General features: G+C 41.6%; 2 protein-coding genes and 1 non-coding gene across 3 annotated transcripts; 1 reads left to right on the top strand and 2 right to left on the bottom strand.

The window, feature by feature from the left end:
• Positions 1–32,709: 32,709 nt before the first annotated feature.
• LOC140820748 (uncharacterized) lies at positions 32,710–37,067 on the top strand. Its single transcript, XM_073181097.1, has 7 exons — positions 32,710–33,726; positions 33,857–34,013; positions 34,113–34,789; positions 34,895–34,995; positions 35,046–36,417; positions 36,606–36,808; positions 36,860–37,067. Exons 1-7 carry the CDS (start codon positions 32,710–32,712, stop codon positions 37,065–37,067), a joined length of 3,735 nt encoding a protein of 1,244 aa, XP_073037198.1.
• Positions 37,068–47,860: 10,793 nt separating this feature from the next.
• LOC140820746 (uncharacterized aarF domain-containing protein kinase At1g71810, chloroplastic) lies at positions 47,861–110,250 on the bottom strand. Its single transcript, XM_073181093.1, has 21 exons — positions 109,851–110,250; positions 109,049–109,093; positions 90,364–90,402; positions 78,495–78,665; positions 78,208–78,360; positions 76,530–76,565; positions 76,051–76,094; positions 54,858–54,948; positions 54,714–54,755; positions 54,522–54,630; positions 53,438–53,552; positions 53,307–53,356; positions 53,100–53,178; positions 51,646–51,696; positions 51,374–51,515; positions 51,205–51,249; positions 50,590–50,694; positions 50,455–50,496; positions 49,461–49,622; positions 48,656–48,775; positions 47,861–48,216 (listed from the first exon to the last, which is right to left on the bottom strand). The coding sequence occupies exons 1-21, from the start codon at positions 110,190–110,192 to the stop codon at positions 48,112–48,114; spliced, it is 2,088 nt and encodes a 695-aa protein (XP_073037194.1). The 5' UTR covers positions 110,193–110,250; the 3' UTR covers positions 47,861–48,111.
• On the bottom strand, positions 63,807–63,912 carry LOC140820751 (small nucleolar RNA R71). The gene has a single exon (XR_012115568.1). It is a non-coding gene; the product is annotated as a small nucleolar RNA R71 (small nucleolar RNA).
• Positions 110,251–144,179: the final 33,929 nt, after the last annotated feature.

The raw sequence follows: 144,179 nt of genomic DNA, 5'->3' as shown, positions 1-144,179 counted from the left end.
GTGGAATGTTTCTCTATTAAATTATGGTTCAGATTTCGGCAGGGATCCTCTCTTTGGGCGAGATTCCTTCTACGGAAGTATTGCCGGCTGGATGCTCCGGCCTGTGTCCCCGCCCGTGCTTCCATTTCCCCCATTTGGCGTCGTCTCCTCAGGATCCGCCCTCGCGCGGAGCCTGGCATTCGCTGGCGAGTTGGTCTCGGAGATGTTTCCTTTTGGGATGACACTTGGTTTGGGGACGTTCCTTTGTCCTCCCGGTGTGTGGTCCGCGGGGGCCGTGATGTTCGGGTCTCTCATTTTCTGTCTGAGGGGTCCTGGGATTTTGATCGCCTTTGTGCGGTTGTTGCTCCTTCGGTTGCCGAGGAGATTGTTTTGATTCCTGTTCTTTCGGGAGACCCTGATCTGGCACGATGGATCCATAGCTCCGATGGTGCTTTCTCTGTGAGATCTGCTTGGGAGCTGATCCGTCAGCGTGCTCCGTCTTCCGATATATTCCGCCCGTGCTGGGGGAGTTGGTTGAGGCCTACCATGTCGTTCTTCCTTTGGAGATTCTGGCATCAGTGGCTCCCTGTTGATGAGGTGCTCCAGCGCCGGGGATTTTGCATTAGCCTCGAGATGTCAGTGTTGTGATATGTCTGAGACATTCACACACATATTCATTAGCAGCCCGGTTGCTCGGTCTGTCTGGCACTTCTTTGGCGCCGTGTTTCGGGTTCGTATTCCCGACACTGAGGATTTCAGTTTGTTCCTCAGTGCGTGGAAGAGAGATTTGGTCTGGTCCCGGGGGGGCCATGTGCGGGAGTTTCTCCCCTGCATCGTTCTGTGGTTCCTCTGGACTGCGCGGAACGATGCGAAGCACCGTCACCTCCCTGTTTCTGGGGAGACGGTGAAGTATCAGATTTTGTATTACTTGCGTCTTGCCCACTCTGCGCGTACTGTCAAGCCCAGACATTGGCTGGGTGTGTTTCAGGTGGCGAGATTGCTGGGTATTTCGGTTGCTCTCCACAGATTCCATAGGACGGCGATTGTTCGCTGGCTGCGACCGCCGTCCGGGTGCTTCAAGCTTAATGTGGATGGGAGCTCGCGTGGTATTTCTGGGGATTCCTCTGCTGGTGGTGTTGTTCGGGATGATTCCGGGAGGGTTGTGCTCTCATTCAGCGAGTTCATCGGAGCTGGGTCTTCTCTTCGGGCTGAGCTTTGGGCGGTTTGGAGGGGTCTTCTCCTTTGTTCTGATCATTCTTTTTTCCCTCTTTGGATCGAGCTTGATTCTCTGACTTCTATTCAGCTCATTCGTTCCCGTCGATGTTGCTGGGGTCTTGATCACATTGTATCCAGGATTCTGGTCCTTTTGAGGGGGCGGTCTGTTCATATTTCGCATATATTCCGGGAGGGTAATTCGGTGGCGGATGCGTTGGCGGCGAGGGCCCATACCCTTAGGCACTTTACCTTAGAGTTAGGTCCCTCCCTCCCTAGGCACATTTCCATACTTGCACGTTCGGATACCTCCGGACTTCCCTACCTGAGATATAGATGTTCTTAGCTGTTTGCAGCCCTTCCCTTCACTTGGATCCATTTCTTCTGACTTTCTATCTATATATATATATATGTTTATTTTTTCTTTGCAGGTACTGTTCTTTTGGGGGGTTCTCTTCTCCCTAGTCTTGCCAGTCTGGTGTGAGTGGGTCCAAACACTCGCACACTACATGTTTGGTCTCCTAGGGATTGGGTGGGCTCTTGCACTTACCCTATTGGTGCTTTTCTTTGGCCCTCTCATATTCCCTGGAGCGCTATTTCTGTTTGTGGCTCTCTTTGGTCCATTTCTCGCTCCTGGCGGGCGCTTACTGCAGGTTCTCCTTGCCCGCCGTATCAGTTCTTTTACAGGAGTTTACTGGATGTCGTGGTGGTTCCAGGGATTATTTCCGGCCGACCCTCTTCATTGTTATGACACCTTCGTCAGATTTATACTTCAGATGCTGGATCCTTTTTGTCCTGGCTGGATTGCGATCTTCATTTTGCCCTTTTATCGTCATTGGACAGTGATTTCCTGGCCAGATCTTATGATCACTGCTGGGATTCATACAGTTACCTGGTCTCAGATTAGCGTCGTTCTGACAGACCGGCTTCTTCAGGGTGATGGTTCAGAGATGAGAGCTTCTTCATGGATTCCGCACTCATCTTACAGTTATCATTTGATCTTCTCGGCGTGTTGCCACTTAGTGCTGCTCGTATTTGATTAGTTTCTGGCGCACTTTTTGCCGTAGTCTAGGGTTATTTTGTTTACGTCTTTATGTCCCTAGGCTACTTTGTCTTTATGTTTCCACTGCTTTAGCCTTTTCGAGGAGGTCTTGGTGTAGTCCCCCTCCTCTTTTAGGTTTTCTTTCTGTTGTTACTTTTTATTTTGTGGATATATACAGGTAGGGGTCTGCCTAACCCCCCCGCATCCGGCGGTGTTTTCCGGTAAAAAAAAAAAAAAAAAAAAAAAAAAAAAAAAAACCCTAAACCCTAAACCCTAAACCCTAAACCCCTAAACCCCTAAAACCCTAAACCCTAAACCAAAAAAAACCCATTTGACCCCAAAAAATTTTCTCTCAAAAAACACACAGTAAAATGTGCGAAAAAACACACTAAAATTCGACACTATTCACGCCCTAGCCACTGCCATGCCGCCGCCGCCGGATCCCGGCCGGCCAACCACACCATCTGAACCGCCTCATCACGGCGACCAACATATCCAAAAATCAGACCATTCCATGCCCGATTGCCTCCCCAAATCGCCGATTGAAATCTCGAAAATTCCGGCCATTTTCTCGCCAACTTCATCCACCGTTCCGATCGACGAAACAAATATACCACTAGATTCGCCTCTTCAAGGCGACCTTTGTGCTAAAAATTCAGGTCGATCGGAAACCATTTGCCCCTCCGATTTTAGCTCCAAAGTCGCGACGGCACTGTTCACTGCGTCGCCTTTCACGTTTCAGTCTACGGCGTCCGATTCCGGTCACCTTTGTTCAAACGGGACCCCGATCTGGAAAGCCCACTCACAGACGATTCCAATGACACCTGAATTAGCCCGAACGGTGTTCTCCTCCGGCGTTAATTTCAGATCTACGATTCCCGCCGTGGACGCGCAGCACACGTCCCACTCTTCTTCTGATTCCGGCGTCGTCCCGGCGAATTTTTTCAATCAAACTTCACCAATTGATCGTCTGGACATGGGTAAGAGCCCTGTATCTTCAATTTCTAAAAAATCGATCGTGATCGGAAACGCCCAAATTTCAATTTCCCCTCAATTTCCGGCTACTGTTCATTCCGATTTGACCCCTCCGCCGTCCGGTTCTGCTCCGGTTGGTACCGGTTCTGTGCTCATCACGCCGGCGCCGTCCCACGGTGGTAATTTGGCCGGAAAGTCAACGGTCAACGGTCAACGATCAACGGTCAACAACTCGGGTACGGCTTCTAAATCTGACCCTCGTGCGAAAAAGACGTTTCCAATCTCATTTAGGGATGCTCTGGCTCCTAATTCCCCTCGTTCGGGGAAGAATGGCTTTGGAGATGTCGTCAATGCTATGGAAGAAATGCCCCCACCGACTCTTAAGGATGGGAAACCGGGTATTTTCTTCCCGGATGAGGTAATGTCTTCTTTGACCGAGCCTTTTAAGTTTTCTTTAGTTGGGAAGATTTCTGGTAATAGATCCTTAGTCCCAAACTCGGAAATTTCTGCGGTTTTTGCTCGTTTGGGATTGAAGCGATCTTTTGATTTGAGGTTTTTGCCTCGGGGTTTTCTGATCCTCTCACTTCATTGTGAGGAGGATTATGCATTTTTTTGGACGCGTGGGCAGATGATGGTGGGACCTCTCGGGATCCGTTTCTCCAAATGGACCCCGGAATTCAATCTACAGGAAGAATCTCCCATTGCCCCTGTTTGGGTGCGTCTCCCGGGTTTGCCTATTCACCTGTTTAACAAGAAAAGTCTTTTTGCCCTTGCTAAGATTTTGGGCAACCCGGTGAAAATGGATGACTTTACTGCTGAATCATCTCGAGGCGCTTTTGCTCGAGTCTGTGTGGAGTTGAATGTGTTGGAACCACCCGTTAAGCAAATTTGGGTGGGCTGGGGTGATCATACCCAGGAGATTGATGTTGTTTATGAGAAAATCCCTGGGTATTGCTTGGATTGCAAAATGTTGGGTCATTCGACCGACGTTTGCTATTCTCATGGTAAAAATCCTAAACCTGCTCGATCCAAGCCTGCTGATCGAGGGCCTCCTCAGCCGGAGGCGCCTCCTGCTCAGGCACCACCTGAGGGTGCAGCCCCTGTCATTGTCCCGGGACCACAGCCCCAGCTTCATGTCAATGGCCATGGTCCCCGGCGTAGACAGAGACGGAGGCCTGTTCGTCAGGCTCTCCCGAGGGATGATCCCCTTGCTTCGAACTCTTTCGGAGTTCTTTCACATTTGCAGGAGACAGAGGTTGGCTCTGAGGAGCTTGGATTAGGTGTTCCTGATCCCTCTGTCGGTTTGAGCTCTCATCAGGAGGCCCCTTCTTCTGACCGCCCTGCGGTCACGGTGGCTGAGGACGATGAGAGTGTTCCTTTTGTGGACTGCGTGGATGACCTTGGATCTCCACGCCCGGATGTGGTGACTGTGTTTGTCCCCCCGGAGATTTGTATTGAAAATCATAGCAGCCACTCGGTCCCATCTTTTCCTGCATCCCCTGCTGATGCCACTTCTATGCTGGACGAGTTGATTGCTCGACAGGGACCCCCTATTCTTGAGATGATTCCCAGTCACATGTCGGCTGATGATCCTGATCAGGATTTTGATCGACATTCTGTGTCTGGAGTTAGTTGTGGGTCCGAGTGTAGTATTCTGGACACTGACATGTCCAACCCCAGAAAAAGACCTCAGGATGATGGTCGGCGATCGCATAAAAAGCGATCGGGTCCTTCTTCCACCCGTTCCCCATGAATTGCTTAATCTGGAATATCCGGGGACTTCGCGGTTCGGAGTCCCAGCAGAGGCTTCATGCCTTTGTGAAGGAGAAACAGATTAAGGTTTTAGCTGTTTTGGAGCCCATGATTGATCTGGATCCGAGATTCATGACTCGCCGTTTGGGGTTTTCTGGAGTCATTTCTAATCTCTCCGGTCATATCTGGGTATTTTTTGCTGCTGATGTGAGGGCGGAGTGTGTTTTTGATCATGCTCAGTTCCTTCACATCAGAGTCTCTGCCTCTTTCTTACCGACAGAGATATTTTGTTCTTTTGTCTATGCTAGATGTGATTATGTCCAGCGTAGGGATCTTTGGGCTTCTTTGCTTTTGGTTAAGCCTGTTTTGGGTCCCTGGCTGGTTGGGGGCGATTTTAATGTCGTCAGGGATGCGTCCGAGTGCTTGGGCTCCCGTGGTGGTAGGTTGCTACCCATGGAGGAGTTCAACAATTTTATTATTGATTCTGGTCTTATCGATGCTGGTTTTGAGGGGTCTTCGTTCACTTGGACGAATAAGACCATTTGGAAGCGGTTGGACAGGGTCTTGGTTTCTGTTGATTGGGGAGATCATTTCAGCTCGATTCGGGTTGAGCATCTCGCCCGTACTGTCTCGGATCACTGTCCGCTTTTGGTTACCGCTCCTGTTTTTGCCCGTGGGCCGAGCTCGTTTCGCTTCCAACGAATGTGGGTTAGGCACCATGGTTTTTTGCAGACTGTGAGGCTTAATTGGAATCTGCCATGCAGTCTGAGCGGCATGCCTCGGCTTTTTGCCAAGATGAAGCGTCTCAAGCATCACCTCCGGTGGTGGAATCGGGATGTTTTTGGTAACATCTTTGATAGACTCACTGAGGCTGAGAGGGCTGTTCGTTCAGCTGAGGATGTCTGTGAGGCCGACCCTTCTGACGCGAATTGGACTTCCCTGTCCGATCGCAATGAGGATCTGGCTCGTATCACCGCCATGGAGGCGGATTTTTGGAAACAGAAAGCGGCTTGCCATTGGCTTGAGGATGGTGAGCGGAACACCAGACTCTTCCATAATATGGTGAGGAAAAAGCGTGTGGCGAATAAAATTTTCCGCATATGGGAGAATGGGGTTTGCCTGACGTCTCAGGATTTGATTCAGCAGTCGGGAGCCTTATTTTTCCAGGATCTGCTTACCGGGGAGCCCTCTGCGCTCGATTGCCCTGATTTTTCGGGTTTTCTCTCGGTTATCTCTGCTGTGGAGAATGATGGTATTGCTGCGATTCCCTCTTTGGAGGAGGTCCGCGCGACCGTCTTCTCTATCCACCCTGATAGTGTTGCTGGCCCTGATGGCTTTTCTTCGGCGTTCTTTCAGCATTGCTGGGAGGTTGTCCATCAGGACGTTTTTGGTGCTGTTCTTGATTTTTTCCAGGGTTCTCCTATGCCTCAGGGCTTTACCGCCACCACGATCACTCTTATTCCCAAAGTCGAGGGTGCACGCGCTTGGTCGGACTTCCGTCCGATCAGTCTGTGTAATGTCACGAACAAAATCATCTCGAAGCTGTTGTACTCTCGGTTGAGGGATGTGGTGGAGAGACTTGTTTCCCCGAATCAGAGTGGCTTCGTTCCGGGTCGGATGATCTCTGATAATATCCTCCTTGCCCAGGAGCTCACTCACAGCATTACTCTCCCCTCTCGTGGTGGTAATGTCATCTTGAAGTTGGATATGGCCAAGGCCTATGATAGGGTCCAGTGGCATTTCCTATTTGACGTTATGAGACATTTTGGTTTTTCAGAGCGTGTTGTGGCTTTGGTCTCGGCCTGTATTTCCCATTGTCATTTCTCTGTGAACATCAATGGCTCTCTCTCGGGGTTTTTTGGTTCCACCAGAGGCCTCCGGCAGGGCGATCCATTGTCTCCCCTTCTCTTCGTTTTGGGGGCGGAGTATCTCTCTCGTGGCCTTGACCGACTCTACCTGCAGCATCCTGCGCTTAGGTATCGTTCTGATTGTGATATTCTGATTTCCCACCTGGCTTATGCTGATGATGTCATTATTTTTGCCAGTGGTGGGTCTCGTGGTATGCAGCGCCTTGTCGATTTTCTGCATCACTACGAGAACTGTTCGGGGCAGCGTGTGAATGCTGCCAAGAGTTCTTTGATTTTGCCTCCGAGGTGCTCTGAGCGCCTCCGCTCCCGGATTCTGCGCATCACCGGGTTTGCCGAGGGCCATCTGCCCCTCAAGTACCTCGCAGTTCCCCTTTATCGGGGTAATCGCACATGCTCCCTTTTTGAGCCCCTCCTACAGTCTGTTCGTAGGAAGTTAGAGGGTTGGGAGACTCGGACCCTCTCCCCGGGTAGCCGCATGACCTTGATACGTAGCGTGCTCCTCTCCATGCCGATTTATCTGTTTCAGGTGGTTCAGCCACCTCTGGCGGTCATGGAGAAGCTTGAGCGGGCCTTCAATGCCTTCCTCTGGGGGTCGAGACCCTTGGAAAAGAAGTGGCACTGGGCCCGGTGGTCCCGGGCTTGCCTCCCCGTACTTGAGGGGGGCCTTGGATTCCGCAGATTGAAAGATCTCGTGGAATGTTTCTCTATTAAATTATGGTTCAGATTTCGGCAGGGATCCTCTCTTTGGGCGAGATTCCTTCTACGGAAGTATTGCCGGCTGGATGCTCCTGCCTGTGTCCCCGCCCGTGCTTCTATTTCCCCCATTTGGCGACGTCTCCTCAGGATCCGCCCTCGCGCGGAGCCTGGCATTCGCTGGCGAGTTGGTCTCGGAGATGTTTCCTTTTGGGATGACACTTGGTTTGGGGACGTTCCTTTGTCCTCCTGGTGTGTGGTCCGCGGGGGCCGTGATGTTCGGGTCTCTCATTTTCTGTCTGAGGGGTCCTGGGATTTCGATCGCCTTTGTGCTGTTGTTGCTCCTTCGGTTGCCGAGGAGATAGTTTTGATTCCTGTTCTTTCGGGAGAGCCTGATCTGGCTCGATGGATCCATAGCTCCGATGGTGTTTTTTCCGTGAGATCTGCTTGGGAACTGATCCGTCAGCGTGCTCCGTCTTCTGATATTTTCCGCCCGCGTTGGGGGAGCTGGTTGAGGCCTACCATGTCGTTCTTCCTCTGGAGATTCTAGCATCAGTGGCTCCCAGTTGATGAGGTGCTCCAGCGCCGGGGTTTTGCGTTAGCCTCGAGATGTCAGTGTTGTGATATGGCTGAGACATTCACACACATATTCATTCGCAGCCTGGTTGCTCGATCTGTCTGGCACTTCTTTGGCGCCGTGTTTCGGGTTCGTATTCCCGACACTGAGGATTTCAATTTGTTCCTCAGTGCGTGGAAGAGAGATTTGGTCTGGTCCCGGGGGGGCCATGTGCGGGAGTTTCTCCCCTGCATTGTTCTGTGGTTCCTCTGGACTGCGCGGAACGATGCTAAGCATCGTCATCTCCCTGTTTCTGGGGAGACGGTGAAGTACCAGATTTTGTCTTACCTGCGTCTCGCCCACTCTGCGCGTACTGTCAAGCCCAGACATTGGCTGGGTGTGTTTCATGTGGCGAGATCGATGGGTATTTCGGTTGCTCTCCATAGATTACATAGGACGGCGATTGTTCGCTGGCTGCGACCGCCGTCCGGGTGCTTCAAGCTTAATGTCGATGGGAGCTCGCGTGGTGTATCTGGGGACTCTGCTGCTGGTGGCGTTGTTCGGGATGATTCCGGGAGGGTTGTGCTCTCATTCAGCGAGTTCATTGGAGCTGGGTCTTCTCTCCGGGCTGAGCTTTGGGCGGTTTGGAGGGGTCTTCTCCTTTGTTCTGATCATTCTTTTTTTCCTCTTTGGATCGAGCTTGATTCATTGACTTCTATTCAGCTCATTCGTTCCCGTCGATGTTGCTGGGGTCTTGATCACATTGTCTCCAGGATTCTGGTCCTTTTGAGGGGGCGGTCTGTTCATATTTCACATATATTCCGGGAGGGTAATTCGGTGGCGGATGCGTTGGCGGCGAGGGCTCATACCCTTAGGCACTTTACCTTAGAGTTAGGTCCTTCCCTACCTAGGCACATCTCCATACTTGCTCGCTCGGATTCCTCCGGGCTTCCCTACCTGAGATATCGATCTTCTTAGCTGTTTGCAGCCCTTCCCTTCATTTGGATCCATTTCTGCGATCTTTATATATGTATATGTATTTTTTTTCTTTGCAGGTACTGTTACTTAGGGGGCTTCTATTTTCCCCCGTTTTGCCAGTCTGGTGTGAGTGGGCCCAGACACTCGCACACTACATGTTTGGTCTCCTCGGGATTGGGTGGGCTCTCGCACTTACCCTCTTGGTGCTTTTCTTTGGCCCTCTCATATTCCCTGGAGCGTTATTTCTGTTTGGGCCTCTCTTGGGTCCACTTCTGGTCCCTGGCGGGCGTTTTCTGCAGTTTCTCCTTGCCCGCCGTCTCAGTTCTTTTACAGGAGTTTACTGGATGTCGTGGAGGTTCCAGGGATTCGTTCCGGACGATCCTCTTCATTGCTATGATACCTTCGTCAGATTTATACTTCAGATGCTGGATCTTTTTGTTCTGGCTGGATTGCGCTCTTCATTTTGCTCCTCTATCGTCATTGTACAGTGATTTCCTGGCCTTATCTTATTTTGACTGCTGGGATTCATACAGTTACTCGATTTCAGATTAGAGTCGTTTTGGCATATTGGATTCTTCAGGGTGATGGCTTAGAGATGAGAACTTCTTCATGGATTCTGCACTCATCTCCCAGTTATCATTTGGTCTTCATTGGCGTGTGGACTCTTAGCGCAGCTCGTATTTGATTAGTTTATGGCGCACTTTTTGTCGTAGTCTAGGGTTTTTATGTATTTATGTCCCTAGGCTACTTGGTATTTATGTTTTTACTGCTTTAGCCTTTTTGAGGAGGTCTTGGTTTAGTCCCCCTCCTCTTTTAGGTTTTATTTCTGCTGTTACTTTTTATTTTGTGGATATATACAGGTAGGGGTCTGCCTAACCCCCCCGCATCCGGCGGTGTTTTCCGGAAAAAAAAAAAAAAAAAAAAAAAAAAACCCTAAACCCTAAACCCTAAACCCTAAACGAAAATCCCATTTGACCCCAAAAAATTTTCTCTCAAAAAACACACAGTAAAATGTGCGAAAAAACACACTAAAATTCGACACTATTCACGCCCTAGCCACTGCCATGCCGCCGCCGCCGGATCCCGGCCGGCCAACCACACCATCTGAACCGCCTCATCACGGCGACCAACATATCCAAAAATCAGACCATTCCATGGCCGATTGCCTCCCCAAATCGCCGATTGAAATCTCGAAAATTCCGGCCATTTTCTCGCCGACTTCATCCACCGTTCCGATCGACGAAACAAATATACCACTAGATTCGCCTCTTCAAGGCGACCTTTGTGCTAAAAATTCAGGTCGATCGGAAACCATTTGCCCCTCCGATTTTAGCTCCAAAGTCGCGACGACACTGTTCACTGCGTCGCCTTTCACGTTTCAGTCTACGGCGTCCGATTCCGGTCACCTTTGTTCAAACGGGACCCCGATCTGGAAAGCCCACTCACAGACGATTCCAATGACACCTGAATTAGCCCGAACGGTGTTCTCCTCCGGCGTTAATTTCAGATCTACGATTCCCGCCGTGGACGCGCAGCACACGTCCCACTCTTCTTCTGATTCCGGCGTCGTCCCGGCGAATTTTTTCAATCAAACTTCACCAATTGATCGTCTGGACATGGATAAGAGCCCTGTATCTTCAATTTCTGAAAAATCGATCGTGATCGGAAACGCCCAAATTTCAATTTCCCCTCAATTTCCGGCTACTGTTCATTCCGATTTGACCCCTCCGCCGTCCGGTTCTGCTCCGGTTGGTACCGGTTCTGTGCTCATCACGCCGGCGCCATCCCACGGTGGTAATTTGGCCGGAAAGTCAACGGTCAACGGTCAACGGTCAACGGTCAACGGTCAACAACTCGGGTACGACTTCTAAATCTGACCCTCGTGCGGAAAAGACGTTTCCAATCTCATTTAGGGATGCTCTGTGTAGTGACCCGTTCCAGAATCACCTACTAATCAAGAACTAAGCATGCAACTTAACTTAATTAATAATAATCAGAGATAACAGCGGAAATACCAACAAATGATAGATATACAACCCAATCGAAAATCCAGAACAACTCAACTAAACTGAAATATACGGTACAACCATATCGAAACAAAAAGTACTGAAGAACTAAACCAACCAGCTACTCAACGTCCTCCTCCTCCTCCTCCTGAGCTGTCCAACCTGAGGCCTGCCCCGTGGGAATGGGGTGTCCAAGATAAACAAAACCGAGGACGTGAGCGATAAGAACGCCCAGTACAAAAGCATGAGTATACAAACCTATATGAAATGCACATGCTATGATATGATACCAGGGTAGTCAAGAAACAGGAGTCACAAAAGATCTCAAAATGCTCAGTCTAGAGGCGCCAAGTGGATAGTGCCGCGCGGTCCAACCTCTGGGTCACTGCATCCACTGCAAGAACAGACGTGGACCTAAAATGTCCCGGATCACCGAAGCCCTCCCGACCCGTCGGCCACTGTGTACTCTCGGTGTCCATGCGTCCACAAGACAAGACAGGGCTGAGCGGCCCCACAAGATATATAGCTTATCTCGAAAGAGATACAGCTCAACAGTAAAGGCTATCTCGAAGGAGATACGGCTCAACATGAAATGCAACATGCATCATACAACGTGACATAATAACATGCATCAAATAATCATGCAACACATATATGAATGTATACTCAACCAGGATATCTCGGATAGTACTTTCGTACCTCTATCACAGCAAGCCTAGCCTTACGCAGCACCGCTAATCAGGTCTAGAACAAGCCTACGCATCAAAAGCACCCAATGAACAATACTACCATGCTATACTAGCAAAACCAGTACTACCAAAGGTTTAGGGTTTACCTTCGTTCGTCGACAGCCCTTTGATGTCGATTGCCTCGTAACTCAGGCGTCGCTACACTACCAATCCTGGCAGCTCTTGGTTATCGCTCGACCGGCAACTAACCCTAGAAACCTTCCAAATCTCTCAAATATGAGACACAACTCAAGGATTGTCAATACAAAATGAGGAAATCCGAGCACTATTTATAGGCTATGTTCGGATCCACCGAACCTACTTCGGAACGTCCGAACTCCCACGTGTCCATCAGCTCTTGACACCTCACGATGGATCCACCGAACCTACACTTCGGAACGTCCGAACTCCCACGTGTCCATCGGCTCTTGACACCTCATGATCGGATCCACCGAACCTACACTTCGGATCGTCCGAACCCTTCGGTGCTACCGAACCATCTTCGGTCCGTCCGATTATGACCACGGTCAAAATTACACATTAAACCTTCTTAATCACCATTAATCCGTTAATTACCCAATCTGGAATTCGGGCTACTACACTCTGGCTCCTAATTCCCCTCGTTCGGGGAAGAATGGCTTTGGAGATGTCGTCAATGCTATGGAAGAAATGCCCCCACCGACTCTTAAGGATGGGAAACCGGGTATTTTCTTCCCGGATGAGGTAATGTCTTCTTTGACCGAGCCTTTTAAGTTTTCTTTAGTTGGGAAGATTTCTGGTAATAGATCCTTAGTCCCAAACTCGGAAATTTCTGCGGTTTTTGCTCGTTTGGGATTGAAGCGATCTTTTGATTTGAGGTTTTTGCCTCGGGGTTTTCTGATCCTCTCACTTCATTGTGAGGAGGATTATGCGTTTTTTTGGACGCGTGGGCAGATGATGGTGGGACCTCTCGGGATCCGTTTCTCCAAATGGACCCCGGAATTCAATCTACAGGAAGAATCTCCCATTGCCCCTGTTTGGGTGCGTCTCCCGGGTTTGCCTATTCACCTGTTTAACAAGAAAAGTCTTTTTGCCCTTGCTAAGATTTTGGGCAACCCGGTGAAAATGGATGACTTTACTGCTGAATCATCTCGAGGCGCTTTTGCTCGAGTCTGTGTGGAGTTGAATGTGTTGGAACCACCCGTTAAGCAAATTTGGGTGGGCTGGGGTGATCATACCCAGGAGATTGATGTTGTTTATGAGAAAATCCCTGGGTATTGCTTGGATTGCAAAATGTTGGGTCATTCGACCGACGTTTGCTATTCTCATGGTAAAAATCCTAAACCTGCTCGATCCAAGCCTGCTGATCGAGGGCCTCCTCAGCCGGAGGCGCCTCCTGCTCAGGCACCACCTGAGGGTGCAGCCCCTGTCATTGTCCCGGGACCACAGCCCCAGCTTCATGTCAATGGCCATGGTCCCCGGCGTAGACAGAGACGGAGGCCTGTTCGTCAGGCTCTCCCGAGGGATGATCCCCTTGCTTCGAACTCTTTCGGAGTTCTTTCACATTTGCAGGAGACAGAGGTTGGCTCTGAGGAGCTTGGATTAGGTGTTCCTGATCCCTCTGTCGGTTTGAGCTCTCATCAGGAGGCCCCTTCTTCTGACCGCCCTGCGGTCACGGTGGCTGAGGACGATGAGAGTGTTCCTTTTGTGGACTGCGTGGATGACCTTGGATCTCCACGCCCGGATGTGGTGACTGTGTTTGTCCCCCCGGAGATTTGTATTGAAAATCATAGCAGCCACTCGGTCCCATCTTTTCCTGCATCCCCTGCTGATGCCACTTCTATGCTGGACGAGTTGATTGCTCGACAGGGACCCCCTATTCTTGAGATGATTCCCAGTCACATGTCGGCTGATGATCCTGATCAGGATTTTGATCGACATTCTGTGTCTGGAGTTAGTTGTGGGTCCGAGTGTAGTATTCTGGACACTGACATGTCCAACCCCAGAAAAAGACCTCAGGATGATGGTCGGCGATCGCATAAAAAGCGATCGGGTCCTTCTTCCACCCGTTCCCCATGAATTGCTTAATCTGGAATATCCGGGGACTTCGCGGTTCGGAGTCCCAGCAGAGGCTTCATGCCTTTGTGAAGGAGAAACAGATTAAGGTTTTAGCTGTTTTGGAGCCCATGATTGATCTGGATCCGAGATTCATGACTCGCCGTTTGGGGTTTTCTGGAGTCATTTCTAATCTCTCCGGTCATATCTGGGTATTTTTTGCTGCTGATGTCAGGGCGGAGTGTGTTTTTGATCATGCTCAGTTCCTTCACATCAGAGTCTCTGCCTCTTTCTTACCGACAGAGATATTTTGTTCTTTTGTCTATGCTAGATGTGATTATGTCCAGCGTAGGGATCTTTGGGCTTCTTTGCTTTTGGTTAAGCCTGTTTTGGGTCCCTGGCTGGTTGGGGGCGATTTTAATGTCGTCAGGGATGCGTCTGAGTGCTTGGGCTCCCGTGGTGGTAGGTTGCTACCCATGGAGGAGTTCAACAATTTTATTATTGATTCTGGTCTTATCGATGCTGGTTTTGAGGGGTCTTCGTTCACTTGGACGAATAAGACCATTTGGAAGCGGTTGGACAGGGTCTTGGTTTCTGTTGATTGGGGAGATCATTTCAGCTCGATTCGGGTTGAGCATCTCGCCCGTACTGTCTCGGATCACTGTCCGCTTTTGGTTACCGCTCCTGTTTTTGCCCGTGGGCCGAGCTCGTTTCGCTTCCAGCGAATGTGGGTTAGGCACCATGGTTTTTTGCAGACTGTGAGGCTTAATTGGAATCTGCCATGCAGTCTGAGCGGCATGCCTCGGCTTTTTGCCAAGATGAAGCGTCTCAAGCATCACCTCCGGTGGTGGAATCGGGATGTTTTTGGTAACATCTTTGATAGACTCACTGAGGCTGAGAGGGCTGTTCGTTCAGCTGAGGATGTCTGTGAGGCCGACCCTTCTGACGCGAATTGGACTTCCCTGTCCGATCGCAATGAGGATCTGGCTCGTATCACCGCCATGGAGGCGGATTTTTGGAAACAGAAAGCGGCTTGCCATTGGCTTGAGGATGGTGAGCGGAACACCAGACTCTTCCATAATATGGTGAGGAAAAAGCGTGTGGCGAATAAAATTTTCCGCATATGGGAGAATGGGGTTTGCCTGACGTCTCAGGATTTGATTCAGCAGTCGGGAGCCTTATTTTTCCAGGATCTGCTTACCGGGGAGCCCTCTGCGCTCGATTGCCCTGATTTTTCGGGTTTTCTCTCGGTTATCTCTGCTGTGGAGAATGATGGTATTGCTGCGATTCCCTCTTTGGAGGAGGTCCGCGCGACCGTCTTCTCTATCCACCCTGATAGTGTTGCTGGCCCTGATGGCTTTTCTTCGGCGTTCTTTCAGCATTGCTGGGAGGTTGTCCATCAGGACGTTTTTGGTGCTGTTCTTGATTTTTTCCAGGGTTCTCCTATGCCTCAGGGCTTTACCGCCACCACGATCACTCTTATTCCCAAAGTCGAGGGTGCACGCGCTTGGTCGGACTTCCGTCCGATCAGTCTGTGTAATGTCACGAACAAAATCATCTCGAAGCTGTTGTACTCTCGGTTGAGGGATGTGGTGGAGAGACTTGTTTCCCCGAATCAGAGTGGCTTCGTTCCGGGTCGGATGATCTCTGATAATATCCTCCTTGCCCAGGAGCTCACTCACAGCATTACTCTCCCCTCTCGTGGTGGTAATGTCATCTTGAAGTTGGATATGGCCAAGGCCTATGATAGGGTCCAGTGGCATTTCCTATTTGACGTTATGAGACATTTTGGTTTTTCAGAGCGTGTTGTGGCTTTGGTCTCGGCCTGTATTTCCCATTGTCATTTCTCTGTGAACATCAATGGCTCTCTCTCGGGGTTTTTTGGTTCCACCAGAGGCCTCCGGCAGGGCGATCCATTGTCTCCCCTTCTCTTCGTTTTGGGGGCGGAGTATCTCTCTCGTGGCCTTGACCGACTCTACCTGCAGCATCCTGCGCTTAGGTATCGTTCTGATTGTGATATTCTGATTTCCCACCTGGCTTATGCTGATGATGTCATTATTTTTGCCAGTGGTGGGTCTCGTGGTATGCAGCGCCTTGTCGATTTTCTGCATCACTACGAGAACTGTTCGGGGCAGCGTGTGAATGCTGCCAAGAGTTCTTTGATTTTGCCTCCGAGGTGCTCTGAGCGCCTCCGCTCCCGGATTCTGCGCATCACCGGGTTCGCCGAGGGCCATCTGCCCCTCAAGTACCTCGGAGTTCCCCTTTATCGGGGTAATCGCACATGCTCCCTTTTTGAGCCCCTCCTACAGTCTGTTCGTAGGAAGTTAGAGGGTTGGGAGACTCGGACCCTCTCCCCGGGTAGCCGCATGACCCTGATTACGTAGCGTGCTCCTCTCCATGCCGATTTATCTGTTTCAGGTGGTTCAGCCACCTCTGGCGGTCATGGAGAAGCTTGAGCGGGCCTTCAATGCCTTCCTCTGGGGGTCGAGACCCTTGGAAAAGAAGTGGCACTGGGCCCGGTGGTCCCGGGCTTGCCTCCCCGTACTTGAGGGGGGCCTTGGATTCCGCAGATTGAAAGATCTCGTGGAATGTTTCTCTATTAAATTATGGTTCAGATTTCGGCAGGGATCCTCTCTTTGGGCGAGATTCCTTCTACGGAAGTATTGCCGGCTGGATGCTCCTGCCTGTGTCCCCGCCCTGTGCTTCTATTTCCCCCATTTGGCGTCGTCTCCTCAGGATCCGCCCTCGCGCGGAGCCTGGCATTCGCTGGCGAGTTGGTCTCGGAGATGTTTCCTTTTGGGATGACACTTGGTTTGGGGACGTTCCTTTGTCCTCCCTGGTGTGTGGTCCGCGGGGGCCGTGATGTTCGGGTCTCTCATTTTCTGTCTGAGGGGTCCTGGGATTTTGATCGCCTTTGTGCGGTTGTTGCTCCTTCGGTTGCCGAGGAGATTGTTTTGATTCCTGTTCTTTCGGGAGAGCCTGATCTGGCACGATGGATCCATAGCTCCGATGGTGTTTTCTCTGTGAGATCTGCTTGGGAGCTGATCCGTCAGCGTGCTCCGTCTTCTGATATATTCCGCCCGTGTTGGGGGAGCTGGTTGAGGCCTACCATGTCGTTCTTCCTCTGGAGATTCTGGCATCAGTGGCTCCCAGTTGATGAGGTGCTCCAGCGCCGGGGTTTTGCGTTAGCCTCGAGATGTCAGTGTTGTGATATGTCTGAGACATTCACACACATATTCATTCGCAGCCCGGTTGCTCGGTCTGTCTGGCACTTCTTTGGCGCCGTGTTTCGGGTTCGTATTCCCGACACTGAGGATTTCAGTTTGTTCCTCAGTGCGTGGAAGAGAGATTTGGTCTGGTCCCGGGGGGGCCATGTGCGGGAGTTTCTCCCCTGCATTGTTCTGTGGTTCCTCTGGACTGCGCGGAACGATGCTAAGCACCGTCATCTCCCTGTTTCTGGGGAGACGGTGAAGTATCAGATTTTGTCTTACCTGCGTCTCGCCCACTCTGCGCGTACTGTCAAGCCCAGACATTGGCTGGGTGTGTTTCATGTGGCGAGATTGCTGGGTATTTCGGTTGCTCTCCACAGATTACATAGGACGGCGATTGTTCGCTGGCTGCGACCGCCGTCCGGGTGCTTCAAGCTTAATGTGGATGGGAGCTCGCGTGGTATTATCTGGGGACTCCTCTGCTGGTGGCGTTGTTCGGGATGATTCCGGGAGGGTTGTGCTCTCATTCAGCGAGTTCATCGGAGCTGGGTCTTCTCTTCGGGCTGAGCTTTGGGCGGTTTGGAGGGGTCTTCTCCTTTGTTCTGATCATTCTTTTTTCCCTCTTTGGATCGAGCTTGATTCTCTGACTTCTATTCAGCTCATTCGTTCCCGTCGATGTTGCTGGGGTCTTGATCACATTGTATCCAGGATTCTGGTCCTTTTGAGGGGGCGGTCTGTTCATATTTCGCATATATTCCGGGAGGGTAATTCGGTGGCGGATGCGTTGGCGGCGAGGGCCCAGACCCTTAGGCACTTTACCTTAGAGTTAGGTCCCTCCCTCCCTAGGCACATTTCCATACTTGCACGTTCGGATACCTCCGGACTTCCCTACCTGAGATATAGATGTTCTTAGCTGTTTGCAGCCCTTCCCTTCACTTGGATCCATTTCTTCTGACTCTCTATCTATATATATATATATGTTATTTTTTCTTTGCAGGTACTGTTACTTTAGGGGGTTCTCTTCTCCCCCGTCTTGCCAGTCTGGTGTGAGTGGGCCCAGACACTCGCACACTACATGTTTGGTCTCCTAGGGATTGGGTGGGCTCTTGCACTTACCCTATTGGTGCTTTTCTTTGGCCCTCTCATATTCCCTGGAGCGCTATTTCTGTTTGTGGCTCTCTTTGGTCCACTTCTGGCTCCCTGGCGGGCGCTTACTGCAGGTTGTCCTTGCCCGCCGTATCAGTTCTTTTACAGGAGTTTACTGGATGTCGTGGTGGTTCAAGGGATTCTTTCCAGGACGATCCTCTTCATTGTCTATGATACCTTCGTCAGATTATACTTCAGATGCTGGATCTTTTTTGTCTGCAGGATTGCGATCTTCATTTTGCTCCTCTTATCGTCATTGGACGTGATTTCCTGCCATAGTCTTATTGTATCTACTGATGGGATTCAGTACAGTTTACCTGATCTCAGATTAGAGTCGTTCTGACGCATATTGATCTTCAGGCGTGACACTGGCTTAGGCGATGAGAGCTTCTTCATGGATTCCTGCACTCATCTTCCCAGTTTATCCATTTGGTCTTTCATGGCGTGTTGACTACTTAGCGCTAGCTCGTATTTTGATTAGTTTATGGCGCACTTTTTTGTCGTAGTATAGGGTTTTTTGTTTTACGTATTTTCTGTCACTAGGCTACTTTGTATTTATGTTTACATGCTTTAGCCTTTTTCGAGGATGGTATTGGTGTAGTCCCCTCTCTAGGTATGCTACTTTTTATTTGTTGATATATACAGGTAGGGGTCTGCCTAACCCCCCCGCATCCGGCGGTGTTTTCCGGAAAAAAAAAAAAAAAAAAAAAAAAAACCCTAAACCCTAAACCCTAAACCTTATATAGTTATCTTTATTGCAGGTTAGTGTTCTTGGATGTTGGTTTACACTTTCATGTAGTCTGTGCAAGTGGGTCCAGACACTTGCACATGATGTGTTTATGCTTGTTTGTTCCGAGTGGGTTTCTGATCTATTTCTGTTGGTGCTTTCCTTTGGCACATTCATGATCCCGGGCGGGCGTTTACTGCTGGTTCTGTTTCGCCGCCGTATTAGTTTTTGTAGAGGTGTTTGCTGGATGTCATGGTGGATTCATGGGGTGCTTTCTATAGGATCCTATGATTTTTATGCCATGTTTGTCAGACTCCTTCTTCTTGGGATTGAACTCTCTGCTCTTTTGATTCAGATGCTGGATATCTTCTGTCCTGGCAGGATTGCGATCTATATTTTGCTCTGTGATCGCCATTGTATAGTGATTTCCTGGCCAGACTTTCTTTTGACTAGTGGGTGTGGTACAGTTGTTAGCTCCCAGATGATATTTATATTGACAGATTGGATTCTTCAGGATGATAGTTTCGGGATGAGTGCTTTCGCATGGACTCTGCGATCATTTTGGCGTTATCATTTTGATTTCCTCAGCTGGTTGTTCTTAGCGCTCCTCATATTTGATTAGCAGTTGTCGATTAGTTGGTAGCCTCCTAGGGCGTTTTCTAAACCCCAAACACCCTAACCCCCCCTATAAAAAAAAAAAAAAAAAACCCTAACCCTAAACCCAAACCCCAACCCAAAACCCTAAACCCCAAACCCTAAACCCTAAACCACGAAAAACGCTCTCAAAAAACACACACAAAAACCGTGAGAAAAAACACACTAACCTTTGGCACTTTCACCGCTCACATACCGCCATGTCACCGCCGCCGGATCTCGACCGGCGAATATACCACCGGAACCGCGCCTCCTCACGGCGACACACATATCCAAAAATCAGATGCATCGGAGTCCGGTAACCCTGTTTATTTTCCGATTGAAATTTCGTCCATTCCGTCCAAATCGTCGCCGGAGCCGTTCACTGTTCCAATCGGCGCCGAACATACACCCCTAGACTCGCCTCGACTAGACGAGTTGAATGAACCCAGCCTCACCTTCAAACACTCCGTCAATCCACCGCAATCGTCGATGCAAGTTACGCGTTCACTGTTCACGAGCTCGCCGGAGATTGTTTCTTCGATTCCGGCCGATTCATGCAACCTCGGTTCTTTCCAAAGCCCTGATCTGTGATGCCCATGCATAGACGATTCAGATGGCACCAATTTCAGGCCCAATGACGTTCACCGCCGGCGGGAATTTCAGATCTGAGAATTCTATGCATTCAGCGATCTTCCCGTCATATTCTCCTCCGATTTCCGGCGCCGATCCCGCGTCTTTCTTCAATTCCTCTGGACCAGAGCTTCGTCCAGTCATGGGTCGGCGATTACCATGTTCAATTTCAGGTTTCCGGCCACCGGTCGGAAACCCCCAAATTCGTGAGTCAACTCGGGTTTCTACGTCTTTTTCAGTCAAATCGACCCCTCCGTTGGCCGGTTCTGGTTTGATTGGTCCCGGTTCTGGACTCAGCACAGCGTCGGCATTCCACGGTGGTTCTCCGGTAGGAGGCTCGGTGGTCAACTCAGTCGAGTCAACTCACCGAGTTGAGCGTGGTAACTCGGCAGTCAACCCTAGTGATGCTGCGGTCAATCCAGGTAAGCGTGTTCCTACTCCGCTTACTGTTTCGTTTCGTGATATCCTTACTCCCCCGTCCCCTCGGACAGCTAAAAATAGTTTTGATGAGTTGCACAATTCAATGGAGGATATGCCCGTGCCGACTCTTCGAGATGGGAAACCGGGTCTCCTATTTCCGGAAGAGGTGATTTCTTCCCTGGCAGAACCTTTTAAATTTGCTCTGGTTGGGAAAATTTCAGGGAATCGATCTCTTGTTCCAAATTCTGGTATTTCGGCTGCATTTGCTAAGTTGGGACTTATCAGATCTTTTGATTTGAAGTTCATGCCCCGGGGTTTTCTCATTCTTACCCTTGCGTGTGAAGAAGACTATGCGCTCTTTTGGACCAAGGGCATTATGCAGGTGGGTCCTCTGTCGGTCCGTTTTTCTAAGTGGACGCCAGAGTTTAATCTCCAGGAAGAATCACCCATTGCTCCTGTTTGGGTTCGTTTCCCGGGTCTTCCCCTTCATTTGTTTTCTAAGAAAAGTCTCTTTGCTTTAGCCAAAATTGTGGGGAAACCGGTGAAAATGGACGATCATACTGCTAATTCTTCTCGAGGAGCTTTTGCTCGTGTTTGTGTTGAACTGAATGTGTTGGAACCCCCAGTCAAAGAAGTTTGGGTGGGTTGGGGTGATCACACTCAAGTTATTGAAGTCATTTATGAACGGATCCCCGGGTACTGCACGGATTGTAAAATGCTGGGTCATTCCACCAGTGTTTGTTATTCCCATGGGAAGAACCCGAAACCTGTTCGCCCCAAGCCTACTGACCGTGTTCCTGGTCAGCCTTCCCCTTCCACAGAGCCTTCACCTCAAGGGGGTGTGAACCCTGGCTTTAACCTGGGACCCCAGCCCCAGCTTCAGAGAAATGGCCTGGGTCCCAGGCGCCGAGGGAGGAAGAGGACAGTTAGACAGAATCTTCCGGGTAAGGATTCTCTTGCTTCGAATCCTTTTGATGTGCTCTCGCATGGGCAGGAGGAGGAGCAAGACCCTGTTGGCTTAGCTTTAGGTGGATCAGATCCTCCACTTTGTCTTATGGAGGATGCCGGTGTTGGTTCTTCTGGTAAGGACCAATTGGAGTCTGTTCTTGATGAGGGGGTGAACCCCACTGATGAGGTTATTGGTGGAGGGGTTCAGTTGGGTGAGTGTGTGGATGGTATTGGGGTACCGTCTACTTCTGAGCTGCCTGTGTTTGGTTCTCTGGGGCCTTGTACATTGAATCACAGTAGTCATTCCATCCCTTCTGTTCCTCTGTCTCCTGATGATGCTTCATCTACGATAGAGGAATTGGTTGCTCGGCAGGGTCCTTCTGTCAGTGAGATTGTTTTACGACTCGAATCTGCTGGTGATTCTGATCATGAATTTGATCGGCATTCTGAGTCGGGTGATGGCTGTAGGTCTGACAGTCGTATTCTGGATGCTGATATGGGGGATATTAAGAAAAGAAAGGAGAATGCTTTTCATCGGTCGCGTAAAAAGCGACAGGGCGATTTTGGTGCCCATTCTCTATGAATATTCTCATTTGGAATGTCAGGGGGCTCCGGAGCTCGGAGTCTCAACAAAGGGTTCATGCCCATGTTAAAGAAAAGCGTATCAAGATCTTGGCTATTTTGGAACCCATGATTGATCTCGACGTTCGTTTTATGACTCGTCGTTTTGGTTTTTCTCGAGTTGTATCGAACTCCTCGGGTCATATCTGGGTTTTTTTTGCTGAGGATGTGATGGTTGAGTGTCTCCTTGAGCACACTCAATTCCTTCACTTCCGGGTTTCTGCCGCTTTTTTGCCTACTACTGTCTTTTGTTCTTTCGTTTATGCTAAGTGTGACTACATTGCGCGCAGACAGCTTTGGACTTCTTTGCTTCAGGTGAAGCCTGATCAGGGTCCTTGGCTTGTTGGTGGCGACTTCAATGTAGTTAGGAATTCGTCGGAGTGTTTGGGCTCTTCTGGTGGGAGGTTGCTTCCCATGGAAGAATTTAATCACTTTATTTTGGATTCTGGGTTAGTGGATGCTGGTTTTGACGGGTCTTCGTTCACGTGGACGAACAAGACCATTTGGAAGCGTCTTGATCGGGTTTTTGTGTCTGTTGATTGGGGTGACCATTTTCATTCTATCCGTGTGGAGCACCTCATTCGTACAGTCTCTGATCATTGCCCTCTTTTTGTGTCAGTCCCGGTATTTGCTAGTGGGCCGAGTTCTTTTCGCTTTCAGAGCATGTGGCTCAGGCACCACGGTTTTTTGCAGACGGTGCGGCTTAATTGGAATTTGCCGTGTCATTTGAATGGCATGCACCGTCTTTTTGTGAAATTGAAGCGCCTCAAGAGCCACCTGAAGTGGTGGAATCAGAGTGTTTTTGGTGATCTTTTTGCCAAACTTGTTGAGGCGGAGCAGGCTGTCCGGGTTGCTGAGGCAGTTTGCGAGGCTGACCCTTCGGATTTGCATTGGACTAGTTTGTCCAATTGCAATGAAGATCTTGCTCGGGTTACCGCTATGGAGGCGGATTTTTGGCGGCAAAAAGCCGCTTGTAGGTGGTTAGAGGATGGTGAGAGAAACACCAAACTCTTCCACAATATGGTTAAGAAAAAACGGGTGGCTAATAAAATTTTCCGTATTTGGGATAATGGCTCTTGCCTTACTTCCCCTGATCTTATTCAGCAATCTGGGGCCGCATTTTTCCAAAACCTGCTGACTGGGGATCCTTTTGTGCTTTCTTGCCCAGATTTTTCTGATTTCCCCTTGGTGATCTCGGATTTGGAGAACGCCAATATTGCTGCCCCCCCTTCTTTGGAAGAGGTGAGGGCGACTGTTTTCTCCATACACCGTGATAGTGTGGCGGGGCCTGATGGTTTCTCTTCGGCTTTCTTTCAGCATTGCTGGGAGATTGTACATCAGGATGTTTTGGATGCGGTTCTTGATTTCTTTCGGGGCAGTCACATGCCACAGGGGTTTACTGCCACCACGATCACATTGATTCCCAAAGTCATGGGTGCTCAGGCTTGGTCGGACTTTCGTCCTATCAGCTTGTGTAATGTGACCAATAAGATAATTTCCAAGCTTTTATATTCTCGATTGAAGGTGGTGGCGGAGAGGCTTGTTTCGTGGAATCAGAGTGGCTTTGTTCCAGGGCGGGTGATTTCGGATAATATCCTCCTTGCTCAAGAGCTTACTCATAGTCTTTCTCTCCCCACCCGTGGTGGCAATGTTATTTTGAAATTGGATATGGCCAAAGCCTATGATAGAGTCCAATGGTCTTTTCTGTTGGATGTTTTGAGGCATTATGGTTTTTCAGAGCAGGTTGTGTCGATGATATCTGCCTGCATTTCTCATTGCCATTTTTCAGTTAATATCAATGGTTCACTCACCGGATTCTTTGGATCCACTAGGGGTCTCCGGCAGGGGGACCCTTTGTCCCCTCTTCTTTTCATTCTGGGAGCTGAGTACCTTTCGCGTGGGCTTGATCGTCTTTATCGTCAGTATCCTGCGATTAGGTACCGCTCTGGTTGTGATCTCCCTCTTTCCCACCTGGCTTATGCTGATGATATCATTATTTTTGCCACTGGTGGGACCCGTGAGATGAAAAGTCTAATGGATTTGTTGCATCACTATGAAAACTGCTCGGGGCAGTTGGTGAATGCATTTAAGAGTGTGATTATTCTGCCTCCGAGGTGTTCTGGTCGTACTCGTTCCCGTCTCCTTCGTATCACTGGGTTTGGGGAGGGTCATCTTCCTATCAAATACCTCGGAGTTCCTTTGTTTCGTGGGAATAGAGTTTGCTCTCTTTTTGATCCCCTTGTTCAGATGGTGAGTAAGAAGTTGGAGGGTTGGGAGCTTAAAACTCTTTCCCCGGGGAGTCGTATGACCCTCCTTAGGAGTGTTCTCCTTTCGGTTCCCCTTTACATGTTCCAGGTAGTCCAGCCACCTCTGGCAGTTATGGAGAGGCTCGAGAAAGTTTTCAATGGTTTCTTGTGGGGGTCCAGACCCTTGGATAAGAAATGGCATTGGGCGAGGTGGTCTCGTGCATGTCTTCCTGTCTCTGAAGGGGGTCTTGGTTTTCGCAGGCTCAAGGATATTGTTGAAAGCTTCTCCATTAAATTATGGTTTCGTTTTCGTCAAGGTTCATCCCTATGGGCCAAATTCATGATGAGAAAATACTGCCAGTTGGTGCATCCAGCTTCTGTTTCATCAGCTGGGTTCATTTCTCCCACTTGGCGTCGTTTGCTTAAGATTAGGCCTCGTGCTGAATCTGGCATTCGATGGAGAGTTGGAATGGGAGATATTAATTTTTGGGATGATATCTGGTGTGGGGAGGTTCCGTTATCTAGTCAGTTACCGGTTCGGGGGGATCGGGGTGTCCGTGTTTCTCATTTTATCTCAGATGGGGTTTGGGAGTTTGATCTCCTCTGTTCAGTTGTTCCTCCCTCTGTTGCTGAGACTATTGCTCTGATCCCTATTGCTTTGGGTGAGCCCGATTTGTCTATTTGGGTGCATAGTTCTGACGGTGTTTTTTTCGCTAAAATCTGCATGGGAGCTTGTCCGGCTGAGAGACCAAGTTTCTGATATATTCACTCCTTGCTGGGGCAGTTGGCTGAGGCCCACTATGTCTTTCTTCCTATGGAAGTTTTGGCATCAATGGCTTCCAGTTGACGATGTTCTTCAGCGTCGTGGCTTCGAGTTGGCGTCTAAATGTCAGTGTTGTGAGATGCCTGAGACATTCACGCACATTTTCATTGATAGCCCTATTGCCAGATCTGTATGGCATTTTTTTGGGGCTGTTTTTCATGTCCGTATTCCCCTTACTAGTGATTTCAGACTCTTCCTCAGTGCTTGGAAGAGGCATCCGGGGTGGACACCTAGAGGCCACGTGAAGGAGTTTTTGCCTTTCATTGTTTTATGGTTTCTCTGGACAGCTAGGAATGATGCGAAACACCGTCATTTGCACATTTCTGGGGAGACTGTTAAGTCACAGATTTTGTCCTATTTACGTCTCGCTCACGCTGCGTCTACTGTTAAGCCCATGCACTGGCGTGGTGTTTTGCATGCTGCGAGGTCGCTGGGATTTTTCGTTGATATGCGTAGGGTTCATAAAATGGCGATTGTCCGTTGGTTGAGACCGCCGGTTGGGTGCTTCAAATTGAATGTAGATGGGAGTTCGAGAGGTAGTCCTGGAGATTCTACTGTTGGTGGTGTTATTCGTGACTCCTCTGGTCAGGTGCTGGTTTCTTTCAGTGAGTTCATTGGAGTTGGGACCAATATCCGGGCAGAACTTTGGGCTATTTGGAGGGGTCTTCTCATTTCTTCTGATCTTCATTTCTTCCCTCTTTGGATTGAGACTGATTCTCGTATATCTCTTCTTATACTTCGCTCCCGCCGGTGTACTTGGGGTCTTGAGCATATTGTTACACGGATTCTTTTGCTGATGAGGGGGCGTTCAGTTCATCTATCGCATATTTACCGGGAAGGGAATTCAGTGGCGGATGCCTTGGCGGCGAGGGCTCATTTACTCAGGAATTATACCTTAGAGTTAGGTCCTTCTCTACCTAGTGATATCTCCAGCCTTGCCCGTTCGGATCGTTCCGGGCTCCCTTACCTCAGATACAGATACTCTTAGCCATTTGAGCCCTTTCCTCTTTTTGGATCTCTTTCTATCTCATCTGTCTGGATATTTATATATATATATATATATATATGTATTTTAGTGCAGGTTTATTGCTCTAGGAGTTTGTTTGTCATTATCATTTGATCTGTGCTAGTGGGCCCAGACACTGGCACATGATGTGTTTGTCCGGGTTGGTTCCGGGTGGGCTTCAGCACTCTTTCTGTTGGTGCTTATCTATGATTTATTCCTGGTTCTTGGCGGGCGTTTACTGCAGGATTCTCCTTGCCCGCTCCTCCTGTTCTTGTATAGATGTTTCCTGGAGGTTGTGGTGGTTCAGGGGTTCTTTCTGGATGAACCTCTGCATTGTTGCGACTTTAGTCAGACTTATACTTCATGGGATTTGTTACTTTATTCGCTTGCTTCAGATGGTGGATCCTTTTTGCTTTGGCTAGACTGCGATCTACATTTTGTTCTTTGATCGCCATTGTACAGTGACTTCCAGGCCAGGGTTTCTTTTGACTGGTGGGCTTCATACTGTTATCAGATTCGATTTACCAGGGTGATAGCTTTCGGATGAGAGTTTTTGTTTGGCTTCTGTTTTCATCTCGCAGCTATCATTTTGTCTTCCTCAGTATGTGGGTTTTAGCGCTGATTGTATTTGTTTAGTTTGGCGCTTTTTAGTAGTATTCTAGGGTTAGTTTTGCGTTTGTATTTACTTCCCTAGGTTGCTTTGTTTTTCTAGTTTCTACTGCTTTAGCCTTTTTGAGGAGGTTTCGGTTTTTTCCACCTCTTCTTTTAGGTTTTTATTCTGTCTTTTGTATTTTGTTACTGTTTATTTTGTGGATATATACAGGTAGGGGTCTGCCTAACCCCCCCGCTTCCGGCGGTGTTTTCCGGAAAAAAAAAAAAAAAAAAAAACCCTAAACCCTAAACCCTAAACCCTAAACCCTAACCCCTAACCCCTAAACCCTAAACCCTAAACCAAACCAAACCATTCGCCCCCAAAAATTTTTCTCCACAGTGAATAGTGCCCCCAAACAACACCAAATCGCCCAAAAAATCGCCCCAATGTCGGAGCCGGTTTCCGGCCGGCCACCAGTACGATCAGGTGCGCCTCGTCGAGACGAGGCTGCTGTCAAAATTTCAGGTCCAACGGAGGTCGTTTCGCCGGCCAAATCGACGGTCAATTCACCGAGAATTGCGCAGAATCCGTCGCCCGGAGTCGTCCCTATCTCCGATCATCGTCCGGCGACGATTTTTACATCAATCGAATCGTCCCCTCTAGGCGATCCTATGGTCCAAAAATCAGCTCAAACGGAGTTCATTTGCATCCCGAAATCGACCGGCGAAGTTCCGTCCAAACTGTTCCACGCGACGCCGAGTTTTTCATCTCCGATTCCGGCCAGCGCCGGTCTTGGTTCTCCGATCAAGACCCCGATCCGGAATGCCCATGACCAGACGCTTCCATTGGTATCTTCAATTGCATCATCGGAGTCCGGTGGCGGCGGGAATTTCAGATCTACGAATTTCAGCCCCCAAACTATATATGCGATGGCTTCCAAACTCAATTACTCCGGCTCGGTTGCGGATTTTTGCAATTCCTTTCTAGTACAGACTCCCCAAAACATGGGTAAGATTTCTATGCCTTCAATTTCGGAAAATACAATGCCGATCGGAAACGCCCAAAATCAAGTGGTTGGTTCGGTTCCGGCGAGCTTCTCCGGTCAATTGCCGCCGTGTCCGACCGGTTCTTCACCTTTGGTCACCGGTTCCATGATCCCCTCGTCGTCGCCGGTGGTTGGTGGTGCTCCGGTGGTTGTCTCGCCGTCGCCGGTTTTTGGCGGTCAACCGATGGTCAACTCTTCGGTTTCTTTTGCAAATGCAATTCCGGCTTCTGTTTCCGGGTCCTCAGCAACTCCCCTGGCTTCTTTTAGGGATGTTACTGCTCCTTCTCCAGCCAGACAGAGTTTTGCTGGGTTTGGTGGTTTGGTGGGCGAGATTCCTGAACCGGACATTGTTGATGGTATACCGGGTATTCTATTCTCGGATCAGGTTATTTCTTCTCTGTCAGTGCCTTTTAAATTTGCGTTGATTGGCCGTGTTACAGGGAACCGGGGTGTTACACCCAATAGTGATATCTTGGCTGCTTTTTCTCGTTTTGGCTTTCTGGCCTCATTTACATTGAAATTTCTTCCCCGAGGATTTTTGGTTCTTATTTTCTCTAGTGAGGAAGATTATTTGAAGTTCTGGCCTCAGGATTTAGTTTCTATTGGGTCAGTGTCGATACGCTTTTTCAAATGGACACCGGAGTTTAAATTTGAGGCTGAGTCTTCGATTGCTCCGGTTTGGGTTCGTATTCCTGATCTACCGTTGCATTTATATGACAAGAAGTGTCTTTATCAGATTGGTAAGCTCTTAGGGAACCCTGTTATGGTGGATGAGATCACCGCTGATGGTTCTCGGGGATCTTTTGCCCGTATTTGTGTTGAGATTGATGTGTTGCTTCCTCGTCTGGATGAGATCTGGGTCGGGTGGGGTAGCCACCGGCAGACTTTGGGGGTGGTTTATGAAAAAGTCCCCTATTTTTGCACGGATTGTAAGATGCTAGGTCATTCGGTGCAGCGTTGTTCTCGTTCTGGCTATAAGGCTCCTGGTGGCCGTTCTTTTGCTCAGGGGAAGCGGCCTCAGACTTCTTCGAATGTTGATCCAGGGACTTTGGGTCAGACACAGGGTGTTCAGCATGGCTCGGTTCTCTCCAGTGGTCCTGGTTCTGGGAGTGCTGAGCCAGGATGGGTTCAGCAGAGAAGTAGGCGCCGCCATGCTTCTCGTCAGGTTACTCCTCAGGTTTCTCCTTTGAGTAATCAGTTTGATATTCTTCAATCCATTACAGGAGATTCATTACCAGGTGGTGATTCTGGTGTTGGTTCATCTTCACGCCCACCGCCTTCTTCTCATGTTTTAGAGGATATTGTTGAGGATGTTCCATTGGTGTCTCAGGTTGTTGTGGCCCCAATGCATACTCCTCCTGCTATATCTGTGGTTGTTACATCTGTTATTGCAGGTGATGCTCAGGGGTCTGGTTCTGGGGCGAGCTCTTTTCCGATGGATGTTGTTCCAGTGGTGACAGACCCGATGATTGTTTCCAATATTCCGGCACAGATGGTTGTTCCTCCATCTTCTAGTTCTATTACTTCGTTACAGATCGACCTTGGGAATGGTTCTCGAGAGGCTGATTTGGATATTCCTCCTACTACTGCCTGTCAGTCCTTGCCATTACCAGGTCGCACGCGCTCACAGAAGCGTCGGTTTTACAGGACTCAGAAGAGTCAGGTGGGGTTACCCTATGGGCGACCGCCTGATTCAGGTTGATATGATTTTCTGATGGGCGTTCACTGCAGAGTTCTCCTTGCCCATCAGTGTTATTAGCTTGTCTGATGTATTCCGGGGCGCCCGATGTTTTTATCTGTGTTTTGCTTTATTCTGGGTTGCCCTGTTGTAGTATGTCGTTACTTTTGTTATGATGTTATGCTTGTGTAGCCTTTGCTGTGGAGGTCTTGGTCTAGTCCCCCTCCCATCAGGCTTTCTTTGTACTGCTCTTTTGTTGTATATAAATAAAATTTTCTGGTAAAAAAAAAAAAAAAAAAAAAAAAACCCTAAACCCTAAACCCTAAACCCCGAAACCCCCGAAACCCTAGACCCTAGACCCTAGACCCCTAAACCCCCTAAAAACCCTAAACCCTAAACCCCAAACCCCAAACCCCAAACCCGAAACCCGAAACCCTAAACCCCAAACCCCAAACCCCAAACCCTAAACCAACCAACCATTTTGCCCCCAAAAATTTTCTCTGGAAAAACACACACTAAAAGGTGCGAAAAAACACACTAAATTCGTCACTATTCACGCCTCTCTGCCGCCATGCTTCCGCCGCCGGATCCCGGCCGGCCACCACCACCATCTGAATCGCCTCAACCTGCCGACCAACATACTCAAATATCGCAGCCATCGGAGTCCGGCAACACCACCAATTTCCGGCTTGAAAAATCGCCATTTCCGTCCAAAATCGCGTCGTCGCCGTCCGCTGTTCCTCCCGGCGTCGCACATACACCATCTGACTCGCCTCGAGCAGACGGTTCCATTGGTACCAGCCCCACTCACAACAAGTCAGTATATTCACCGGAATCGGCGTGCAAAGTTCCGCCGCTACTGTTCACGAAATCGCCGGTGCTTCATTCTTCGATTCCGGCTGATTCATCTAATGTTTGTCAAATCCAAGACCCGATCTGTGATCCTCACTTCATGGCGGTCATAACGCCTCAATCAATTGAACAATCCCCGTTCGCCGGCGCCGAGAATTTTAGATCTGAGAATTTCCAGGCGGGTTCATCTTTTCCGTCAGCTTCTCAGGTTAATTTCTCCACCGTTTCAAATCCTTTTCTCAATTACTCTTCAGGGTCCCTTCGTCCAAGCCTGGGTCGTGTTTTGCCGTCTTCAATTTCGGGTTTCCGGCCACCGATCGGAAACCCCTCTTTTCTAGGGCAAAATCGTAGTCCATCATCTTCTTTGGCTCAATCGAACCCTCCAATGCCCGAGTCTGCTCAAATTGGTACCGGTTCTGGACTCCTCTCACCGTCGCCGATCCATGGTGGTGCTCCGGCAGGTAACTCACTAGTCAACTCGGTCGAGTCAAACCGCCGGGTGGAACGAGTTGACTCGGCAGTCAACCCTTGTGCTGAACCGGTCAAAACAGGTACGCGTGTTCCTACTCCTCTTACTGTGTCATTTCGCGATATCCTGACTCCACCGTCCCCTCGGACGGCCAAGAAAAGCTTTGATGAGTTGCACAATTCAATGGATGACATTCCTGTGCCGACTCTTCGGAATGGAAAACCGGGTATCCTTTTCCCGGATGAGGTTATTTCTTCTCTGGCAGAACCTTTCAAATTTGCTCTGGTTGGAAAAATTTCAGGTAATCGATCTCTAGTTCCAAATTCTGGTATTTCTGCGGCTTTTGCTAAATTGGGACTAGTTAGATCTTTTGACTTAAAGTTCATGCCTCGGGGTTTTCTTGTTCTCACACTTGCTTGTGAAGAAGACTATGCGTTCTTTTGGACTAAGGGGGTTATGCAGGTGGGACCTCTGTCGATCCGCTTCTCTAAGTGGACGCCAGAGTTTAATCTTCAGGAGGAGTCACCCATTGCTCCTGTTTGGATCCGCTTCCCGGGTCTTCCCCTTCATTTGTTTTCTAAGCAAAGTCTATTTGCTTTGGCCAAAATTGTGGGGAAACCGGTGAAGATGGATGACCAAACTGCTGAATCTACTCGGGGTGCTTTTGCCCGAGTCTGTGTTGAAATTAATGTGTTGGAAACACCAGTCAAAGAAATTTGGGTGGGTTGGGGTGATCATGCTCAAGAAATTGAAGTCATTTATGAGCGAATCCCCGGATACTGCACGGATTGCAAAATGCTGGGTCATTCGACCAGTGTTTGTTATTCCCATGGCAAGAACCCAAAACCCGTTCGTCCCAAGCCTGCTGACCGTGCTCCTCGTCAGTCTCCCACTTCTACAGAGCCTGCCCCATCAGGGGGTGTTGCCCCACCAGGGAGTGTTGCTCCTGGTTTTAATTTGGTGGCCCAGCCTCAGCTTCAGAAAACTGGCACGGGTCCCCGACGTAGAGGGAGAAAGAGGCCAGTTCGGCAGGTTCTTCCAAGAAAGAATCCTCTTGAGTTGAATCCTTTTGAGGTGCTCTCGCATGGGCAGGATGAGGAGATTGATCCTGTTGGATTAGATTGTGTTGATTTGGACCCTCCATGTGGTAATCTGGAGGATGCCGGTGTTGGGTCTTCTGGAAAGGAACAATTGGAGTCTGTTCTTGTTGAGGGTGTGACCCTCAGTGATGAGGTTATTGATGGAGGGGTCCAGTTGGGTGATTGCGTGGACGGTATTGGGGTACCGTCTACTTCTGAGTTGCCTGTGTTTGGTTCTCTGGGGCCTTGCACTTTGAATCACAGTAGTCATTCCATCCCCTCTGTTCCTTTGTCTCCTGATGATGCTTCCTCTGCGGTTGAGGAATTGGTTGCTAGGCAGGGACCTTCTGTCAGTGAGTTGGTCTTCCGGCTGGAATCTGCTGGAGATTCTGATCACGAATTTGATCGGCATTCCGAGTCGGGTGATGGTTGTAGGTCTGAAAGTCGTATTCTGGATGCTGATATGGGAGATGTTAAGAAAAGGAAGGAGAATGCTTTTCATAGGTCGCGTAAAAAGCGACAGGGCGGTTCTGGTGCCCATTCTCCATGAATTTTCTCATATGGAATGTCAGGGGGCTCCGGAGCTCGGAGTCTCAACAAAGGCTTCATGCCCATGTTAAAGAAAAGAGAGTCAAGATCTTGGCTATTTTGGAACCCATGATTGATCTGGATGTTCGGTTTATGACTCGTCGTTTTGGTTTTTCTTGAGTTATATCGAACTCCTCGGGTCATATCTGGGTTTTCTTTGCTGAGGATGTGATGGTTGAGTGTCTCCTTGATCACACTCAATTCCTTCACTTCCGGGTTTCTGCTAGTTTTTTGCCGACCACTGTTTTTTGCTCCTTTGTTTATGCTAAGTGTGACTACATTGAGCGCAGACAGCTCTGGACTTCTTTGCTTCAGGTTAAGCCTGATCAGGGTCCTTGGCTTGTTGGAGGCGACTTTAATGTAGTTAGAAATTCGTCTGAGTGTTTGGGCTCTTCTGGTGGGCGGTTACTTCCCATGGAAGAATTTAATCATTTTATTTTGGATTCTGGGTTAGTGGATGCTGGTTTTGAGGGGTCTTCGTTCACGTGGACGAACAAGACCATTTGGAAGCGTCTTGATCGGGTTTTTGTGTCTGTTGATTGGGGTGACCATTTTCATTCTATTCGTGTGGAGCACCTCATTCGTACAGTCTCTGATCATTGTCCTCTTTTTGTGTCAGTCCCGGTTTTTGCTAGTGGGCCGACTTCTTTTCGCTTTCAGAGCATGTGGCTCAGGCACCATGGTTTTTTGCAGACGGTGCGGCTTAATTGGAATTTGCCGTGTCATTTGAATGGCATGCACCGTCTTTTTGTGAAATTGAAGCGCCTGAAGAGCCATCTGAAGTGGTGGAACAAGGGTGTTTTTGGTGATCTTTTTGCCAAACTTGCGGAGGCGGAGCAGGCTGTCCGGGTTGCTGAGGCAGTTTGCGAGGCTGATCCTTCGGATTTGCATTGGACTTCTTTGTCCAATTGCAATGCCGATCTTGCTCGAGTTACCGCCATGGAGGCGGATTTTTGGCGGCAAAAAGCCGCTTGTAGGTGGTTAGAGGATGGTGAGAGGAACACCAAACTCTTCCACAATATGGTCAAGAAAAAACGGGTGGCTAATAAAATTTTCCGTATTTGGGATAATGGCTCTTGCCTTACTTCCCCTGATCTTATTCAGCAGTCTGGGGCCGCCTTTTTTCAAAACCTGCTTACTGGGGATCCTTTTGTGCTTTCTTGCCCAGATTTTTCTGACTTCCCCTTGGTGATCTCGGATTTGGAGAACGCCAATATTGCTGCCCCCCCCTTCTTTGGAGGAGGTGCGGGCGACTGTTTTCTCCATACATCGTGATAGTGTGGCGGGGCCTGATGGTTTCTCTTCGGCCTTCTTTCAGCATTGCTGGGAGATTGTCCATCAGGATGTTTTGGATGCGGTTCTTGATTTCTTTCGGGGTAGTCCCATGCCACAGGGGTTCACTGCCACCACGATCACCTTGATTCCCAAAGTCATGGGTGCTCAGGCTTGGTCGGACTTTCGTCCTATCAGCTTGTGTAATGTGACCAATAAGATAATTTCAAAACTTTTGTATGCTCGATTGAAGGTGGTGGCGTAGAGGCTTGTTTCGTGGAATCAGAGTGGCTTTGTTCCAGGGAGGGTGATTTCGGATAATATCCTCCTTGCTCAAGAGCTTACTCATAGTCTTTCTCTCCCCACCCGTGGTGGCAATGTCATTTTGAAATTGGATATGGCCAAAGCCTATGATAGGGTCCAATGGTCTTTTCTGTTGGATGTTTTGAGGCATTATGGCTTTTCAGAGCAGGTTGTGTCGATGATATCTGCCTGCATTTCTCATTGCCAATTTTCAGTTAATATCAATGGTTCACTCACCGGATTCTTTGGATCCACTAGGGGTCTCCGGCAGGGCGACCCTTTGTCCCCGCTTCTTTTCATTCTAGGGGCTGAGTACCTTTCGCGTGGTCTGGATCGTCTTTATCGTCAGTTTCCTGCGATTAGGTACCGATCTGGTTGTGATCTCCCTATTTCCCACCTGGCTTATGCTGATGATATCATTATTTTTGCCACTGGTGGGACTCGTGAGATGAACAATCTCATGGATTTTTTGCATCACTATGAAAAGTGCTCGGGGCAGTTGGTGAATGCATTTAAGAGCGTCATTATTTTGCCTCCGAGGTGTTCTGGTCGTACTCGTTCCCGTCTCCTTCGCATCACTGGGTTTGGGGAGGGTCATTTTCCTATCAAATACCTTGGAGTTCCTTTGTTTCGTGGGAATAGAGTTTGCTCTCTTTTTGATCCCCTGGTGCAGATGGTGAGTAAGAAGTTGGAGGGTTGGGAGCTTAAAACTCTTTCCCCGGGGAGTCGTATGACCCTCCTTAGGAGTGTTCTCCTTTCGGTTCCCATTTACATGTTCCAGGTAGTCCAGCCACCTCTGGCAGTTATGGAGAGGCTCGAGAATGTTTTCAATGGTTTCTTGTGGGGGTCCAGATCCTTGGATAAGAAATGGCATTGGGCGAGGTGGTCTCGTGCATGTCTTCCTGTCTCTGAAGGGGGTCTGGATTTCGCAGGCTCAAAGATATTGTGGAAAGCTTCTCCATTAAATTATGGTTTCGTTTTCGTCAAGGTTCATCCCTATGGGCCAAATTCATGATGAGAAAATACTGCCAGTTGGTGCATCCAGCTTGTGTTTCATCTGTTGGGTTCATTTCTCCCACTTGGCGTCGTTTGCTTAAGATTAGGCCTCGTGCTGAATCTGGCATTCGATGGAGACTTGGGATGGGAGATGTTAATTTTTGGGATGATACCTGGTGTGGTGATGTTCCATTATCTAGTCAGTTACCGGTTCGGGGGGATCGGGGTGTCCGTGTTTCTCACTTTATTTCAGATGGGGTTTGGGATTTTGATTTTCTCTGTTCAGTTGTTCCTCCCTCTGTTGCTGAGACTATTGCTCTGGTCCCTATTGCATTGGGTGAGCCCGATTTGGCCATTTGGGTGCATAGTTCTGACGGTGTTTTTTCGCTGAAATCCGCTTGGGAGCTTGTCCGCCTGAGAGACCAAGTTTCTGATATATTCACTCCTTGCTGGGGCAGTTGGCTGAGGCCTACTATGTCTTTCTTCCTATGGAGGTTTTGGCATCAATGGCTTCCAGTTGACGATGTTCTCCAGCATCGTGGTTTCGAGTTGGCGTCTAAATGTCAGTGCTGTGAGATGCCTGAGACATTCACGCACATTTTCATTGACAGCCCTATTGCCAGATCTGTATGGCATTTTTTTGGGGCTGTTTTTCGTGTCCGTATTCCCCTTACTAGTGATTTCAGACTCTTCCTCAGTGCTTGGAAGAGGCATCCGGGGTGGACACCTAGAGGCCACGTGAAGGAGTTTTTGCCTTTCATTGTTTTATGGTTTCTCTGGACAGCTAGGAATGATGCGAAACACCGTCATTTGCACATTTCTGGGGAGACTGTTAAGTCTCAGGTTTTGTCCTATTTACGTCTTGCTCACGCTGCGTCTACTGTTAAGCCCATGCACTGGCGTGGTGTTTTGCATGCTGCGAGGTCGCTGGGGTTTTTTGTTGATTTGCGCAGGGTTCATAAAATGGCGATTGTCCGTTGGTTGAGACCGCCGGTTGGGTGCTTCAAACTGAATGTGGATGGGAGTTCGAGAGGTAGTCCTGGAGCTTCTACTGTTGGTGGTGTTGTTCGTGACTCCTCTGGTCAGGTGCTGGTTTCTTTCAGTGAGTTCATTGGAGTTGGGACCAATATCCGGGCAGAACTTTGGGCTATTTGGAGGGGTCTTCTCATTTCTTCTGATCTTCATTTCTTCCCTCTTTGGATTGAGACTGACTCTCGTATATCTCTTCTTATACTTCGCTCCCGCCGGTGTACTTGGGGTCTTGAGCATATTGTTACACGGATTCTTTTGCTGATGAGGGGGCGTTCAGTTCATCTATCGCATATTTACCGGGAAGGGAATTCAGTGGCGGATGCCTTGGCGGCGAGGGCTCATTTACTCAGGAATTATATATATATATATATATATATATATATATATATATATATATCTATGTATTTTATTGCAGGTTTATTGCTCTGGGAGTTTGTTTGTCATTCTCATTTGCTCTGTGCTAGTGGGCCCAGACACTGGAACATGATGTGTTTGTCCGGGGTTCTCCTTGCCCGCTGCTTCAGTTCTTGCATAGGTATTTGCTGGAGGTTGTGGTGGTTCAGGGGTTCTTTCTGGATGAACCTCTGCATTGTTGCGACTTTAGTCAGACTTATACTTCATGGGCTTTATCACTTTATTCGCTTGCTTTGGATGGTGGATCTTTTTTGTTCTGGCTGGATTGCGATCTACTTTTTGTTCTTTGATCGCCTTTGTACAGTGACTTCCAGGCCAGGTCTTCTTTTGACTGGTGGGCTTCATCTCGTTATCAGATTCGATTTACCAGGGTGATAGCTTCCGGGATCCTCTGGTTTTCATGCCATGTTCGTCAGACTCCTACTTTATGGGATCGAGCTCTCCGTTCTTTTGATTCAGATGCTGGATATCTTGTGTTCTGGCGGGATTGCGATCTATATCTTGCTCAGTGATCTCCATTGTATAGTGATTTCCTGGCCAGAATTTCTTTTGACTAGTGGGTTTGGTACAGTTGTCAGCTACCAGATTATATTTACATTGCCAGATTGGATTCTACAGGATGATAGCTCCGGGATGAACGTGTTTGCATGGACTCTGCGATCATCTCGCCGTTATCATTTTGTCATCTTTCGTTTGTGGTTCATAGAGCTTCTCGTGTTTTATTAGTTGTTGGCGCTTATTTGGTAGTCTTCTAGGGTTCGTTTTGCTTTTGTAATTCCTTCCCTAGGTTGCTTTGTTTTTATGTTTCTACTGCTTTAGCCTTTTTGAGGAGGTTTTGGTTTTCTCCACCTTCTCTTTTAGGTTTTTTATTCTGTATTCTGTATTTTGTTACTGTTGATTTTGTGGATATGTACAGGTAGGGGTCCGCCTAACCCCCCCGCATCCGGCGGTGTTTTCCGGAAAAAAAAAAAAAAAAAAAAAAAAAAACCCTAAACCCTAAACCCTAAACCCTAACCCCTAACCCCTAACCCCTAAACCCTAAACCCTAACCCTCACCCCAGACCCGAGACCCGAGACCCGAGACCCGAGACCCTAGACCCTAGACCCTAAACCCTAAAAAAAAAAAAACCCTAAACCCTAAACCCTAAACCCTAAACCCGAACCCCGAACCCCGAACCCCTAAACCCTAAACCCTAAACCCGAAACCCGAAACCCTAAACCCTAAACCCTAAACCCGAAACCCCAAACCCTAAAGCCCAAACCCTACACCCTAAAACCCTAAACCCCAGACCCTAGACCCCAGACCCAAGACCCAAGACCCTGGACCCTAAACTCTAAAAAAAAAACCCTAAACCCTAGACCCTAGACCCTAACCCCTAAACCCGAAACCCCTAACCCGAAACCCTAAACCCTAACCCCCTATACCCCAAAAAAAAACCCTAAACCCTAAATCCCGAAACCCCAAACCCCAACCCCAAAACCCCTAAACCCTAACTCTAACGTCCTCATCTTTTATTTCTTTAAAAGTACTAGTAAAAATTTTTTTTTTAAAACCCTCATAATTTCGGTCATTGCATGCCCATGTTCATAAAATAATCTTGCACCATTTTAAAATAAATCATCCAACTAGTATTTGAAAATTGAAAGGGGAAAAGTCAAACCAGAAATCATAAAACGTTTTACCAAACCTAAAAAGCAGTAAAGGTTGAAAATTATAGCTCATACTAAACTCTCAAAAACCTCTCAAAGCATAAATAAATAGTCTTAAAATCTTTAACGTAAAACTTAAATCATAATGCGGAAAATGTAGCGCTGGTCCTCGGGTTGTGTGCGGCATCAGTCCAGTAGTATCACTCATCAAGACCTCCCTCAGAAACACCTAGTGAGTCTAAAGACTCAACACACCATAATCTTTATAACGAGTAATACATAATACAGTCAACATATAACGGTGAAAAATACTTTTAAGTAAAAATAACATTTCATGATATGCATAACATTAACATTTTTCCTCAACATGTCAAAAATCTTTTTTGACATAATCATAACATTTTTCCTCTTTCTTTATCCCTTGTTGAATTCAGATCGTTAATTGTGACTTTCCTCACATGACATGACATGACGATAGATCCATCAGAAATATAACCACAGTACTGGGCGGCGGGGCACACCAGCAACACTCTCACCGGTCAACTGGGCCCTGGCCTAACATGAATCGAATAGAAATACGATCGTCGGGGCTCCCAATGGGCTTTTCCCCTCACTACATTCCTATCCTTACCTCAAAACCTCATAAACTCTTAACCTCTTGTTCGTAATAATGGAAACACGATCGTCGGGCTCCCACTGGGACCATCACCCTCACGATATCGCCACTATTAACGAACTAGTCACAATCACTTCACTTCCTTCAAAAATCGTGCATAACATAACATTTTCATTTTGAAACCAAGCATGCAACATGTATTTTAAATGTCTTCTTAAATCATGAAAATTCCTTAGACATTTAAAAATCATAATTTAATCATGAGAAATTCATAAACATTTCAAAATCATCATAATAACATAAAACAGCAATTCGGGCACTGCCATGACCTTTACAAATTTCTAGGTGTAAAAAGACTGTTTTACCCCTAGACTCGACATTTTACGTTTTCGACTTTTTTTCTTGATTTTATTACTCTAACACGTCCCAAATAATTATTTAAGCTTACGTGAATTTTTCATAATTTTATTTGGCTTAAAACTTAGACTTTTTCAATTATCTTTTCTTAATTATTTGAACGGTGTTTTAATCCCGAAAAAATACCAAACTTTAATATAAAATTCCTAAATTCTAAATTTAGTCTTTTTATATTATTTTAGCCCTTATGGATCATGACTCGACCCCCGTGAGCCGTTTTCCAAATTTTCTTTATTTTTAAACCTTATTTGACACCTAAACTTCGACCCCGAGCCATCTCTTAATTTTATCGAGTTACCCCCGAACCATGTTGGTCCAAAACTTGCACAACATCGTAATTACCATACTAGACCCTTAACTTCATCGAGGAACCCAACTTAAGGCCAAAAACGAAGGTCCCCAATACACCTATAAGCTGGCCGAGAGTTTCAATGCACTCGGACTCTATGTTTTGGTGTCTAGAACTCTAGCCCACGACTTGAACCTCTAACCTACCCCTCCAACAGTCGCCTAGGACTCTTAGGATGTACCCTGACCCAGCCCTTGAACCCCAGGCCAAGCCCCACGCCTCTTGCGCAAACACTGAAGTCTGCGCAAGGCAGAAAAGCCTCTCGGGTAGAGCCTTGCTTGGCAAGGTCTCCTCCCTGACCCCTAACAGACTCTAGCCGAGCCCTGGCCCAAGCCAAGACCAAGCCAAATCCTTTTTTTTTCATGGAACCCGATCACCCACCTTTGACAGCAAAGTATCGGTTCTTTTTTTTTTGTTTTCTTTGTTCACAGCATAGGAACATGAATTTACTCTTGTACATGCCATAAACCGTAAATATCGAAAACGATTTCCGTGTTCTTCATGCATTCAAATATTCAAACAATAATATGATATGATGGATGAGAAAAGGAGATTAGGGTGTGCCTTTGCGTAGTTTACGCTCGAATATCCGTTGACGACGAAGAACGGGACGCGGCGGTGGCTTGATATTGCTAGAACTTTCGAAAATTGCACAAGAAATCCTCTCCAAATCTCCTTGTGTGTGCAGCCGTGATTTGGAGAGAGAGTTGGAGGATTTTTCAGATTTGAAAAGTGGTGGCCGTGTGTTTGTTTGAATTGTGTGGGGTTTGGAAATCTTTTTTACACTTTAAATAGTAATTAATCCCTAATCTAGACTTTAGGCCTAATAAGCCACTAAATTAGGCTCATTAGTCTATTTAGGATCAATTAAAATAATAACAAAGTTTTCTTTAATTAAAAATGTGAATTTAATAGCCGGGTTGCTAAAAAGCTCGCATTTTAGTTGAAAAACCAATACCGATAAAATTTACATATCGGCGTATAAAATCATCTCAAAACCCCTTATTTTCAAAAATACTAAAAAAAACATCGACCATATTTTAAATAATTAAAAATAATTATTTAATAAAAATATTCATATATAGTAGGGAGCTTTTAAGACTTATGATTTACATTTTCTTCAGCCCTCGGTCCCCGTTCCTCGATCGTCGCTTGAATAATCCTTAAAATACAGTTTTATGCATGATGACAATTAAATCTCATTTCGCAAATAAACATGTATGTCACATAATTAATTAGCAATTAAAATAAATTAATTACTCATTTTCCATAATTTCTTAGATTCGCATGCAGTTGGATTACGTCGTCTAATTTTGGACCTTACACTAACCCCCTAAACCCCAAACCCCAAACCCTAAACCCTTGGGCCAGGTGGTCTCGGGCTTGACTTCAGACTCGGGGCTCCATTCATGTCGGGAATACTCTGTGATATATTTTTCTGCGTGCTTTGGTGGCTCTGGATGTTCTCTCTTGGTTGTCTCTTTTATCCGAGTCACGGTCATGCGATTCATGCTTTCATTTCTGACATTATGAGCTCAGGCCGTTGTCACTCTCTTCTTAGGTCTTGGAGATTCTCTGGTTTGAGCTGGATTGCGGTCTTATTTTGGTGCTTCGACTGTTTTTGTATAGTGATTTTCCAGCTGATTACTATTTTGACTGCGGGATCCTGTACAGCTGATCGATCTCGTATTAGGATGTTCTTTTCTGTTTGGCCTTACATTGACAGATAGCTCAGAGATGGGTACCATTGGTGGTCTTTAGCACCTATTTCTGAGCTGGATCATTACTCTTTACATAAGTTTCGATTTGTTTTCATGTATCTAGCGATGTTCATTTGTTTTCTTTTGTATTATGCATTTCACTTAGGGATTAGCTTTTGGCTCGTGTATTTGCCACCCTAGGTCTTTGTTTTTATGTTGTGTATGACTAGCCTTTAGAGAGGTTTGGTTTCATCCTCCTCTCTTAAGGTGTTATCTTGTATTGTTGTTTTGATGATATATACAGGTAGGGGTCTGCCTAACCCCCTGCTTCCGGCGGTATTTTCTATTATAAAAAAACCTTAAACCCTAAACCCTAAACCCTCCGCGCGTCTCCGCTCTCGGCTTTTGCGTATTACCCGGTTTGTGGAGGGTCACTTGCCGCTCATGTACCTTGGAGTTCCCTTGTTCCGCGGTAATTGGGTGTGTTCTTTTTGAGCCCCTCTTACAGTCGGTTAGGAGACGACTTGAGGGTTGGGAGATCAGGACACTTTCTCAGGGGAGTCGCATGACTCTTATCCGTAGTGTGCTCCTCTCGATGCCGATCTATTTGTTTCAGGTGCTCCAGCCACCATTAGCAGTTATGGAGAAGTTTGAGCATACTTTTAATGCCTTTCTGTGGGGATCTAGACCCTTGGAAAAGAGATGGCATTGGACCCGATGGTATCGGGCTTGCCTCCCTGTTCTTTAGGTGGGTCTTGGTTTCCGCTGAATGAAAGATCATGTGGAAAGCTTCTCCATCAAATTGTGGTTTCGATTTTGGCAAGGATCTTCCCTCTAGGCCAAATTTTTTATGCAGAAACACTGTCGCGTGGTGCACCCTATCTGTGCACCCTTTACTGGTTCCATATCACCTATTTGGTGTCTCCTCCTTCATATTCGGCCTCGGGCGGAGCCTGGTATCCGCTGGCGGGTTGGCCTGGGCAATGTTTCATTTTGGCACGATATTTTGTTCGGGGATACCCCCGCGTCGAGCCAGAGTGAGATTAGAGGGGGCCGTAGTGCTCGTATATCACATTTTATTTCTTAGGGGGATTGGGATTTTGATCTTCTCTGCTCGGTTGTTGCCCCTTTGATGGCTGAGGCGATTTCTCTAGTTCCCATCGCCTCTGGTGAGCCTAATGTTGCTCTTTGGATTTACAGTCCTGACGGTGCTTTTTCGTTGAAATCTTTGTGGGAGCTTGTCCGCTTGAGAGCCCAGTCTTCTGATATTTTGACTCCTTGCTGGGGTAGCCGGTTGATACCTACCATGTCATTCTTCCTTTGAAGGTTTTGGCATCAATGGCTCCCGGCCGATGATGTACTCCTGTGTCGTGGCTTTGAGTTAGCGTCCCGATGCCAGTGTTGTGATATGTCGGAGACATTCACTCACATTTTCCTCGATAGCCCCATTGCTCGATCCGTCCGGCACTTTTTGGGGCTATTTTCCGTGTCCGGATTCCCCACGCTAGGGATTCTCTTTGTTTCTCAGTGCTTGGAAGAGGAATCCTCGCTGGACACCCGGCGGCCATGTGAAGGAGTTTCTGTCTTTTATTGTGATGTGGCTTTTATGGACGGCTCGTAATGATTCGAAGTACCGTCAGTTCACAATATCTGCCAAGACTGTGAAGTCTCAGATTTTGTCTTACTTGCGCCTCGCCCATGCTGCGCATATTGTCAAGGCCCACCATTGGGTGGGTGTTTCTCATGCGACGAGATTGCTGGGTATATCGGTTGTTTTTCATAGAGTTAGTAGGACGGCGATTGTACGTTGGCTTCGTCCGCCTTCGGGGTGTTTTAATTTGAATGTTGATAGGAGTTCGAGAGGCTACCTTGGAGATTCTTCTGTTGGTGCGTGATGACTCCGAGCGGGTTCTTATTTCATTCAGTGAGTTCATTAGAGCTGGGTCTTCTCTCCGGGCAGAACTTTGGGCGGTTTGGAGGGGTCTTATCCTTTGTTCTGATCTTTCTTTTTTCCCTCTTTGGATTGAGCTTGACTCTCAGACTTCCATTCAGATAATTCGGTCCCGTCGGTGCTGTTGGGGTTTGGATCATATTTTTTCTTGGATTTTGATTCTCTTGAGGGGGCATACGTTCCATATATCTCATATTTTCCGAGAGGGTAATTCGGTGGCGGATGCTTTGGCGGCGAGGGCTCAAACCCTTAAGCAGTATTCCTTAGAGTTAGGTCCTTCTTCTTTCATTCAGTGAGTTCATTAGAGTTGGGTCTTCTCTTCGGGCAGAACTTTGGGCGGTTTGGAGGGGTCTTATCCTTTGTTCTGATCTTTCTTTTTTCCCTCTTTGGATTGAGCTTGACTCTCAGACTTCCATTCAGATAATTCGGTCCCGTCGGTGCTGTTGGGGTTTGGATCATATTGTTTCTTGGATTTTGATTCTCTTGAGGGGGCATACGTTCCATATATCTCATATTTTCCGGGAGGGTAATTCGGTGGCGGATGCTTTGACGGCGAGGGCTCAAACCCTTAAGCAGTATTCCTTAGAGTTAGGTCCTTCCCTTCCTAGCCACATCTCCACCCTTGCTCGCTCTCATATTTCAGGACTCCCCTACCTGAGATACAGATGTTCTTAGCCATTTGCAGACCCTTCTTCCTTTTGGCTCTATTTCTCCCTCTATATCTTGTAATATGTTACTTCTTGTTTCGGATGGTCTTCAGCACTTTTCCTGTTGGTGCTACTCTTTGGTCCTTCTCGAGTTCCTGGCGGGCGTTTACTGCAGGTTCTCCTTGCCCGCCGCTTCAGTTATTATATCTGTGTCTGCTGGATGATGTGGTGGTTTCAGGGGTTCTTTCCAGGCGGCCTCTGCATCACTGTATCTCTCTAGTCGGACTTCTTCCTCATGGGCTTGGTTAATTTATTCTCTTACTTCAGATGCTGGATCTTTACTATTTGGGTGGGTTGCGATATAGATTTTGCTCTTTGATCGCCATTGTACAGTGACTTCCTGGTCTTATCTTTTTTTGACTAGTGAGCTTTGTACAGTTGACAGCTGCCAGATTAGATTCGTTTTGACAGATTGGATTCCCAGGGTGATGGTCCCGAGATGATGGTTCCGAGACGAGAGCTTCTCTATGGTTTCCGCGCTCATCTTGCAGCTATCTTTTTGTCTTCCTCAGCATGTTGTGCTTAGAGATGTTCGTCCTTGATTAGTTTTTAGCGCTCTTTGGTAGTATTCTAGGGCTAGTTTATTTTTGTATTTATTTCCCTATGATGATTTGTTTTTATGTTTCTACTGTTTTAGCCTTTTTGGGGAGGTTTTGGTCTTGTCCCCTCCTCTTTTAGGTTTTATTTATTCTGTTACTGTTTATTTTTGTGGATATATACATGTAGGAGTCCGCCTAACCCCTCGCTTCCGGCGGTGTTTTCCGGAAAAAAAACCCTAAACCTTAGAACCTACACCCTTCCAATACGAAATATTTTTCAGAAGTGTGTTTTGGTTTAATGGGCCTACTTTTAAACTTATTGGGCTTAAATATCTTTTTAAACTTTTGATTAACATTTAGGGGCCCATTATTTTGTAATTAACTATTTAAATGATACCCTAAGCTACCCTAAACCCAACCCTACTGATATCAGACGTCTCACCCACTCTCCAGCAGACATATTGACGTGAAAACCAGCAGCAAAGTTTTTCCTCCATTTTTCTTTCAAGAAAGGTTCACTCCCCGCTCCTCCGGCACCTCCCCGACGCGAAATTCTTCAAGTTTTCGATCATAAATCATCAAGGCACGTTTGTATCTTCCGCTTTCTCTTCATACACGCCACTATATGCTGGAATTACTTTGTGTGGTCGAAAACTTCAGAGATCTTACTTGTTGTTGCGTTTTGGCTTCATATTGTCATGAACATGCATACTTTTAAATTGTTGCTCACGTTTTTCATGAACTTGTGCAAGGGGATGCGGTTTTTGGTTGTTAAGGGGCTGAATATGGTGACATGTTGTTTTGGGGATTAAAAACGTTGCTGGTGGCTACAGGTGGAAGGGCCGAGAGGTTGTGTTCTTAGCCGTAGGGATGTAACCGAGTCGAGCCGAGCCGAACTCTTGAATGTTTGAGCTTGGTTCGTTTATAATCGAGCCGAGCTCGAGCTTTATTTAACGAATATATGCATGACTTACGAGCTTATTCAAGCATTTATCAAGCCTAAACAAGCTTCATAAATATGAATTATACATTTAAATTTTCATTAAATTAATTAAAAAGTAAATTATATTTTAAAGAAAACAAATTATTATAATAAATAAATTTAATAGATTTTTCTATATATTTCATAAATAATATGCAAAATCAATGAATCAAATATCAAAACTATTATTTTTTCATCTAAAAGATTACTCATTAACTTACCAACGAACATGTTCACGAGCTAACGAGCCGAATAATGTAAAGCTTGAGTTTGGTTTTTTTTTATCTTAACGAGCCTCTTTAAACGAGCTCAAACGAGCTTTAATCGAATCGAGCTTCGAATAGTTCACAAACGGTTTGGTTCGTTTACATCCCTTAGACGATAAAGGTTTTAGAGGTATGGTGCAAGGTAGAGTAGACTAGGCTGAGAAAGGGACTGAACCAGACCAAGGTACACTCCATGAGGGTCCAACCGAGGTCCAGGGGAAGCCCCAATACAGCTGTTCACGAAGTGGAAGAAGGTTTCCTAGGATAGAAGCCATCGCGTCTTATGCGAGGCGTGGCCGCGTGTTTTCTTTGGTTCGAGAGGTGCGCTTCGCTGGGGCTGGGGTCGGGAGTCCAGTGGGTTCAGAGGGGTCCTAGAGTGGTCTAGGAGGGGCTGAGTCAGGGCTGGTCTCATCGGTTGTTGCGTAGGGACGGTAGAAGCTTGCTAGGGTCACAGCTAGAGTTGGGTGATGGCTTGCTGGATTTTCCAGCAGCTGTCCAGGGACTTGTTCAAAGGTCTAAAGGGCTTAAATCGTGGTTTTAGGGCCTTTTTAGTGTTTATAAGGTGTGGTAAAAAGTTGGGAGAAATTCGGTTAAGTTTCGAGTCGATTCGGGTTAAAACCAGGATCCCGGTCCAAGTTTTAAAACTAATCGGTCAAGTTGTGATTTGGGCTCGAGTTTACGTTTAGGAATGCTTATCAATATGTTTTGGGACATTTTAAGGAGTTTGATAAAATCAGGTCAATTTAGATGTCTAGGAGTGAAACTATAATTTTTGGGTTTCCAGGGGCAAAATGACCATTTTGTACCCAGAGTAAGATTTGGTCATGGCAGCGCCTTGAGCACAAATTTATGATATTTTAAAATTTTATGCATCATGTTTACGCTTTTTACGCAATTATGATAAATATGGTGCATGCTTGGTTTAAATGAAAAATTATGTATATGCATGCTTTTATTTAAGTGATGAATATGATGACACGTTTTGAAGGAAGTGATTTAGTTGTGACTAACACGATGACACGATGACATGTAAGGCCCGGACTCAGTGGGCGGGTAATGTCGTCGCTGATGATCCTCGCCGTCAGGTACCGCGGTTATATGTAGATGGATCCATCGACTGACATGATGACATGATAATACGAAAGTCACAGTTAATGAACGGAATTCAAATTAAGATTTTAACACATATATGCTGATACGATGATACATGCTATTACCATGTTTTGACAGGTCAAAGTTACGCATATGATATGATAACATGATGAGACATGTTTTGACACGTAACGATTTTACACGACACACTTATGTTAACGTTTTTAAGCTCATGAAATGTATGTTGATTATGCTATTTTTCACTGATGTGTGTTATGTATATGTACTTGTAATTACAAGTATAAGTGTGTTGAGTCTTTAGACTCACTAGGCGTGTGATGCAGGTGTGCATTTTGATCAAGAGACCGGATGTGCCGAAGACTGAGTGGGCAGGCGGGTTGTGCTGTGACACAACCCGAGGACCATTATTTTTCCGCATATTTATTTATCAGATTGAGAGAAGACATTTTTATATGTTGATATTACGATTTATCGATTTTACACGTTTACGTTGATTTTGGATGACTTTAGTTATTTTTAAACTGCTTTATTCTTGTTGGCAAATAAATACGATTATTTTAAATGTTACTTTGTAATTGCGAGCTTTAAAAAAATAAAAAATATTTCCGCATTTTAAAATGAGTTTTGTAACGATCATGGGCCATTAGTCTGAACCAACAAAGACATCGGTCCATACCCACGCACCACTACTGGTCATGGGATCGTTAGGATGAGCTCATGCTGGACCATCCTAACGACCCACACCCCACTACATGGGCCGAGGCCTTTGTTGGTTCCAAAGCGTCACCAACACCGGCTTGTTTTGAGGAAAGATCTTACTCGGCCTATTTCTACGAAGAATTATTTTGAGATACGGCAGGATTTACCTACTGATTCTGGTAGTGAGTCTGCGGTAACTATCTACGTTTATATAAGAATGTTTCTCACGTGCAACACATGTCTTTTTTTCTAGTTATGATTAAATATTACAATTGAAAGCATATCATGACCGTTAGGAATCATCCTTTAAAAAAATTCAATATGCTTGCGTATGAAATTAAATAGAATATAATTCAAACAATTGTAACCGCTATTTATTTTTTCCAACAATTAGATATTTCACATTCTCAACCATCTCACCTGCTATAATGAACAGGAAAAAAACTGAACATATCAAACAGCAAATATTTTTGAAACTGTCAATGCATGCCAATTTTTTAATGGCACATGGAGGGCAAATCATGGCAATCAGTTGATCATGCTGAAAAGATACACATGTGGATGTACTCATGAAAAAGCTTGTCTTATTGTCCTCGCAGCTGCCCTAGAAACTAACTTTCCGACAAGATCTGCTGGCAATTGTAACAACTGCTGTTGTGATTCTTGTGGGAGCTGAAAATTTTCGCATATTGAACTGCTTCATCAGTTGGGGAAAGTAATCAAAGAAACAGTTTTCAGGTATGTTTAAAGCAATTATATTCTCTGTTCCTTTATAACCAAAGCAAGCTCTGAAGGGTTAACTGATGGAGAATAGTCCAATTCATAACCCCGGCAATTAATTTAGTTATTAAATCTACATCAGCAAACAGTCTCACTAGTTAGGATTAACCTAGATTTAGTTGTAAAATTCATTTTTGCCCAAAAGTGTTGCATATTTAAAATCCTACTAATCAAACAGTCTGTATAGGATGGTTCACATGCTACAACAATGAACTAAGTCAGCTGAGAACTTGTAAACAGATAGTAAACTAGTCAAATGGCACCATCATTCCTCTAAAGATATGTAAGTTCACTTCTCCATGAATTCAAACACCTAACGTTTAGTCCTTACCTCTACTATTACCGATAGGAGGGGTAACAGTTCTTGACCAGATTCCAAAAGGTAAGGGAGCAATGAATCTTCATTTGAAGATCGTTTCTGAACCTCATATGAATTGACTTTTTTGATATCCTGCAATAAAGAATTGACACTTTGTTAAACCTGTTATGGATCACTACCTATTTCCTGTAGCTTGAGCACTGTTGTTATCCGTAAACTAAGCATGGAATAGAATGTCAATGCCATGTATAATGTTTTCCTTTCAAATGACTTGAGAGGCATGTTTACAAAAAACATTAATACAACATAAAGAGTATCCAATTTCAACTTTGCTATGAAAATCAAACCTGAGAATCTAATTGTGGACCGGTAGTGAATAACATGTCAATTTCCATTAATCCATAATTAATGTCGATATTGAGCATACAAGATAGTTGAAATTAGGCTCAGTAAAGTTACTGCTCAATTACGAGAAAGGATAGTGATTAATTGTTACTTTAACTCAAATTTGATCTCTTTTCATGCCTCACAAGTATTATTTTGTAACTCAATTTACCCGATTATTATAAATTCAGGAAAGGTAAGACCCTAAAATCTTTCCTCCTATTTCTCTCTCACATGCTTGTACATGCTGTCACAGCATGGTTCACCCATCATCGAGTTCATTAATCAAAACAGAAGTTTCACTGGACATAGATCCCCGTATACTGATGCCCGTTATTTTCAAATAGGCTGACCAATTAAACATCTAGAAACAATATGGTACTGACTTTTACCGAAGGAAAGGAACATTCATCCTTAAAAAAATATTTCTCACCTGTTGAATCCCTGAGAATAGAGTAATGAGGTGTTGCAACGTTCTCAAATTGTTGATATCTTCATCAGTCAGCAAGGAAACAGAATCAGGTCTGAAGGGTAGGTTTACAGTCAGTGCAGATGTAATTGAGTCAAAGGTGGCTATCCCAAGTGCATCCAAGCCCTATGACCAGTTGCAGAAATAAACAATAAGTACCAATATCAAGCATCAAATAGAGGTGCTCAAATGTGATTTCAGAAAATATGACACTTGTCAACCCAGAAGTTAACACTAAATAATAAATTCAGAAATATTTATCTCCAAAAAATTTACTTTCAAAATTATTCCAGGTATAGTCGTTTCTACATATTTCCATGCCTTGATCATTTCTAAGGCCGGAACTTGGAAGTAAACAATAGAATGCTCGGTTATTTTGAAATAGATATGTGTTTTTTACAAGTCAAAGTTTGTAGAAGAGCCAACACAACAAAGTTTTTCCCATATGTATTCAGTAAGCTAGAGTTGGAGGAGGTGGAAGAGGCAAAAAGGTTTTGAGAAGAGAGGTTAGATGCTGTTGTGGGTTCACCAACCAATATACAACATTTCTCTGCCACAACATTTCACTATTTATTATACTTCTTCTACTAGACTAAACATGCTATTTCAAGTACATTATTTGATAAAGATAACTCATTTAAAATATTCAAACAACATATGAAGGAAGCTGATCCATTCATAGCAAACATTTAAACAAAACAGAACACAACTCCCATTATTCGGATAGTGGTTAAATTGATTAGAACTCATTGAAGATTATGAGCCCTTGGTCATTTAAATTGATTAGAACTGACTGACAGTTACGCGCATTTATGAACATTCAGACAAGGTTTAAGTCAAGTAACTATCAATCATGATGCAGGTTTTCCCAAGCTCTTTCACTTGTTTCTTGTTTTGTTATAGAACAAAGATACTAAATCCAAAACAAGAAATGTGGAAAGGTGTCCCAAAATCTTACCTTCGCAAATTCCTCGAGAAGTATTTCTCTCATGAATGCACTCTGCAGAAAATAAAATACATTTGAAAAATCTCTACATAGTCTGATCCCTTGATTCTGTCCAGTGGTTAATGATGAGTTACAAGTGAGATTTACCTTCTCATTCAAAGCAAAGGACACAATTTGTCTGATAAACATCTTAGACTCATTATCTGCTTCCAGCTTTCTAGCCAATGTTCGTTGTGTTCTGGCACGCATTGACTGCCAGGAGCGAAAGTTATAGAAGTATGCTGAGTGAACTTAAAAAGTCACAAGAACAGTTTGTGAGTGTTTTCAAGTCACCAACCATCACACACACATTCAACTTTTTGCATTTTAGGACACAGCAACAGCAGAAAGAAAATAGCTACTTGACCAAAACAATGCAACTGAGAAGGGTCAACAAATGAACCAGATATGAAATATCCGATTAAATATAAAACTGAGGGAGTCAAATGATGATATGGTGACAGAACTAATCATATTTTAGATACACAGCACAGCCATAAGTTTCAGCAGCAAGCCAGCCATGTCTAATCTAAGAAGGTTGCTTGCATGAAGCTGATATAGATTTATGCCTCAAAGTTATGAAGCTCAAACTCAATGAAGTATCTCATAAGCTTATCAAGTGCTTAATGAGGTGATGGACAAGAAAAGTTCATCTCAATCCTTTTGAACTCTTGCTTAAACTAATTGACATGCTGATGCATGAGAGATTTTTTATTATCTCACCTCTGTTAAGAGAGACTCTAATCGGTCAACCCTGAACACTCCACCCTGTTTAAGAACATGGAATCAGTACAGCTGTCTTTATTAAACATTACTTCCACACAGAAAGATATTATTTTTGAGGCAACACATGCTAAAAAATAGCTAATTATCCTTCATGGAGATGATGTACCTTGTAAAGAAGAGCTTGCAAAGAAGATTTCAATTTTGGCGAGCTGTTAGTAAGCACCTTCTGGGCAATCCAAGGATATGTACTGCCCAGAACTTTGTATTCTGGGTTGAAGCTGATAGCAATTCCCTCCAAAACAGCTAGGCTGGATGTTATAGATGATTTATCTAACTTAAGTGAAAACATAGACAGTAACTGGAAAGAACAATGTGCCATATCTAATGTATGAAAGCATTACTTTTAACATATGATGGACAATAAGAAATTACAATCACCTTCTAATGACGAGAGAAAAATAAGAAGGAATTCTGAATTTGAAGTTGTACCTGCAATATGAATTCCCCACAATAAATAATTAAGTAATAAGTAAATGCATAAATAAATAGGGGTAGATCACTCTCTTTACACATTGAAAACCTACACAAAATTTAACCAGATCAATTAGTGTAAAAAAAGGTACTGTTTTAGTATGAGTTTGAGCGCAAGTAGTTAGTACGGCACCAATTTACCTTCGCTCCGCATCTATTTTAAAAAATGAACTTTGACTAAAAATACATAACAAAATCCATTGCATAATGCTATTTTAACGAATGGAGTTTATTTTTCAAATTAAAATTTGTGTAGGGTCATTGACCCAATTCTCCCCAAGTAGGTTGGTACTTGTATCTTCAAACTAATGTCCAATTGTACAATAGACAGCCCAAATTTAACAAGTAATATCTAAACAGTTAACTGTTATAAAGGAAGAAATCTACAAGAAACCAATGAGGGGCTGAGAAAGAGGATATATACAGAGTAGACAAAAAAACAGAGGAGCATTAGTATTTCTGAAATACATAAAATACCATTGTACAAGGTCTGACACACAATTTATCCTATACAAATTCCAGAATTATATTAATATTTGGTTCAAATACAATACCATCTGTAAGAAAAATGCAGCTTTATTTTATAATTCACAGAATGCTTCATATCTATTTTCAAGTTCCTAATAAATGTAACAATCGATCCTCTTATTCCTACTCAAGCCATTTAATCGTGTTTAGTTTACTTTCTTCATGTGACGTAATAAATAATCTCCCTTTGACATTGTTACTCAATAGATTTCTAATTTCTTATTGTATAAATAACGAGTTTTAATTTGTCCAGAAAATTATTAAAAAAAAAACTGCTTTCCTTACCCCCAAGGTCTCATGACTCTCGCTAATAGATTATTTTCATTGGATTCATCAGAAACTTATAGAATGGCTAAAGGAGTGTCATTAGTAGTGTCCAATTGCATGATTTCAGAGCAAGGATTTTCAATCATGCTAAAACTTAACTTAAAGGATCATAAATAGCCCTTGTATCAACATCTTATCCATTTTGTTTGTGTCCATTATTCATAAGAACCGGGCTAATGTTTGAAAAATAAAATCACCCAACCCAATTTTATTCAATAGTTTTAAACTCAATATTATTTTGGGATAAGCGGATACAAGGTCAGCTGTACCAGTGTTATTATTCAGACGGGTAGTATGGAACAAAATTGATCCCAATTCCAACAAATTTTCAACTAAGCTACATTTTAACATGAGCTTGAGTACATGTTTGAACTCTAGATTGGCATTTATTTACAGAAAGTTGATTAAAGCTAAGATGGCTTGAGCTTATTAGAATTACATACATGAATCCATCATAAATGATCCCATATAAATCCAACAAAGGGAAAAGATAAAAGGATTTTTACATGGTGGCTCCCAAATTTCCAAGAAGATCCTCAAAGTTTAGATAGCGAACTCCTTTGGAAACAGCATTCCGGAAGACACCTACATATTCTTTCATTTTAGGGCAACTGAAAGCAAATATGGAAATTCTGAATCTACAAACCAAGACCAATGGTCAAGCAGAGAGTTCCAGGGTTTGACTAGATGAAGTAACTATTCTCAGATAAAACCTGTTAATGCCTGTGTCACAGCATCCTTATCAGCAGTTGGTGGAAGAAGCCTGTTGAAAATATTTTAGAAGCTGTCGGTAACATCACAAGAAGTTCACCATTAGCTGAATAAAGATAGATAATCTAGGTACCCAAGTGTTACAAAGTCTTTTGCAAGTGAATCATAATCACGGTTTACAAGGTGGAGACAAGCTTCAATGAAGCCATCACGAAGTTCTTGTTTGAACTCACCCATCATGCCAAAGTCTGAGAGTTAAAGTAGATGATATTTAAAGGTTAGAATCACAATATAATAATAAAATTAAGCTCATAAACTAAACAGAAGATATCAGGCTGTTACTTTTCTATGAACAGTATCTTTGTGGTGCGCATCTCAAAATTCACATACTATTTTTAATAATTTGCTATGGACGTAGCTACAGAATCAGACTGCTATTATGCCTTGCTATCTTTGATGCAACTAATCTGGCAAATAGTCTGTCTCAAACTTAAGTGACAAAATTAGATATTTTCTGGTCAAAGGATTCAAAATACAGTAATGACTAATATCTTATACTCACTCTTACCCTTCACAAATTCCCCCAACACTCCATCGGCACTCTCAAAACACTGAATCTCCTTTTCACTTTATAAAAATTTCCAAAGGAAAATCAAATTCTGAGTCACTCATGGATAACCACATACAGCCATTCGTGAGTAGCATAAAAATTCTAGAATATGCAGTCTGAGGTGGAATACACCAATCATGTTTCTGCTTTGCGACCAATAAATTTTTTAGTCCTCATCATAGATAAATGATCAGGAAGTTTCTCCGATAACTTTATCCTTGTGTCATCAATACTACCTTAACTCCACAATTATCTCTAAGCACTCTCATTTAAGCGTAAACCTTTTGCTAGTGAAAGAAATCAACTGGAAGGGATTTATTGAAAACAATGGATAAATATTCACGTGGAAGACATGCCTACGTACATCCTGGTTTTGTAGAAATGCCATTAGGTCACTAAAGATAATCAATCCAATAAAGGAAACTATCTATTATGTTTATAATTACTTGATACATAGGGCACTGGCTTGAAAAAATGATGAACGAAAGATAATTTTGATTTTCTAACAATCCATGTAAGTTCTTGAATTTCAAGGTTATTTATGCAATATTCAGTTACAAGTTACATTCCTCATAGTGTAATCATGAATACAATTTTGGGAAAATACCCAAGTAGGCCAGTTTTCCATCATATGTACGAAGTAGGTTCCCTGGATGTGGATCAGCATGATAGAATCCAAACTCTAAAAGTTGATTGAATGAACAATAAACTCCTACCTGCAGAGAACTTAAAATAGCAACTTACGACATAGGCATTTGTCGGGTAAAATTACATTTTTCAAGTAGTTTCGAGAACAGACCTCAATCATGTATAGATCCTTAACTTCCGTCAACTTTTGACCCTGCATTCATTCAAAAAGACAAATTGTTTCCTCAGAAAACAAAATCATTAGCGATAGCGAGTTATAATTAACTTACATTTAGAACAAAACAAACAAAATCACCTCCACCCATTGCATGATGAGGACCTTGCTAGTTGTTTGATCTATGTACATTTCTGGAACCACAACATCTTGTATACTGCCATATAATTGTCTGATTAAGCAAGTAGCACACAAAAACAAGATATCATCAGTTGGATGCACGTTTCCTTGATTAAAACACAATCAAATCACAGAAAAATGATTGTGTTAACCATGAAAAAGGATTCAAAAACACAAATTGAAAGATTATTCTGCATCAAGTTCTGTTTGTGCGAATAACGAATTAGCTCCTCTAGGAGAGTTTGTCCGTTGGACCTCAAGAAACATTACCGCACCACTTTTCCAATCAAATCATACAAACCATCAAAACTCTTTGCACTCATTCATAGTGATGTTTGGAGACCTTTCAAAACATCAACAATCACAAGGAAGCCATAGAATTGAATTTTAAAGCACCCTCAACTATTTTTAAGGAAAATTTTCCCTTGTCACACTTGACTTCTGATTTGCCTCCTTAAATATTTGGATGTAATGTCTATGTTCATTTGCATCAAAATCACCTGCCCAAATATTGTGTTATGGACCCAAACTCATTGGGCCCAGAGACTTCTAAGTTAGCAAGCCCAGGGAATGAAGAGCCAAATAAACAGAGGCCCAAGATTGTAAATGTATATTCTAGAAGAAGGAAGGAGAGAAACGGGTAAGAGAAATGTATAAAAAGAAGAGGGGGGTAAGCTAGAGGGTATTCAGTTACATAGAGTGATGAGTCACTAACAGTTTGTTAGTGTGAGAGAGTGAGAGTGGTTGTAACAAAGATTCTGTTATTTTCCATTTCATATTATCAATACATATTTTGGTTATCAATCGGAGGTTGCTAACAATTTGGTCCGACCTGCCGGATCTGCTCGAGCTAAAGAAAACATGGCCAGCACACGATCAGAAGCGAAGATGGAGAGCATGGAAAAAACGCTGACGGGAATGCAAGACCACATGACGCAAGTGCAGGGTCGATTGGACAAAATCGACAGGGCGGTGGAAGAATTACTGGGACTGAGAGAGATGATGGAACAAATTATTAAGGCACAAGGGGGAGCAGCAGCTGCCAGCAATGAAGGTGGCGAGCAACATGGGATTGGGAGTGATATGTTAGGGAAGGATGAGAGTGTGCGCCAAGAAGGGAGACGAGAGGAGGGTGAAGAAGTAAAGTCGGCACTAAAAAAAATTGAGTTACCGGGGTTTGAGGGAGAGGATTCGTTGGGATGGTTGGGGAGGATGGAACAATACTTTGAGGTCCACGAAACACCAGCGGGGTGTAAGCTCAAATTGGCTTACATCTGTATGCAGGGGACCACGGTCCATTGGTTTCGATGGATGAAGGTGAGGATTCCGAACATGGGGTGGGATAGGTTTGCGGAGGAGCTGATCAAACGTTATAGTGGTTATGACGCCAACCCTTTCGAACTCATGGCATCATTAAGCCAAGGCCAACAGTCAATAGATGCTTACATCGAGCGTTTTGAGATGTTGGTCGCACAACTGGGAGACGTCCAGGAGGACCAATGCTTGGGCTATTTCCTGAGTGGACTGAGGGAGGAGATACAACGGAGGATGATCGTTCACTCTCCCCGAACGGTAGATCGTGCGATGATGTTGGCCAGGGACTGGAGGAGGAGTTGTATGGGACAGCGGTAGACAGGGGAAGAAATAAAGTTGGATCGGGCCTGGGGTATACACAAAAATCGGTAACTAACATGGGCTGGGCCAATCCATACCCAATACATGATAGGGACCGTAACAAAAATCTTTCAGGACCCAATGTTAACATGGGGACTGCTGGTCAAGGGGAGCAACGAATGAGAAACCCAATTTCCCAGCAATCCTATGGCAGTGGGCCTCGGGGCGTACCAGGAGGAAGTAGCGGGGGAGATCGCGGTGGGGTGGCAGCGAGGGTATCACCATACCAAAAAATCGAGATGGTAGGGTGGTATCTCACCAAGAATTTTTACACCGACGAGAGAAGGGACTGTGCTTTAAGTGTGGAGAACCTTATCACCCAATGCACAGATGCACCAACAAAAGCTTGAGGGTGACGATTCTAGCGGAGGAAGAAGGAGACGAAGGCGAGTGGGGACAAGGCAGAGTCAGTGGAGCATAAGGATGAAGTGACACGAGAAACGGGGGAAGGACGGGAGCCCGAAGTTGAATACAATACTCTAGAACTACCCTTGTATTCTGTAAATGGCATCAACCATCCACAAACATTGAAAATGAAGGCGAAAGTGGCAGAGCGAGAAGTGATAGCAATGGTGGACAGTGGAGCAAGTCACAACTTCGTATCAAGGAAACTAATCACGGAGTTGGGGCTTGAATGGGACAAGAGCGTTTTTTTTGGGGTATGTCTGGGGGATGGCTGTCGAGTGTCTTGCCAAGGGGTGTGCAGGGGATTAGAAGTGGACATGGGACAATGTCGAATTCAAATTGAAGGGTATTTGTTTGACTTAAGGGGAGTTGATCTTATTTTGGGGGTTGATTGGCTTCGCACATTAGGTGATGTCCTGCTCAATTGGGGCAAGATGGAGATGCGGTTCAGCTGCAATGATCAGACAATAGTCTTAAAGGGGGATCCATCCCTCAGCAGATCATTAATCTCGTTAAAAGGGATCTCCAAAGTAAGTGAGGTAGAGTTTTGCGGAGCAATATTGGTCAAATGGAGTGAAGAAAAGAAGGGAGGGGCAGACAGGAAGGGAGATGAGGAAGCCATAAATGACAACCTTGCCAAGTATGGGGTGGTATTCCAAGAACCCAGTGGATTGCCCCCTTGTAGGCAACAAGATCATGCCATATGTATTAAGGGGGGATGCGGACCAGTATCCGTCAGGCCTTATCGATATGTCCATCATCAGAAGGATGAAATTGAGCGAATGGTGAAGGAGATGCTTACATCAGGGGTGATACAAATCAGTAACAGCCCCTATTCGAGCCCGGTCATACTAGTAAAAAAAAAAGACGGAAGTTGGCGATTTTGCATAGACTATCGGGCGTTGAATGATATCACTATCGCTGACAAGTATCCCATTCCGGTGGTGGAGGAACTATTTGATGAATTACATGGCGCAATGTTCTTCTCAAAGCTGGACCTCAAATCTGGATACCACCAGATTCGAGTTCGAGCCACGGACGTGCACAAAACAGCGTTCAGGACACATGAGGGCCACTACGAGTTTTTAGTCATGCCTTTTGGACTAAAAAACGCTCCGGCCACATTCCAAGCAACCATGAACGAGGTATTTCGCCCTTACTTGCGAAAATTCGTATTAGTTTTCTTTGACTATGTTTTGATTTACAGTAAAGATTGGGAAAATCATATGCAACACGTCGAAGTAGTATTGGCATTATTACAACAACACCAGTTGGTTTTAAACAAAAAGAAATGCCAATTTGGGTTGAGACAAGTGGAATACTTGGGGCATATCATCACGGGCCAGGGAGTGAAAGTGGATCCCAATAAAGTTGAAAGTGTGGTACAGTGGCCCCAACCACAGAACACAAAAGGCCTAAGGGGATTCTTGGGACTAACCGGGTATTATCGGAAATTCATCAAAGATTACGGAAAAATCGCAAGGCCACTCACCGAGCAACTAAAGAAAAACAATTTCGGGTGGAATGAAAAAGCTCAAGAAGCCTTCGAGTTGCTGAAGCAAGCAGTCGTGACCACTCCGGTATTAAAAATGCCAGATTTTTCGAAAGAATTCATAATAGAATGTGACGCATCAGGGACTGGAGTGGGGGCAGTGCTAAACCAAGAGGGCAGGCCTATTGCTTTTTTTAGCAAGGCTTTGGCGGACCGAGCATTAACCAAGTCAACCTACGAAAGAGAGTTGATGGCATTGGTCTTGGCCGTTCAACATTGGCGTCACTAACTGTTGGGACGGAAGTTTCTAGTGGTGACAGATCATAAACCATTAAGGAACCTGCTGCAACAGCATATAACCACGCCAGACCAGCAATATTGGTTGGCAAAGCTGCTGGGATATGAGTTTGAAATAAAGCATAGAGCAGGAAGTGAGAACGGAGCAGCAGACTCTTTATCACGAAGAGAGGACATTGGATTGTTGGCTGCTATCTCCAGGGCGGAATGGGGGGAAATACGAGACATCAAACGGGCCGTAGAAAATGACCCAGCGTGTCAAAAAATAATGGAGGGAATGAGCACGGCCCAAGGCAGTGGCAAACACTACTCAGTAGTTAATGGGTGTTTACTCTTTAAAGGGAGGATAGTGGTTCCACGATCCTCACAGTGGGTCTCCACTTATTGAGGGAATTCCACGTTACTCCGGTGGGGGGCCATTCGGGACCCTTGAGAATGTACAAACGAATAGCAAGCAACTTCTTTTGGCCGGGAATGAAGAAGGATGTGTACAAATTTGTATCCGAATGTGAAGTATGCCAAAAACAAAAATATGAGGCGGCTACCCCGGCCGGCTTATTACAACCCTTGCCTATTCCAGAAGCAAGTTGGGAGGATTTGGCCATGGATTTTATTACAGGACTACCTAAGTCAAAGGGGTTCGAAGTAATTCTAGTAGTGATTGACAGACTCTCTAAGTATGGGCATTTTCTACTCCTTAAACATCCTTACACGGCTTGTTCAGTAGCTGACATCTTTGCACGAAATGTGATCAAGCTGCATGGGGTCCCGAAAACCATTGTCAGTGATAGGGACGCAGTGTTCATGAGCCTATTCTGGTCCGAATTATTCAAACTACAAGGGACTCAACTCAAGATGAGCACGGCTTACCATCCAGAAACGGATGGGCAAAGTGAAGCATTGAACAAATGTGTTGAAACCTATCTCCGGTGTTTCTGCTCGGAGCAGCCCAAGGGCTGGTCACAGTGGGTGCACTGGGCGGAGTATTGGTACAATACCTCTTTTCAAACGTCAGCTGGGATGACACCTTTCGAGGTAGTGTATGGAAGAAGACCCCCAACTCTCATTAAGTTTCTTCCTGAGGAAACTAAGGTGCCAGCAGTAGCCCAAGCATTAGAGGACAGAGATGAGTTATTAAGGCAGCTGAAATACAATCTAGAAAGGGCCCAACAACGCATGACCAAATATGCTAATAAACACCGTCGAGAGGTTCAATACCAAGAAGGTGATGTGGTGTACCTGAAGTTGCGACCACACCGCCAAAATTCAGTTAGTACGAGGGTCTTCCAGAAGCTGGCAGCAAGGTACTACGGACCTTACAGAGTTTTGAAGAAAGTGGGACAAGTGGCATATCGCTTGAAATTACCGGAAGGGTCCAAAATACATCCAGTATTCCATATATCTTGTCTAAAAAAGGCAGTGGGACATGACCCGAATGAAGTTAAGTTGCCAAGAGAGGTAGACACTGACTTGTTCTTCGCTTTTGAGCCCGAGGAAGTTGTGGCTGAAAGAACTAAAAGCAAAAGAGGGAATTTGATCCAACAAATACTGGTGCGGTGGAAGGGAAGAACAAGGGAAGAAGCAACGTGGGAAGACAAAGAAGATTTCACAGCACAATTTCCAGAATTTCGCCTTGAGGACAAGGCGAATCTTGAAGAAGCCGGGCATGTTATGGACCCAAACTCATTGGGCCCAGAGACTTCTAAGTTAGCAAGCCCAGGGAATGAAGAGCCAAATAAACAGAGGCCCAAGATTGTAAATGTATATTCTAGAAGAAGGAAGGAGAGAGACGGGTAAGAGGAATGTATAAAAAGAAGAGGGGGGGTAAGCTAGAGGGTATTCAGTTACATAGAGTGATGAGTCACTAACAGTTTGTTAGTGTGAGAGAGTGAGAGTGGTTGTAACAAAGATTCTGTTATTTTCCATTTCATATTATCAATACATATTTTGGTTATCAATCGGAGGTTGCTAACATATTGCCTATGCAGTTAATGTGGTAAGTAAGTTCATGCACTCACCATATGAAGGACATCTGAAACAGTTTGTAAAATCTTGAGGCAACTGAAGAATTTACTAGGGAAGTGTCTTAATGAATCATAGAAGCCTTTACAGAGGCAGATGAGGCCGCCTCGATATCAGATAGACTACAAGTTATTATACTATTCTTTGAGGAAATCTATTCAGCTAGAGGATTAAAACAAAGAACACAGTGGCTCAAAGTAGTACTGAGGCTGAATTAAGAGTTGTGGGCAATGGAGTTAGAGAGATTTTGTGGCTAAAGTTGGCATTTGGAGAATTGAAACTAGACTTGAACGGTCCAATGAAACTATTTTATGATAACTGTTGTTTTATGAGGGGAATAGATATGTGGATTGAAAGGATAATCTTTTTATTCCACTCATCCTCAATGATAAAGTCTAAGATATACACAAAATGAAAACTAACAACCTATTCTAACAGAAGATTTAAATTACAGACTAAAGGATAAGAGTTTAAATATGAAAAACATCTTATCTGAGTTGATCTTATCGGATCTTCAACAAAGTTGAGTCGTACATCCAACTTGGATACCAAGTTTTCAAATTTCGGTCAGATTAGGGCCTTAGTTAGGATGTCTACAACTTGTGAGTGGCCAGGGACGTACAGAGTTTCAAATTCCCGTTCTCGAGTTTTTCACTTGTGAAATGACGATCATGATGGACTGGGTTCTTGGAAATACTTATCGTAGCTTGATTGTCACACTTTAGTCCAATATCTTATGCCCCTCTAATTTCACTTTTGCCAACAACTTTTGTATCCATATACCTTCGCAAGTTACATAGGCCAAGGACCCAAACTCGGTATTGATAGGTGGTGTTTTTACGTGTTTATTGCATTAGTTTTAGTTGTGTTTGCATTGTGCATGCATGCATTTCATCTACATTTTGTTCATTTTAGAGTAATCATTGGCATTTTATCATGTCTCACTCGTGTGTGGTGAATCTGCAGGAAAAATGGTCGGAAAGCGGAGAAAAATGTGGAATCCAAGAAGTTGGACAGAATACTTGGCGTCCGAGCGGTAGAAATTTACCGCCCGAGCGCCACAGAAGACCAGCCGAGGAAACAAGACAGAACGTTGGCGCTCGGGCGGTGATTTTCTACCGCCCGAGCGCGAGAAGGTGTCTTCGGAAGCCATCGTTACAGAAAGTTGGCGCCCGAGCGGTACTTTTATACCGCCCGGGCGCGAGAAGACAAAGGGCCAAGACAGAGAGTGTGGCGCTCGAGCGGTATATTTCTACCGCCCGAGCGCGAATGCCGCACAAGTCCAGCAACTTACAGAGAGTGTGGCGCTCGAGCGGTACTTTTCTACCGCCCGAGCGCCGCCTATTTTTGGAAAATTTTGGACGCGATTTCTTACCTTATTTTGGATGGGGGTTGCTATGGAAAGGCGATTGGTCGACTTTTGAAGATTATTCAGACAGATTTGGAGAGCCAAAAAGGATTTTTGGGGAGAGCTTTTGCACTTGGATTGAAGATTCGACGGTTTCCGGGCATCGTTCTTCGCAGATTTCGTCACGCCTAGTATTTCTAGTTTATTTTTCTTTGTTTAAACATTGTTTTGCTTATTTTAATTATGAATTCTAGTAGCTAACTTTCATATTTGTTAGGATTGAAGGGGATCCTACCCCAAACTTTTAGTTGATTAATTTATATTTTGAGTTGTGCGTTGCTCTTGATTGTATTACGATTTTTATTGTGTCGTTTGAGCGTAGCTAACTCTTACGACAATTTATATCACGAGTGAGTTCGAGAGAATAACTAGTGATAGGATCGAGTAGTATAATCTGCGGATCTACAATTTGCATAGACATATGAAATTGGATACGTGCCGATAGTCATAGTCCTTAGGGTCGAAAACTAGGGGATTTCATCAATCGAAATGCGGTTCATTCTTGATAAATGATTAAAGACATTTAATTACTTCATTGAGTGAATTAGTTTGGCATAGCTCGAGAGAGCGTGTTCAATTGAATAGGAAATCCTGTCGGAAGCGTAGAACACAATCGAACGAATTAATTAATTAATAAGGGGTAGGTGAACCAGAAGTCCCAACAAATTCTTTTATCATTTGAAATTTAATCCATTGGTTTAGCATTCATATTTTATCATTTAATCGTTGAACTTGTTTATTTAATTTTCTTGCATTTTAGTAGTTATAAACAAACAATCAAATTTCGTCGCTAAAGTTTTAATAACTAAAATAATAATTGTTAAATACAGTCTCCAGTGGAACGATACTCGTATTCATATACACTATACTATTACTTGACATCGTGCACTTGCGATTTATTTTGAGCATACAAAATCATATTTTTATTGGGGATTTTACTGTGCAAGTTTTGCTCGATCAAGTTTTTGGCGCCGTTGCCGGGGACTGTTAATCTACAATTATATTTTTAGTTATTTTCTTTAGTGTATTTTATTTTTACCGAACTAACACTCCGTATTTTAATTCAGATATCTCTTCCGGTGCATGCCAAAGTCACTTGACTTGGAGCCTGAGTGTGACCCTGAAATTGAAAGGACTTTCCGCAGGCGAAGACAACAGCAAAGACTTAAGGAACTGATGGAGAGGCACGAGCCAGAGCAGGAGGCGGAGCGCCAAAACGAGAGACGAATTGAGATGCCACGCCGCATACCCATGTTAGAGTATGCCCAGCCTTCTTTGGATGGTGCACGCCCCAGCATTGTGAGGCCGATTGTGCGGGCAAACCAATTCGAAATAAAACCAGCCATTATCCAGATGATTCAGAACACCGTCCAATTTGGAGGAACTGCTGTGGACGATCCAAACACACACATCGCGGATTTTCTTGAGATTTGCGATACTTTTAAATTTAATGGAGTTTCTGATGATGCTATTAGACTGCGTTTATTTCCTTTCTCTTTGCGTGATTAAGCTAAAGCTTGGTTGAATTGTTTACCTGTAGGTTCGATAGCTACATGGGAGGACATGGCGAAGGCGTTTCTCATCAAATACTTTCCTCCATCGAAGACCATGAAGCTGCGGGCAGACATCACAACATTTGCTCAGTTCGATCAAGAGTCACTATATGAGGCATGGGAGCGTTTCAAAGACCTATTACGAAGATGCCCACATCACGAGTTGCCACTTGGGTTAGTCGTTCAAACCTTATATTATGGCTTGCTCACTCCTAATCGTACTATGATAGATGCTGCTGCTTGTGGAAATCTATTGAGAAAAACTGCTGAGGAAGGGTATGAGCTACTGGAGGAGATGGCTGCTAGCAGTTATCACCCTCAATCTGACAGGAACAATCAGCGGAAAAGTGCAGGGATTCACCAGGTAACTGATTTATCTGCTATTACTGCACAACTTGATGTGTTAAACAGGAAACTGGATGGCTTGAACATGGGTGGCACGGCTATGCGTTTGCAAGAGGTATTCTGTGAGAAATGTGGGGGTGAGCACTATGTGAAAGACTGTCAAGATGACAATCCATTCTATGTGCCCGAAGGAGCACCGGTGCATCAAGTAGGAGTCCAAAACCGCCCAAGGCATGACCCTTATTCGAACACATACAATCCTGGGTGGAGGCAACATCCTAACTTCTCATGGGGCGGTCAAAACAGTCAAACTAGACCGCAAGGAGGACAACAATGCAAACAACCAATGTACAGATCCGATCCTCCTAGAGAAGAAAAGTCCAACTTGGAGCAAATGATGTCTAAGTTTATTTCATCCACTGAAACTAGACTTCAAAATCAAGATGCGTCGATTAAGGGGCTCGAAACTCAGATTGGGCAATTGGCCAAGATGATAGCAAATCGAGAGCCGGGCACCTTGCCAAGCAACACCGAAACTAATCCAAAAGAGCAAGTGAAGGCCATTGAGTTGAAGAGTGGAAAGATTTTGGAGCCTAGAGAGAAAGAGAAAAGCCAAGTATCGGATGAGCATGCTGAGGCGTCAAAAGGTAAGTCATCTAACTCTACACCAGCACCCACGGCACATCCTAAGATTGTTATCCCCCCGCCTTTCCCCGCAGCATTGAAAAAGGCAAAACTAGATGCACAATTCGGTAAATTTCTTGAGGTGTTTAAAAAATTGCATATCAATATTCCCTTTGCCGATGCTTTAATGCAAATGCCTAGTTATGCCAAATTCTTAAAGGACATCTTAGCTAACAAGCGAAAATTGGAGGATCACATGACAGTGAACTTGACTGAGAGTTGCTCTGCTTTGGTGCAAAACAAAATCCCACCGAAACTAAAAGACCCAGGGAGTTTTTCTATCCCTTGCATGATTGGTGATGTTGTTTTTCGTAAAGCGTTGTGTGATCTTGGTGCAAGTATTAATCTGATGCCCTTATCTGTTTTCAGGAAACTCGGATTAGGAGAGCCTAAGCCGACGAGGATGTCTTTACAACTGGCTGACAGGTCTGTCAAGTACCCCCGCGGAGTGATTGAGGATGTGCTAGTGAAAGTGGACAAATTCATTTTCCCTGCGGACTTCGTGGTGCTTGATATGGAGGAGGATGCGGAGATGCCTCTGATTTTGGGTAGACCGTTCCTTGCAACTGGCAAGGCACTGATTGATGTGCAAGATGGGAAGTTGAAACTGAGAGTGGGCGAGGATGAGATTACTTTCGATGTTTTTCATGCACTTAAGCACACACTGCATTCTGATAGTTGTTTTAGAATTGATGCTTTGGACTCTCTTGTGTCTCATTATGTGCAGGATACTTTTAGGGACCCGGTGGAGGCCACTATCACCACTGAAATGGGAAAAGAGGAATTGGATGAAGAGAAAGCTGAAATCATGGCACACTTGAATGCCAACCATCCATGGAGAAAGCCAATGAGGATGCGACTGGAGGATCTAGGAGAACGAAGAGATTTGACCCCTCAAAGGTCAAGCATCGAGGAGCCACCCACACTTGAGCTAAAGCCGTTGTCCTCCATACCTCAAGTACGTTTACTTAGGTGAGAATACCACATTACCTGTCATTATTTCTGCCGCTTTGACAGATGTGATGGAAGCCAAACTAGTGGAGGTTCTAAAAGCGCACAAGGGCGCATTTGCATGGAAGGTGGCGGATATCAAAGGGATCAATCCCTCAGTCTGCATGCACAAGATATTGATGGAAGACAAGTACTCACCTCTTGTGCAACCTCAGCGAAGATTGAATCCTAAGATGCAAGAGGTAGTGAAAGCTGAGACGATTAAGCTTCTCGATGCAGGAATGCCGCACAAGTCCAGCAACTTACAGAGAGTGTGGCGCTCGAGCGGTACTTTTCTACCGCCCGAGCGCCGCCTATTTTTGGAAAATTTTGGACGCGATTTCTTACCTTATTTTGGATGGGGGTTGCTATGGAAAGGCGATTGGTCGACTTTTGAAGATTATTCAGACAGATTTGGAGAGCCAAAAAGGATTTTTGGGGAGAGCTTTTGCACTTGGATTGAAGATTCGACGGTTTCCGGGCATCGTTCTTCGCAGATTTCGTCACGCCTAGTATTTCTAGTTTATTTTTCTTTGTTTAAACATTGTTTTGCTTATTTTAATTATGAATTCTAGTAGCAACTTTCATATTTGTTGGGATTGAAGGGGATCCTACCCCAAACTTTTAGTTGATTAATTTATATTTTGAGTTGTGCGTTGCTCTTGATTGTATTACGATTTTTATTGTGTCGTTTGAGCGTAGCTAACTCTTACGACAATTTTATATCACGAGTGAGTTCGAGAGAATAACTAGTGATAGGATCGAGTAGTATAATCTGCGGATCTACAATTTGCATAGACATAAGAAATTGGATACGTGCCGATAGTCATAGTCCTTAGGGTCGAAAACTAGGGGATTTCATCAATCGAAATGCGGTTCATTCTTGATAAATGATTAAAGACATTTAATTACTTCATTGAGTGAATTAGTTTGGCATAGCTCGAGAGAGCGTGTTCAATTGAATAGGAAATCCTGTCGGAAGCGTAGAACACAATCGAACGAATTAATTAATTAATAAGGGGTAGGTGAACCAGAAGTCCCAACAAATTCTTTTATCATTTGAAATTTAATCCATTGGTTTAGCATTCATATTTTATCATTTAATCGTTGAACTTGTTTATTTAATTTTCTTGCATTTTAGTAGTTATAAACAAACAATCAAATTTCGTCGCTAAAGTTTTAATAACTAAAATAATAATTGTTAAATACAGTCTCCAGTGGAAAGATACTCGTATTCATATACACTATACTATTACTTGACATCGTGCACTTGCGATTTATTTTGAGCATACAAAATCATATTTTTATTGGGGATTTTACTGTGCAAGTTTTGCTCGATCAGGTATCTACACTGCTTCTTGCCACCACAGGTTGTTTTTTTTTCGCTATGTTTTTTTACCCAATACAAATGAGCAATACCCAGATGTGGATCATCTGTCAGTGAAAGATCTTGCCCAATCAGCATCACTGTATAACTATATGTTTTTTAGGGCGATCTTGTGGAAGCATATTCCCTTTCCACTTGCATCCCAACATCCCTCTTTCTATCAAAAGGTCCGGGACATATTTTCTCTGAGAAATAAAATTTCCATGTTTTGATCTGGCCACTTCTATTCCCGAGAAATATTTTTTTTTTAGAGGAAACAGATTTATATTGAATAGATAGAAAAGATTACAAGGACGGATAAGCAATCCGCAAGTTTAAAATAGAAGAGTACAAATTTAAAGCTAAGTTATCACATCAAAGCATAATTCCAATCCCTAACCAAATCCACTATACGAAGATCTTTATAATCTTTGAGCAGAGATGTCCAAGTAGCAACCAAAAATTTTATCTTCTCCCAAACTTGTTGTATTTGCTCCGCTTTGTCTTCAAAAATTCTTGAATTTCTTTCCTTCCAAATCGACCAAAAGACACAGTGAACAATCATATACCAGAATTTCAAATGTTTTCTCCCTGCATCCCAACCCGGTTCGAGAAAGTACATATCTTTTGCCTTCTGCGGAAATGTCCACATAAATCCCAGTTCATTGATCACATGCAGCCATATGTTGTAAGAGAATGAGCAGTGTAGTAGTAGATGGTCCTGATCCTCTTCATTTTACTTACAAAAACAGCACCAGTTCGGCCGAAGGTAACAGCCAGGCCACCTACGTTGCATCGAGTCACAAGTTTGTAGTTTTTCCAGCCCCACTATCCACGAAAACACTTGGACCTTTGAAGGTATAGGTACTTTCCAGATATATCGAAGAAAAGAAAAGGGCAAAGGCATCTCAGTTGCAAAGAACGATTTATAGAAAGAACCAACAGAAAACAAACCCGAAGACTCCCCCACCCACCTCCTAAAATCCCCAACACCCCGCTGAATTGTTACTGACTGAAGTATACCCATTAGATCAGCAAACTCCCCAATTTCCAACTCACTCAAGTTTCTTCTAAACCTAATATCCCAACAGGAGACCAAATTACTAACACTAGAAAGCTCCCCTACAAAAAAAACAATCGGTTTATTAACATGAACAGAGACATGAAAAAGAGATGGGAATCGAACACTGAAAGAGATCTCCCCCACCCACACGTCCTCCCAGAAACGAATGATATTACCCTCCCTGAAAACTCCCCTCACCAACTGATGAAAAGCCGGGAAAGAACGGGAAATACACTTCCAGGGACTTCTGAATGTTGATTTTTCCGCTAGCCCCAAATCCCAACCATTCTCATGAAGCCCATATAAACTGATAATAACCTTTTTCCATAAGGTGTCTCTTTCCACCGATCCTCTCCACCACCATTTCCCAAGTAGCGCTTTGTTTCTCAAGCAAATCTTATCCAGTCCCAAACCTCCTCTCTCCTTTGGTTTACACACTTGCTTCCACCCCACTACATGGCAACTTTTTTCCCCATCTGCTCCATCCCAAAGAAAGTTTCTCATGATTTTTTCCATCTTGATAGCTACTGTATTTGGCACTAGAAATAGTGACATAAAGTAGGAAGGCATAGCACACAAGACCGCTTTAATCAAAGTAAGCCGCCCCCCCCCTTGAGAAAAAAGTTTTTTTCCAACTCGCCAATTTTTTGGACATTTTCGATAGTACCGGATCCCAAAATCCCATAATCCTCGGGTTCCCACCCAAGGGGATTCCCAAATATTTAATCGGCCAATCTCCTGATTTACAACCAATGATGCCTGCCACCTCATTAACTTCTTCAACCGATCTATTCAAATCCAGTAGTTCACTTTTATCCCAATTTATCCTCAAACCCGAGTGGCGCCCGAACTTCTTGATAATATCCACCAATTCCAGCAAGTGCTGCTTCGATTGTGTGAAGAACAATGTATCGTCTGCAAATTGAATATGGGAAATTTGAATTTTCTGTCTGCCAACCTCTAGACCTTGCACAATATCTTCCTCTTTTGCCTTGTCAACCATCCTACCCAACACATCTACCACTAAATTAAATAGAAAAGGCGACAATGGATCACCCTGTCTGAGCCCTCTTTCCCCTTTTATTTTACCCCTCGGTCTACCATTGATGAATATCGAAAAATATACATTTGAAACACAACCCATAATCCATCTCCTCCACATCTCTCCAAACCCTTTTTTCCCCAACACGAAATTCAGAAAATTCCAATCGACGTTGTCATAAGCCTTTTCTAATGTCAACTTTAAACACCCATCCTTTTTTCTTGTTTTTGCGGTACACCTCGACAACCTCATTTGCGATTAAACAACAGTCGATAATTTGTCTTCCCTTAATGAATGCACTTTGGTTTTCGGCAATGGTATGATTCATCACATTTTTCAATCTGTTTGCCAATACTTTCGCCATTATCTTATACAAGCTAGTGATCAAACTGATAGGACGGAAATTATTTAACCTGCTCACATCTTGTTTCTTAGGGACGAGGCAAATGTAAGTCTCATTAGTAATACCATTCACAATCCCGCTGTTAAAAAATTCAGCGAACACTTTCATTACATCATCTTTCACCGTATCCCAATTTTGTTGATAGAAGGCCATTGTGAAGCCGTCCGGGCCTGGTGCCTTACACCCGTCGCTTTCAAACACCGCTTTTTTGACCTCATCCTCTTGAAATGCCACTTCCAATCCCTCGGCATGTACTGAATCAATTTCTCCCCAAGATAAATCAAGAAAAGCCTCCTCGTCTCCGTGTAACTCCGTCATCGCCCCCTCTATTTTACCATACAGTTTACTGAAGAAGTTAATAATTTCCCCTTGAATTTGTATTTCGTCTGTAACAACAGAACCATCTTCCAATTCCAATTTTTCAATCATGGCTTTGTTCCTTCTATTACTCAACAGCGAGTGGAAGAATTTAGTGTTGTGGTCCCCTTCCTTCATCCATTTGATTTTTGCTCTCTGTCTATCCATCTGTCCTCTTTGAATAGTAATTTTTTCCAGCTCACATCTTAATCCCTTCCTTTCGTCGTTAAAAATTTCAGACCACCACCCATCTGCCTCTAAAGTGTCCAGCTGCTAAATCCTGAATTTCGATTCTTTGAAGCGGCTATCCACATCTCCCCACTCCTCCCTGTTCCATATTAAGATCTGTTCTTTCATCGTCTTAAGTTTTTGCATGAACTTATAACCTTCCCATCCATTAGTGTATCCATTATTCCACCATGTGTGAACCAAACGCTTGAATTTATGATGAGATAGCCAGCAATTCTCAAACCTGAAAGGGGACGGTCCCCACTTACATTTAGCTGTGTCCAGAATAACTGGGCAATGATCCGAAGTGATCTTAGGTAGCACCGTTTGTCTAAAATTCTGAAATAGATCCTGCCATCCTGTCGTGAAAAGGTATCTGTCTAACCTGCAGCATATTGGTTCAGCCCTCATATTAGACCAAGTAAATTTTGCGTTGAGAATTGGTGGATCAATAAGTTGTAACTCGTCAATCAGGCCATCAAAGCATTTCATACTCGTTGTTATAGATCGACTATTCAATTTCTCTCCCAAGTTTCTAACCACGTTAAAATCCCCCCCCAAACACCACTTTTCCCCACAAATGGAGTGTAAGCCAGCTATTTCATCCCAAAAATACTCCCTATCTCGCGGTGAACCGGACCATAAATAGCTGAGAACCACCAGCTATCTGTCTCAAGCCATCTTATCTCAATTGACACTGAAAATTCCCCAATCAAATTATTAACTACCGACACAATTCTCGGATCCCACATTACCACAATACCCCCCGATGAACCCACTGACGGCAGCCAAACCCAATCAACAAATCTCGACTTCCACACACTTGCAATGAAACTTCTATCCACCCTTTCTTTTTTGGTTTCCAGAAGCACAACAATATCAGGTTTATCATGGCGAATGATTTTGCGAACAAGTTCTCTTCTTTTAGACGACCCCCCCCTCTAATATTCCATGATAAGATTTTCATAAAGACAGATTCACTCCCTTAGCTGTCGAAGCTCTGTCATAACTGATCCCACACTTCAATCTGTAGAGCTCCCTGCTTAGCATATTATTTTTTGAATCAATCTTTTTCTCACCACTTGCAACTCTATTAACCACCTCCCTGTTGTCTTCCTGAAGAATTGAACTATCCATGATATTCCTTATGGAAATTTCTTTCCCAGTTCCCGGCTTTTCATCACCACTCACCAAAACCCCCCCTAATAACCCACTAGACATACCCAATGCTGAAAAAGAAACTGGGAGGATAGATTGAAATTTAAAAGAAAGATTTACAAGTGAAGATTGAATAACTGATAGTACCTGACCCTCATTAGCATTCGTGTTTACCGTTTCAAGCGAGCTGGCAAGTTTAATTGAACCTTGAGGCGATGCGAACAGCTCCGCCAACGAGTCCACAGCTTCCTCTAGCGCCACAGATTCTTCAGAATGAACCGATATTAGAGATTCTGTGTCTGAAGATTCGAATTCAGCCTCTAGCGGGTCCTCCAGAGAATCTTTGAACTCTAACTCATCACTTGTATCCAAGTCACTCAACTTCTTCTCTTTGTCTAAGCAACCCAGATCAACCCCGGCATTATGGATAGTATCCGTATGTTCTTTCTCTCCTGCCGTTAACTTCCGTCTGCGTTGATAAGTGTTCCCGAACATGGGCAACAGGTTCTTTGTACTAATACCCCCAATCCCTTTGTCATTGCCCACAGGAGTCATTGTTTCCAAAGAGTTAACTACGGAGTTTCCAAAGTTAGCAAAATCTTTCGGAACAATTCTGGAAAGAATCTTGATCACCCTACTCCCCTGAGCTGTAGAATTTCCGGTTTTATTTGCTGAATTCTTAGATTGCTCCTCCTTATTTGTCGACCCCTGCACGTCGTTCGAATTTCCCATTTCCGAACCCAAAGCTTTATCCTTCCCCACGATTTCCTTGTTACAGATATTTTGTGGTGTTACTTCTATTGCAGTAGCACCATTTGAGTTACCCCTTTGCAAAGTCTCATTTTGAATCTCTAATCTGTGTAGATTCATGTTTCCCCAGCCTGCCACAATCTTTTTTCCATTCCTCACCACCTGCGCATAAGTTTGTTTAACATTTCTCTCATACATCCCAGCATCGAAAGTTTCCACCCTAAACAACAAATCTCTAACCCCTCCATCCAACAGCAACTTCATTCTAGTATGAATGAAACCTCCTTCAAAACCTTTAACCTTGATTTTTGCGGCTCCCAGATCTCTGAAAGAAACTGTATTGTCATGGATTTCCAACAGTCCCCCACAGTTGTCACCTATTATCTTAAAAATAGCCGGCTCCCATAATTTCCAAGATAGCCCATATATACTAATCCAGCTATGACAACATTTTTCCACAATATCCGCCGAATTGACATCATCGTTCCACGGCCCAAACTCTAAGGATATACCATAATCAAAAAACCCTCTTTTCAGATTTATGAATGAGGAGAAATCTTCAGCATTTGCAGGCCACCACACCGCCTTGTTTGCTTGAAATGGAAAAAGTTGTATCCTGTCCTTTGTCGCATTCCCAAGTGCAGCCTGAATTTTCTCCCACGAGATATTGGCACTACTATTTGTGACAATGATTGCTTCTTCCCATTTCTTACTAGGACTTTGGTTATTCCTACCTTTCCACAATTTACCAGACCTTTGTTCCTTAACATTCTGAAACCTTCTATCATCCTGATATGGAAGCTTGAGATTCCTGTAACCCATACCTTTGTAAGACTGGTTGTAGTTCGGCCTCAGATAACCAGACAACAATCTTTCCATTGCCTTTGAAATACTTCTCCATCCCACAGAGTTAATACCGCTCGGCATAATAGTGTTCGATCTCCTCCCTTGATTAGAGATTTTCGACACCTCCAAAAATCTTCCGCGTTTGTTTATAAAGTGTTGAAGCGTGAAAACTGCATTTGTACCTCGGAATCTGAAGAAAGCTTTATCCCGCATTGGTTTAGTGATAGCCTCTCTGAGTCTTGCACTTAGCCACTGAGCTTCCTGTCTTTCGAAATCCATCATAAAACAAGCGTTCCTAGTTCTCTCAGACCACCAAATGGACCTACCACCATTACCCAATCTCAGCGTGAAGAGTTTTTGTTCTACCTTAATAATTTCATCACGCCTACCTGTCGTAAATCCCATTAGTGCTAGAATGGTAAAGGACCGAATCTGAAGGAAAGAAAGAAAGAAACGAAACTACCCCGACGAATAGGGGGAAGCCGCCGATGGCCGGAGGCCGGCGCCGAGGACCTGAGGACGCGATCGATTACTTAGAATAAGGTTTGAAGTTAGAACTGAGCCCCGAGAAATATTTCAACTGCCCTAGGTTCTTAATCTCAAATTATTTTGAAAGTACTTGTTTGATCTTAGTGATATCTTCTTCATGGTTCTAGTAATAATAATGTCGTCGACATATACAATGATAACAGAAATACTGTCTTGGTTGGAATATTTGACAAACATTGTATGATCCGATTGGCACCATGTGTATCCACTTTCTTTCAAGACTTTTGTGAACTTGTGGAACCAAGCTCTGGGGATTGCTTCAAACCATTAAGTGATTTCTTTAAACTGCAGACTTTATTGGAAGTATTTTTGGATTCGAATCCATATGGAATACACATGTAGATCTCCTCTTCCAGATCCCCATTTAAGAAGGAATTCTTAACATCGAGTTGATATAGATGCCAGTCTAGATTTGCAGCAATAGATAGGAGGATAAGAACTGTGTTTAGCATGGCTACATGGGCAAAGGTCTCTGATAATTGAGTGAACCTCTTTGCTACTGCTCGTGCTTCATATCGTTCGATGTTTCCATTAGCCTTATGTTTGATTGTGAAAATCCACTTGCATCCAACAGTTTGTTTTCCAGGTGAAAGTTCCGTTATCTGCCAAGTGTTGTTCTTTTCAAGAGCCTGTATTCATCAAAGGCCGTTGCCCTCCATCGTGGATGTTGAAGAGCTTCGGTGATGCTTGATAAAACCTATTCCTAGTCTAAATTCACAACAAAGACTCGATATGCAGGAGATAATAAATCAAGAGAGAAAAAAGTACTTATAGTGTGTTGGGTGCATGATCCGACCCCTTTTCTCCATGTAACTGGTCTATCATCGATATCAGGTGAGTTGGAGCTTGTCGTACCTTGATTGTTTTCCAGAGGATCTGGTATTAAGGGAGTGTTCCTGGTTTGCTGATTGTCTGTTTGGTCTTGAAAAGGCTTCATGCGTGAATAAACATGGTCAAAAGGTAGAATTTGGGAATTATCTTGTGGGTGTTTGTGTGTATTGTATCAATATAAACGGTAGGATGTGTATGAGGTTGGTCACTTGGTATGTGGAAAGGATCCAGATTCTGAGGTTCATTGATCATCTGCTCCCTCTGAACTAAGGAAGGTGGAAAGAAAAGGTCAGACTCATTGAAGGTGACAAGCATTGGATTGTAGAATTTCTTTGTGGTCAGTGAATAGCACTTGTACCCCTTCTGATTTGGTGAAGACCCAAGAAAAATACATTTGATTGAACGTGGATCAAGCTATCATCTATGCTGAGAATGAATTTGCACAAATGATGAGCAACCAAAAATACCTAAGGGAATGTTGTGTAGTAAGTGTGAGTTAGGGTAGATGCTAAGGAGAGATTTAATAGGTGTTTGGAACTTAAGTACTCTAGAAGAAATTCGATTGATGAGGTAAATGGTTGTGAGGACAGCCTCACTCTAGAATGATGAAGGGCATTATGTGTGAACAATAAAGAACGAGCCACCTCGAGGAGATGGCGATTTTTGCGTTCTTCGATAGTTATTGTTATGGTAAAAAATTTTGTCGATCCTCCACCATATATGATAAAATAAGAGGAAAACAAAAATTTACCATGCACTCTCAGAGGTATAATGGTAAGGAAAGATTTCAGTTATAGACATGATGATGAAAGTAGTGGTAACGAATTGCAGAGTAGGAGGAGCATGTTGAATATTGAAAAAAAAGTAAGGGAAGGTGTTTGGTTGGAATATTGTGGGTATGCCAGGTGTCACTTTGACACAAAAACGAAGCAATTTCAAGTTGTCTGTTGGTTATGACCTCTTTGCTTGACGCCAACTTACAGAATGTTGTTGCTCTAAGTAGTGCCGAAAATGGATTAAGGGCTGTGATTAGTGGAGTTTGTGAGATACTGTGGCTGAAGTTGGAACATGAAAAATTGATTTAAAGCCGATAGCTCCAGTGAAACTATTTTGTCATAATAAATCCGCAATCAGGATTGCAAATCATCTCTTTCAACATAATCACAAGAAGCATATTGAGATTAACAGAAATTTTAGTAAAGAAAAGTTAGAAAATGGAGTAATTAGTATGCCATGTGTCACTTTTGAACAAAAGTTGATGGTGTTCTCACAAAAGTTCATTTCAGAAACAGATCAAGGTTTGAAGACTTCACTAGAAAGTTGGACATGATAGATATACAAGCGCGAACTTGAGGAGTGTAGAAAATAGAAAATATTTCAGTAAAATATGAATATCTACTACACACAGAAATGTAGATCTTGTTTGAATACTCTTAATCTTATAATAACATTTAACTTCCTTAGTTGAGGAAAGTTAGTCATTATGATTAGATGCTTTATATCCTAATCATTGTAAAACTGAAAATAATTATAAGCAATACTCTTTCATGTTCCTTGCTCTACATTTTCTCTCCTCCATCAGGGTAAAAGTTTATGGATCCAGACTCCATGAAGAGGCTAATAGTTGCAATAAAGAATTACTTGCTGCTATCTTAGATTAGGATCAAGGCAATGACAAAAGGATTGCTTACCTAAATTTAATTCCATTGTTTGCTTCAATCTTGTAATCCATCTCCTGCATTCAATTGGATTACCTGTATTCAATATGAAGCACTAAGAATATTCCTCATGCAACACCTACAAAGAAAAGTTAGAAGGGCGGATTCTCCATTTTCTCAATTGGAAATGTGAAATATATTATTTAAGCAACATTAAATGTTCCAACAAGGTTTCCTGTTGTTTATAGAAAAACAATTCCAACTAATAAATCAAGCCAATCTACCAAAAAATTGTTCATGTCAAAAAAACGTGTTTGTGTCCAGTCGAAAACTTCTATTTACTTGGTTAGTTTATCGTGAACGAAAAACTTAACCTATATTTATCTAAGTGGAAGGAATTCTATCAAGTATATGCAGTTGTAAAAATAAAATAAATAGCTAGCAAATTAAATATCAGTTTCCTCTTTAAATTGTGTAATATACTATAATGAGATTGTGAAGGAGTTAAATACCCGGAAAAGACTTGATGCCCACTCGTCAATGATAGCCTGCAATTGATGCTCGGGATTTTATTCATTAATTATTTAGAAAATTGTAAAAAAAAAAAAAAAACTAGTAATCTGGCATATGACGAAGCACAGGCCAGTAAATTGCTGATGTGCTCTAAAAGGAGAAATTGCATACATACCCATGAGAAATACCTATATTGCTGATAACCCCCATGAAAAAATGATCTATTAACTTTTCAACTATTGAGCACATGTACCCCTAAAAACACTTACGTATAAGTGTGTGTATGCTCAATATTGAAAACTTGGGAATGCGTGCGCTCAATATTTGAAAACACGAGAAGTTAATAGATTTTTTTTTTTCATAGTTGCTTTCACCAATATCGGGATTTCATAAGGGTAACATGCAATTTCCTAAATAATGAAATATAGGCTTTCATGATCTAACATATCCACTTCTATAAAGAAACAAATCAAATTAGAATCCTGATATAACCATGAGAATTCTAATAAATTAAACAAATCATAATAATAAAATTTTAAAGTTAAGAAATATAATTTCCAGAACTGTCATTCAAGCAAATAACATTGTACAGTTCATTGTCGGACAATATTATGTAAAACATCAAATTCAGTGACTCCGACAATGGTGCAATTCATAATCCTCTAAGCACCAAGGTTTCTCAAGAAACCACTTCTTTGTTTCACTGCTATTTAACATCCACATGCTACTAACCATTGATGAAGGGAAAAAAATAGCAAATGTATTTATTTTCTTTTAGAGCTTGATATAATGTTTTCAACCATATTAAGGAAAGGGTTTTAATTTTTAAAAGTTGGTCCATCATTTTATCATGTTTGCTTGCTTGTTGAATTCATGCAACCATTATTTCAATCATGCCTAGTCATGCAAATTTAATAGTATGAGAGCGCCTTAAATCACATCTACAAATAAGTAATACGATGAGCATGTTCTTTCCTCCAATGTAAACCATGTGAGCCATGTGAGCCTTTCGTGGATCAAATGTCAGTCTACAGTTTATGTAATTGCGAAATACAATCATGTCATATTTTATATGCATGCATACATGTTTGGGTCCTTGATGGGGCAAGTTACATTGGGCCACAATTTTTTTTGTCTCCTAATATGCCCTGTAAAGTACAGAATTGACATGCATGTACTGTTGACAAGTTATTGAGATGTAAATTATAAAATCAAGATCTTATATATTGAGATACCTAAATTAATAAAGAATTAGATCAAAGTACAATCATTATATGATTTTCAAGTGCATTTACGTATGCTGGAATGTTACACCTCACAAAAAGTGGTTGAATTCAAGATTATGTACTCCAAAAGTTTTAATTACATTACCATCATAAAATGTTCAAAGAGAAGGTGACATAGTATGCGTAAAACCGTGGAGATAAAAGTCAAAATAAAACAGCCAAAAAATGCAGTTTCTTGGGCTTCAACTTCAATTTCTTTGAAAAATAAATGAAAATTCTTTTCACTATTACATAGACATATATAAATACTTTGGCTTTCCTTTAATAAAAAAACACATTTTAACCTGGACGCTTTTGTTTAAAAAGTTTCCCCTGGTCACCATTGTTTTGGATTGATTAATCCTCTTAGATAGACACTTAGTATTGTAGATGAATACCATTTAGATATTACCTGAAGGTTAGTGTTAAATTTTCCAGCTATCCTTATCAACCCTGTGAGATAACGCAAGATCAGTAAGTCCAAGGATATTGCAGCTTTAACTCCCGGCCTCTGCACTTTTATGGCAACAACATTCCCACTGGACCGCAGCCTACCTTGGTATACCTTTTCCAATATGAAGAATATCAGATTGAAACAACAGTACCACGAAAACTAATTTGATCTCTGCAATTGTGATATGTATCAAGATAACGTCACGTAAAACCTCTCCCAACTAAATGACATAGAAACGAACTAACCTGTCCAAGTGATGCAGCTGCCACAGGCTCAGGTGAGATTTCCGAGAAAAGCGTATCTATTGGTAGCCCTAGTTCTTGCTCTATAGTATCAAACGCAATTTTTGTGGAAAATGGTGCAATTTGATCTTGCAAGAGTGAAAGCTCATTCAAATATGAGGGTGGTATCAAATCCTACAAGAACTCAAGAAGCATATATTTAACAGACAATTTACTGTTAATGACACGAGAAAATCCCCAATTCAATTCAATCTAAATAACTCTTAATCCCTCCAGCAAGTGCAGCATTCCAGTGAGTTCCATTTAACTATATCAAAACTTACAGAAGCAAATTTCTAGAATTTTCTTTTTGCAATGCTAAAAAATAAGATGGCTAATAGAGGTTTGGCAAACACCCATGGTAAAGTATGTAACAAAATGTTAGGGATTTGGTGTTATCTAATCAGTTTGTAAATACAAACTTATAGGATTAGAAATTTAGATCACTATGATCGAGATAGAGTTTCCTAGATCTATGGAATTCTACAGCTCGAGAAACATGCATGTTTATGAACACAGCTCAAGAAATTTTGTAAACAATACAACAGATGTATTCGAAGAAAAACGATGTTGCACATATCTATCACATCAATCTCAAGTTCACGATGGGCAAACAAGATACTTTCTTTATCACGGAATAGATAATTTATCTAAAAATCTGCAACAGGAAATAAATTACTAAAAATGTATCTCAATATGAGATCATGAGGATGTCACCACTCTTCGAAATCTAATGAAGAAAGATAAAACATTTGGTTTCTTGACAGGCCTTCCAGAGGAGTTTGACAGAGTACGAGAGCAGATTTTTGGTAGAGGAGTTTCCCTTGAGGCTATTGCTATTGTTCAAATCTAAGAAAATAGACGCGGAGTTGTACTTCAAGACATAACCTCCATTGAAGTATCAGCATTAGCAGCTACTGGACCTAAAAAGGCCAAAGTTCTAACATATACTGCACTTATTGCAAGAAGAAAGGACATATGAAGGATCGATGTTGGAAGCTCCATGGAAAACCTGGAACTGAACAAACAAGTGAGTTAGGCAGTGGACAGAGAAGGGTCAAACCAATATGGCAAATGCACATGAGAATACTTCAGACCAGCAAGAAGAAAATAGTAAACCCCTCCCGACAAACTTGATATTGAATGGCTGAAATCATTCTTGGATATGCCAGATAAACCATCAGGTAATCGTGCCTTCATTAAATCAGGTATGCTTCCTTCTGCAAATGCTATGAATGCCTTAGAGATAGGAAAACCTAGCCCCTTGGATCATATATTTAGGGGCTGCCAATTTTATACTAACTCATCACACCATTTTTGTACATAAAAACTTGTCCAAGCTCTAAAAGATAATTAAAGCAGATGGAACTCATATCACAGTTTTTTTTTTTTGATAAGAAACTTGATAATATTATTAAAAAAAGAGTGTTTCTTTTACATCAAGTGGACTAGTGGTCCACTACCAACAAAAATGAAATCATGAAATTAGCAATAAACATAAGTCCAATCTCTTAAAAGATCAAGTATCGATAAACTCTGAAACTCTTTAGTATTTGCAATCCAATTTGCTATCTTGATCTTGATTTTTTCCCCACATTCTTCTGCGTTGTCTTCCAAATCTTCAAAGATTGTTCTATTTCTCTCTAACCAGATACCCCAACAAATGCCATGGATCACCACCCTCCAAAAGATCTTTCCTCTTTTGTCGAGCCATTGTCCAAGATCCGTAATAAACAAATCTTGTGTTGTTTTTGGTATGACCCAAACCAATCTCATTTCTTCCAAAGTCCTAGATCACGATTCATTAGCAAGCTTACAATGAATGAGCATATGATCTTGTGTTTCCAAATCATTACGACACAACACGCACCAACTGGGAGAAAGAGCACAATTAGGCCATCACTTTTGCATCATCTCGGATGTAGGTAATTTGCCAAGACTTGCCGCCCACGAGAATATTTGAATCTTTGATGGAATAGGAGTTTTCCAAATGATATGGTAAAATTCGAAATGTTGGACACAAATATTCGCGGAGAAGAATTAATGGAAAAAAGACTTGACCGTGAACTTCCCAAACGGATCCCCTTCCCAAACTCGAAAATCATTGGCCCTTTCCACCAAACTAACCCTATCCAAAATGCCTAACAACGAAGACAACTGAACGACCTCCTCATCTCGGAGAGGCCTACGGAAATGGAAATCCCAAGAATAGTAATGTGACACAGTATCGAATTCAGCAAAATAAGATATAGGCAAATTACGAGCCGAAGTAAAACGAAATAAAGAAGGGAACAAATCCCGGAAAGCTAAATCCCTCCACCAAATGTCCTCCCAAAACCAGATTTTTGTACCCCCTCTAACCACTAATCTCAGTAGTCGGTGACATGTCAGATAAGATCTAAAGATGAACTTCCACGGGCATCTGAACGTCACATTCGTAGCCAACCCTGCATCCCAACCGTTTTCTTGTAACCCATATTTACTCTTTATTATTCTTTTCCACAACGGCTCATTTTCAACGTTAAACCTCCACCACCATTTTCCCAAAAGCGCTTTGTTTCTCAAACAAATATTACCAATACCTAAGCCACCTCTCTCTTTCGGTCTACAAACTTGTTCCCACCCAACCATATGACAATGTGATTCACCCTCATTTCCATCCCACAGAAAATCTCTCATTATCTTCTCCATCTTCCCGCTACTCATTTTGGTTCCCTGAAAAGTGATAGAAGGTATATAGGCAAAGCATTCAATACTGCGGCAATCAATGTTACTCTTCCCCCTTTGGACAAAAATGCCTTTTTCCAAGTTGCCAATTTTCTACTAATCCTGATTAGGATCGGTTCCCAAAAAGACACTTTTATAGGATTGATTACCCCCTAAAGGAACTCCCAAGTATGTAATTGGCCATTGATCCCTACGACAACCAATCCTGTGGGCCAGTTCCTCCTCTTCAACCTCATCTTGGCATAACCCAATAAAGCACTCTTATCCTTAGTCCTGACATATCACAAAACAAGTTCAAGATTTGCACCAAAAAGGATAAGTGACCCTTTTTTTGAACGAAAAACAGTGTGTCATCCGCAAACTGGATATGTGATACTTCCACCTTTTCTCGGGCCACTTCAAACCCATGGATTAAATTCTCCTCTTTTGCTTTATCAATCAAACTTCCCAAAATGTCGACCACCATATTGAACAAAAATGGTGATAAAGGATCTCCTTGTCTAAGCCCTCTATTAGCTTTAAATTCCCCCATCGGTCTTCCATTTTATCATGATGGAAAACGAGACATTAGATACGCATCCTCTTATCCATACTCTCCATCTCTCTCTGAAGCCCTTTCTCCCTAACACGAAGTCCAAGAAATCCCATTCCACATTGTCATACGCTTTTTCGAAATCAATTTTCAATACCCAACCCTTTTTTTTCTTCTTCCCTTCTTCCACCAACTCATTAGCAATCAAACAACAATCCAAAATTCGTTTCCCCTCAATAAATGCATTTTGAGATTCGGACAATGTATATCTTGTATAAGCTTGTTGTGAGGCAAATGGGTCTGAAGTCCTTAACCTTTAATGAGTCATTTTTCTTTGGTATCAAGCATATATACGATTCATTAGTTATCCCATTTATGATCCCTCCTTCGTAAAATTCCTCAAAAACCTTCATTAACTCCCCTTTGACTACATCCCAACAATCCTGATAAAGTCCCAAAGTATAACCGTCAGGCCCCGGTGCTTTGCATCTGTCACAATCAAAAACCGTCTTCGTAACCTCTTCTTCGCAAAATGGTTGTTCAAGCTCAACCCTAATATCGTCATCGATAGGCCTCCATTCTACTCCTTCAATCCCAAATATTCTTACATCTCTCTTACTGTACAACTGTTGGAAGTAATCGACAATGGCTTTAATTATTTGACCTTCATCCTCTATAACCACTCTTCATTCTCCCTCCCCTCACCCTCCAAGAAATCAAAAATTTGTCTTCTCCATCATCGAACAGGTCATCCTTCCTTTCAAGTTTTACGTGTCATGTTTGCTTCTATCTTTACAAATGTAGATGCCAGGGAGTTTCATTGTGATATTCGTGAGTTTGATAAACACAAACACGTCTCTTTTCTTCAAGCAATAAAAGATCATTTTCCCTTTCGAATTGATTCACACAGGCATTTGGGGTCCATTTCATGTGATACCACAACAGGTGCACCTTGGTTTGTCACTTCTGTAGATGACTGTAGAAGGTTTACTTGGGTCTTCCTTTTGAAACAAAAATCGGATATTACCATGATCTTTCTCAACTTTCGTAACATGATCCAAACACAATTTGGAGTGAAAACTAAGAAAATTCGCACCAACAATGCAAAATATTTGTAGGAGAAATAGGAATGTTCTAATACATAGAAATAGAATATTTATTAAAAAAATAAATAGAATATTTTACTCCTACAATTAAGGATTTATTATTGTGCAGGTACTTTATTAAAAACGTAGTATGTTGTGTAATGTAGGTTTCTTGTTGTAATGCTCGGTTACTCGTACAAATGATTAATAATGCATTTATGTAATTTATTATGTGCTTATTTGACTCATTATGTTTCAAGTGTTGATTGAGGCATTGATAGTGAGATTGAATATGATTTATATATTGTCTATGGTGTATTGAGATTTGAGAATGAATATATGTCTAAATAGTGATAGTAAGATGTGTATATAAAGTGGTGTAATGGAAGTTGGTATAGAAATGCAAGAAATGAGATGAAAAATATGACAGTTCTTACGGGTTTTAGCATAATGATTTGGATATTGATCCAAATGTGTGAGGCCACAACCATTAGAAAGCTAAGATATAAGGTTACAACTTTTAATGTTTTGGGTTTTGTCCAAATTATTGTGGAAGACAAGCCAAAAGCGCCCCGAAGTGTGTCGTGTGTATCGTCATTCCTACAATAACACATTTTGGTACAATGAGCATAACTTTTTACTCAAACCTCCAAATGACATGAAACCAATTGGAGATGCACGCCAAGACATAGAGCTACAAATTTCATGTTTACCACTTTTTCAGATTATGAAAGAAAGAAACGTTTCTGGAGCAATCTTTGATGAAACTGTGTTCAAGGACAGAAGGTACGGCACCCGAGCGCCCTTACACCAAAAATTCAGTACTTTGGCAGAATGTTCCGCGCTCGAGCGGTAAGATCTTACCGCTCGAGCGCCGCTGAGTATAGAAAATGATAAGTTTCAAATTTTCTAAGCATCTCTTCCATCTCCTCAACTTCCTTCACAGCAAAAACTCGAGAGAACACAAAAAACTCTTCCTCCAATTGATCTTTTCTTCCTCTTATTCATCATTTTGAAGTTAGAATTTAGTTCTCCATCACAAGAACATCCTAGGTGTATAAGTTTTCATCTCTTTTGATTGTTATATATGTAGGGGTGACTTTCACCTTGTATAAATATAGTGATTGGATTATTGATATATTTGACAGCATAGGAGCAAGAAACATCGCCTCAAACAAGTATTCTAACCCTTGGACTGTAAGTTGACATGTTCTTGAAGTAATACATGAGTAATATTATGTATTTCAAATGCTTCCCATTGATTATGTTATATGTACATTGTTAGTATGTTTATTGATGAAAACATCGCACCATATTCCATTGTTATGTATTAAATATGAAAGAAATTCATGAATATTGGGTATAGGTGTTATGTCATGAACATGAAAGAAAAGGAAAATGACTGATTTTTATATGATATATGTGCTTGTTGACATCATCGGTGGTTTTAAGTCCACCAAACCTATTGGCCAATATATGTTCATGGGGCGTGGGATTGTCACAGGGCACCCTGACGTCCAACACAGTAGTAGCTATATAATAAAGCAAGCACGGTAGTACAGGTCAACTAATGAGGCTCAAGTACAGAAATGAACATGAATATATTCTATGGTATGACATGATTTAAAGATTCGTTGTTGATCACAACTTGATATGTATGTTCCTTCTACGCATATTGATATGTATAAGTGCCAACTTATTGAGTTTTATAAACTCACGTAGCTCATGTAATACAGGATCAGGTAATGAAGATGCATAGGATGTCGGTTCGCCAATAATGCTTGTGGTGTGCCTTACTTCGACAAGAACCCGAACGTCTTATTGTATATCTTCCTCATATGTATTACGATGGATTTTATGGCAGGGGTTGAAACAAGTTTCATGACGTTTATGACCATATGTATAACGATACGGTGTATGTTTGTATATGAAAATATGATTATACGTATGTGTAGATGTTGTTGCTTGAGATTTTGGCTTTTGCAAATTGTAGGGACATCATGCCAAAAATTTTATAAACCGTCAATTAGATACCCTTTGTTTGAATTACTTCATAATATAGTTATATCATTCAAACCCTATTTTGATTATGAGTATAAGTATCATTAATCGTGTCAAGTATAGAAGAAGGGTGTTACACTTGCATTATAATTATTTATTCAGAAAAGAAAAAAACAAGAGATATGACATAATTTATCTTGCTTTTTCCTTCCTGTTAACATGGCATAAGAGCCTTGGCTTTGATAACCTACCAAAATCACTACTTGGTTTATAGCAGTCGTCTTCGTATAATGGCAAAAGAAAATTTCCACTATTCTTTATATTGCATCAGCGATTATATCCATCACCTGTCCTTATGCTTCTGATGACACCTATAACTTGGTTCGTCGCACTTCCTTCCTTCTACAGCCGCGAAATACCTCTTGTAGAACCAATGGTTAATCGCAAGTCTCCAGATCTTTGAATTTGCGAGATGAATGGATCCCAGCGACAAGAGTTTGATGGGCCTCAGGAGAGCCTGGGTATGAAATCATCTCACTCATACCCTTTAAACCCTAACAACTTCGAAAGCCCCTCTATTCAGCTATCAATTCATAAATGGAATGATAAAAACTACCTGGAACCGGCTCAATCCATAAAGCTAATTATTGACCAAAAAAGGTAAAGCGGGATATCTCAGCAGGGGGATAACCGAGCCAGCAAAGAACGACACTTCATGGACCAGGAAATCGGATAACTCTGTGGCAACAGCATGTTTAGTCAATTCTAAGGAACCTACCATGAAAGACATATTTCTGCTTGCTCGCTGCCAAAAATGTACAGGATGCTGCTCGTTTCTGATTTCGAAAACTCGTCACAAATTTACGAGTTAAAAACCAAATTGCGGCAGTCTAGTCAAGGAGAATGAAAAGTGTTCGAATATCATGATGAAATGATTGCATTGTGGAAGGAACTGGATTTGTGTTATGAAGATAAACAGGAGTGCAAATAGACATTGTTGGCCATACAGACTCAAACTTTGCCTGATCTCAATCGGATAGGAAGTCCATGTCAGGATATGTATCATTTGTTGGGGGCAATCTGGTGACATAGACAAGTAAACATCATGTAGTTTCATTGTCTAGTGCGAAAGTTGAAGACCGTGCTTGTCATCATGCAACTAGAAGCTTACCAGGCTTAAAATTCTCGCAAATACCCATGACACACTTCTAACGATAACATACCAATTACCAACTATCGAGATTGCAAATAATCTAGTGCAACACAACTGGACAAATCATGTTGAGTTTGACAAGAACTATATCAATGATAACTTAGATTTTTGGCAGGATAAAGTGTGAGAACCCAAATTTTTGACAAGAACTATATCAATGATATGCTTCCATATGTTTTGAATAACATATCCAAATTTCAGCCAGATCCAACGGTTATTTTTCGTTTATAGCTCACGTAAGAAAACTGTTCAAATTCTAGGCGGCAATAACATACCTATGGTTTTCTGTCCATGAACAGGTTATAACGACTTTCAAACCCGATCTCCACCGTTTGTAATTTATTTGACGTACTTGTGAACGTAATGTCCAAGTTTGAGCCCCCCGATCCAACGGTGCAATAAGTCGTAAATAAATCTGCAAGGCGATTAATTTTATGGTCGAAATGCCGCTGCGCTTTGGAAGTGTCATTTGCATGATTCTTCTACTATTTTCGAATTTTTCCTAACAATCATAAGATAAGTGGGTTTGTTATAAAATATGTTGTGTATGAATTATTTCGTTTTTGAAAGTTTCTGTGGAGCACCGTTACTTTGTTTCTCCCCTTCTTGATACGATTATCGTATGTTCTACGTTTTGGCACTGTGAGGATCCAACTGGATATTCGTGGGAATCCCAATATGAGTTATGTTTATGGCCCTTACACGGTGGGATTGTAAACGTTATACGGCATAGCCCTCTTAGAGGAATAAAAATCAGAGACTGATACAATAAATCATGGAAAGTAGAGGATCTTAGTACCTTAGCCAAAATTATGCTTATGGTTATGATGATGACATGTTACGAGAATCATATTATGCATTATATTGATATGTGGGTTTTTTAAATTCATTTGTATTTGTTATGTATGTGCTGGATTGTTTCTCTTTCAAATGGAGCCTACCTTCAAGACCGCACCATTGAGTATCCCAAGACCACCTTTTTCCAATTTCTTGTTATAGTTTTGATTCTAATAAAGAGAGTGATATTCTTTTATGGCACTATAGACTAGGTCATCCAAACACTCTGCACTTAGCAAAATTGTTTCAATTCCCATTTCGTAATAATAAATCATCTTTACTTCAATTCGATGTTTGTCGAGTTTCCAAACGCACCCGTAGCACTTTCAAACCACAACCATACAAACCATCAAAACCCTTCTAACTCATTCAAAGTGACATTCGGGGTCCATCAAAAAATAAAAAATGTGCCAGGAACTCGTTGATTCTTTCTGTTTGTGGATGATCATTCTCGCGTTTCCTGAAGGGTCCAGTCCTCTTTTAAGACAAGTCCGAAACAACTTCCCAGTTCAAACATTTTCATTCAATGATTCAAACTCAGTTCTGTGCTCAAATACAAGTCCTCTTCACTGCTCGTGCTCTTGACTACTTTAATTCTGTGTTGGGAAGTTATCTGGCATGTCATGGGATTGTCCATCAAAGTTCCTGTGTCGACACACCTTAACAAAATGGGGTTTCTGAACAGAAAAATCGCCACCTTCTCGAAGTTACCCATTCTTTTTTGTTCACACACACGGTCCCTCGCCATTTTTGGGGTAATGCGGTACTCACTGCCACTTACCTAATTAATTGTATGCCTTCTTGTGTCCTCAACTACAAAACCCCTATCGAAGTCCTTCTGGACCACTTTCCTCAAACACATCTCCTAAACTCTATTCCCCAAAGTCTTTGGGTGTTCTGCCTTCCTCCATATCCATTCCCAACACCGTGAGAAACTTGACCCGTGAGCAATCAAGTGCATTTTTCTAGGGTATTCCCCCAACCAGAAAGGCGGCAAATGTTATTGCTCGAACACCAAAAAGTTTTATCATTCTCTTGATGTCACCTTCGAAAACAAACCCTTCTATCCCAATTTATCCACTCAAGGGGAGAGCAACATCAATGGTGGAAGTGGAAATGAATCTCTAAATTGGGATCTTAATTCATTTGACGACCCAATCTCTGTCAATCCAGAACCTAACCACCTGTCAACTTCTTCAAACACATCCCTCAAGTTTTATCCAAGAAGGAAGGTCATCCAAATGGACAGACAACAAGACGCAGCACCTAGTCAGCCAGTCCATGACTCCTCTACGAGACCAATTCCCAATGAAAAAACCAAGGTACTGCTGATCTTGACGAAAATTCTCCTATAATTGATAAATGTTACATTGACAGACCTGTTGCATTGAGAAAAGGGAACTAGAACATGTACCCAACACCTGATATGTAACTTTGTTTTATTTAAATCATTATCTTCTACATATCGTGTATTTGTGTCTAGTTTAGATCAAGTTCAGGTCCCAAATTCAATTGAGGATGCACTCAAGGATCCTAAATAGAAGTTTGCCGCCGTTGATGAGATTACAGCACTAGAAAAGAACAATATCTAGCAGATCATGAACTTCCCCTTGGGAAACGAACGGTTGGGAGCAAATTGACTTTCACAGTGAAGTAAAAGGCTGATGGAAGCATTGAACGATACAAAGCACGACTTGTTGCTAAGGGATACACTCAATTTCACGGAATAGATTATCAAGAGACCTTTGCTCCGGTAGCAAGACTCAACACCGTCAGAGTAATCCTATCAATTGCCGACAATCTTGACTTATTCTAACTGGATGTTAAAAACGCATTCCTCAATAGAGAACTGGAGGAAGAGGTATGCATGGAAATTCCCTCGGGGTTTGTGACTGAAGCAGTGAAACACAAAGTGTGCAAGTTAAAAAAGTCCCTGTATGGTCTTAAAAAGTCACCTCAAGCCTGGTTTCATCGGTTTACCAATGTGTTGACTAAAGAAGGGTATTTATAATGTCAAGTAGGTCACATGTTATTCGTCAAGCACGCCGAAGGAATGACTAGTGCTCTCATTGTCTACGTCGATGACATCATTCTCACAGGGGAGTGTGAACCAGAAATGAGTCGCATAAAAGGAATCCTTTCAAGGGAATTTGAAATGAAATATCTAGGAAAACTTAAATATTTTTTGGTTTGGAAGTGGCAAGATCATCTCATGGAATTTCAATCTCGCAACGAAAGTATGTTCTAGATCTACTTAGATAGACTGGAATGTTGGGTGCAAACCACCAGTTGACACTCCAATGGATCCAAATGTGACAATAGGTACGAATCAAGATCGAGTGTTTGTTGACAAAGGAAGATACCAGCGATTGGTAGGAAAATTGATCTACCGATCACACACTCGACCTAACATAGGATACATCGTAAGTGTTGTCAGTCAGTACATGACTAAACCTACTGAAGAACACATGGAGACGGTATATTGAGTGTTGTGATACTTGAAGGGAACACTTGGAAAAAGGTTGTTCTATAGGAAGACTGCAATCAGAAATGTTAAGAGTCTACAATGATGCTGATTGGGCAGGTTGAGAATTTCTACTTCAGGTTATTTTTCATTTGTATGTGGTAACCTCGTGACTTAGAGAAGGGAGAAACAACCAGTTGTGGCCAGAAGCAGTGCAGAAGCAGAATTCAGAGCTTGGTCCAATGGGATTGTGAAGGCATGTGGCTTAAAACGCTTCTCAATGAATTGAAGATAGGAAATAGTCATCCGATAGAAATGATGTGTAACAACCAAGCGGCCTTAAATATTGCCAAGAATCCAGTTTATCATGATCGAACCAAGCATATGAAAATCGACAGACACTTCATAAGTGAAAAGATTGAGAAGAAAACAGTTGATCTCCACTATGTTCCCTCACACATGCAGCTGGAAGATATTTTGACAAAGGCGCTCCATCGACCGCACTTTGAAGAATTAAAGACCAAGCATGGCATGACAAACATATACCGCCAAGCTTGAGGGAGAGTGTTTAAGATTTTTTATATCTTAGATAAGATAATTACAATATTTATTTAAGCTAAACTTTAAATTTTAAATAGATATATTAGATATGGTAGAGATAAGGATCTAGGTCTTCTTTACATATATTGATTCATGTACATTCAATGATAATAAGAATTTTATTCCACCAAACTCTAGTAATTATTAAATTTAGCTGGGTTCTTTTGAAGTTATAAACCTAGGTAGAGGTGTATGTAATTAACCCATCATAAAGCTTTTTTAAAAGTTAACACACAGAATTCATTTTCATTTATACTCATTTTAGTTTGTTCTTTACAAAAACAAAGAATTCCCCTTCAATAAATTAAAGAAAACAGATCAATATTTGAATATCATAATAATATTTAAATCGGATAAAATAACTAGTGACTTACTGGCCGAGATGAAATGGCCTGAGCAATTTTAACATATGCCTGCACACAAGGAAAAAAATAGAATGTTACTTGATAAGATATAGCTTTCAGATGTAATATCTTGCTGTGAATTGGAAAAGTATGCATTATTAAAGTCACAACATGACAACTGACTATGTCTGATTATGATCCAACCATAAACATAATAAGGTACCAGTTGTGGAAGTGAATTGTTTGCGAAAATTCAAAATAAATAAGGGCTGCTATCATTTCATAGTTTCTGACAATAAGAAACTTAACAACACTTGTTGAATTTAAATAAGCCAAAAATGGCAAAAAGAATGTCAAATAAAAGCCCTAGAGTGAGAATTTTTTGAAAATGCTCTCTCCCTCTTTCACACCTCAAGATACCGGTCTCTTCTTCCGTTCATTCAACATCTTCAATCCATAAATATTGTCGATCGTCCTTCCTTCTGATAACGGCGCTGGCCGTCGGCCGTCGGCGGCTGCCCCCCTTTAACTTTTTTTTTTACCTGCCTACCTGAAAATGCGTCGCATTATGCTCGCTTTCTTTACTGGAATACATTGCCGCATATTACCCTCTCCGATTAACTTTCTCCGATTATAACCGACCGAACTTGTTCACGTTTTTTTCCCAGTACTCCGTCTAGCCTTTTTGCATCCCTGATAACTTTGTGCTTCTGGATCGGAGCTTCACTATTTCGTCGCCATAGCCAGTGGAATAATGTCCCAGTCTATTAAGCCAACGGTAAGAAAGGAAACGGTTAAGATTGAGTTTAAGACGTTTTCTCTAAAGCCGGTGAATGGAGGTTCGATGATTCGGTGGTGTGAAAGAACAAGGAACGCAAGCTATATTCTGGAACTCGACCGCGAGGAGTCTACATGGATCAGCTCTAAACTCAGGAACTTCATTATTATTAATCCACAGTCATGCGTGGACTTCAATCGATTTAGGGGCAGAAGTGCAACAATCATCGCTCAGCGTTTTGTTAACAGAATAGGCCTGTTTTTAGAGATATCAAGATTCAATTCAATGGGGAAGAAACAGAATATCATCGTGCCAAGTGGTTTAAAGGCTCTAGGATGGATTAGGATATCTGATATCCTCATCAAACTACTGTCTGGGAAGTCACAGAGAATGGAACAAAAACCGATTGAGTATGGCAAAGCCATTATCAGAGCTAAAACTACTCAGAAGTTAGTTCAGAAGGTCGAATGGATTCACAATCAACGAGTGAAGAAGGTCAAGGAGGACAGTGACTGGAAATTTACAGAGAGAGATTGGCATGAAGCCATTATCATCACTAAAGGTAGGGTCAACGTATCGTGATCACAAGTTGAAATGGTATTAGGGAAAGACGTCAAGAGGAGGATCGAAGTACATCCGTTTCAAGCTAACAAAGCGGTTTGGTGGCCAGAATGTACTAAGGAACTTTCGTTTTATCTCAATCTGAAAAGAGGATTTTTCGAATTTGGAGTGGCTCTAGATTTCGAGGAATGGAGGCCAAACATCAATTCAGCAGATTCGGTAATCAAGTGTTGTAACAGTTGGATTAAGATTTCGGGGTTACCATGGAACTTATGGACACTGGATAATTTCAAAGTGATCGGGGCACAATGCGGGGGTTTAGTGGAGGTTAGCAACGATACAAGGCGACTCCGAGATTTAGGGGCAGCAAAGATCAAGGTCAAAGGAACAAAAGATGGGTTCATCAACAACAAAATTTTGATTCCATTTAACGGGGTTAATACGGAACTCAGAATTATCGCCCTTACTTTCGATCGTAAGGCCTACGAGACTTACGAAAAGCAGACATACGCCCAAGTAGTGGTTAATGGCAAGAGGACTGTCGCAGATTGGGGAAATTCAAATATATGCAGGACTTCGGAGAAACTCGAGACGCCACCACACATCCACAAGGTATTGATCGAAGAGGGGCAGGGTCTTCAGTCTACGGCCAAAGAAGATGAAGAGCAATCAGTAAAATCATTGACTTCAGCTCAACCGACTCTAAGGAAGGTGGGAAAAATCTTACAAAGGATCTCACCCAAACAAATTGAGGATTTCAGAAGATCTCCTATCCATTCATTACCCGACAGAGAAGACGAAGATTCGGGCACACAAAATAGCGAAAATGGACCTAACTCGGTATTGCATACATATCGACAGATTTATTGCAGAAAGTCCAACACAGCTAACAGAGACGTTTCTGAATTAAATAAGGACGGTGGTCAAATCAAATCCGATGAGCTAAACAGGGATGAATCAAGAAAGACAAGGGAGCTTCATCAGGAAAAATTTCGAAGATAATATTCACAACGACTCAGAAGACGACCTACTGGACGATGAGTTTGATTTACTGATACGGCCAATCACGTTTCTTCTCAATCGGAGTCCTTGTGCAATAATGATGCAGACGGAATGGACATCACAGGGTTGTTCCTTCAAGAGGAAAAAATAGAGCACATCCCAGAGCCATCTATTCTCGATAATACCAATCCTTTAGTGGGAAAGGTACTTTCCTGCTTTCAATCATCGGGTTTTAATCATTTGTTCAAACTCAATTCTTTTCTTCCTGCGTCTTTCTGTGCCTTGGGGTTGTCGACTGGGATATTGGGGGGGGGGGGGGGAGGGGGCCAATCAAGTTCACTGATCAAGAATGGTTCCGAGGGAAACACTTACATAGGTGATGAAGGGCTGGTGAAATTAAATGCAATGAGAAATCTTCGGGAAAAGAGTACTATTTTAACAGATGAAATTGAAATGAGCAAGTCTACGGGTAAGTTCAGCAGAGAGCTTGTTAGGTTGAAATGTGGGATCAACTATGACAAAGGATCGTCTTCGAGAGGCTCCAAACGTTGTTTATGAAAATATGCTCTTGGAATATTAGGGGGGAGGGTCGGCGAGAAGGCGGGAGTTAGTGCGCTTGGTTATTCGAAAGGAAAATCCGGACATTGCGGTGGTGTTAGAAACGAAGAAGATTGGAGTGGATCGTCGATTTGTCGCAAGTTCATGAAAATCCAGATTTGTGGATTGGGTTAGTTTACCAGCAGAAGGACGATTAGGAGGCATCCTAGTTATGTGGGATCCACGAGTGGTACAAGTGAGCGACAATCTCATTGGGAATTTTTCAGTTTCAGTTCAAATAAAGTGGAAAGAGGGAACTAATTGGTGATTCTCAGCCATTTACGGTCCATGCAACCCAAGGAATAAAGACTTATTTTGGGACGAAATTGCAGGGCTGCATTCTATTTGTGGGAATAATTGGTGTGTCGACGGAGATTTCAATGTTGAACAGCACCACTTATACAACCAGTATGCATTGCTTTGATGCATTGATCGAGGAATTGGGTCTGCACGATCCTCCGTTATTAAACGCGAGGTTCACTTGGACAAACTTCAGGGATAATCCCATTTGTTGCAGACTAGATAGGTTCCTTATTTCTGGGGGGTGAAAGGACCTTTCCCATACTACAGGCAAACAGCGCTGCCGAGAATCACCTCTGATCATCACCCGATAATAGTTGACACCACAAGGTTGAAATGGGGACCATCTCCTTTCAGATTCGAAAATGTCTGGTTGACGCACAATAATTTTAAAGAGTCTCTCGAAGAATGGTGGGGCAGTGGGAACACTCAAGGATGGGAAGGTTATAAGTTTATGATGAAACTCAAAGAAACAAAAAACAGGGTTCTACATTGGAATAAAGAGGTTTTCGGAAATGTAGATTACAAAATTTCGGAATTAAGGAATAAGAATAGCCGGCTAGACGAGCGAGAGGCGGAAGGAATGTTGTCAGAGCAACTAAATAAGACGCGAAGAGAAGTGAGATGTGAGTTGGAGACAATGATCATTCGAAAATTACAGATGGAGAGTCAGAAGGCAAAAGTAAAATGGTTGAAAGATGGGGATCAAAACACTAAATTCTTCCATTCTCTCAAAGATCGATTTCCTTCTTTGTTTTCCATTTGTACCGTCGTCAATAAACCTATTCGTCATTTCATTGAGCTTTTTGAGTTAGGAGACAGTCGTCATTTTCGTTGGGATGTGCATTTTAGGAGAAACCTTACTGAAAGAGAGATGGGGGATTTTGGTAATTTATTGGGTGTCATTCATTCGGTTACTATCGAGTTGGGTTCGGAGGATAGAAGGGTGTGGTTGGGAGATTCTTCGGGTCTGTTCTCAGTTCGTTCTTTTTACGGGTCATTCTTTCCTATCCACAACTTTCCCGTTTTCCATCCATATATTCATATTTGGAAAGTTCCTATCCCGCAAAAGATTCAAATTTTCTCGTGGACTGTCGCTTTGGGCAAGTTACAGACCTCTGATTCAGTGCAAAGAAGATGGCCATCATGTGCTCTACGGCCACAGTGGTGCTGCTTGTGTCGAAACAACGAAGAGGATCAGGATCATTTATTGGTGCATTGTTCTTTCTCGAGAAATATTTGGATTAAGGTGATGCAAGAGTTGAAATTTCTTTGGATTACTCCGAGGAGGGCCAAAGATATGTTCACTAAAGATCCGGGTTTTGGCAAGGGGGCTATCGTGGATACTTTATGGTACATGGTTGTTCATTATACGTTCTGGACATTATGGCTAGAGAGAAACAACAGAATTTTCAATGACTCGTCTACCTCGGAGGATAAAGTTTGGGAAATGCTGAAATTAAGAGTCGCACAGTCAACAAGGAATATAAAAGAACTAGGACATCTAGCTATTTCAGATGTTGTTAGGGATTGGAGTTTTGTAACGCTTTAATTTTTATGTTTTGCTCATTTTTAAATTGCGGAAAACTCTTCCGCGTCTTTTGTATGGACCTTTAAATTTTCATTTGAATAAATTGATGTTTCCTATCAAAAAAAAGAAGAATAGGAGAAACAGAGCGACGATAGACAAGATAGAGTTGGAGGATGGGTCACTGATTTCAGATGACTTAAAGATTGAGAATGAAATCATTGGGTACTATAATCAGTTATACAAAAAATCAGAGGAGGATGGATCGGGTCTAGACGGGGTGGAATGGAGGCCAATTACTTTGATGGAGGCCGAGCAGTTGGAACGGCCTTTCTCGGATGAGGAGATCAGAGGAGCGGTGCTTGAATGTGATGGTGCAAAAGCTCCGGGGCCGGATGGATTTACTTTAGCATTTTACCAAAAGAGTTGGGATAGATTAAAGATGATCTACTCAAAGTGTTTGCTGAATTCTACGACGACGGTATTGTCAATGGAAAAACAAATCAACGTACATTTGCTTGATCCCAAAGAAAAAGATGCAACGAAGATTAAAGATTTCAGACCTATCAGTCTAATCACAAGTTTGTACAAAATTTTGGCAAAGGTCTTGACTAATTTTTTTTTTTTGATGAGAAACTAAATATTATTAATAAGAGAAGTTTTACAATTAATGCGGATGAGTAGTCCGCAATACGATTAAGAACACTACATAATAGACACTAATCCAGTACGATCATGCCCATACATACTTCCAATCCCTAATTAAATCAGAAATAGATAAATGCTGAAATTCTTTAAGAGCTACTGTCCAGCCGGCGACTCTGAATCTAATCTTTTCCCAGACTGCCTCTGTGTCATCGGTGCTGTCTTGAAAAATTCTTTTGTTTCTCTCCAACCAAATGGACCATAGCGTGCAGTGTATGACCAATGGTAGGAATCTCGCCAATCTTCTGTTTGAATTATTTCCCAGCTCCATGCTGATTATTTCTGCCGCTTTCCTTGGAGCCACCCACTGAAATCCCAGCTCTATCAAGACTTTTGTCCAAATATCTCTAGCAAAAGAACAATGCACGAGCAAGTGATCTTGATCTTCTTCTTGTCTTTGACATAAGGCACACCACTGAGGGCACAACGTACATAGGGGCCACCTTCTTTGAATGGAATCACATGTGGGGAGTCTCCCCAAAGCAACAATCCACGCGAAAACCCGGACTTTATGAGGGATCGGTACTTTCCAGATTGTTGAAAAGTATTGAAAGTAAGGAAATGAAGAAATAGGAAAGAAAGAGTTGTAAAAAGAGCGAACTGAGAACACGCCCGTGTGATCACCCACCCAAACTCTAAAATCCCCCACACCCCTCTCGAGTCTAACCGAATCTAGAACCCCTAAAAGGTTAGTGTACTCACCCACTTCGACCTCATTCAACTCTCTCCTAAACCGAATGTCCCAATGAAAGCTCTGATTTGGTCCCTCCGAATGCGACACAAAAAAGGTGTTAACAGGTTTATTTTGACTATTGCAAATCCTATACAGTGAAGGAAAACTCTCTGAAAATGACTCTCCCCCCTCCCAAACATCTTCCCAGAATCGAACGATATTACCTTCTCTTAAAACCCCCCCCCTACCAAAGGAAGAAAAGTCGGGTAAGATCGAGAGATAAATTTCCACGGGCTTCTGAAAGTTGTGTTTCTTGCCAACCCCACATCCCACCCATTCTCTTGAGTACCATAGATGCTTGTAATCACTTTCTTCCATAATGCATCCCCTTCCACCGATCCTCGCCACCACCATTTCCCCAACAAAGCTCGATTTCTTAACCCTATATTTCCCACACCCAATCCACCCCTGTCCTTAGGCATAGTAACCTGTTTCCAGCCGACAATATGGCAATGCTGATCCCCATCTGCACCATCCCACAAAAAATCCCTCATCAACTTTTCCATCACCTTTTCGACCCTTCTTGGGACTTTAAATAAGGACATGTAATATGAAGGCAACGCACTCAACACTGACTGTATCAAAACCAATCTTCCACCTCTCGAAAGGAAGGCTTTTTTCCATGAAGCCAACTTCCTTGCCATTTTCGACAATACCGGTTCCCAAAATTCCATCTTCGAAGGATCACCACCCAATGGAACCCCTAGGTACCTTATCGGCAAAGTGTCTCTATTACATCCAATCTCATGTGCCAAGGCAACAACCTCATCATCCGGATAGTTAATTCCCATAACCGTGCTTTTTTCCAAATTAATTTTCAACCCTGAATGAAGGCCGAATTGATTTAGTATATCCACTAATGCGAGTACATGCATCTTCGACTGGACCATAAATAATGTGTCATCCGCAAATTGAATATGTGAAATCTCCACTTTCCTTCTCCCAACTTCTAGTCCTTTTACCTCGTTCAAGCCCTTGGCCTTGTCAACCATTCTTCCCAAGACGTCGACCACTAAATTAAACAAGAAGGGGGATAGTGGATCCCCCTGACGAAGCCCTCGCTCTCCCTTGAATTTTCCCCTCGGCCTTCCATTAATAAACACCGAGAAAGACACACTCGAAATACATCCCATAATCCATCTCCTCCATTTTTCCCCAAACCCTTTCCTGTTCAAAACAAATTCCAGAAATCTCCAATCCACATTGTCATACGCTTTTTCCAAGTCAACTTTGAGAATCCATCCTTTCTTATGCTTCCTACGATAGTCCTCCACCACCTCGTTTGCAATTATACAACAATCCAGAATCTGCCTCCCCTTGATAAACACACACTGTGTGTCCTTGACGGTTTTTTCCAAGACTTTCTTCAATCTGTTAGTCAACACTTTCGACACAATCTTGTACAAGCTAGTGGTTAGACTAATTGGCCTGTAATCCTTTACCCTTATGGAGTCCTGTTTCTTAGGAATTAGGCAAATATATGTTTCGTTTGTGATCCCATTCACCACCCCTCCTTCATGAAATTCCTCAAACACTCTTATCAAGTCTGCCTTAACTGTTTCCCAATTATGTTGGAAGAAAGCTAATGTGAACCCATCGGGGCCCGGCGCTTTCTCACCGTCACAGTCAAACACCGCTCTCCTAATCTCTTCCTCCGTAAAAACAGCTTCCAACTCCTCGGCCTCCATTGTCTCTATGGGACACCATTCCACTCCTTCGATCTCCCCTACCCCATCCCCCTCCGATCTTCTGTAAAGATTCTTATAAAAGCCAAGTATATGTTCCTCAATCTGTCTCTCCCCAGTGATCATAGTTCCATCCTCCAGCATTAATTTTTCTATCGTGGACCTGTTCCTTCTATTAGTCAAAAGGGAGTGGAAAAATTTCGAATTTTGATCCCCTTCCTTCAACCATTTAATTTTCGATTTCTGTTGATCCATGCGAAATTTCATAAGGGATACCATCTGTAGTTGACATCTCAATATTTTCCTTTCCTCGTGCAAGACCGCCGACCACTCTCCCTCGGACTCTAACTCATCCATCTGCTTTATCCTTGAAGTCAACTCGCTCAACCTAATACCCACATCTCCAAAAACTTCTCGATTCCATTTTGATGCCTCAGTTTTAATTCCTTTCAATTTTAGCATGAATTTATACCCCTCCCACCCCTGGAATCCCACATTATTCCACCACATCTTGACCAAGTCTCTAAAAGAGTGGTGCGACAGCCAAGCATTCTCAAATCTAAACGGAGTAGGACCCCACAACACCTTCGTAGTGTCAAGTACCACCGGGCAATGATCCGATGTAATTCGCGGTAGCACTGTCTGCCTGGCGTTCTGAAACATTTCCCTCCATCCCTCGGAGAAAAGATATCTGTCTAATCGACAGCAAATCGGTTGTTCCCTCAAATTTGACCATGTATACTTTGCGTTCAATAGCGGCGGATCGTGAAGGCCCAACTCCTGTATCAAACTGTCGAAACACATCATGCTCGCATTAATGGAATTGCTGTTCAGTTTCTCTCCCGCATTTCGGACCACATTGAAATCTCCTCCCAAACACCAATTTTCCCCACAAATTGAACTCAATCCCGCTAGTTCATCCCATAACATTTCTCTGTCTCTTGGTCTTACCGGTCCATAAATTGCCGAAAACCACCACTTTTGCTCTTCCCTCCCGCTGATCTCAATCGAGACCGAATGGTTTCCTATCAAGTTGTTGCTCACCGCCACCACCCTCGGATCCCACATAACGAGTATCCCTCCCGAACTCCCAACCGACGGCAAATAAATCCACTCAAGAAATCTTGCTTTCCACAAGCTGGCCACGAATTTTTTATCAATCAGCTCTTGCTTAGTTTCCAAGATTGCGACTAAATCTGGATTTTCCTTGCGAATGACTGCTCGAACAAGTTCTCTCCTCTTGGCTGCCCCTCCTCCTCTTATATTCCAAGTGCATATTTTCATAACAAAGATACGGTCCCCTTCGATGTTGTTCCTCGCTCATAATTAATCCCCCACTTCAACCTGCTTAATTCTCTTCTTAAAAGTCCTGTTGACTTCTTTACCTCTTGCCAACAATTCCCCTCTGTATTTTTTCCTCCATTTTGTTCTCTAGTACCAGAAGCTGTATCCTCAGCAACCCGTGATGAAATATCTCTCTCGTTACCCGACGATTCAATGCATTTTCCTTCCCTCCCCCCCCCTAAATAACCACTAGACAACCCCAACACTGTGAAAGAAGTAGGTAGTAGACAATGAAGCGAAAAAGAATGGTTCAAAGAAGGAAATTGATTACCGGTTAGTACCTTTCCGACATTAGGTACCTCGTTAACGCGTGTGATTGTCTCTTTGATTGTCGTAGTGTCCTTCGAAGGTGAGAAAAGTCCCTGCATTAGCGTTTCCTCGTCCATGATTTTAATTGATCCATCCGATTTGAATGAGAAATGACTATCGGAATCTGAAATGTAACAGTCCTTCTGCTGCATGTCGTCACTGGATTCATCATTTTCAGCTTCTAACGTATCATCTAAATCATGGTTCTCTAACTCTCGGCCATCAGCATCTCCCAGGAAATCTTCAACAACTTTTTCCTCGGCCAGTAGCTCTTTGGTAGCTTTGGATCTTCTGCTGTAAACTTTCTTGTAATTCTGCATCAATAAGCACTTTCCTGAGTTGCCGCCCAAAGTTGTATTCATTTCGGCCTCATCATTGCTCATGGAATGAATCGGTGACTGTCTGAATTTTTTAACCTCTGTTGGGGCTACTCTTCCCAATATCTTTGTTACTTTTCCTTCCAAAATCGAGCCGGATTTCTCGTTGGTCGTAGTGTTTCTGTGATTGATTCTTCCCAAAGGACTCCTCTCGGTGCATTGGTTAGGTACTCGTGAGTTTTCGTACCCATTTTGTAATTGATAATTCTGATTCGTAGTATTTCCCGCAGCTTCATATGATAGCTTTGCTTCATTCATCTTCCTGTTTTGAGAGTTTGTATTGCCCCAGCCCGCCATCATTTTCTTGCCGTTCACCAGAACTTGAGCATAAGTCCGCCGCTCGTACTGTTCGTAAGCATGTGAGTCGAAGGAATCAACACGAATTCTGATATCTAAGCTCCCTTCTCCCAACTGTATCTTCATGTTGTTGGTTATGAATCCTCCCGCAGTGCCCTTCACCTTTATCTTGGCTGATTCCAAATCATGAAATTGCAACGTATCCTTGCTGATCTCCAACAGACCCCCACATCGATCTCCAATAATTGCGAAGGTTTCCCTGGACCATAAATGCCATGGTATCCCATAAATACTCAGCCAACTATTGCAGCACCTGTCAACCGAGTCAGTAGTGTTAATGTCGGGCCTCCATTTCTCGAAGTTCAAGGACACACCTCCGTCGAAGAATCCTCTTTTTAGCTTCAAGAAGTAAGAATACTCATCCGCACTTGATGGCCACCACACTGCTTTATCTCCTTGGAAAGGAAATAATTCTGGTACATTGCTTGCAGGTTTTCCAAGGACCTTTCTAATCAATTCCCAAGTAATGTTTTTTTTTTTATAAGAAACATATTTTATTAAGTAATGAAATTAAGTTACATATAGTGGACCAGTGATCCACCGAAAAGATAATTAAAGTTCGAACCACAACTTAGCAGTAAACATACGTCAAATTCCCAAGTAATGTTTGCTCTATTCCTTGTAACAATGAGTGCCTCGTGCCACAGCATCTTTTTTTCCTTGTCAAAATCTTCCTTATCTGTTAGTGATTCCTTTGTACCATCCCTTCGTCTTGTGTTATCGTCCTTCTCCATTGTAAATCTTCGGAAGATATTGCGTTCTTGCTGTCTACTCGGTTGACGATCCCTACTGGTATCACTCCCTGATAACAATCTGTCCAGAGCCTCTGAAATGTTCTTCCATCCCACTGATTTGTATCCGCTCGGCACTATTGTAATTTGCTTTCTTCCCCTCGAGTCGAACTTGTTAACTTCAACAAAGCTTCCGCGTCTGTTAATGATTCGCTGCGCTGTGAATATCGCATTCGTTCCCCTATATCGCTGGAAATCCACTCTCGAGTAGGTGTTGTTAATGAACTCTTTTAGTATCGAGCTTAGCCATCTGGCCTCGCTACGTTCAAAATCCATCATGTAGTTAGACTTCCTAGTGCTTTCGGCCCACCAAACTGATTTACCCCCATTTCCCAGCCTCAATGTAAACACTTTATGTTCCAACTTAATGACCTTCTCCTTTGCTGCCGACCCATATGCCAGGTTCCGTCTATTTGGTGCATACATTCTTTTGGACCAATCGGATTTTTACCGTCAGTTCATAAGAGAAGCTTGAAAAAACGTGAAAAAGCGTGAAAAACCTTGAAAGCTTAAAAACGACTTGAAAATGAAGGTCGCCGCCGGCCGGCAGCCGGCGCCGGTGGTTCCGATATAAGCCGATCAACAATGCTCAGTAGTTGGGCGAGATAATTGAGCAACAGTAGAGCTTGGATGCTCGACTACTGAAGGGGGGAGAGAACATTTCAAAAATTTCTCTTTCTAGGGCACTCCCTATACGTCTTGACTAATTGATTGAAGAAAGTTATGAGCAAAACAGTGGCTGAAAATCAGTGCGCTTTCATTCGAGGTAGACAGATTACAGACTGTTGTCTCATAGCAAACGAAGTTGTGGAGGAGTACAGAAGGAAAAAAAAAAAAAGATGGATACAGAATGTCGATTTGGAAAAGGCATATGACAACGTGGACTGGCGATTTCTAGACTTTGTGCTTCTAAAGAAGGGCTTTGGGGTTAAGTTGAGGAAGTGGATCAGGGGTTGCGTTTCTTATGTCTCGTACTCAATTTTTATCAACGGTAGACCAAGAGGGAAGTTCAAGGGGGGAAGGGTCTCCTACGGCTAAATTGTCAAATGTGGTGAGAGGACTTGAGGTCGGGAAAGACAAGGTAGAAATTTCTCACATACAATTTGCGGACGACACTCTATTCCTCGTCCAAAATAAGAGTCACTTGTTGACCGTTGTCGAACTAATAAAACTTTTTTGCTCAAATCGAGACTTAAAATAAACCTCGACAAAAGTTCATTATTGGGACTGAATCGATCTGATGAAGAGGTAGACGGTCTAGCGGAAGTGGTGGGTTATAAGAAAGAACAGTGGCCGATTAAATACCTAGGTGCACCTTTGGGAGGAGACCCCATGAAATTATGAATTCTGGGCCCCCGTGGTTTCTAAGATGTCAACTAAATTGGCAAGTTGGGGCATTCTTATCTAGAGGCGGTCGACTAACATTGATTAGTAAGTCGGTGGTGAGCGCACTACCTACTTACTACAATGTCACTTTTCATGGTCCCACAACGCGTAGCAAAGCAAATGGAACTTTAATGAGGAATTTTCTGTGGGACTGTGCGGACGGGGAGACTCATTGCCATGTGGTTAATGGAGTCAAGTGTGCAAACCTAAAGAGATGGGAGGTTTAGGATTGGGGAGTGTTCGAATGAGGAATAAATCTCTGCTAGGGAAGTGGTGGTGGAGATGTGCGGTAGAAAAAGATTCTATGTGTAAAAGAGTTGTAGAAAAGCATTTATGGTTTTGAAGACAATGGTTGGGATTTAAAGGAGGCAAGGAATTCGACTTTCAAAAGCCCTTGGAAGTTTATTTCTCGGTCCCATTCTTCTTGTCGACACTTTATTGGCACGGTGCTAAAGGGAGGGAATTTACTGCGGTTTTGGGAGGATAGGTGGGTTGGTGGGTTGTCTTTCAAAGATCGTTTCCTCACCTTTTTCTCCTCTCTTATTTTCAAATAAACCAATTGATCAATTTTACTCGGTTTCAAATAGTCAGGGAATTACGTCCTTCCAGTGGGATGTGAGGTTCAGGAGAGGGTTGAATGATGTTGAGTTGGGTGAGTACACTTCCCTTCTAGGTATTTTAGAGTCAGCTTCTTTGAGTGTGGGTTCTGTCGATGTCAGGGTTTGTCTAGGGGAGCCATCGGGTGTTTTCTCTGTCAGTTCTCTTTACTACTCTTTTTTCCCAAGTTCAGATAATCTATCTTTCCCTTATTTCACAAACATCTGGAAAGTACCGATCCCACAAAAGGTAAAGGTTTTTTCTTGGATAGTGGCTTTGGGCAGATTGCAAACTTGTGACAGTTTACAGAAGAGACAGTCGAGTACCGTTCTACGCCCACAGTGGTGCGGCTTGTGCAAGCTAAGTGAGGAAAATCAAGACCACCTGCTGTTACATTGTTCTTTCACAAGACGAATTTGGATCAAGGTTATGCAACACCTGGGATTCGAGTAGATTTTTCCAGCATCTTCAAGAGATATGTTTGTTGTGGAGAACGGATTTCTCAATGAAAGGGGAAGAAGAATTTTTTGGTACATCATTGTACATTGCACCTTTTGGTCGATATGGATAGAGCGCAATAACAGAATTTTCAGCGACAAAGAAGACTCGTCAGAGGAATTATGGGAGAAGATAAGATTCACAGTGGCAAAATGGACGACTAGTGTGCCAGTGTTTCAGCATTTACTTTTATCCGACCTAGTTACGGATTGATATTTTATCTACTTATGAACTTGTTCTAGTTAGCTAATCAGTGGATGGACTGTGGATTGCTCATCCACTAGCTTTGTAATATCAATTATTATTACCTTAATAAATTTTTAGTTTCTGATCAAAAAAAAATTAAATAAGACGGAAGATCGAGAAAAGAAACACACATATATAATATAGGTTTATGGTGTTTACCATATCAAATGCCAAAACTCTATCTTATTTTAAATTCAATTACCACACATTCATACAGGTGAAAAATATCTAACATATGAATATGGCAGACAAAATTAATTTTTTTTTGTCTTACCTAAGCTTATATATTAATGTACAGCCACTATGTCTATGATATACAAGAATTATTTCTCCATACTTTTTTTTATTTGAAACGATAGTTTTATTAGAATAGTAGAAAAAAGTTACAAAAAGGCAGATGAGAAATCTGCAAAACACCCCACAACGACTACCACACCATCGTCAACTATAAATAAATTTTCAATACCTAACTAGATCTGATATAAAAAAGTGGTTAAAATCTAGCAGCTTTGTGGCAACTCTGAATTTGATCTTCTCCCAGGCCTCGTCCCTAGACTCTGATGTGTCGGTGAAAATTATTTTGTTCTGTTCCAAACAAATTGACCAAAAGATGCAATGAAACACCAAATACCAAAAGCTCCTAGTTCTTCTTCGGGGAAGTAAGCCTGGCTCCAAAAAAACAATTCTTGTGCCTTTCTTGGAAATGTCCACTCGAAACTCGACTCTTGCAACACTTTTATCCATATTCCCTCGTAAAGATCAATGCAACAGTAGGTGGTCTTGGTCCTCCTCTTGTTTCCGGCATAAACTACACCACTGCGGGCATAAAGCACAAACAGACCATTCCACGATAAAACTTGAACCTTATGCGGGATAGGTACTTTCCAGTTATTATTGAGTAAGTTCCAGATATTATTATCCACGAGAAAGCCACGATCCACGAGAAAACATTTTTATATGCGGGATAGGTACTTTCCACAATCCACGGCAGTTTTCTCAATACTTTGATTGTTTTCTTGTCACGAGTTGTAATGATTTGTGTGTAGCAGTTGGTATACTTCAGGTTAATTGGATTGAATCCAACACTCAATGATGATGATGATGATCAATAACATGAGAAATTGAAATGCAACTGCAGTAAAGTCATTGAGACTCAAATATTTACATGGTTTGGCCACCAATGAACCTACATACACTGGAGACAGATCTTTACTGATCGAGATTGGTTTCTGATACAGAAGCAATACAACATTTCACTCTTGTTCCTATCTTTCTCTAGAAACACTCTTGATTGAATATTTATCTATTGCTTTGTATTTGTCACACAAACTCTGCAGAACAACTCCCTTGATTCTTTTGAAGCGCTCTCCCTCTGTTTTCATTGACTTTTACTTTCTTGTATTTATATCTAAGTGAGAGTTAATAAATATTAGCTTTCATCAGAGAGTGGTCTGCACTTCAGTCATTGTCAAGTTAGTTTCCTTGACCTGAGTCAAAACCAAATCTATCTTGTATGACATACTTGACACTTTGTTCAGAAAGTTGATGATGAGACCTCTTATTGCCCTCAGGAAAAATGTTTGTTCTTGTACAAAACACCCTTTATCTAATTTTGTATCATATAATAATTTATCTCCTTCATTCTGTGTATGTCCCAGAAATGTATAAGTAAAATTGTTGTTGGTTGTAAATGGATATTTAGTATAAAATATGGCTCCGGCGGATCTCTGGAAAGGTACAAGGCCCAATTAATAGCCAATGGATTTACCCAAAAGTATGGAGAATTGATTACTTAGATATTTCCCTCTAGTTTCAAAATCAAACATTGTTGGTATCCATGGTTGTCAATCTCTGGTGGATATTGTACTAGTTTGATGAAAAAAAATGTTTTTTCTGAATGGAGATTTAGAAGAAACTTCTAATGGAACCTCCACCTCAGTCTGATGAAATGTTTGGGGCCAAAAGTGTGCAAATAAAAAATCTTTGTATGTCTTAAATAGCCATCCAAAACATAGTTTGATGATTAACCACTTTCATTAAAGGTCAAGGATTTACCAAGGACAAGCTAATCATACCTTCTTAATAAATCTACTAACGAAAAGACATCTATGTTGATTTTCAATGTGGATGACTCATTCTGGCAGGAGATAACATAGAAGAAAGAAAAATATTAAAACAAGAAATGGCGACAAAATTTGAAATCAAGGATTTGGGGCAACTAAGAAACTTTTTGGGAATGGAAGCAGCTAGATCAAAGAAACTGGATTATTGTCTCATGATACAAGTACATCTATCATTCTAAGACAGTGCTTGCATTTTGCAAAAAATATAATGTGTTTGGAATAATCTTTTTTTTTTATCGGAAACATAATATTATATAGAATTTAAAAGTTTTACAATAGTAGCGGATGAGCGATCCGCGAAATGCAAGTATCGCGAAAACAAAACTTCACGACATTACAAACTTAAGATCCCTAATCACATCCGAAACAGAAAGGTCGTGAAAATCTTTAATCCTTGTAATAGTACTCGCCACTCTGAACTTAATGAGCTCCCATACGGCGTTGACGTCTGCTCTCTTTCCCTTGAAGATTCGGTTATTCCTCTCTAGCCAAATGCTCCAAAAGAGCATGTGAATCGTAACAAACCATAAAATGCTCGCTCGCCTCCCCGTATATAGACTCGGGGCGCTGATGAACATATCTGAAGCCCTCCGGGGGAATACCCACTGGAAACTCATTTCCTGCATAACCAATGACCACAACATCCTTGAGAATGAACAGTGAAGCAGTAAATGGTCCTGACTCTCTTCATTGCATTGACATAACAGGCACCAGTTAGGACATAAGGCTCAGGTTGGCCATCTTCTTTGCACCACATCGGCTGTAGGTATTTTACCTAGCGCCACGATCCACGAGAACATTTGCACTTTTTGTGGGACAGGAACTTTCCAGATATGATCGAATGCAGGAAGAGTAGGAAAGTTTTGAAAAGGGAAAAAAAGAAGCATAGAATGACTTGACAGAAAACATGCCCGTATTATCCCCCAACCAAACCCTGTAATCGTCGACCCCTAGCAAGCTGAACCCTGACCCTCTCTAACGCGCTCATAAGATCTACAAATTGTTCCAACTCTAAATCATCTAAATCTCTCCTAAACCTCACATCCCACCGATAATTTTGTGCGCCCTGAATACCGGTCACCTCTAAGAAATTTAAAATAGGTTTGTTAGACACAGTACAAATTCTAAACAAAGCAGGGAAACGATCTGTGAACGGAATACCCCTATCCCCCCACTCATCCTCCCAAAAACGAATGGAGTTACCCCCTCTCAAAACCGAACCCCACAACAGTTGAATTGCCGGGAAAGTGCGAGAAATGAATTTCCAGGGGCTTCTAAAAGTACCATTCTTTGCCAATGCCAAGTCCCACTCATTATCTTGCATTCCGTAAATACTTTTGATCACTTTTTTCCACAACGTATCTTTTTCCTTTGTTCCTCTCCACCACCATTTACCTAACAACGACCTATTCCTCAACTCGATATTCCCTAGCCCCAACCCTCCTCGATCCCTTGGTTTGCAAACATTTTCCCAACTCACTAGATGACAATGTTTTTCCCCGTCCGAACCATCCCAAAGGAAATCCCGCATTGTTCTTTCCATGATTTTTGCCACCTTTCTCGGGACCATGAACAAGGACATGTAATAGGAAGGCATCGCGCATAGAACCGATTTTATGAGTGTCAGACGTCCCCCTCTCGACAAAAATGCTTTTTTCCAACTAGCCAACTTCCTCTTCATCTTTGATAAGACTGGCTCCCAAAACTCGATGGTCGTAGGCCTACCTCCCAACGGTGCTCCTAGATACATAATCGGCCAATCATCATGTTTGCAGCCGATAGTCTGTGCTAATTCGAACACCTCAGTTTTTTCAATATTTATTCCCAAAATGAGACTTTTCTGAAAGTTTATCTTCAGCCCTGAATATTGGCCAAATGCTTTTATTAATTCGACCAGTGCAATGATATGCGCCTTTGTTTGAACCATGAACAAGGAGTCATCCGCGAATTGACAAGTTTACTTTCTACAAAATAAACATCATACTTAAAATATTTTTTCTTTTCTTCATATCAATCAAGAAAAGTACACCTCTCTAGAGCACAATATGAGAAACTCGAGCCTTCCATAAGTCTACTTGTAGCAAATAAACATTCCAATGACATTTAACATTGGTTAAAAGGAGATGTTTAGCATAGGCCAACTCATCAAAGAGAACCATTGATTTTCTATGTACATCTACCTTCTTTATCAGAGAAATTCTTGCACTGACAGCACAAGTCTCATTAAACATTACCAAAGATATTCTATATGCAGAAAAGAAAGGTGAAAACTTTTAGCACATATATTAATATATCTACACCTAAATATGTATAGATTCTGCAAAATAAGTTCATCGACTTATAAAAAAAAATTATAAACTTTTATTCACCCATGTACTCGATATGACTCAAATCCAGGACAGAAGTCCTAGAAAATCAAATGCCTACCTTGGCCACATTTGTTCACATGTAAAAATTCGATCATCTACAATAGAGATGGAGTAATGGAAGAAATTGTTCAAGGAAGAATTCAATAAACCACCTCAAGAACCTTAGAATGTTGTTTTGTGCGTAGATGCATTTCATCCATTGCAGACGTAATGTATCCCAGAATCTTATTTTTTTTCTGGCCTAAATGAAGTTACGACGATTTGAAATCATGCAACTTAAAAGTATATTTGAAACTAATTCATGATAATGAATGTAACACGAGCTGTTTCGTAAGTAACACAATAAAAATGATTCTGACAGCAAGAGTGGGAATGAAAGGAAAGGGATTCAAATTAACTATTATCTGATAAATATGGAACAAGATCTACCGGGCCAAGTTGTACTAGTATCTTCCTCAATTCCGCTGCCCTCACCTACAAAGATATAAGTCAAAACTATACTTAGTGAATTCCTAACAGTAAAGTGTGATTTTTCAGTATGAAAATTTTAACTAAATAAGAATAACACATATTTTTACAAACAAAAAATTAACAAGACAGCTCATTAACTCATATATAAATGATGCATCAACAAGAAAGTAGCATATAACAACTTATATCCAGCAGAATCAAGCTTCACTAATGTTGGCACCACAACTTAAAAAGGTATTTGCGCTACAAGATGGATGTTTGAGCAAAGTTGACAGCCAAATAACAGTAGTTAGCAGTTATCGTTCAAGCAGTTAACTACGTGAAAATTGATACAAATGCAGCTGATTTGCTGAGAGAGTGATTAAGCCAGCAAGAAAAGTGATCGCAGAATTGCACCAGTACGCAATCCAAAATAAATAATTAAGCTCTCATCATAAAAATTCTTCCGGAAATTTAAGGTAAATCCCGTCATCTTTGCGTGTCTCAGGTTGTACAATTTTGAAGTTTTGTGCAGTACAGTGTTTCTTCCGACCAGAGTTGTTTCTGCTTGTAAACCTTCGAGGATTTAGCTGTAACCTCACCAATCAACCTTTCATCGTACAGTTTTTCATTGGTCATAAACATCATATTTTGGCCAATCCCAATTCCTTGAGGCTACATTCGTTTGACCAATTCAATCAGATTGAAAAACTTTTAACTCGGAAGCACATGTAGAAAATGACGTTCAAATTCGAAAACTATTTGCGCTTAAGATTCATACCTCGAACATCAAATCGGCACGCTCTGTAAGGTTGTCGTAGTACCGTAGAGCGAACCACTTGCCCAGGGTGGTGGTTATTTGGAAGAGTCGTCGCAAAAGAATAAAAGGCTTTTTCAGATATATAGCTCTGATTTTGGAAATGTTGTATTCAGTCAATGATTCGCCTTCGGATGCGGTCATCTGAAAGAGGTAGCCGGAGTACTGAGTGAAAGCATCCAGTTTACTAGAAGCCGCCGCCTCCATAGTGGAAAGGCGTCGAGGAGTGAATGTCGACGGAACCCGCCCGGGAGTGAAGGTAATTGTGGGTAACAGAAGTTGAGACGGTGAGAAGAAAAGTAGCATTGTACGTCTGGGGGTGAGACGAATGAGTGTAGAAACGGTTGGCCTGTCTTTTAAATGTTTTATCTTATTTATCCAAATCCACGAATGTTTCTCTTATTTCCGGAAATAGGATATAATAACTGATTTTGGGGCGATTCTTGCATGACCAACAGGTTGTGCATGATAACCTGGGGCTAAATGTTTATATTATTTATCCAAATCCACGAATGTTTCTCTTATCTATCCAAATACACGAAATAGGATATAATAACTGATTTTGGGGTGACTCTTGCATGACCAATAGGTTGTGCATGATCTGGATTGAGTAGCCGACAGACTCTTAGTTTTTAAAAAAGACAAAAACTAGTGCAAATTCGTCTCACGACTTCTCTTACAATTCGACCCGTCCAAACTATCTACCCGAACCGGTATTCTACTCAATTTGTGATGCAAAACCCTACTCTGCCAAATCTGATGGATCTAATATAGCCTTTTCTCTTTATCAAGAAGAAAAATGAAAGCTTCTTTAATAGGATTAGAGAAAATAGAAGGACGATTGAAGTGTTTAGAAGGGATTGAATAAACACTTCCTAAAATTTCTTTCTTCAAAAATAATTCAGTCTGGTTAGAAACAGAACTTGATAGTCTCGATTGTCAATGTTAGACTAACAAAAGATGTCTGAAAAGAAGCCAAATTGATAGATTAGAACAATTTAAATAATGATTTGGTAATGTAAACTTAATAGCAAACTGAAAGTAAAATATATGCAAGTTTGTTTCTGTATGTTCGGAGAACTCAAGCTTCTATGTCACTCTTTTTTTTTTAGAAGGCACACACTAGAAAACTTTGATCTTTAGAAGCAATTTATGAAAATCCAGTTCAGTTTGGACTTAACATTGCTAAAACTAAAACTCCTATTTTCCTCAACTGAATGAAAAAATAGTATACAAACTGTTCTCGAATATAATGAATTACGAAAAATTCTTCTAGCACTTGATGAACCTTAATGATTAGATACAACTTCGAAAAATGTGCTTTATGATCAGTTTTACTTGTAAGTTTGAAAGCTTGAATCATATGTTTGTCAGTGTAATCTTTTTGTTCTATAGGTTAGTAACATCCACTCAACTAATCTGCATCATTATTTATAGATTTCAAATTGCAATGGTTCCAAATAATGATAGTTGTTGCTGCGACTTTTGTCCATTTCATCATCCGTACAAAATGTAATGTGGTTGGATTTGGATGCATCGGTAAAATACGAAAAAACTTATCCAATAATTAGTTTAGTCATCTAGTATAAATTGATGTCCTTGATAGTGTATATAAATTGATTACTTGATAAAAAGTGCTTCGATATAATTCAGTTTAGGTCTGAGTCAGTTTTGCTTGACTAGTCCAATTTAGGTAAATCAATTTAACTTATGGACATAGTCAGTTCCATTGGTCTGGATGACTCAGTTTAGCTTAGATTAATTTTGTATTAAATCATTTGTTAATACCAAAACATAAATGTTTCAACAATTTTCTCTTTTTTGGTGTTTGACAAAAATTAATCAATAAATTCATTTGTCTTAGGCAAAAACTGTACGAGTAATTCTGATAAGCAAATATCTGAAATACTGATAGCTTCTGAAGATGATAAAGAAATAAATTGAAAACTTGTGAAAACTGATAGAATAAACAAATGCATCTTCTATGTTCCTTGTCTTCACCCTTTTCTGTGACTTCTTTGAAGCGGATTCAGCCTTAGACTTAATAGCATTATCTTCCCCTTTTTACCAACACCATGGTGAACATATATCTTTTCATAATGTGTACAAATAAAGTCAGCTAGGCTTACATAGAGCAGAATTTGGCAAAGAATTGGGTGTGAATTAAATCAATCTTTGAGTTTAAGCTGTCATGTACTAGATACATCTTTTGTGTAAGAGCATCATGGAACTTGAAAGTTGTGAAGTTGAAGCAAAGTTCTTTCTCATGGAATCTAGATGAATAAACAATGTTTTGACATCTTTAGATAGATCAGAGAGGTCCTTGAACAATTTATCTTTGAGATTCTCAACACCAGTTGTGGTCGGTTTTTGACATGTCTTGACCTGTGAAAAAAGAACATTGATTCCAGTCAAATTTGAAAGAATAATAACCACTGGAAAATCATCTCCAAACTCCAGTTCTGGTGATTCAGCAATATACGAGCTCTAGGATTAGCAAAAATGATCAACTGACTGCTTAGTTTAGCAACATCAATTTGATCAACTGAAGTAGTTTGTACAAGTGAAGTGTTTGCGATTTTCTCAACTGACTCAACAACTTCAGCTTCAGTATCTTGAATTTCAATTTGGTTTGCTATTGCAACTGACTCTTCAACTATTGATGGGTTTGGAGCAAGCTGGCTCCTCACAGATTCAGACATGAAAAATTTCTCAGGAACTACAACTTCAGTAAATTGAACTTCCACATATTGAACTAGATAAGGAAATGGTTGAACAAGAGTAACAACTTCTCTACAAATTCCACTTCTTCAGCCTCAACTATCAAATGTTCTTCTATTCTCAGCAAATTAATAATTCCCATAGATAGAGTAGAAGTAGTTTCAGCAACAAAATTTTCAATGTGACCAAGAATCTCTTTATCCATAGTCTCTTCTTGAATTTGAACGGATTATTTTAACTTATTTCTCATGAAACTTCTAGAATGATTTCAGATATTGTCTTCAAAATTTTTCAAAATTAATCACTGATACTACCTCAATTGGTTCAGTTGACAACTCAACTTCTGGGGTTAAACTGATTGAGGATTCAGTTGAGCCAACAACTTGCTCAACAAACTAGATGACGGTCCATCTTGGGTTGACTTTGGTTGATCTTGATCAATCACTTTTTTCATAGCTGGAACTGATAAATTCTTTTATTTTTGTTGTTCCTCTTGATTCAGTTCATTTTTGATAGAATATTCTTGAATAGAATATTTGGTAGATTTCAAACTCTTGTTGTCAACTAGAATGAACAACTGTTGTTCCATCTCCCAGAACTTGAATTTCATATGCAGTGAGCTCAAATCTACATCCAACTGAGTGAATGTAGCCCAGTCATTGTGGGTAGTTGGACATATCGAATCATAATTTTTCTTCAGTTCTTCACAAATCACTGTCAGTTTCTTAATCTCATTAAATCAAATAAATATTTCCTCCCCTCCAACGCAAGCACCACTTATACTGCTTCCACATCCTTCATCACCATTTTCTCAAGAGCAATGAACTTTTTTAAGGCCTCATTCCTCTTAAGTTTGCGAGCAAGAGTGACTATTCTAAACTAATAACATTCATCATAGTATTCAGTTTTGGTGTCTGCATACTCGTTTACCTCGTCAATTAACATATCTATCTGAGTTTGGACTGCAGATAGTGGTTTAGAATCCTCAATTCAACCATATTTTCTTTTTTTTCCCTTTTGTCTCTTTAGAAGAGAATCTTGAGTCCATTCCAGACCTGGGGTATGTAATAAAGTCCCTGATAATTATGCCTTTAGGCCTTGCTGCTGGTATAATGATAGGTAGAGCAACTGTTTGCAGAGAAGCAGTATCCCAACCAAGTTCAGATTTTCTGCAGGTTTAGCAAAACCTTTATTGTTAGTTTCCTTAGCAATTGCTGCCTTGGCAACATATTTGGCCAATTTTGGATCAATTTGCTTCTCCTCAGCCTTTTTGTGCTTCTTCACACTTGCCTTTTCCATAGGCAAAGGCGCTAGTTCGCTCACAGTAGAAACCGGTTTTGTTAGATTTCTTAACTAGTGGAGAAGGTACTTTATCAGGATCACTTTCATAAGTTATTAACGTCATATTGGCTTTTGGCTTGGGAGCTAAACTAACTTTGCTCTCCATAACCTTAGACTTCTTAAATAGAATCATTTCTTCTAAAATCTCCTAGTTCACCTTTAACAGACCAGCAGGTGAAGTAGCCAAGGCTTGGCCTTTATGGCCTCAAAGCCAAAATGCTATGTGCATTGAGCATCCTAAGCTTGTGGAGAGATGTTGATGCATTTAGAGGTATTCTAGAATCCTTGAAAAGTTTGCACAATTGTACAAAAAAACAAAAAAAATTGCCTGGTGTGTTGCACCATATTTTTTAGAGTATTGAATAGAATAAGAGACAAGTTGATCTTCATTCCCTTTACTATGGTCGTCATCACATGAAATTTTAACGGTTAGGGCAACAAAAGAACATGTGTTAGCAATCAATCCCTTCGCCACAACAACAATCAACAACAGATATTTCAGTTTAAGTTCTTTATTAGCACTCGAAAATTTGACGACTTTCTTAGACACAGAGAACTTTAGTTGCATGATCTTCTCCAAATCAGTAGTAAAGATACTAGAAAACTTAATGATTTTTCTAAAAGTAACTGGAAACAGGGCTGCATAGAAGCCTTCGTCAATGAGCAAAGATTGCCCATTGATATTCATAACAATCTTCGCCTCTTCACTGACTGACTCTTCTCATAGACAATGGGAAACTCTGTCACGAATATATCCAAGGAAGAAGTAGAAAAATCCTCTGAGTCCAGTTGACTCTATCAATCGCAAAACTTTTGAAATTGCTTTGTCTTCCATGGCATAAATTGAATTGTAATCTACAACAAGAGCATTTAAGATGTAAGATGATGAAGGTGATGAAATTTCGAAAAGAAATCCTAACATATTTTAGAAACAAAAAATGATTGTGATTTGAAAATCAGGAAAAAAAAAAGCACAAAAAATTGCAGAAAATGCTTTTAATGGTGAAGTAAGAATATAATGAGCTAAACTGATATATTTATGTACGGTGACTTTTGGATTTCATTTGACAAGACACAAGTCAATCTGTTATTGGAACAAAATATTTTTAAAATATTGATAAACTAATTTTAAAAAAATTGAATATTCAAACGTCACTTAACTTTGATATGAAACTAAACTGAATTAAGAATCAGTCTACTAAATTAAAAGATCAGTTTATCCAAAAGCACAAAATATTTGTGGCTTGTTGATCAATTGAGATATATTATAGCCTTGTATCTTTATTCAATGTATGATCTCTGATGAAGTGATGCATGACATCAATGTGTTTGGTCCTGAAGTGTAGAATTGGATTGTAGGTGATTGTTATGATGCTTGTATTGTACAAAATATTGGTGACTCCTGTGGAATGATCTCATATTCTTTCAACTGTTGTTGAATCCAGAGCAATTAGGCACGTTAACTTCCAGCAGCTAAATACTATGCTTCAGTTGAAAATGTTGCAATTAAAGTATGCTTCTTGCTAAACCAAGAGATAGTCTGTCTCCTAGAAACTGACATGATCCACTGATACATTTTCTATCAAACTTGCACCATGCATAATTTGCATGTAAATAGACAACTAAATGAAAAGAAGAGTCTTTATCATACCATAGTCCTACATTTTGTGTGCTTTTACGATATTTTAGAATTTTCTTGGCAGGTAAATAATTATATTGATTATGGTCAGACTGAAACCAAGCACATATACAGACATCAAATACAATATCAGGTAGCTTGGCAGTTAGGTACAGTAAAAAACCTATTAAGCCTCGATACATGGTTACCTCAACTGATTTTCCTGCTTCATCTTTGTCTAATTTAACTGATGAGCTCATTGGAGTTGTTATTATGGAACATGTTTTCATTTCAAATTTTTTGAGTAGTTCCTTTATGTACTTACTTTGAGTGACGTAAATACCATTATCCAATTGTTTAACTCGCGGGCCAAGAAAAAATTTCAGTTCACCCATCATACTTATTTCAAATTTGTACTGCATCAGTTTAGAAAACCTTTCACATTGTTTGAAGTTAGTTAACTTAAAAATAATGTCATCAACATAAATTTGCACTAATAAAGTTTCATTTCCTTTAGTAAACTTAAATAGAGTTTTATCAACAATGTCTATAATTAAATCACCTTCAATTAGAGGTTTAGATAGTGTGTCATACCAAGATCTTGGGATATATTTCAAACCATATAAAGCTTTGTTTTGTTTATAAACATGATCATAAAATAAATGGTCAATAAAATTTGGTAGTTGTTCAACATAAATTTCTTCTTATGATTGTCCATTCAAGAATGCACTATTTAAATCCATTTGTAAACTTTGAAGTCTTTGTAAGAGGCAAAGGCAAGGAATATCCTAACAGATTCGAGTCTAGCTATCGGAGCATAGGTTTCATCATCGTCGGTCTTTTCTTCTTGCATAAATCCTTGAGCAACTAATCTTGCTTTTTTCTTGCCACTATTCCATCTTCATTGAGTATGTTCATGTACATCCATCTTGTACCTATAACTGATTGTTGAGAACGTCTTGGAACTAAGTCCTGGAAAAAATTTCTAGTAAAATGAGTTAGTTCTTCTTGTAAATCACCAATCTAATTATTATCAGTTAAAACTTCATCAATCTTTTTAGGTTCAATGTTAGAAATGAAAGCATAGTGTAAAATAGATTGAGCATATGTCTTTGTTGGATCTGGGTTTTCTACACGCCCAAACGCAACGGAAGTTTTAAAAATTTAGATCTTGACATTCAAAATATTGTTTGGGCGCTCGTATGATTTTAACAAAAACATATAAAGGATGTTAAAGATTATACCTTTGGTGAATTAATCACTGGACACCAACCGATCCGGTATAACAGATCTGGCTCTTGATGAATCCCTACGAACTTTCTTCAAGAGACTCCTTTCTTTCCCTCTAATTAGGTCCACGCTAGAACGTTCGTTCCTCTTCTGATTTGCACTAGAAAAACTAGAAGAGATTTTGCGCAGAGATATAACACGAAAAATTCGACTCAAAATTTAAGCCAAATTTTTCTTGCTTTTTAAAAGAATTTTCGAGAGCCATTTTCTTTGGGAAGAACCGAAAGACTTGTTTTTCAAAAACAGATCATCGAATGATTGCATGCCAACCATAATATCTTTTTAATTATTTTCTAATCTATCTTTTAACTTAATTAATTAAGTTAATTATAGATTCTAATAATTATCTCTAACAAACTTTCGGATCCTTCCATTTAATAAGAATAAAAAATTCTTATTATTCCTTTAATCATCATTTACTTAAATAATTTAATTAATTAAGTAAACTAAATATCTGAAGGGTCATGTTTGTGGATTCTCAAAAAAATCTCACAATCCAAATTAGTGGAGACTAGAATAAAAAATTCCATGACCTAATTACCATAATTAACATTTATGGATTTGATTGATTAATTAAGCTAGTCCAACTAGTTTAATTAATTAATAAAAGTCCATTAAGAACTTTAATTATTTAGTATGTTGGACTTGTACTCCTACAAGCCCATCAAACATACATTCCACTATATTTAATTTAATATTTAATAAACTCAACTTTTGAGTTAAATAAATTAAATCCATTATAAATTCAATATTTGAATTTAATATTTAAATTATAAATTCAACTCCTTGAATTTATCACCTCCAAAATTTAATATTTAATAAACCCAACATTTGAGTTTAATAAATTAAATTCTCAAATTTTATAAATTCAACTCCTTGAATTTATTCTCTCAAAATTTAATTATCATAAATTCAACTCCTTGAATTTACTATATAATATAAATTCAACTTCTTGAATTTATTCTCTCAACGGGAACAAACGATCCAGTGCTTGTGTGGGGCCCTTAACTCCTAATCGTTATTACAATTCAATCTGATTAGGGTTTAATTAATCACAGCGAAAAACGGGTTTAAAATTTCTTTACAATGAGCCCAAAATATCTCTTCTGATATTTAAATACTAAAAATAGTATCTAAATTCAAATCATAAACACGCCCACACGTAATCAATCACATACAAACATCTCATATCCTCGGGACATGCCCCGGTATATAGATACATATACATATATACTGGGAATCAGACATAAACATAAAACCTCAGCCCAAGCTGTGGCTCCCACCAGAAGTACCCTCTCCGGTCTCCTGATATCCTGGAGTACCTGCCATTGTCCACACACAAAGACAACAACAGCCCCCCTTGGGGTGAGCAAAGCTCTGTATGGAACAACCACAATATATACCACAAGTATCTAAACAATGATACATGGTATGCAATGCATGTATGTCGTGGAGGTATCAGGTCAAATGCCCATTCTCTGAGCACATGTCAGAATCAATCGAATCGCTATCAAATCAAATCAATGCTCGAGCTGGCACACCGGCCGATATGGGAATACACATATGATAGCGTCGACGAAGCGCCATCAATCCCACATCTCATATCCAATCATATGGGGCCACAATTGTCTATGCTTTACGGGTCATATAATACCGGCATAGCGATTGTGTTCACAAACCCCGGAATCCAATCCAATCATATCAGGGTATCCAAGGATCATAGCTCAACGTGCATGTCATGTATCGATGTATGCATAAAATGATGTGTGTTAACAAAACATTTATTTTATACATCGACACTCCAATCTCAATGTCATGTATGCCACATCAAATCATCAAATAGGCACATAGACACGTATTCCAATCCAATCAATCCAATCAAATCGACATATATCATATAATACAGATACCTGTCGTATGTTACCCGGTCGCAACATACCTCAATTCTTCGTTTCCAATTGATGTAGCCTGAAGATATTGATATAACGCTTTATCTGCATCAATTACATACTCATTTCAATCAATAACATACTCCAAAATCATTAATATGAGTTTCAAATATCATTTGAAACTTCAAAAATTCATATCAAATCAAAATCATATCATAATTTAATTCCGACTTCGAATACAAGTTTCTTGTCGGTTATTCTACTACATATCAGAAATTCAACTTCAAATACAAGCTATTCCAGCACTTTAATATTTCAAGCTGCTGAAATCAGAAGAAAATTACCTCAGTCTGAAGCCCTCAACGCGCAGATTACAAATATATAATTTGTTTTGCGTTTAGACGGCGTTTCAAAGTCGATTTGGAAGAAAGAAATCAAAATTCCTTCGCGTCTCTCGAATTCTCTGAAATTATCTGACGGAGGAAAAAAGGAAAGAATAATTTATCCTCATCCCACCGCCTCTCACGCTCGGGCGGTAGAATTCTCGCGCCCGAGCGCGAGACATTCTGCCCCCGGACTTCAAATACACCGCGCTCGGGCGGTCACATATTGCCGCTTGGGCGCGGCATGTTCTGTCCCCGAGAAATCTTTATACCGCGCTCGGGCGGTCAAATATTACCGCTCGGGCGGTGGGTGTTCTGCCCGAATACTCATTTCAGATACCCTGGCGCTCGGGCGGTAATTTTCTACCGCTCGGGCGCCACATGTTCTGTACAGACTGTTTGATTTTGTACTTATTGGCGTCCGGCCTTTCAAATAAAATTCATACCACATCAATTCATATTCAATATTCATTTCCCAATTTCATTGTCATAATATACATCAATTACATAATCATATGACAATTTCATAAACTACCGATAATCACGTAGGATTTACGATAATACTATACACGGTCCTTACATTTCTCCCCCTCTTAAAAGATTTCGTCCTCGAAATCTCAAACATCTCTATATACATAACATTGGCAAACATACATATGTTACCAGTTATAGTACATATCAAAACTAAAGTCAGAATAAGGATCAGAATACATCGAATACAATGGAATAGATGTTGTAGAATCAAACAAATGCGGATACGAATCTCGCATCTTGCTCTCCAATTCCCATGTCGATTCTTCAACACCATGTCGTGTCCATTGCACTCGTACCAGAGGAATCGATTTGTTTCTCAATATCTTTTCCTTTCGATCCATAATGCGAACAGGTTGTTCAACATAGGAAAGAGAAGGATCAAGTTCAACCTCATCAGGTGCAAGTACATGTGATGGATCAGGTTCATATTTCCTCAACATAGAAACATGAAACACATCATGAATAGCAGATAAAGCTGGTGGCAATGCCAATCGATACGCAAGATCACCAACTCGATCGAGAATCTCGTATGGACCAACATATCGAGGAGATAACTTCCCTCGCATGCCGAATCGAACAGTGCCTCTAAAGGGAGATATTTTAAAAAACACTCTGTCACCATTCTAGAATTCCAAGGGTCGTCTTCGTTTATTCGCATAACTCGTTTGACGATCCTGAGCAGCTTTCATCCGCTGCCGAATTAACTGAACCTTATCATTCATTTCCTGTATCATTTCAGGTCCAGTCAATTGTCTCTCACCAATCTCATCCCAGAATAACGGTGATCTACATCGTCTCCCATATAGAGCTTCAAACGGTGCCATACCGATACTCGTCTGAAAGCTATTATTATACGAAAATTCAACCAATGGTAAGGCATCTTGCCATCCCATTCTGAAGTCCATCACAATCGCACGTAACATATCCTCTAGAGTCTGAATCGTACGCTCAGTCTGGCCATCAGTTTGAGGATGATAAGCAGTACTCATAGCCAAACGCGTACCCATCGCTTCCTGAAAACTACCCCAGAATTTAGAAGCAAATCTGGGATCACGATCAGATACAATGGAGACTGGCACACCGTGCAGTCTCACAACATTCTCAATGTATAAACGGGCCATTCTCTTATAAGGATAAGTCCGCTCATACGGAATGAAATGCGCAGATTTCGAAAGCCGATCAATAATCACCCAAATAGCATCACAGCCCTTGGGCGAACGAGGTAAATGAGTCACGAAATCCATAGCAATATGTTCCCAATTCCATTTCGGGATTTCCAGACTATGGAGCAATCCTCCCGGTTTCATTCTCTCGGCTTTCACTTGCTGGCAGACAAGACATTTCGAAATAAACTCAGCAATGTCCTTCTTCATACGTTTCCACCAGAATTGAGGTCTCAATGTCAAATACATTTTTTGACCTCCCGGGTGAATACTATATTTGCTACAATGCGCTTCTCGAAGAAGGGCATATCTCAAATCAGAGTCGTCAGGAACTACCAGCCGACCATTAAGTCGTAAAGAACCATCAGAAGAAATCTGAAATCCAGACTGATGTCCTGCAGATACAAGTTCTTTCGACTTTTGAATCTGAGCATCGCTTCGTTGGGCCTTTCGTATCTTCGATATCAAACTCGGCTCAATTTGCAATGCTGAGACAGTGACAGAATTCCAATTCGAGTGAAAAGTCCAACCAGAAGTACATATATCATCATGTACCTTGGCGACACTAACAGAAGCTAGAACAGAATCATAAACTTTCCGGCTCAGGGCATCCGCAGTAACATTCACCGATCCAGGGTGATATTGAATCTCACAATTAAAATCCTTAAGGAGATCCATCCACCTGCGTTGCCTCATATTCAAATCAGATTGAGAAAAGAGATATTTCAGACTCTTATGGTCCGAATAGATAACAAACTTTTCTCCGTACAAGTAATGGCGCCAAATCTTCAAAGCAAACACAATGGCAGCCAATTCAAGATTATGAACAGGATAACGTGTTTCATGAGATTTCAATTGACGAGACGCGTAAGCAACCACTTTGCCATGTTGCATCAGAACACAGCCCAACCCTTTACCAGACGCATCTGTACAAACCACAAATCCTCCGGTACCTGAGGGAATAGTAAGCACAGGTGCAGTGGTCAATCTCGTCTTCAATTCAAGAAAACTAGCTTCACATTCATCTGACCAAATGAATCGTTGATTCTTCTGTGTCAGTTGAGTAATAGGTTTAGCTATCTTCGAAAATCCTTCAATAAAACGACGATAATATCCAGCTAAACCCATGAAGCTACGGACCTCAGGAACATTCGTAGGTCTTGGCCAATTCAATACAGCTTCGACCTTCGCAGGATCAACAGATATGCCATGTCTCGAAATGACGTGGCCCAGAAATACCACTTTGTCCATCCAGAATTCACATTTGGACAACTTGGCATATAAATGACTAGTACGAAGAGTTTGAAGTACCAGTCTCAGATGTTCAGCATGCTCTTTCTTCGATTTCGAATAGACAAGAATATCATCGATAAAAACAATAACGAATCGGTCAAGATAATCTCGGAAGACACGATTCATTAAATCCATAAAGATAGCAGGAGCATTCGTAAGACCAAAAGGCATAACCAAGAATTCATAATGGCCATACCTCGTACGAAAAGCAGTTTTGGGCACATCTTCGTCTCGAACTCGTACTTGATGATACCCAGAACGAAGATCAATCTTCGAGTATACAGAAGTACCTTGAAGCTGATCAAACAAATCATCAATACGCGGAAGTGGGTACTTGTTTTTCACAGTAACCCGATTCAGTTGCCTATAGTCGATACACATTCGCATCGTACCATCTTTCTTTCGAACAAATAAAACTGGAGCTCCCCAAGGTGATACACTCGGTCGAATATGTAATGCCCGAGAATTTAATTACCGTAATCTGGAATGATTTGGATATGATTACTGTAATCAAAGATTAATCTGAAATGATTTATAGAATTAATCGAGATGATTATAGACGGAACGGATCGGACTAGAACACATGATAAAGGTGTGAAATGTGTGTGCAAGAAGTGAGAGGGCGCACATGCGCGTGGAGGTGCGCGAGTCTAGCACGAGATGGGCAGCACATTTCGCGCACATGCGCGGATGAAGTCGCGCACATGCGCGGAGGCGGACGAGTAGCGATTGTGTCGAGGCCGAGAGTCTCGCGCATATGCGCGAGAATGAGCGCGCATATGCGCGAGTGGTTTGTGGCGAATTTCGGAGTTGACACGTACAATTTTCATGCAATATATATAGATATATACACACATGCAAATCTCGAATTCAGAAGAAAAGAAAGAGAGGAAATCGGTTTGGGGGAAAGCTTTGTTCTTGATTTTAGAAATTGATTTTCAAACAAACCGTCTATCCAAATTGAAATCCGACTTCGGTATTGTGTTCCTATCAACTCAGGCTACGCAAAGACGTAAGTTTTATTACGTTTAGACAAGATTTGAATTTACGATGTTGTTAGAATTGAATATGATTCAGATATGGTGTTTCTACTACCGTAGATATTGTAGAATCGAAGTCAGATTTAGAAACAGATTGTTTATGGAATTGTTATGAATTTTAGAGTTGATTTGATTGAGATTACTATAAGAATTATGCTGTTATTCATCTTAAAGTGTACAGATACTGAAGTTATAGATTGTACTGAGATTTATTAGGAATTTTGGTAGTGTAATTGTGATGTTAAGACTGACGGAGTTACTAAACTGTAGTGTTATGCCGTCTAAACATCAGTGGGTACAGATTGATCAGATTCAGTATCGGTTTCTGTTATCTCGTGATATTGTTGATGTGATCAGATTTTGTACTGAATTGGGTATTGATTAGAACAGATTGTGTTTGAGCTACACATTGATACAGTGTATTTATTCTTGTCATTTCAGGTTGACAATGGACAGACTGGACTTCGAGACTTCTTCTTCCTCAGACGGGGAAGATAAAGGTATAATTCATGTGATATATGGGAAGTTACAACTCAAATCAGATTAATTTGAGTTTCCCAACAAAATCACATACTAGACTGTTGTCTATATTGTATTATGTTTATGCTTTGATTATAGAATTGTATTCATATGTGTGAGATTATTGTCATATTCAGCTATGAATATGATTATGCTTTGTTTACAGATTGTTATTCATTGCATCTAAGATAGGAGAGTCTTTGACAGGCATTGTCAAATAGCTAGACGTTTCGGTGTATCTCAGCATAGGAATAGGTATTACTCTTATTGCCGCCGTTGATACAGCTCAGACCGAAGTCTAGGAATGAGACGTACATTACCCCGATTGGAGGGTAGGTAGTGACGTCTTATTCACCCCGGGATCCCTAGAGTTATAGATCGAGTCAAGTCTAGACATAATTTGATTAGAACTGCATGCTTATATGGATGTGGCTCCTAGATCTTGGGACCCATCATTATTGCTTCCAGTTGTGCTAGCATGTTTTTATGATTTAGATTGGTTATATGCATGTTTAGCTGATTTGAAGTGCATGCTTGTTGTGATTAGATTTCATAGCTTATGAAATCTAATGTTTTGATTTTATTCGTGATAGCATGTTTCATGAATTATTTTATGTATATACATGTTTACCATGTTTTATACTGAGATTTATTTCTCACCGGAGTTATCCGGCTGTTGTCTTGTTTTGTATGTGTGCATGACAACAGGTGGGGCTGGATCAGGGTCGAGATGACGATGAGAGAAGACGAGTTAGCGTGGTGATTCCGGACTTACAGTAGACTTGGTTTTATTACTTGAATTTAGTAGTTGAACCTTAGACTAGATTATTGTATTTTAATACTGAAATGTATTTTATACAGATATGTATACTATTAGATGCCATTACCTTCCGCGTTTATATTTTAAAAAGAAAAAAATTTTTAGACCCTGTTTATCAGAACAGATAAATAAATCCCAAAGACGATTAAGGAAATGATTAGCGTCCGGGTCCCCACAACAGGTGGTATCAGAGCCGATAGTTCCTTTTGCGATAGATCTTTTAGAGATAGATCCTTTAGATTGAGACAGTCAGAGTTGATAGATCTTTTAGATTGACTTAGATTAAGATAGAAGAGAATGAGCGGGGTAGAGGAATTTTCTTTCCTTGCATGTCTGTGCTAGCATGAGATTGATTTTCATGTTGATTGACATTGTGATGCTAGCATGAGGCTATATGTTACTGCTTTAAGATACATGTTTACCTGATTATATGATTTGAATTGGTATTATGTATTCTGGAATACGAATCAGATCGGATTCATGACCAGCAGTAAGATGGTCAGGAAAAGATTTGAAACAGATTTGTGGTATGAGATTACTGATGTTTTTGGTAATCAGATATAGCTCCCCGCAGAAGTCCAGAAAAAGGCAGCACGTCATATTATCAGACAGATAGAACAGAATCTCAGATTGATGTGGCAGAAATTCAGATGGAAACACAGTTACAGAGGTTTCAGTCGTTTCAACCGCCAACTCTGAAGGGAACTGAGACGTCAGTAGATTGTGAGAAATGGCTAGAGGAGACAGAAATGTTATTTTAATTCCTGAATTTCACAGATGAGTGTAGAATTAGGCTTATTGAGAACCAGTTGCAAGAGACTGCTAGAAGATGGTGGTTACTCACCAAAGGAGCCTTAGAGCAGAGTCGTTCAATGATCACGTGGAAGACCTTTAGATTTGAGTTTTATCAAAGATTCTTCCCTACCTCATATAGACTGGAAGAAGTGCAGAATTTGCGAACCTGAGACAGGGTCCTTTAAGTGTTGATGAATACTTGGCACAGTTCTTCACACTTCTACGTTTTGCTCCTCTTGTGGCTAGAAATGATGATGCTATGTCTAGCCAATTCATTCAAGGACTGAATCCAGAAATACGTACGTTGGTAAATATGAAGCAATCAAGTAATTTTGCGGATACCTTGAATAGAGCTAAAAGAGCAGAAACGGTTCTGATAGGACAACAGGGAACATCAAATGTTTGTCCAAAACAGACTGCACAGCAACTGCCTTCCAGAGTAGAGATTGGCAGTCGTAGTGGTAAGGAAAAAGAACCATTGAGAATTCAAAAGAAACAGTTCAAGAAGTTAGGAAGTGATTCCTCTAGTTCTAGCAGTCCTGGTCCGAGCTATACCGGAGTGTATTGTAGGACTTGCGGAGGGAGACATTCCCCAGAGCAATGCAAAGGAGTGCTTGGTAGGTGCAATATCTGTAAGCAGACGGGACACTTTGCTAAAGTTTGTCCTCAGAAACATTTTCGAAGATCTTAAAGAGCAGAGTCATTAGTGGTAATGACTGAGAAACAACCCAGAAACTACAACAGGTACTATTCTTTATGATTATATTGCAGATGTATTGATATATACTAATGCATTCTTCATGAATATCTGTGATTGAGTAGCATGGTGATATGCTATAATTATGGGGTCTGTTTGTGCTGTAGTATTGATTTCCTTACTGTTTTGAGGAATATGTTGATATCAGAGATTTCTGGGACATGTTATATACTACAGTGAGGTGAACCCGGGATTGGGTTAGATTATGATGTACTTGTGTTATATGATTTCGATCTCAGTATGGATATATTACTTGTGTTATATGATTTCGATCTCAGTATGGATATATAATGCTAAACAAGTACTGAAATGTCGTAGCATGTATTCCAGAAATAGTAAAAGTACGACCAGATTTAGTTGATAAATGAGGATTTTAGATTCAGAAGTCCTTAGAAAAGTTTAGGATTTAGGACTCGATTAATACAGAAAGAAACAGATGGTATCCTTATGTATTCAGTAGATCCACTGAAATCGAGCCTACAATTTGATAGTAATATCATAATTGACTGGTGTTTGCTTAGATAAGATGTCAGATGGGTTCTCTATCAGAAAAGAATTGAAAGAATTGACAGATTAAAGTATGGGCTAAAGAATCCAGTTGATTGTGTATTTCTCTTGAAGACATTTTAGTTCTGTTTTTAGATTGACAGATTATATGTTCAGGGGTATTTTGAAGAATTATGCTTGTTATATCTATGATTTCGGGATATATCCACAGCATCTGAGTGTTTATATTGAATATTTGAAGACTGGGTTAAATATTCCGAGAACTGTGATTATTGTATACAGCAATGGGTCAGGTATAGATTCGAATGCAGTTATTGATACAGGTTTATATTCAGACTATGTGGTATCAGGAATGTCAGAATTAGCAGAATGTCAGATATGTCAGAACTTTCTTATCTGATTTGGACAGCTTATCTTATTCTGATTATCTTTTTCTTGCATTTCTTTACATCTGCTGAGTATTGTTATGATTCTAAATCAGTATTTGAGACATCTTATATTGTTTGGGAGTATATTCTAATTGCAGATGAAATATAGCAGTTGATCCGGACAGTATGAAGATTGGTCAGCCAACCAGAATCTATTATGTTATGAGTTTTCTTAAACTCACTAGATATGTATAGGTTCTTTCTATTCAGAATTTGATGTTATTGGGAGTCAGTGTGTGATGCAGACTAGTGTAAACAGTTCAGAGATGTAATCAGAATGTTCAGAACTGTATTTTGTTGATCAGATCAGTATAACAGCTATGTAATTTGTGTTTTGTATAAGACCGATTATCGTGTTATATCAGAATGTTTCAAATTGTTACAGCTTTTGGTATTGATAGTCAGAGCCGAATACCAGGTAGGTATTTCTTATTTATGTTTATATTATTAACTGGTTGTTTATACCGGATAGTTCGAAGCTGAAGCCACAGGTAGTGTCAGACATGCACAGTAAGGGATTCAGTTTTTTATTCAGATGATTCAAAAGGTATGATATTCGAACAGATAGGGGTGATATAGACAGATTGGATCAGTGGTAACAGAATTTGTACAGAAATATGGGCAGAAAGTGTACTGATAGGTCTGAATCGCTAACAAAAGAAGCCAGAAAGCTAGGGATCAGAAGATGATTACCGACTTTGTATATTCCTGAATAGATATGGGAATACATTTCTATGGCTTTTGTAATGATATTACCGCCATTTTATCCAGATTTGGGATATGACGTGATTATGAGTGATAGATTATTCAATCTCTATCTATTAGTTTGTATCAGATGATGTACAAACAGAACCAAATGACAGAGATCATTGTCAAAGAAATAATCAGATTGATGTGATTGTGATGAAGTTTGCACTTATGGTAGGTTATATCTAAGTTGTTTCGCTCAGACTTGTTACAGATTGACAGGTAGTCAGCGGGTAGTTAGATATTCAAAGATGTTGATAGAACTCTAGTGCAGAATAAATTAGGAAACCAATGTCGGATGATGACGATTGGTATTTGGAGCCGACGATGGAATATGTCCTTAATTGGGATAAACAGATGGAATAACAACTACAGGTGGTATTGCTTTGTTATGGATTGCAATTGGCATATACGGGTATGGTATAGCCAGTATATGGGTATTGTATAGCCAGTAATATAGGATTGATTCGGCTAGTGAAATGGGGTTGGATGTTAAACTCTGTTATACAGTTCTTCTGATAGATTTGGTTTGATGATTGGTGAGTTCGAGGACGAACTCAGATCTAAGAGGGGGAGAAATGTAATGCCCGAGAATTTAATTACCGTAATCTGGAATGATTTGGATATGATTACTGTAATCAAAGATTAATCTGAAATGATTTATAGAATTAATCGAGATGATTATAGACGGAACGGATCGGACTAGAACACATGATAAAGGTGTGAAATGTGTGTGCAAGAAGTGAGAGGGCGCACATGCGCGTGGAGGTGCGCGAGTCTAGCACGAGATGGGCAGCACCTTTCGCGCACATGCGCGGATGAAGTCGCGCACATGCGCGGAGGCGGCCGAGCCATGCGCGCACATGCGCGAACGGACTTCGCGCATATGCGCGTAGCGCCCAGTACCATGGGCGCATATGCGCGGGCGAGTGGGCGCATATGCGCGAGAATCATTAGTGCCGAGCAGAAAGTCTCGCGCACATGCGCGATAGGGGTGCGCGCACATGCACGAGGCGGGGCGCACATGCGCGATGTGATAACGCGCATATGCGCGCGAGGACGAGTAGCGATTGTGTCGAGGCCGAGAGTCTCGCGCATATGCGCGAGAATGAGCGCGCATATGCGCGAGTGGTTTGTGGCGAATTTCGGAGTTGACACGTACGATTTTCATGCAATATATATAGATATATACACACATGCAAATCTCGAATTCAGAAGAAAAGAAAGAGAGGAAATCGGTTTGGGGGAAAAGCTTTGTTCTTGATTTTAGAAATTGATTTTCAAACAAACCGTCTATCCAAATTGAAATCCGACTTCGGTATTGTGTTCCTATAAACGCAGGCTACGCAAGGACGTAAGTTTTATTACGTTTAGACAAGATTTGAATTTATGATGTTGTTAGAATTGAATATGATTCAGATATGGTGTTTCTACTACCGTAGATATTGTAGAATCGAAGTCAGATTTAGAAACAGATTGTTTATGGAATTGTTATGAATTTTAGAGTTGATTTGATTGAGATTACTATCAGAATTATGCTGTTATTCATCTTAAAGTGTACAGATACTGAAGTTATAGATTGTACTGAGATTTATTAGGAATTTTGGTAGTGTAATTGTGATGTTAAGACTGACGGAGTTACTAAACTGTAGTGTTATGCCGTCTAAACATCAGTGGGTACAGATTGATCAGATTCAGTATCGGTTTCTATTATCTCGTGATATTGTTGATGTGATCAGATTTTGTACTGAATTGGGTATTGATCAGAACAGATTGTGTTTGAGCTACACATTGATACAGTGTATTTATTCTTGTCATTTCAGGTTGACAATGGACAGACTGGACTTCGAGACTTCTTCTTCCTCAGACGGGGAAGATAAAGGTATAATTCATGTGATATATGGGAAGTTACAACTCAAATCAGATTAATTTGAGTTTCCCAACAAAATCACATACTAGACTGTTGTCTATATTGTATTATGTTTATGCTTTGATTATAGAATTGTATTCATATGTGTGAGATTATTGTCATATTCAGCTATGAATATGATTATGCTTTGTTTACAGATTGTTATTCATTGCATCTAAGATAGGAGAGTCTTTGACAGGCATTGTCAAATAGCTAGATGTTTCGGTGTATCTCAGCATAGGAATAGGTATTACTCTTATTGCCGCCGTTGATACAGCTCAGACCGAAGTCTAGGAATGAGACGTACATTACCCCGATTGGAGGGTAGGTAGTGACGTCTTATTCACCCCGGGATCCCTAGAGTTATAGATCGAGTCAAGTCTAGACATAATTTGATTAGAACTGCATGCTTATATGGATGTGGCTCCTAGATCTTGGGACCCATCATTATTGCTTCCAGTTGTGCTAGCATGTTTTTATGATTTAGATTGGTTATATGCATGTTTAGCTGATTTGAAGTGCATGCTTGTTGTGATTAGATTTCATAGCTTATGAAATCTAATGTTTTGATTTTATTCGTGATAGCATGTTTCATGAATTATTTTATGTATATACATGTTTACCATGTTTTATACTGGGATTTATTTCTCACCGGAGTTATCCGGCTGTTGTCTTGTTTTGTATGTGTGCATGACAACAGGTGGGGCTGGATCAGGGTCGAGATGACGATGAGAGAAGACGAGTTAGCGTGGTGATTCCGAACTTACAGTAGATTTGGTTTTATTACTTGAATTTAGTAGTTGAACCTTAGACTAGATTATTGTATTTTAATACTGAAATGTATTTTATACAGATATGTATACTATTAGATGCCATTACCTTCCGCGTTTATATTTTAAAAAGAAAAAAATTTTTAGACCATGTTTATCAGAACAGATAAATAAATCCCAAAGACGATTAAGGAAATGATTAGCGTCCGGGTCCCCACAGAATATATCCCTTATCGAGAAGATCCTGTAATTGTTCTTTCAATTCTTTCAATTCCAATGGTGCCATGCAATAGGGAGCTTTAGAAATAGGCGCAGTCCCCGGCACAAGATCAATACTAAACTCAACTTCTCGATGAGGAGGAAAATCAGGAATCTCATCGGGAAATACATCCGGAAACTCTTTCGCAACTGGAATCTCCGATAAAGAAGACTCCTTCTTCGAAATATCAATAGCGTAGATAAGATAACCCTCATCTCCGCTAGTCAACAGTCGAGACATTTCCATGGAAGATACCAATGGAATTTTGGCTTGGGAACCCTTCCATAACAATTCCACTTGGGTCCATCAATAGGTCGAAATCGAACTACTCCATGACAACAATCCACAGTAGCTCGATTTGTCGTCAAGATATCCATGCCAACAATACAATCAAAGTCGTGCATAGGGAGGACAATCAATTTCAGAAATATCACATTATCCTCATATATCAATACACAATTATGCACAACTTTCTCAGACAATATAATCTTCCCTGCTGGCGTGGCTATCGACAAAGTATCATACAACGGAGTACACTCGATATCGTGAGATGCAACAAATGCATGAGATATGAATGAATGAGATGCTCCTGTATCAAATAAAACACGTGCAGGATAATTGCAAAGCGTGCAAATACCTGCAATCACACCACCCTGAGCTTCTCTCGCCTGATCCTCAGTCATGGCATACACTCTCACTTGAGGAGGAACTTGGGCACTCTGACCACCCGGTCCTCGATATCGTGGGACACTCGACTGCTGAAAAGATGGAACAGGAACAGCAGGTCTCATCATACTAGGGCCACCTCTAAATCCTGGCTGGGGTTGAGCAGAAGTCGTACCCCTGTTTGGACATACTCGAGAGAAATGGCCTTCCTGCCCACATTGTTAACAAGTACCAAACATACCTCGACACTGCTCGATAGTATGTTTGCCTCCACAATGACTACAATAGGGAGCAATCACAGGACTCCCTCGCTGTGATCCACTCGAACTCGAAGAAGACGAAGAAGCAGAGCCAGTCTTCTTGAACTTCTTACCTCTCGGTCGCAAAGTAGGCTGCTGAGCTGACACCGGTGGTGGAGGAGTATACTGTGGACCTCCCCGCCTAAGTCCAGCCTCGGCTGCCTTAGCTCGTTCAACTGCCTCTGCGTAGCTGGTAGGCAATCCAGAAACAACATAGGTATACAAAGCAGGATGTAAACCATTTACAAACCTGTTATATTTTGCCCTCGCATTCCCAGCCACGTGAGGTGCATACTTCAACAAAGTAGAAAATTTAGAAGCATACTCTGCAACAGTCATCGTTCCTTGCTGCAGATTATTAAACTCATTCTCCTGAGCAGTATAATACGAAGGAGGAGAATACTGCTCCAAAAACTGGCCTTGAAGACATCCTATGTGACTTCAGTCCCGACCTCTTTTAATCCAATCTCAGCGGCTTCCCACCAAGATTTAGCTCGGTCCTTCAGCTGATACAAAGCAAGTTTCAGTCGCCGAGCCTTGGAATACTCAACAATATTAAACAAGTGCTCGATATCCTTCAGCCAGGCCTCGGCTCTTTCAGCACTCTCAGTGCCACAGAACTTCGGTGGTTTCAGATCCTGGAATCGAGCCATCACAACATCCATGGACAATCCTTCAAATTGCCCAACAATCCTCTCAGTACTGCTACTCGCAGTTTCATTTGTGTGATCCATCTACAAATCAAAAGATGAATATCACAATTTCATATCAATTCATAATCTCATCATCTCATATCATCAATCTCATCAGATACTTACTCAAATCAAATCACATAAGAGCAAGTAATACAAATAAATCAAACACATACGCACAATTCATTTGTGCCTATTCAAGTGTACACAAGACTCAATAGAGCATTCCCAGCTATGCTCTGATACCATCCTGTGTGGGGTCCTTAACTCCTAATCGTTATTACAATGCAATCTGATTAGGGTTTAATTAATCACAGCGGAAAACGGGTTTAAAATTTCTTTACAATGAGCCCAAAATATCTCTTCTGATATTTAAATACTAAAAATAGTATCTAAATTCAAATCATAAACACGCCCACACGTAATCAATCACATACAAACATCTCATATCCTCGGGACATGCCCTGGTATATAGATACATATATATATATACTGGGAATCAGACATAAACATAAAACCTCAGCCCAAGCTGTGGCTCCCACCAGAAGTACCCTCTCCGGTCTCCTGATATCCTGGAGTACCTGCCATTGTCCACACACAAAGACAACAACAGCCCCCCTTGGGGTGAGCAAAGCTCCGTATGGAACAACCACAATATATACCACAAGTATCTAAACAATGATATATGGTATGCAATGCATGTATGTCGTGGAGGTATCAGGTCAAATGCCCATTCTCTGAGCACATGTCAGAATCAATCGAATCGCTATCAAATCAAATCAATGCTCGAGCTGGCACACCGGCCGATATGGGAATACACATATGATAGCGTCGACGAAGCGCCATCAATCCCACATCTCATATCCAATCATATGGGGCCACAATTGTCTATGCTTTACGGGTCATATAATACCGGCATAGCGATTGTGTTCACAAACCCCGGAATCCAATCCAATCATATCAGGGTAATCCAAGGATCATAGCTCAACGTGCATGTCATGTATCGATGTATGCATAAAATGATGTGTGTTAACAAAACATTTATTTTATACATCGACACTCCAATCTCAATGTCATGTATGCCACATCAAATCATCAAATAGGCACATAGACACGTATTCCAATCCAATCAATCCAATCAAATCGACATATATCATATAATACAGATACCTGTCGTATGTTACCCGGTCGCAACATACCTCAATTCTTCGTTTCCAATTGATGTAGCCTGAAGATATTGATATAACGCTTTATCTACATCAATTACATACTCATTTCAATCAATAACATACTCCAAAATCATTAATATGAGTTTCAAATATCATTTGAAACTTCAAAAATTCATATCAAATCAAAATCATATCATAATTTAATTCCGACTTCGAATACAAGTTTCTTGTCGTTTATTCTACTACATATCAGAAATTCAACTTCAAATACAAGCTATTCCAGCACTTAATATTTCAAGCTGCTGAAATCAGAAGAAAATTACCTCAGTCTGAAGCCCTCAACGCGCAGATTACAAATATATAATTTGTTTTGCGTTTAGACGGCGTTTCAAAGTCGATTTGGAAGAAAGAAATCAAAATTCCTTCGCGTCTCTCGAATTCTCTGAAATTATCTGACGGAGGAAAAAAGGAAAGAAGAATTTTTCCTCATCCCACCGCCTCTCCCGCTCGGGCGGTAGAATTCTCGCGCCCGAGCGCGAGACATTCTGCCCCCGAACTTCAAATACACCGCGCTCGGGAGGTCACATATTGCCGCTCGGGCGCGGCATGTTCTGTCCCCGAGAAATCTTTATACCGCGCTCGGGCGGTCAACTATTACCGCTCGGGCGCGGGGTGTTCTGCCTGAATACTCATTTCAGATACCCTGGCGCTCGGGCGGTAATTTTCTACCGCTCGGGCGCCACATGTTCTGTACAGACTGTTTGATTTTGTACTTATTGGCGTCCGGCCTTTCAAATCAAATTCATACCACATCAATTCATATTCAATATTCATTTCCCAATTTCATTGTCATAATATACATCAATTGCATAATCATATGACAATTTCATAAACTACCGATAATCACGTAGGATTTACGATAATACGATACACGGTCCTTACAGCTTGTGTGACCCTCAATGGTTCAGGGATACAGCTAGCCGTGGGTTCACAACTCTTTGTGATTCAGAATAATATTTATTCCTATTCGGGCTTACCCTAGTTAGCCACATTCTTTTCATCAACACTTTGATTAAGAATGTCAGAATTCATTTCTGACTGCACCCATCGGATCATGGTAAGAGCGTCTAGTAGCATCGCCCCATGATCCCCTAGGTATCACTGATAGTGCCTGCAAGAACCAGTCGATTATGATTAGCGTACAGTACGGTCCCTTCATCTCATATATCCCGATCGAATCTGCAACCATTGGTTCATCGAGGGTTGCATATTAATTCGATAACAATGTGATAACTATAATAGTGGCATCGCGTGTACTATTACTTCATTATATCACATAGGATATCCACACCCGTAGGTGAGCGGTGAATCCCCGACTACAATGCACTGGCTCCTATATGTGTCGCAACTGTACCCAACCTTGCCACCTGATGACTCTCCTGGAGCCGGTAAACGAGTCAAAGCTCAGTCCTAGCATATAGAGCCTCAGTGTTGTCCCAGGTCGTAAGGACTAATGGTGTACAATCATAACCACAGACTTATCCTCTCGATGAATGATAACCACTTGGAAAGTCCGAGGAAGGGTTGTTCGGTAAAATCATCATATGACTACCCATCTGCATGTTTGGACGTCTCTATGCCCTTACCAAGAAACACAGTACACAACATCACAGATGCTAGTCTCGAGCTCAAGCGGCCTTTATCCCTGTTTTAGGCGGCTGAATCGACTAGGAACGAATTTAGAATATGCAGTATTTACAAATGAGTTTCAACATCGAAGTACGATTCATTTGTATTAAAGCATAATCAAGGACTTTATCTATGCTGTTTGCATGGGTATACAGATAAAGTATAACAAGACCATAAAATGTTAAATTATATTAAAATAAAGATTGTTTATTTCAGTTGAGTCAATAAAATCCCTAGCCAACCGTTGGCTTGCAGGGCATCTACTCTTACAGTCTTCTGGTCATCACCAGAGCAGATGTTATACCTATTACTAAGTCTGATGGATAATTCTTGTTCCATATATAATTGGGTTCATCAATGTTATGTGGAACTGAATCAGTTTGGTCGTGCTTAGTTTGGTTATCAAATTATCTTTGTGCATTAGCAAACAGGTCAACGGGACCATCATTTTAGTCAACTGATTGATCAAATAGCTCAGGCTCTGGAGATGAAGTGTGTTTTTGTTGGTATGAATCTCATCTTCAATCTCATCCCCTAGATTGATCTCTTCAAAACGATTGGTCAGTTCAGTTGGATCAGTTGTCTGATGAGCTGACATTGTTTCGTAAAAAACAGTGTGCACATATTCTTCAACGTTTAAAGTTATTTTGTTAAATACTCAATACGCTTTGCTAACTGAAGAATAACCATGAAATATACCCGTATCTGACTTAGCATCAAAAGCGGTCAGATGATTTTTATCATTATTGTAGATTAAACATTTGCAACCAAAGATTTTGAAATAGGACACCACAGGTTGCTTGCCATGCCAGATCTCATATGGTGTCATGCCATGCTTCTTGTTAATCCTGCTCTGAGTATAGCATGTAGTGTTCACTGCCTCAGCCCAAAACTTTTGAGAAATACCAGAATCAGCAAGCATTGTTCTAGCAGCTTATTTAAGAGTTCTATTCTTCCTCTCAGCAACTCCATTTTGCTGAAGTGTTCTAGCCGCAGAGAACTCATGCCCGATTCCATGGCTTTCTAAAAAATTAGAAAAAGTTTGATTGACAAATTCAGTCCTCTATCAGATATGATTTGGTCAGTCTTTTTTGATTTTTCATTTAAAATTCTTTAGAAAATCTTGATCAGTTGAGTAGCAGTTTGGTCTTTTGATTTTAAAAAGATTAACCAAGTAAATCTTGAGAAATCATCAACAATAACTAGAGTGTATTTCATTCCACTTAAGCTCATGATCAGGATATGACCCAACAAGTCCATATGCAACGGTTCTAAGCTTCGGTTTGATTAGTTACACCATTTGTTCTTAAAAGATGACATAACTTGCTTCCCAAACTAACAAGCTAAACAAACTTTGTCCTAGGAAAATTCAACTTCGGGCGTCATTGACCATCAACACTTCACTTTTTCATCGTCACTCGAACTGCTTGAGCTTTTTGACTCAGATGATTTACTGTCACAATCAACCCACTTTGACTTGCTTTCTTCGGCCACCAACACTTTATTCAAAATCTTGAAGGATCTATTCTCATCTTTGAATCTATTTCTATCAAAGGACTTTTTGCCTTTCTCAACGATCCTTTGTCATACCTCTTCGGTTTGGTACAGTCAGCTATAAAGTGTCCAGTTTTGCCACAATTGAAAAAAGCGTTGGAATCATCAGTTAATTCCCTCTTCTGATAAGATATTCGGTGAGAGCCTTGAAAATTGCCTTAATTCTTCCTTAGAAACTTTCCAAACTTCTTCACAAATAGTGACATGTCATCACTTCTAACTGCTCAGCTGACTTCTCATTCAAAATTGATGTTCAGGCTGTGGTCAACTAAGAGGTAGATTAATTTTCCTCTCTGGTTTGCTACTCAAATTCATAAGATTTTAGATCTACGAACAGATCATTTAGTTCCAGTTTGTTTCAATTTTTTGATTCTCTCATTTTCATTGTCTTCACATCCCACTCCTTGGGCAATCCATGTATTATTTCAAAATAATTTCTCGGTTATTTTACACTTTTCCAAATTCACTCAATTCAATGATAATGCTGCTTAATCGTTCATCACAGACATTAATTTTCCTTCCTTCATATTGATGTTGTCAAACTTTTGTGTAGAAACGAAAAGTTCGTTTTCTTTCTGTTGTTCATTATCCCCCACAACTGAATCGGTTTTTCTCAAATTTCTTTTGTTATCTTGCACATCTTGATCTTGCTGAAAGTATTTTGTCAAGAGTTTTATACAGTATGAATTTAGCCTCATTATCGGGGTTGGCTTCTTTCTTTTCATCGTTTGTACATTCATCTATGAGCTTTTCAATATTCTGAGGTGATCCATCAGTTGTAGCAACAACAATGTTTAGTTTCATATTTTCACTGGTCCATCAGAAATGATGTACCACATATCATCGTCTTGTACAGATAAATGAGCATGTATCCTTATCTATCAATCATCAAATTCTTCTAAGGAGAAATTGGGATCTTGTTGGATAAAGTCATTTTAGAAAACGTTCAGGGACGAGACTAAGCCTTGCTCTGTCCACTTGATAGAGTCGGTAAAAATGTTAAAAGAGGGTTGAATAAACACTTCCTAAAATTTCTTTCTTCAAAAATAATTCAATCTGGTAGAACTGAAATTGATATTCTCAATTGTCAATGTCAATGGCTAACAAAATATGTGCATAAAGAAGCCAAACTAACATATTAAAACAATTCAAATAATGGTTTGGTTATGTGAACTGAATGATAAACTGAAATTAAAATGTACGCAAGTTTGTTTATGGATGTTCAGAGAACTCAAACTCTTATGTCACCTCTTCTTTCCGTTTTGGGAAGGCTCACACTAGAAGGCTTTGATATTTAAAAGCAATTTGCAAAAACCCAGTTCAGTTTGCACTTAACACTGTCAAAAACAGAAACTTTTAGTCTACTCAACTAAATGAAGAAACGGTATACAAATTGTTCTCGAATACAATGAATTACAAAGAATTTTCCTAGTATTTAATGATCCTGAATGATCAGAAACAACTCTATAATGTGTGTTTTATGATTAATTTCGCTTGAAAGCTTGAATTAGATGTTTGTTTGTGTAATCTTTTTGTTCTGTAGGTTAGTAACCTCTGATCGACTGATCTGCATCTTTATTTATAGACTTCAAATTGCAACGGTCACAAACTTCAAAAAAGATCCATTCCAAATAACGATAGTCTGTGTTAATCTTCTACATCCATGTAAAATGTAGTGCGGTTGGATTTTTCTGTGTTAGCAAAGTACAAAAAAACTTATCTAATAATCAGTTTGGCCCTATGGTGTAAACTGATGTCTTTGAGAATGATTAAAAACTGCTAACTTGATAAAAAAAAAAAAAAAGAAGTTATTTGATATAATTCAGTTTAGGTTCGAATGAGTTTTTCTTGACTAGTCCAGTTTAGGTCAACCAATTTAGTTGGTGGTTACAGTCAATTCCGTTTGGTTCGGATGACTTGGTTTAGCTTTGTTCAATATAGATTAGATCAGTTTTACCTTAAATCATTTTTAATACCAAAACATAAATATTCCAACAGAAAATAATGGATTGAAACTGGTTGTGAAAAGTGTCTGATTTCGGCGAATATCTTCCATGGTTTGTTGGGTCTTGGTTGTTGAAGTGCTTTATTGTTTAGTTATGGTATTTTTTTTTCTTTTTATTTGTTCTTTGCATTTGATTTATAAAAAGTTTAGTATAGTCTTGTGCATAAAGTAATTAGGCTTCTGTTTTTATGTTGATTTCTTGAATGCAATAGCATTGAAGAAGTTTTGTTTGTCTCAAGAAATTGCATGGGGGCATCTTGCTCCTTCCCGCTTGACATATATTGTGATCTAGAGAACAGTATCGAATGGTCATTGGGAAATTGATCAACTTTGGGGACGATTCTTAGAAGACTCCCATCCAAACAATAAGTTTTGAGGAAAAAAATCCTTGAACATAAATTATTGCCATCATTTGTCTCTGGAGAACCTTTTTTGGAAGGATCTTTAAACATATGTCATAGAATACATAAACAATTATATATACAAAAGTTCCAGGAGATGATAAAGATATATGTCGAAAGAATTCATTGCTCTAGGATCCAAGCAGCCCCCCCACACATGAGGCTGGTGTAAAGTTACAGAATGTTTACAAGAGCTTCCGAACGAGAAGAAAGTTGGCAGATTGTGCAGTTCTTGTCGAGCAAAGTTGGTGGAAGGTTTAAGATTTTGCGGAACTCAAGCACTATTCAGTTTCTTTCTTTAATCTTGAGAAACATGAGACTTCTATTTCATGGTGGTAAAAGAGCAAGAACAAGGTCTGCCAAGGTAAGCTTAGATGAAAAAAAACGTCAGAAAAGTATAGTTTTTCTAATTGTCATTGATAAACTTATGTGATTTATCTTACTGATTCCAAGTTGGAAAAATCTCATCAAAGAATGGGAAAGTTCAGAAACTGCTTTACATCATCGGCTTGAAGATGTGAGTGAACCATTAAAATTGTCGATATGCATTAGCTTGTGGGCTAATTAGCTCCTTTCTACATAAGTATGATAGAATAAGGTACATGAGCTTGCTTATTTTGCCATTTCTATTTTTTTGAAGTGTTTTTTCGGAAATGTTGTTCTTCTTATTCAATTGGGTTCTCTTTTTTGTTTTCTATTGTGAGCTATAAATTTTGGTTCAAAGAAGCTGTCTTCTTCTTCTTTTCTATTAACGTTGATAGTCAACAGGGACAAAAACTTGTATTTTTCCAACATGCTACTTCTTCAAATTGGGTAACCAGAGATGCTTATATTTGCCAATAAAACATATGTGTACAGATTCACTTTTAATATGTTTTTGTGAAGAAATGTAATGTTTCCACATGATAACCTCTACTTCACTTAGTTGACTCTTTCATGAAATGGTGGGAATTGTTAGAGTTATTGCGCATTAATTGTCAGGAAATAAAGATTAAAAAAAACTTGTATGTCAGAATTAAGTGTTGTGGTCGGTGTTGTCAACACGGCACACAACACAGCAGCGGAAATTGACTGATCAAAATTATAAACTGAGTAAAGTAGCTAAAGAGCAGGATTCAATTATGCACAAGTACTAATACTTGTGCAAAGCCTCAAGGCAACAAATTCACTAGAAAATTATGTAAATCGTTTACACAAAAACAGATACTAGTGAGAATAATAAAACATAAAATCCTTGACACGCCAAGGAATTAAACGACATCAAATAAAAACTTTTAACCCAAAACTAGATGCTACAGCCGAACAACTGCTGAGTACACCAGAACGGAAGTATCCTTCCAGTTTAAGCGATTCCTCCCTTGATCTCCAACTTTGTCAAAAAAGTGTCGTCAAAAATCTCTTCAAGGCGATTTTATATCTCACCCACTGTTCTTACTGCCGCACCTTTTTATTGATGATGTTTTCATATTTATTTCTGCATAACGATCTTTCACGATTCTCTCCATCTATAATCAAGGAAACAAGTGTGTTAAAAAGGAATCAAACTCTTTTTCAAGATATGGCCTATCCTATAGATATTTTCCCTGATGCTATAAATCATCCCATAAAATGAGTATCGATTTCTAAGGAAACAAATCATTTATATTATCTAGAAATGCAAAAATAAAATCTCAGTAAAATGTGGAATCAACAATTCCTTTCAATCTCCCCCTTTTTTGCATTTCTGGACAAAACTTTAGGACGGGATGATCCATCAGTGTACAACTCCCCCTCCATGTAACTCCCCCTAAATTTGCCATGTGTTGTTGGTAGTGTTGTGACTCGTGTTGGCAAACACTATCACACAACACCGTAAGACAGGCCCAGATAAACAGCAAAACAAAAAAACAAACTAAGCGCACTAGTGCAAAAGAAAGGAAGAGAAACTTAGTCTGAAGAAAAAAACGTAGTCTGCCTTGTCAGTCAGTAGCTCCAGCAGTATCATCATGGTCGGTACCATCACCGCTACCCCTACTATTATCATCATCCCTTACTCCCCCTTTTTGGACAGAATGCACGCCTCCCCCTAGTAACATGTTGTGAGTAGCAATTTGTGTTTCAAAATAGGAGATGGTTGCATTGGATTGTGAGATCAGCTGATTGGCAAGAACAATGGTGTCACGAGCCTGCTGAATCTGTTGAACACCGAAGGCAATTTGGGCATGGATAGCAGAAGTTGGAAGCTGGAGAAACCCTGTTGGTGTAGATGAAGAGGAAAAAATGGTGCTACCACTAGGATCAACATTAGTGTCTGGAACCATAGCAGGAGCAAACCCAGTGGCAAACAATCTGGTCGAAGGAGCAGCAGCAGGAGTTTCCCCAGCGTCAGACCAGGGAAGATCAAGGACCCTAGTCCCTTTGAAATAAGCGGAGGCAATTTTCAAGGGTTCTCCGATGTCGATGAGAGGTTCATCCTCCGCTTTCACAAATCCCTGGGATTCAAGGATACAAAAAATTAGGGATGGATACGGGAGTGTGACAGACCTCAACTGTCCTTCTGCAAACTGCATAACAGTGGAAAACACTAACTCCCCAAAGTTGAAATTCCGGCCCGTGCCGATGGTAAATAGGGAGACGGCTTGAAGGCGGGTGACCACAGTAGTGTTTCGAGACGGGGTCCAGTTGCGTATGGCAGTTTTGTGGAGAACTGAGTAGAAGGATGTCAGTTTTGCTGCTGCTAGACACTCTGGGAGCTGTGGATACTGAGTGACCAATCCCCCGGTGAGAACCGAAGTGATGTAGTCAATATGTGGAAGGTCATCCACATTCTCGTTGGTAGGTGTATGGTAAAAGGCATTGATAATTTGCGGAGAGAAATCATATATGACATCCCGAACAAAGACACGCCCGTACCTAAGTGACCTCTTATCTCCAACACTGGTGGTCAGATTGCAATAGAATTCAAGAACAGGTCGTCTAGCATAAGGCATTACAGAGTTCACTGTGGAGCTTAGCCTGCGGATGTTAAAAAATGTGGTGAGATTGTACCTTCCATACGCCTCAAAATCAATGTTGCGTTCTTCAACAAAATTCATGTTTGCATACAGGTACCAATGGCCCACAGCAGTCTCGGAGTAAAATTGAGGAGAGAAGGAAGTGGCCAGGTTATAGTCCTCGTCAACAGTGTTGTCAACACCCGGTGCAGCACCAGTGCCAACATTTTCAGCAGCTGCCTCAGTGTCAACTGAATGGCCAGAGTGCTCACCAGACTCTTGAAATTCAGCCTCCATGGAAGTGTCAGATGAGGAGGTATCAGAGGGTTCTGGTGGGGCTGCATCCTTGTGAGGAATCGAAGCACCCTTGTTTTTTGCATCTCGTAAGTTGTTAAGGAAGTCAGCCAGGGATTGTTCGTCCTCTGAAGAAAAACCGACTTCCGGGGATCTGTCAGGTTGTTGCGCAGAGGATGTGGTCGGAGCAAGGAATTTCTTCACACGAGCAGAACGCTTCCGATGTACCAACTCAAAGTTGTCATCATTCGAATCATCTCCGGACGAGAAATCTGGGTCGAGTGTGAAGTATGTGGCCATCCGCGGTTTCTTTGGAGCATCAAAATGGCGACTATATCCTGCCTGCCGTTTAGATCGCCGGAGAGCGGTGGTGTTTTGTGGCGGAAAGGCTCGGCGTAGTGCTTCGTAGTCGATTGGCATGCCTGGGTACCATGGATTTCCAGGTTCTCCTGGGGCAATTTCCTCAAGCGGGGCAAGTTGGGGAAGAACGGGCACAATTTGCAGAGGATTGGGAGCAGGAGTCTCAGGCGGTGGTGTTGGAGCTGGTGTTGACTCCCGTCTGGGAACACTACGAGTTGTCTCCATTTCACTGCGGATGTCTTGTGGATTGAATTGATGATCTGTCATAACCAAGAAGAGGCGATTTCAGTATCGCTTGGGAGCAATAAGTACCCAGAAAAATATCGAAGAGCAATGAGTGATCGTGAAACACAGTGGCCAGAGAAATGTGATTAAGACAGGAGAAATCAAACAACATGGTATTTAAACCCTAGCAGCAACGGTAACAATTTGAATCGAATGGACGCAACAGTAACGGTAAGAAAAAACGGGTTACCATGCGACAACGGTAACAATTTCACCAAGGTTTCAAATTCAGGATTTAGAGAAACCACTGATGGCCCACTCCGATTTGTAACCCACAGAAGATAAGACATATCAAATCCTCAAAATTTTGGTTAAAAAAAAATTTAGTCAACCGTTATCTGTCAAGTCTGATCTCCAGCTTATTTTGATGTCTTCACGAGCCAACAAATAATATGCAAGTTCTAAAGATGCCTTTGGAAGATGAATGAAACAAAATGTCAGACAATGTATGAATTGTGAAGTGTCTAAACTGAGTGTTGGCAACACCTCCTGGCAACACCACTGAGTTGAGTCAAACTTCCATAAAATTTTCTTTTGATTCAGAAATGGTAGCTCCCACACTAGAAGAACGGTCTTCAATGGACTCCCCTAGGTAGCTTTTTCCATTATTATTTTTACATAGAAGTGGTAGCTCCCACACTAGAAGAACGGTCTTCAATGGACTCCCCTAGGTAGCTTTTTCCATTCTATTATTATTTATCCCTTTTTTTTTTGTTTTGCCTCTTTTCTGTTTTTCTCCTTATGCTCGCATTTTCCAAGTCACTTTTGTACTTTAGACACGATCACGATTTTCGTGGATATCTTCAACTACTCGATGCCTTGGATTGAGCATAATTTACACTTCGACATTTGATTGAAAGTATGACTCACTCAGGAGATACCTTTCAGAAATTCCTTCACTGTTCAGACTTTACACAAATAAATAGGATGATTATGATTATGCAGTATGTCTAGTATCCTAAAGAAATGATATGCACCAATGGTGTTGTCACCGGTGTTGGCAACACCGACGACAATACTAGTGTGTGATTATTGTACGCACATGCTGAGAGACTTCCGAAGATTGGAAAATCTCTCAAAATCCAAAGGTTTCGTGAATATATCGGCTAGCTGGTTTTCAGTCC

Source organism: Primulina eburnea, unplaced genomic scaffold, assembly GCF_022965805.1.
Source record: "Primulina eburnea isolate SZY01 unplaced genomic scaffold, ASM2296580v1 ctg1415_ERROPOS9300000, whole genome shotgun sequence".
Lineage (NCBI taxonomy): Eukaryota > Viridiplantae > Streptophyta > Magnoliopsida > Lamiales > Gesneriaceae > Primulina > Primulina eburnea.
Note: the sequence above shows the minus strand (reverse complement) of the source record. Positions and strands in the feature narration are given on the sequence as shown.

Excerpts from the sequence above, each read along its gene's own strand:
- LOC140820746 (XM_073181093.1), bottom strand. The coding sequence starts at position 110,192 with ATGCTACTTTTCTTCTCACCGTCTCAACTTCTGTTACCCACAATTACC. Across the intron at positions 51,516-51,645 it reads TTTTCTCTCGTCATTAGAAG|CCTAGCTGTTTTGGAGGGAA; the intron begins GTGATTGTAATT and ends TATAACATCCAG. Across the intron at positions 49,623-50,454 it reads TTCTCGAGGAATTTGCGAAG|GGCTTGGATGCACTTGGGAT; the intron begins GTAAGATTTTGG and ends AACTGGTCATAG.
- LOC140820748 (XM_073181097.1), top strand. The coding sequence starts at position 32,710 with ATGGTTGAGTGTCTCCTTGATCACACTCAATTCCTTCACTTCCGGGTT. Across the intron at positions 34,014-34,112 it reads CTTTCGTCCTATCAGCTTGT|GGAGGGTGATTTCGGATAAT; the intron begins GTAATGTGACCA and ends GCTTTGTTCCAG. Across the intron at positions 34,996-35,045 it reads AAGAAATGGCATTGGGCGAG|GCTCAAAGATATTGTGGAAA; the intron begins GTGGTCTCGTGC and ends TGGATTTCGCAG.